The following is a 143,624-nucleotide window of genomic DNA, read 5'->3' as shown; positions in this document are numbered from 1 at the left end:
TCACGCTCCGAGCCTTTATGACCACATCCATTCCCATGATCTCTCCTAACACATCAAACACAATATGAATTCTGTCTCCTTTTCTGCCTCGCTCCCTCCATGCGCCAAATGTTGCTGCCCCCGGTCACTCCAAGCTCATTTCATTATCGACAAGGCCATTTGTCTGCCAGGCAGATAGTCTGCTAGATTTGGATCTGTCAGATGTCAGGTAACAGCCTTCGAACAGGATTGGTGTTTTTTTTTTTCCACAGGTCTCTCACCAGAAAGCAAAGCTGTGTTTTGGCAGTAGCAATAAGGCAGTGTCAGAAGAAATGCTTGTTGAAGCATAAGAGTAAGGCTCTTTCTCGGTGGGTGAGTGAACACACACAAACACAAAAAACAGAGCTAGAAAAGAAATGATTTAAAATTTATAATCAGGAAATAAATTAAGAATATTGGCTTATTTACTGCAGTTTCTGAAAAGGAATTCAGCAGATTCATTAAGTGCAGTACTTGTTTCATGTCTTTATAAGAAGATGTGTGGACTTGAATTTTGACTCACCTAAGGCTACGTCCACACTAACCCGGATACATTTGAAAACGGCGTTTTCGTCTGAAAACGATCCGTGTCCACACTATCGTTTTCAGTCGCTTTCACAGAGTTGTGCATCCACATTGAAACGGCCGAAAACGCTTACGTTCCAGTACTGCGCATGTGTTAAACGCAAGAATTCGTTTCAATGTTCGACCTGCCTCATTTCTGTCTGCTGCTTATTTACTTTCCGGCTCTTTGAAACGTTGCGGCATAATGTCGAGGAAAAGCACAGAGTTTTTTAAATGGACTAACAATGAGGTGGAGTAATTGCTACGAGTAACACAAAAGTACACAGTCGCAAAATTCAATTCAATTCAATTTTATTTATATGGCGCCAAATCACAACAGCAGTCGCCTCAAGGCGCTTTATATTGTACAGTAGATCGTACAATAATAGATACAGAGAAAAACCCAACAATCATATGAGCAAGCACTTTGGCGACAGTGGGAAGGAAAAACTCTCTTTTAACAGGAAGAAACCTCCGGCAGAACCAGGCTCAGGGAGGGGCGGGGCCATCTGCTGCGACCGGTTGGGGTGAGAGAAGGAAGACAGGATGAAAAACATGCTGTGGAAGAGAGATAGAGAGAGATATGATTCAATGCAGAGAGATCTATTAACACATAGTGAGTGAGAAAGGAAAAACTCAATGCATCATGGGAATCCCCCGGCAGCCTACGTCTATTGCAGGATAACTAAGGGAGGATTCAGGGTCACCTGGTCCAGCCCTAACTATATGCTTTAGCAAAAAGGAAAGTTTTAAGCCTAATCTTGAAAGTAGAGATAGTGTCTGTCTCCCAAATCCAAACTGGAAGCTGGTTCCACAGAAGAGGGGCCTGAAAACTGAAGGCTCTGCCTCACATTCTACTTTTAAATACTCTATAGAACAACAAGTAGGCCTGCAGTGTGAGAGCGAAGTGCTCTAATAGGGTGATATGGTACTACAATGTCATTAAGATAAGATGAGGACTGATTATTTAAGACCTTGTATGTGAGGAGCAGGATTTTGAATTCAATTCTGGATTTAACAGGAAGCCAATGAAGGGAAGCCAAAACAGGAGAAATATGCTCTCTCTTTCTAGTCCCTGTCAGGACTCTTGCTGCAGCATTTTGGATTAACTGAAGGCTTTTCAGGGAGTGGCCCATAAAACACTGCAGCGCAATACCTGAAATACCTACAGCGTGCTCTAATCCCGCTAATAGGATATTATGGTCAACAGTATCGAACGCTGCACTGAGGTCTAGCAGGACAAGCACAGAGATGAGTCAACTGTCAGAGGCCATAAGAATATCATATATCTTCAAATAAGCCTCTGCAGATGATCTGTTAGCTGTTTGACAACTACTCTTTCAAGGATTTTTGATATGAAAGGAAGGTTGGAGATTGGCCTATAATTAGCTAAGACTGCTGGGTCTAGAGATGGCTTTTTGAGTAAAGGTTTAACTACAGCCAACTTGAAGGCCTGTGGTACATAGCCGATTATTAGAGATAGGTTGATCATATTTAAGATCGAAGAATTAATTAATGGCAGGACTTCTTTGAGCAGGTTTGTAGGAATGGGGTCTAAAAGACATGTTGATGGTTTGGAGGAAGTAATTATTGAAATTAACTCAGAAAAATCAATTGGAGAAAAAGAGTCTAAATGAACATCAATGGTACTAAAAGTAGCTGTAGATAATATTACATATGTGGGATGATTATTGTCAGTGACGTGTTTGTCATAACTAGTTAATGTTAAAGGGATGGTTAGCTCAAAAGAGCTCTGACTTTTTGTCAGCCTGGCTACAGTGCTGAAGAGAAACCTGGGATTGTTCTTATTTTCTTCAATCAGTGATGAGTAGTAAGATGTTCTGGTTTTGCGGAGGGCTTTCTTATAAAGCAACAAACTATTTCTCCAGGCTAAATGATGATCTTCTAAATTTGTGACACGCCAAAAGCGAGTGAGAATTAAAGAATTTGAAGAAAATTCTTTCAAACGAAAACGCACAAGTGTGGACATAGCCTAAGGCCTTAATGTGTAGTGGGATTGATTACTGGTGTAAATACTTGTGACTTAGAGTTTGTGTCAAGCAGAGAACTACATGAAATTTTAAAATAATAAATATAAAAAGAAATGCCTTTGAAAGAGATTGTTTATATGTCTTTCCAACCTCTTTGTGTCTATTAATTATTCTTCTTATATGTAGACTTCTGACTTTGATATGCCACAAACACCTCTGCTGTATTGTGCTTTGGAAATGATCTTAAGTGTTATTCATTTTCCATACTGTCCAAGAATTACAAGAGCACGTTCTTCTAATTCACTTGTAAACTACACTCAGTCCTCCAGGGTCTGTAGTTCTCTAGGTCTGTAGGTCTCAACTACTGTTTCCACATTGTGAGAGAACGTTAAACCAACACATGTACAAGTCATTAACAGGGAGGTATAATGTGAGTTCTGCAAGACCATCCACTCAATTCATCCTAATTCCAACCTCACCTTCGATGTCTTTGCCCTCAGAAATATCTGAGCGCTACTCAGCAGCTCTTGAAAAGTTGCCAGGGCACTGGCTGAACAAAATGTCCTCAGTAAGCAGAAATTTGAACTCATTTCCATGAACCTAGTAATGTTTTTATACATGGATTTGCTGGTGGGGTTAAGTAGAAACAGGAAGCCTACATTTATGCGAGAAGCCTGATCAGTCATTATAAATATCTTTAAAAAGCTTTTAAAGAAATATCTCTCAATTTGTGTAATTTAAACAGACGTCTGTGGAGCTTTATGCCAGAGGATGCTTCATGAGACTGGTGATCTAAAAAACACATTTTGTAAGTGGATTATATTTAAAGGGGACCTCTGCTTTTTCTTATAGTACATATTTCAATAGTGGATGCTCACTATAAATGCGGCCAATATTTATAGTTTTACTCTTGCATCTTTATTATGTCAATGAGAAGTGGTATCCTTAATGATGTCATCTTAGGCACACAGCTCTGGTTGAGAACACAGGAGTCCAGCCAACTGCTGATCCGATCTTTGAAATGCAAGCAGCTACCAGTAAAGGAAGGGAGAAGGAAGATTGAAAGGGCTCGTTTCAAACAGAAAATGAACTCACCAGCTGCAAGAAGGCCGAGTACAAGTTCAAAAGCATTATTTTGAACTGTAAATTATGGCACAAAAGGTGACCTTTAAAACTGTCTATAAAACTGTTTGAAACTATTTTATATTAATATTTCCAATATTCTGTGCCGTCCAACATTCACGAACTGTTTATATGCAGTGTTGGGGAGTAACGGAATACATGTACCGCCGTTACGTATTCAAAATACAAAATATGAGTAACTGTATTCCGTTACAGTTACCGTTTAAAAAGGTGGTATTTAGAATACAGTTACTTTGTTGAAATAAATGGATTACACGGCGGTACTTCCCTGTTTCATATTGTGGCGGGTCAGGCCTGTTTGGGTTTTGTTTAACAGCTACGTTCTGTTGTTCCAGGTGGCAGCGTTACGGTTGCCATGGTTACAGGGTTACGCTCTCTCTCTGCATGTTTCCTGGGTGAGAGAGCACCTGCTGTTGTTGTGCTAAGCTAATTGGCAGAATGCTACCAGTATAGCTCTAAAGAATGTAGCATCATAGGCAGTGTAGTCCGTGCTGCAGGGAGAATGGACTGCCATACACGTTATATGTCTGTGAGCGAGGGAGGGAGAAAAAGGAAAAGTACGAGCTGTCATCGAGCAAAAACGGGAGCTGGAAGCATGTAAATATAATAATAACCACTGCAGCCAAGAAGAGAGCCTGACGAGCCCAGTTGTAAGTAAGCTATTAAGACTCGACTGTACACCGTGTTCGTGTTTTCCTCCAAAAACAATAAGTTCCGTTGGAGCAGCGTTTCAACGCCTCTCTCTGTCTCTCGCTAGCAAAGTTGACCCAGACAACAAAGTAAAGCTAGTTTTCGGCTACGAGCCCGACACAGAACCCACCGTATTAGCCAGAGGTCCCTTTACTACGGCTCGGAGCCGCGGACCTCCAGTAACAGTAATAAATCACAGCAATAGTACATTCATGTAGTTGTAAACAGCATGATAATATATTAAGTAATCCAAAGTATTCAGAATACGTTACTCTCATTGAGTAACGTAACGGAATACGTTACAGAATACATTGTGGGGCATGTATTCTGTATTCTGTAATGGAATACATTTTAAAAGTAACCTTCCCAACACTGTTTATATGTCAGTATGATGGTATATTAAAAGTGCACATCCCATAATTCTTTCAGTGATTCTATACAGTATGATGAAAATTGATCCACAAGTATGAAAACTTCCAGCCTGTTATCCCATTATTGGGCCCAAAACTTCGGAGCACTTTTTTGTGTTTTGCCATTTAGTGATTGTCGGCCACATTGCATTTGTCTTGACATAAATGCGATGAATACTGTACTTTTTTGTTCAAAATGTAGAACCTGTAAATTGCAGGTGGCACTGCCATGAAATCCTCTCTAAGATCAAAAGCAGTGCAGAACGCTCGCAGAGCAGAAGCCGCTAAGTGTTACTTTTGTGCACCCAACTTTTGTATGTGTCTCCTGTCAACCGGCACCAGAATTTTTAACAAGGCAGATTTGTCAGAGAAAACTTTTTCTGACACGTTTTTCACAAAGGTTAGCTTTGGTTCACGCGGCATCAAAAGAGTCCGCCTTATGAAAGAAATACAAAATGAAAGCATCAGGACTACCTGTCATTGTCAGATGTTTTGCATTAAATATTCAACAATCTGCCTGTTTGTTTTTCTCCGTTTGATGTTTGCTGAAGTGTAGTAACACATCTGTTCAACAGGAATTGAATGAATGAACACTGACTGACAGAGGGTAGAATAAATGCAGTGATTCCTTAAAGCCCAATGCTTTTTGTTAATATATTGAAGTTACACCTAAGTACAGAAAGCCATTAAGTCTTAAACTGATCTTCTTAGCTCCAGCGAAATATGTATTTTTAGACAATTGTTACAAATTATTCATTTGTAAAAGTCGGAATTTAGTAAAAAGTTCCCATTGCTGTTTTCTTCACAACATTTTCTTTTTATTTCAACCTCCATTCAGTGGAGTTAAAGGGACAGCCTTTGTTGTTTGCCTTCATTTTTACTACATGCTCAGGTAAGAAACACAGTGGCACAAACTGTAAATAAACAACAGCAGGTAGTAGCTTAAATACTGACATATTTAGCTTTTATAGTTCACCCTAGACACTGCATGTCAGTGACAGAGAACCCTTCTCATATGGTTTCAACTATCACGCCTGCATTTTAAACCTTCACTACAAAGAACATAATCATGTGACCCTGTCTTCAGTATCTTTGATAAGCGGCTAATTTCCTGGCAGCTCAGGTATGAGCAGAAAGGAACAACATGCAAAATAACCACCAAAATATTAAACCCTAATGTTACGTCCCCTGGCTAGTCTAGGGGGTTGAAGGGACGAACATAAAGGTGGATAGAAAAGGAGGAGCCAAGATGGTAAGTGTAGAAGGTTTATTTAATGCTGGTGATGAGATTTGGGGTTCAGACTGAGGTATAACGTCAGGGAGAGCCAAGGCCAACATAACAAACAAAACATCCCTGATGTAGAAATAAAAGAAACTTACCTAACTCCAAAGAAACAAAATATACAACCTATAACCATAACCTACCTAACAACACATAAACAGGAGAAAACAGGGTGTCAAAGCAAAAGGCAGCTCTCCCCTACAAGCAGTCTGAACATGAAAACAACAATGCTCATACAAGTTACAAAGGCATGCAAGCCTGCACAGGTATGGCAACCAAAATGGCCAGAGGGCACAGAAGCACAGCTCCACAGGCCTTAAGTAGTGCTCTGCCGATTACCAATTAGCCGGACTCTGCGCAGCATCCAATCAGGACAGAGGAGGTGGAGCCTAGACAAAACAAAGGGTTAGTAGGGAGAAGAGACATCCTCCTGGGGGATGTAACACTAAAAACTGGACAACTCCAAAATATGACAAAGTTTTAATTATTCAAACACGTCACTGACAATCAGAGATGCACAGTAACGTGTTATTGTAATCCAATTACTTTTTTCAAGTAATGAGTAAAGTAAGGGATTACTATAGAAAACAAGTAATTAGATTACTTTCCCGTAAGCATGCTACGTCACTGCGTTACTAAACCGTGATTTTGTTTGTGAGAGTGTCTCATGACAGTGACGTACAAACGTGCGGTGTCCGTGGCAGCAACAGACGTGTGTAGATCAACAATGGATAATATGGAGTGGGGGAGAGAGTACAACGTGAAGTGTTTATAGCGTGGAAGTAATGACATTACTTTGAGTTTGATTCTGTAAAAAGTGACAAAAACATTAATGTCCTCTGTGCACTCTGCGTGGAAAGAAAACTTATTTCTGCAGCAAAAAAAATTCAACTTCAAATCTGAGCAAGCACTGAGCACACTGCCACGGGAATGTGAAATTCAGAGAAATCCCCGGATCCTCCCACTGACATGACCACTGCAGCACTGGGCAAACCTCTGCTGGTCCCACTCCTGCTAAACAGGTGAAAACAGACTTAAGAGCAATGGGACTTATAGGATAAAATGTTAAACAATTTTTTTCAAGTCAAAGACTGTTACATATAATTTATTATTTTTCTTGATGCATAAAGTTAAAAGTTTAAAACTAATAAAACAAGTTTTAAAAAGAGACTTTTTCATTAGATTTAATTTTATATGATGGATTATGCAGCAAAAATAGAATTGGGCTGAAAGGTCTATTGCTTTATTACATATTCAGGGTGTGTATCATGTTTTTAAAAAGTAACTAAGTAATAGATTAACTAATTACTTTTGAAAATAAGTAACCGGATTACTGTCTTATAGAAGTAATCAGTAATTAGTAACTACTATTCTCAAGAGGATGGAACAACACCTTTCACAATGGCTATTTAATAACTGGGCTGGCCTTATGTAAGTCCCATTATTTAATAGCCACACCTCATATACTGAAAGTGACAAGCTGAAGGGCAAAGCAATCTGAGCTGCTGCTTTCCAGCTGCTAGTGTTGAGACTATAGAGTGGATTTTTTTATTGCTTCAGTCCAAAGCCAAAGATCATTCAGCTTGGAGATAACTATGTTATGTTGTGGTATGTAAATGTACCATACACTGTTGAATAGCAACCCTGAGTACCTTGACCACACAGGCTTCTTCAAAGGTAACACGTTTAATAATCTTAAATGAAATGCATAGACTATATGCTGAACTGTAACCACCTCGGTGCTTGGCTGTTATTCCTGAACAACTGCCGGCAGAGATAAACTCCATCTTAGCTTTTAATAACATTTAAGGATGATGGCACTGGGATTTTTATTGCTATTTTTTTATATTATTGTTAATAATCATGTTATAACACATAATTTCTGTTTTCCAAAAACAAACCAATAAACAGACATATTTTTGAATGTACCAGTCTTCACTGAAATGTATATTTGCACTAAAATATATAAATTAGACTCGGAATATGAGTGCATCATTAGGTATCCAATCATTCCAGAGGGACAACCTGCTAAACGCTATTTGGTAGCTAACAAGTCACTAACATTTTCTGTCTTATAGTTGATGCTGAGCAGATAGTGTAATCTCTCTAAGTTTAGCTTTTCACTGAAAACGATACTCAGTGATGCTGGAAAGAGAGCTGTTTGCAGCACTGTCCTCTCTCTCACTTTGCTATCAAAGCCGGTTAATGTTCGCCAGAAACTTAGCACCACCTCTTTGGCCAAATGTGGTCACTGCTGCAAAAAACAAGGTGATGATGTAGTAAATATTTGAAGTCACAATGGCTATGTGCATCTTTTATACACAGTCTATAAATGAGATCTGCAAGAGTGTGCTAAAATTAGTTAAACTGTGGGCTTATAAAATATGAAAGATCTGGTGGTTGTAACTTAATGTGGGTGGTCTATATCATTACACAGAGGCACACAGGCATTTGCATCAGTGTTAATGGACAACATGAATTAGAGCAGCTTTACACCGGTGTAGGTGTGGGAGGGTGTAAAAGATAGTTTTCCTTTAGAGTAAAATAACAATTTACAGTTTTATGCATAACCAAGAAAAGACTCTACAAGACAAAACAAAGGTTGTTACCTCACCTTCCTAAATTATTGTCTCTCTACTAAGAAGCACAGAGGTCACATCTCTGTGTTCTTTTTGTTGGCTGCTTCAGCTCTTCTTGATGTCTCTACCTTTTCTCTTTCTGCAGGATGTGGAATCTCTGGTCCTACTTAATTACCAATGCCAGTGCCTGCAAAGTAGAGGAACTCAGCCAAGAGTCATAAATACAGCGGGGCTCAGTCAGGGTGCTTTAATAATGATATATGTGGACAAACCACAAACATCAAGAATACACATTAATCTCCTGTCTTTTTCAGAGACGTAAAAATACCATCAAACCAAATGAGTTATGGTCAAAAGTCCTTGTATGCCATTAGAATAATTCTTCACAACTATACATGCACACCTACACACACACACAAAATCACACTGTAAATCATCCAAATCAGAGCGCTCCAAAACAGCAGGCAGGCACAAATGACAGCTAACTAGAGCATTATGAGGGAAACGTGTTATGTCTGGCCAGATTAATGACTTAATTATGGTGGTTTAGCTTCCAACCATAACCTTTCCTCAAATATTGTTTGCTTGTTTTTCCTCATATTGCACGCCTAATTACCTTTGTATTAATTCTACGGTGGAAAATTAAAAGACGTAGCATTGAAGCAACTGTCGAGGTGACTTTGCCAGAAGACCAACCGAGGTAGCATAGCGCCATGTTTCTTAATAATTGCACAAGAGTAGCTGGCTGCCTTGTGAGTGAAAGAGCCTTAGAAAAACAGGTCAGAGTGCAGGATGTGAAGAAGCTTGTTATACTGAGCAAGAGTGGAGTCAAAGTAATATGTACTGTGTTGGCTGTGTTCGCCTTTGTTGCTGGAATCAACTGGATTTCAAAAGGACTATTACAGGGCTGCATGTGCTTTAAAATGAAATGAAAGCTCTGGTTTACTTCATATGGATGCTGTTGAACCACAGCAGTCAACAGAAGTTGAAATAAGACTGACTCTCAGATAGGCAGACATCAAAACGAAATGATAATATCCAGGAACATATAAGCAAGTCTAAAAAATACAATACCATTGATGCTTTCAGTGCAGCTGTGTCACGATGTATTGCATTTTGCACTAGTTAGCAAACTGTATTACATTTAGCAAAGCAAATAAATAAATAAATTAAAACTATCTAACATTAGAAAAACTTCTGAATGTTATTCTTTCATTGCATTATATAAAGTGACAAGGCTCTTCAACATATGAAGATTATCCTTACATTCACTTCAACTTAGTTCAGTTCAGTTTGATTCATATAGCACTTAATCACAGCAACAGTTGCCTCATGGCACTTGTTGTTAGGTAAAGATTCCACAATAATACAGAGAGAAGGCCAACAGTCAGATTACCCCCTATCAACAAGCACTTGGCAACAGCGAGAAGAAAAACCCCCTTTTAACAGGAAGAACACTCGTGCAGAACCAGCCTCAAGCAATCTGCCGGGACCAGTTGGACGTGGTGTTGTTGGGGAATTTGGCTAATAAGCAAAATTGCTCAATTAAAGCATTGGGTGTCAAACGTTTTGAAGCATAACTTCACAAGCTGCAAAACATTCATGTGTTAACCCCACACTATTTGTATTGTTCATTAATATGCATACATATATAATAACTAGACTTTGGACCATGAAGGCACCAAACTAGGGAATATCTTTAGAATTGAAGAATATCTATAGAATGCCGTTCCATCCCTCCGGCAGAGTTCCAGACTCTTGGAGAAACAATTTCCCATGTGCACTTAAGCTGTTTTTAAAATCAAGTGATGCATTACAAAGACACTTTATGTTAGTTTTTCCATTCATTTTTCTGTTGTCTGTTGCTATCGAGTCTATGAGTCGACTGCTCACACCGGTCTAAAAAATGCCAGAGCATGGTCAGTATATGCCCAGTGAACGGGGAAAAAAAATCTTATGTTGTTTATAAAAGCAAAGCATAACAATCTTTATAACATTCAAAATAGTCCCCATCCTACTTCTGCAAAATGTTCAGGAATAAAGATTTTATTTTAATATTTAGCAACCAAACTTGTCCAAAGAACCAGTTGCCAATAACTCAAATTAACAAGGTGTGAAAACCAGAGCTTCAGAGCTATGACGTTTTGACTTTTCTTTCCAGGTGAACTATCGTTTTTTTCTTGTGAAACAGGTATAAACACCTACATATGTTCCAGCCCTCTGCTGTTCCACTTCTTATTTGTTATCTACTGAGCAGCTGGCTGGTAATATTTCACCCACAAGTGGAGCCAAGCACTTCAGCCTGGGAGGGGGCCACGGAGCACTTATGTTCCAGCATGCTAATTTGGCTCCGTTTGGTACACCAAGTGCACCAGTTTAGCTTCGAGGCATGTCTGCTCTATTTGCATACCACCACACCCCTGATATTACTTATTAATCTTCAGATGTGACATCTAAGTCCAAAATGCACCAGTCTTAATTAAAGTGTGTTTCTATCAGCATCGCTAATGACTCGTATCTTCAAATGTGCAAAAAGTTTTTCCCTGGAGTAGCTGCAGGCTGCTAAGAGTGTGGGAGGCGACTCAATGACCTTGCCTCAGACATGACTAATTTTGTTAGCTCTTTGTGCTTAAGTGACTCTTACTTTTGTTGAACTAATGTTTATTATTATTTATATTACTATTGGTTAATACTTTATAACTTTGAGGCAATTGGATGCCTTTATGCCTCTGTTTGATGCAAAACATACACAAATGCAACGATGCTGGGTGTGCTTGAATCTACCACAAAAGCTGAACAACAATGTGCTGAAAGGAATGGGTGGTTAGCGAGGGGGGTGGCTGTGGGACAGAATAAAGCTGCAGAGTCAATGATGGCCTGCAGCATTTGGAGTGACAAGAAAATAAAAGGCATTGAGGCCAAGCAATGTATCATCAATACGCAAACACACAATGAAACTTGCTTTTGAAAGCTAAGAGGCTCTGAAGTGAAACTCCATTATGCCTTTTCTCATCAGCACCGTCTGTCTGTCCTACCAGTCAATAACAAGCCAGTCTTCTTTGTGAAAGTGAATCATGACCACTAATCGGAAGCTGGCTTGAAAAGCTTACTAAAAATGAGAATTTTTGCAAGAAGTACTTGATAGGTGGTTAAAAACTGACTGCAATGTAAAAACATAGGCATTTGTGTTTAATGGTAGGGTAGTGGTGGTGGTAGTGGTTTTGGTAATGGTGGAGGGCGACAGTTTTTAGCCAATCAGATCATGAAAGCCCATGGGTTGCAGCTTGTTGCCAGGCAACAAAAGAGAGGTTTTCCGGTAGGTGAGGAATCTTTACAGTGATTAAAACAACTAAGATGTTATGGCTGTATTTTGAATTTACACATCGCTTCTACTCTCAAACCACAAAGAACTCCCCAAGTGAGTCCTTAATAAAATTAAAGGCGTCAACATGGTTAATTTTTGCAGGGTGTGATAGTAATTCCACTTTAACTGTATGACATAAACAAGCGCAAACACATTTCCTAAATCTTAAATCCTAATAATAAATGCAGCAGAAGAGTGCAACTTTGGCAGTATTCTCCATCAACGACAGCGTGATGAGAAACAGAACTCGCAGTTGTGTTGACAAGACAGCGTGGGATGTTTCGCGTCAACATCACCAGAGAAAAATGGCAGACCGCGACAACACAAGCTGGTGCAGTCATAAATGACAGAGTAGCACTGCCAAGGGTAAGAGCCAAAACAATCTCATTAGGCTTTGTAGTGACTACTGAGACAAAACAAGAGGGAAAGATGAAACAAAACTGGACATTCACAGAGGCTTCGCAACAGATAATTTCATGGCACATTACTGTGAATCTGACAGAAGTGAGTAACTGCACATTCAGGGCATGGATGGGTTTGTGAAATGTCAGTAAATCTGTCTTAACATGCAAAAAAAGTTAAAGGAAAACTATTTTAAGTGCACACAAAGTAAATCTGTGGTCAAGGAGCCAATCAATTGTCACATTTATGTCATAATTTCCACCTTGTCTTTTGAAATACGAACAAGCGATACTATTACAGCTGTGCCTGTTCTTTTGAGATTATATAAATAATGTGACAAATTCACGTCCTACAAATGAGGATTACTGCTACTTAAAATACACTAACATTATGTAATATTATTATTGCCTTTTCCTCACATTTGCTTCCTTTTTTCGGTCTTGTGCATTTTTTTTTTATGTCTGACTGACAAAGCAAGCACACTGCATGCTTATAAAGTAGTGACTTGTCAATCCCAACGAAGGCCTGCCCTAAGGCGTGAAATGCTTTATCATCCTTTTTGACATTAATGGATTCCGTGGATTTAAAACTAGCAAGTGATGCCATAAACTCATAAGAAAAATGTTTATTGAGTTTATATCTCAAGTGAATGGTAGAGTAATTTTTTCAATAGATTTCAATACAGTTTCACTTCTTTAATGCAACCAGAGAAACGGCACCCCTCTGGCCTTTAGAAAGAATGAAGGTTTAAGGCACTTCAGTATAGGTTTCATTGTTCATCTTCCAGCCAAATCCATCTTTCATGTGGTTAAATGTGGAGCTGGACCCATAAGGTGGTTAGTAAAGCTTTAGCATAAAGGAAACCTACAATAACTAAATTTTAGCTATATATTCTTTTAGTACTGTCAGCGTCAATCTTGTTAAAATGACGTTAACGCCATAACCGCTTTAACGTGGCAAATCTTCGTTAGCAAGTTAGCGCGGATCGCCCTGTGCATGGGACTGGACAGCGCTAACTTGTTAATGAGCTAAACGCGCTAACGCGTTGACGCCTTGCAGCCCCACGCACAGGGCGATCTGCGCTAACTTGCTAACGGAGATTTGCGGCGTTAATGCAGTTTTGGCGTTAACGTCCTTTTAACGAGATTAAGGCTGACAGCACTAATATTTTTACATTTTATAGTTGCACAACTCACAGTATACAGCTTGAATAGCTTGGTCACTAGATCAAAAATAGGATGGCAACCTCCTTGTGATTATGAAAAATTGGTGGTTCATGATTGCACTGACTTTTTCGCAGGGGTTGAGCATGCAACACCCTCAATGTGATGCATCTTATTGTAATAAAGGGAACAACATCAGGGATCTCTGTCCAGAACAGTGCAGTCCTAGGAACAGCTACTGCACAGCACCTTTAAGCTCCCAGGCCTCTGATAGAGGACACAACCTTAAAGGACATATAGTCCATTCTTTTGCATTGGACTGTGAGCAGAAATGTTATTGTCCGAAACATCAGCATGGTTAGACACCACTGGATGCAAGTGAGAAAATGTTTTGTGAGATGAGTGAACTAAACCTTTTAGTTTGTGTGCGATCTAGTGAAAGGTGATGATGTATATAGATGGTTATATTTTTCCATTATGATATGCAAAATACTTGAAAGACAGGCAGCAAGGTGTCGAAGGTTTCCATGCAGCTGTCCGAGCAGAAAAACAAATCCAGGCTGATTGACTTTAGGAGCTTCATGCAGTCTTGAAAAGCAGTGAGATGTATGAGTTTTCAACCTGTGAACTGACAGAGAATGAGCTGCCATTTGGCCTAAAAGCCATCACAGTCCCAAATCATTACTACTGTATTCACTTACAGGGATAAACAGCCACAATTCATCTGGGGGGTTAGTTTCTCCTGTGAAAATGGCAACCTTTCCCCATAACACCTGTATGAATAATTCAGCACTCTGAGCTCTATCAGAGGCTGTCAGAAATGTCAGCCGGTTGGAAGTACCCTTAGCTGCCCCGAGAGGATGTTGTCTCTACACCCTGTGGTGGGGTTAGGGGGTTGCACACTCACTAACCACACATACAGATGACCAAATGCCATAGCTTTTTCAGTGCCAGGATTCCACTGCCTGCAGGACACAGAAGTGCTGAAAGCTCAAGATACCTGCAGTGAGCAAACTGTTGTAGTTTTAAGGTTTTTATGAGATATGATGCTGGTAGATGTGACCGTTTTTCCATAGGTGATACTGAATTCCTCAATTGCTTTGCTGAAAATAGGAGCTAGCAATTGTTATCTGCACTGCTGTCTTTGAGAAATAAACAAACTGGATTTTTTTTCTGTCTTTGCTAAATACTTAAAGATGCTAATCTCACCTGACTTGGCCCAGATGCCTCCTCAGGGTAGCGATATCGACTTTGTTCCAGGCTGAGTACAACCAAATGACAAACTCTGAAAAAGAGGGCGTATAAAAAAGACACAAAAACAAAAGAAGTAACTATTATCAGTTTGCCTTCTGAGTCGAGAACACTTCCTCAGTCATGAAAAACTCTGCAGCGTCCTCATGTGACCTCTGTGGAGGCAAACTGGGCAGCAAGCTAGGAGCAAAAATTGAGATGACATTGCTTATTAACATGACAATGGCAATTTGTCTTTACATAATTAACTTCAGTGAATAAAAGTATAATGATTCTGCAAGATAAACCAATGTTTTCTACAGTATAAATTAAATAACATGCTGTGAGTATAAATGTGGCGTATTCATTCAACAGTCATACCTTACTTCCTCTTGTGGAATCTGGAGGGTTTCTGTTAATGGAATGACCGCCGGTCCTTGGTGGGTCATCTGTAGTCTCTTGTGAATACATCATACGTCATGGGCATATATGTACATGTAACCCTATTAATATGTGGTTAAAGATCCTTTGGCAAGTTACACCTTGACCCTGATATTTGACCACTCTTCTCAGCAGAATTGGTAAAGTGAATTTAAATCACTTGATTTCCTGGCACGGACCCAATATTTAGCTCCTGAACACACTAACCAGTTTCCCTTCATTTGAGGGTGACGGATTCAGTCAGCGTCCAGACAAAGAGGTGACACATCCAAATAACATGCATGTATGTATAATTCTTTGAACTGATGATCCTGGAGTCACAAGCACTTGGAAATCAAATCTACAAATCTCATCCTTAGATCTTTCTCATCGTTCTGAGTATTGGTAAGTCCACTGAGTGCTGTCAAAAAATCCTTTTTTAAAATCCAAAAGTAAATAAGAAGTTAATGGTTCTTGGCATTATTGAACTGGCATTATTACTCAAATATTTAAATGAGTGTATATATGTATACTTTTGACCCATTACAGATCACATAAAGTCTAAAATAAATAGATGTATGTTGATTAATCATACCGCCCTGGAAAAAGAACAGCTCGAAGAAATTAATAATCACCCAAAACTACCATGACATGCATTCCCATGAGTGTATGTAAACTTCTGACCACTACTGTATCTTGGAATATGCTTTTAATATGTCTATATTTAACTTATAACTTGTATGTAATAAAATTTGGTTCAGATCATGTGACTGTGGAGCAATGCTGGTTCAGTATGTTTTCAGTTTTTACATAAATCCACAACAGTGTCACCAGCAAAGGACCCCCACCATCACACCACCTCCTCCATTCTTCATTGATGATAACCATGCATGTAGAGATCCATTCACCTTTTCTGCGTCATACAAAGACACAATGAGTGGAACCAAAGACATCAAGTTTAGACCAAAGTACAGATTTCCACTGGTCTAATGCCCTTGTGTTTCTTACCCAAACAGATCTCTTCTCCTTGTTGCTTTTCCTGAGTAGTGGTTTCTTAGCAGCTATCCATCCATCCTCTTCGACTGTCTTAGAGTGAGAGGCATGGTACACCCTAGACAGGTCACCAGTCATAGGGCTAACACATAGACACAGACAACCATTCACACTCACATTCACACCTATGGGCAATTTATTGTTACCAATTTACCTATCCCCACAAACTGCATGTCCATGCCACCGTGGTGCCGTTCTTAGCAGCTACTTGACTGTAAAGGCCTGATTCGCGCAGTCTCCTTTGAACAATTCAAGTCAAGTCAAGTCAACTTTATTTATATAGCACATTTAAAAGACATCAAGTGTCGGCCAAAGTGCTGAACAGAGGAATAATAAAATAAAAGAATTAAAATAGAAAGAAAACTTTGTAAGACATGTAATATCAACGAGATCCGAAAGCCTTGGAAAATAAGTAGGTCTTGAGATTCAATTTAAAGACTTCCAAGGATAAAGAGAATTTTATGAAGGGGGGGAGACTATTCCAGAGTCTCGGGGCGGCAATGGAGAAAGCCCTGTCACCTCTAGATTTGAGCCGGGAGCGTGGAACTGATAAAACCATCTGACTGGAGGAGCGCAGAGATCGAGTGGGCAAGTGCAGGCTAAGAAGATCTGAAATGTAACCTGGAGCCAAACCACGGAGGGCTTTAAAAACAAATAATAAAACCTTAAAATCAATTCTATGTTTAACTGGTAGCCAATTGATGTAAAGATGTGCCTGCTACTGGAAGTCTGTGTGGCTCTAGTCTGAGGTGATGTTAACTTGTGATTTTTGCACCTAGTGACTCGGATGAATTTATCCTCAGCAGCAGAGGTGACTCTTGGTCTTCCTTTCCTGGGGCGGTCCGCATGTGAGGCAGTTTTGTCGTACCACTTGATGATTTTTGGGACTGCACTTGGGGACACGTTTAAAGTTTTAGCAATTTTCCAGACTGACTGATCTTCAGTTCTTAAAATAATGATAAACTGTCATTTTTCTTTACTTAGCTGATTGGTTCTTGCCATATTATGAATTTTAACAGTTGTCAAATAGGACTGTCACTTGTTTACCAACCTGACTTCTGCACAACACAAGTCATGGTCCCAACACCATTAAGAAGGCAAGAAATTCCACAAATGAACCCTGACAAGACACACCTGTGAAAACCATTTCAGGTGTCTACATGAAGCTCAATGACGGAAGGGCAAGGGTTTGCAGCTCTGTCAACAAAGCAAAAGGTGGCTAAAAACCCCTAAAATCTAAGCCATATTTAGAGTTATTTATCTTTTTTTTCTTTGCTACATGATTCCATATATCTTGCTTCATATAACTGACACGCATTATATATATATAAATAAATAATAGCTGGGCTGCACTGCAATGCATGGACAATGCTGGACATTGGACATTTAGCCTCACTTGTGTGGCAGTCTTTTAGTGCAGTATCATTATATGGGCATCAAGGTTATGTTCAGCACCCTTTTAGCAGAATTCTTCCTGGAAACATTAATGTCAGCTGGAGTCCACTTTTTTCCAACAACTCAATGAGCTAATGTTTGCTTAATTATAGGGTTAGCTATCAAGAGCTGGGCTCCAATTCTTAATTGTGAACCCTTCTATTGTCGGGGACACATTGTTTCAAAAATAACCAAGAATTTGAAGAGTTAAATCTGATTTTCGAAGCTTTTTTGTGGCAAGAATGACACACAATAGAAATAATTACTAGGGAACTGGGGATAGATATCTAGAAATTAGCTTTAAATAACCACAAACACAAAGCGCCCCTTAATTTCAATAAAAAGTTCTGCATGTCTGTGAGAGTTTCTAAAATATTGTTAGGTTAAATGGAAGCCTTCAGTCAGTTTAATGTCCCACACAATGCTAATTCAACTTTAAAATTGCATTATTTACCCATGGGATGGTTTTCCTCCCCTCACAATGAGAAATGACACAATGTTTTAATGGACGCATGATTCAAGCTTTCACCACAGATCAATGACTAAAAAGCAAGCCAAAGAACATCTTTTGTTCCAGATCAGTCATCAGTCTACTTCATTTGCTCCTTCAAGGAGTCACTTTTACAGCTAAGATTGCTGCTTCAAATTATTTGTTGCTATATGGAGTGCATCCCTTGCACAAACCTTCTGTTTAACCACTTATGTTGCAGAGCAAAGCAAACCCACATCTTTTAAAAATGTTTTTAAAATGTTTCAGAAGTAAAGAATGAAAGAAACTTTTAAAACAACCTCTCAGATATTTTAGGTTTGAGTATTTAAGTCAGTGCAAATAAACATGAAATGCTGATTATAAAAGACTATAGTATCCAGAGAGTGAATATAGATTTTTTTGGTGATTAATAAAGAAAGAAATGCCAGTCCTTTACAATGCATTCCTGCTTAAATGTATGTGAAATCTTGAGATGAACTGGACAAGAACCACACTGAGCTCAAGACTTCAAACAGGACAAGAGAAGGTGCTGGAGGGTGTGGAAATGGCAAGTCCATCATATTTCACTTTGAGCCTTCACTACGAGCGGTCCTGTCTCTGTTCGGGCCCTGCCCAGCACCACCGTCTCTCTTCATCTTCCTCCTCACCCTCCTTCTCCTCATCATCCCCCTGTCCCCACGCGCTTCTGCTGATGGATGAGCTCATTTGCTGCAAATCTCTATCGAGTCAAGCCGGGACACTGTTGTTGCCTCTCTGCTACATCAGTGGGCACAGAGGATTGAGATCTCAGCATATAAATACTGTACATGCGCATAGGAACGCACACAGAAAACGCATGTTCCAGTCAGTAAATATGTGTTTGAAGGTCTGTGAAGCGGTTCTTAGTCTGTGTAGTTCTGGCAAGAGCCAAGAGAAACACACACACACACACACACACACACACACACGCACACACACACACACACACACACACAGAGAACAATGCTGTTAGTATTGCATTTGTCTTAACAGCACCACTGAGAGCTGAATCAAAAGCATTGTAAATGCAATACCTTAGAGCCGGAAAGTGCAGAAGATGAGATTGCCTGTTTTTCTTCCTTGGTGATTTACACTGTATATGGCCGCCTTCTTGTTTGCTGTAGTAATAGAGACAATGGATTGGCAGCAGGCATGGTCGAACCAATTCAAAGAACAAATTTCTTTGAGCAATAACATTTTTTCCATGTTCAAGCATTGCTCGATATTATTTCGGACTCCCTACTAGCCGCAATAACTTGTAAAACAGCTTTCCCGAAATATATTTCGATAGATAAGTTACCCCATTGTAACGTGTCAGTTCTGATACAGACACGTCTCTCTATTCGCCGGCCAGACGGCCGACGGAGCCAACCTCACAATAACTATGATGAATGCAGTGTCCACAGGAACAAACCAGCCATTTGACACTTCATCCCCCTTGATGCATTATCTCCTAATATCCTGCGGATCCATGGCAGGCTGTTTGAAGCCTTTTGATTTGGTGTGACTGGCCTCTGCTGAGCCCTCCCCTGTGCATAGGTGGCTCTAATCATCTTAAAATGGGCAATGTCTTACTTCAAATGTGTTTTGTTAGTGGGTGCAGTCTTTGGGGGATAAGACAGCATCTGTGTTCCTGATTAGGAAAACTGCCTTCAAAACTCTCTCTCGCAGATCCTCTCTCGCTGGAGTCACACGGAGGTCGCCTTAAAGTAAACTGGGTCACGGTTGCGTTCCCCATTGTTTGACTGCAAGTCCAAGATGCGTTGTCGTCTGGGTGTAGAATTGTTTATTTTTGCGACACAGTTGCGTAAAGAGAAAACTCGGCGTCCATTAAAAGTAGGCGAAGTGACAGGTCTGGATGAGTCTACTCTGTGTGGCCTGTGGGGAGGGGGAGGGGCCGATGAATGAGCGATAGAAGCCCTGCCGTGAAATGAAAGGGATCACATACACAGAGAGATATAAAGATACCACTTGCGAAGGGTATTAGCAGTTCAAGGGAGGAAAACAGGAGGGACCATGAAGATGTTCTGATTTTTAGCAGCTGCCAGATGGGATGGCATGAATCAGAAATCAGGAAAAAAAGATAGAAAAGATGGAGAAAGGGAGTCTAGTTCCTTCAAAAGACATTTATTATTTTGGGCGAGATGAATAAAGTTCCAGTGATCTTTGACGTTAATCCTGATTCAAAGCATCAAAACGATTTGGCAATGATGTGTTTACAGTGGGGTGGGGAAACTCATCATCTGAGAGAATATATTCTGAAGTCTCTCATTGCCTCTTATTCTCACATTAGCGCACACACAAACAAAACTGTACTAAACTGGGCTGGAGTCATGCTGTCTATGGAGGCTAACAACAACACATCTTTCCCATGTGTTGCTCCTATATTCAGGCTCACTTGGTTTCCCGGATGTAAAGGCCATTTAGGATTTTCACTTGATACCCGGGGAGCTTCTTTATCAGCGCTGCCATCTCAGCAGCAGTTCTCAGCAGTGTGATTTTATTTTTTGAAAATTTGTTTTTTACTCTGTTTCTCACATCGAATGTAGAATTTCTGTTTACATGCACAAGTATCTAACTCCATCCACCAATCTTCTTATGAAGAGTAATGTGAAAAAGAAAGATTTCAGTTGCTTGTTAGAACCACTTTTAGCAGCAGTAACTTGAAGCAATCATTTTCTACATGGCTTTATCAGATCATTGTAGAACAATTGTGGTGGGGCGATTGTGGCTCAAGAGTTGGGAGTTCGCCTTGTAATCGGAAGGTTGTTGGTTCGAGCCCCGGCTTGGACAGTCCTGGTCGTTGTGTCCTTGGGCAAGACACTTCACCTGTTGCCTACTGGTGGTGGTCAGAGGGCCCGGTGGCGCCAGTGTCCGGCAGCCTCGCCTCTGTCAGTGCGCCCCAGGGTGGCTGTGGCTACAATGTAGCTTACCATCACCAGTGTGTGACTGTGTGTGTGAATGGGTGGATGACTGGATGTGTAAAGTGCTTTGGGGTCCTTAGGGACTAGTAAAGCGCCATACAAATACAGACCATTCACTATTCTTTACACTGTTGCTTCATTTCATTGAGGTTTACAGGCATTTATTTGTGCACAGATCCTCGGACAGCAGTTTATTGGGTTGAGGTTTGGACTTTGACTGCTCCACTGAAGCACCCTTGGTCTCCACTTTGCTCTTGTCTGGACATTATTCCACAAGTCCTGTGGTTTGTTCCAATGCAACTTTGCAAACCTAAGCTATCCCCACTATGTTCTTGTTGGAGAGAAGAGACTTACTCCTGGTAACACTCAGCCAAGATCTTGTCACAGTTTCATTTGTCACTTGTGTCACAGAGGAAGGAAGAGGAACCAAATGCAGACACTTGGAACTAAACTATAATTTAACAAAAAGCAAGCTGTTTATTTGTGGCTGGGAAAAGGTACAAAACAAAAGGCAGATGCACACTGAGGCGAAACTAACTAGAACTAAACTGAGAAAAACTAAATGCTAAACACAACAGACAAAGAACAAAACCTTGACGATGATAAAAACCTGAACATGGAAAAACCTGGAAAGATGAGGAGAACTCAACAGGCAGCCTGAGAAGCAATGAATGAAAACACACAGACTAAATGCACAGAAGGTGATCAGGGGGAGTGGAAACACACGGGGAAACAGCTGATTAGAATGAACATAATGACGCCACAGGGGAAGTGAAACCAAACGCAATGAACATGGGACACCAGACCTCTGCAAAATAAAACAGGAAACATTAGGAGACCTGGACATGACAACACGAGCTTGACAAGATAAGACACGCAGACATGAAACACATGAAGGGCGAGGGAAACTTAAACAAGGGGAATCTAAGAAACAATGAACTGTAACAGGGCAACACAGGCAAACTAGAAATGAACTTAGATAAGCTAATGCAGCGGTCCCCAACCTTTTTTGTGCCATGGACTAGTTTAATGTCAGACAATATTTTTACGGACCGGCCTTCAAGGTGTCGGGGACAAATACGACAAAATAAAATGATACGACCAAGACAAAAACGGTGGTATTTTGTAAATATAATAATTAATGCAAATTCAGTGTGTTATTGTGTAACTTTATTAGCAGCGTCCTCCTGAAATGCAGCAACAACATTGAGAGTAACATCCTCCTCTCTGCCCCTTAATGTTCTCTGGTCGCTATGGTGAAGCATAAATATTTCTTTCAAAATAAGACACATGACTACAACACGGGAAAAGACCCAGGGAAACCGAGTTCACGATAAAAACCCTGAAAACCATAAATTTCACTCCTTAGCCTCCACTCTCATGGCCTGGTACCAAACGACTCACGGACCGGTACCAGTCCGTGGCCCGGGGGTTGGGAACCGCTGAGCTAATGAACTTAAACATAAACATCAAAATATATTAAACTCAAAACGCTGGGTCAAATGACCCAGGATTGTGACAAATCTTTCTTCCGTTCCTCTGATTTTTGCTTCTTACCTTTTTTATTTTGTGGAAAAGTAGTGTAGACTAATATAATTTTTTTACCTTTTAAAATAAATTACCTTCCAGTTTCTGAATGTGCCTCACCACCAGTATAGTACCTGTCATGAAAAAGACATATTATTCACAGATTGCTGTCAATTTACCGACTGCAAATACTTCTGCTTTCTTTGTTTTTATCAGAGTTCATAGGGAATCACCGCTCAGTTTTGTGATTATACTGGCTGTAGTGATCAAGACGTTTGAGAATATTTTATTAAATCAGCCCTCTGAATGAGATCACTCAACATTAATTAACCAGAATGTGGTTGGGAAATCAAAAGAAATTTTTCATCTAAGAACAATCAGGTCACTAACCTACCTTTTTATACCTTATAGCTTCCATATTAACAGCTCTTGAGCTTAACCTTGAATCTTAACATGCTGAATATGAAAGATTACACTCTTTCCCTGAGTCCAATTATTTATTTTAGACATATACAAAAAAAAAAAGGTTGGAAAACAGAAAAGACATGAACAGGAGCCACTTGAACCTCTGCCAGTAATTAACAACCAGAGGAAGTGCAGAGGAGGAAGTAATCAGGAAAATTAGCTGCTGGTGTTTTGCTGAAACCTGCTTGGCTAGCAAGTGTTTATGTACAGCTGCAAGCCCACATATTGACCGATAATATATTTGTCCAGGAAAGAAAAAAATACTCTACACATGCACAAAAAAGGCAGACACACTATCACAAACAAAAAACCTCACAACTGAGAATATAATTTGGTATTTTGCTGTTAAATGTTTTCTTTAAACTAACACAACGGAACCTCCATTAAATAATACCCACAAAAAAAAGGAAATATATAAAAATAATTCTAACAAGTCCTAAAAATTGTAGTCACCCTGCTTTGTTCTTTCCACATATCTGTTAAATTTCTTATCACTCCCACCCCAGCTAGTTTAACGAAGAGTACGAACACCCTATTGCACCATCAGTCTGTGTGTCCTTCTTTCAGCAGAGATGGAAATCTTTAATGATGTTTGAAACAAAGGAACCAATTTTTCAGGCAACTCCAGCAGCAGCAGGCAAGAATCCCAATTTAACCTCTCACAGCGTATCCCGCAGACAGAATCTGTGGGTGAGGCATCACACGAAGTGTCAGAAACATCTGTTCAATTTGCTTTGTGGTCCAGTGGACATTACGCCAAGATCTCAGGGCACACGGTTCTAAAAATGAAGCAGTGATGTGTCTGTCACACTTGATAAAAGCGGGAACAATGATAATCATTCTGAAAGTGTTGGGGAAAAGAAAAATGGAATGAAAAGGAGCTTTGTAAACTGGATACACACACATATGCCACTGAAACATTTAAAATAACAGCAAAAAGGAGCAATTTTGTCTTCTTCTGTCTTCTCACCGAGACAAACTGTCACCACTGCATGTCCTTCGAGGGTAAAAATACAGGAGAATTATGACTGGCTCATGACAAGACTGAGGAGTCCAGTCACTGCTGACAAAATAGAGTTCACAGGGATGTGAGAGGAACAGTCTTCAGGCGACACATGTAACATTTCAAACACAAACCAGCCATAGCCTGCTTCTGCCTATTTGCCATCCTGTCTACACAAGTTATAAATATAACTAATTAGTCTGCAGCCTTGTTCAGGCCAGCAAAAGGTAGCAGCCACGTCTTCACACGCATCACCCCATGCCGATGTAGCCTTCTCATGGGATCACATGAGTGCTTAATAAGTGCTAAAACGGATAGGAGCGCTATATAAACCCCCTCTGAGTTTTCTGTCTCATCACGCTTTGCTTTTATCCTTTCCTTGTCCTTTAAGTAGATTTTAATTGCTGGAATTTCATTGATTTAGCCTCAGGAGTTCATAATTTACTGGCTAACTATTATCAGAAGAAATCTGCTGTGTCCTTTTTAAAATCTTCTTTCATTTCTCAAAATATGAGCGAACAGGCCAAAGCAGACACATCGTGTGGGGAGTACAGCAGGGGTGCCCCTTGGTACCCCTTGAGAAAGTGGTGGCATTTGAGCCAGCTTTTCAGTCGGGATGCTGGCCTGCCATCTTTCCTGGAGTCAGGGGATGCTCGCTGGATGGATGTGGACTGGTTGCAGAGGAGTTTGGCAGCCTGCTCCTGGCCAGGGTACATACCCGCTCCGCTGTTTGCGCCCTACATCTCTGGGTCGATGCATCATCCAAGCCAGACGATTAGTAAGTGGAGGGTCATCATGGATGTGGCTCACTTCTCCCCCTCAGAGATTTCTCTCAGCATCAGAGATGGATTCCTGGAAGTCAGAGGTATAAAACATTGGCTTACATCTCTGTTAATTGAACAGCTTGAAGAGTTCACTTTATTAACATTGCTAATTGCTTTTACACACAGGATAGTCTCGGGTCTTAATGAAGTATTAGAGATCTTATCTAGCTATCAAATATTATCTCAAAGAGTTATTTAAAAAGACTTTTCTTATGGTTCACGGGGAAAAAAAATCCTTAAAATGAAACACTGATGGAAAAAAGCTGAATGTAACAAAATTATAAAGCTGCTTAAATAATGTGCTTGGGGAAATTAAAATCACTGCTCTGTGGCAGAAATTAATTTCTGTGTTGAGTGGTTTCTCTATGTTGCTCGATTCCTCTGTGTGTCCTCGCATTCTTCCCCATAAATGGTAATCCGTCCCCAGGGAAGCACGAGGAGAGGCCAGACGAGCACGGATTCATTGCCAGATGTTTTACAAGGAAGTACAGGTATGCAAAGTAAACACTGACAATAACCTGCAGATGATGAAATATGCAGTTTAAGCCATTTTAAACATTAGTCAGCAGCCAAGCATGCAGCACTGATGGTATTTTTTCAACAAATGTTTGCTGAACTGAACATTTAGATATTAGGTACATCTGTTTCAGTATTTACGCTTTGTATGTCATGCCTCTGTAAACCTGGTTGTGTCATTATCAGGCTCCCAGTGGAGATGGATGCTACCAAAATCTCATCCACATTTTCTGTGGATGGTTTCCTGAACGTGGAAGCTCCAGTTTCCGAAACGTCTGTCCCTGCTACAATCCCCATTCCCATAAAGGTGCTAATAACTTGGTTAAAGAAATACTATACATTTTGATAACTTGCCAAGGGGTGGAAGAAAAGATCAGTACCACTGACATATTTGTCTGGCACATGTAATTCACAATGCTAGAGCGAGTGGGTGGCTTAGTCAGATTAGGATGCAGACAGATGTGGAGAAATTCAACATTTCAGAAATTATCTGATGTACTATTTTTTTGTAGATGAGCCACAAAACGTGACAACAGTACAATATTTACCACGCAGACATCAGAGAGGTATTGATCTTTTCGATTTGCTCCTAAGAAACGGTTCCTTTAAAATACAGATTTTTATAGACAGTTTCCTAACAATCTTTTCATATTGTGTCCAGTTTAATAACTGTCTTGATTTTGCTGGTATTTAGTTGTTTTTTTTTGTTTTTTTTTTACATATTTATGCATAAATGCAGGTGGTAATAGAGGATAATGGAGAACCGGAGGAAAAAGATGAGAAAGAAGAAGAGAGCAGGAGAGCACCAGACCACCCAGAGTTTGCTTCCTCAGAGGATCACGGGGAAGGCTCTTCATTAGAAGTCCATAGAGATCAGGCCCAACCTGAAGGTGCCACAGTCGGGCTTCAGCAGCATGATGAGAGGACGGAAACAGAGGAGGAGACCCATGAAAAGCCAGCTGGAGATTCCCCCTCCTCAGTGCCTGCAGGTGACGAAAGCACAGACAGCCTTCAAGATTCTTCGACAAAGCCGGAAACAGTGGAAAGCCAAGAAGGCCCAGACACAGACACATCTAGACAGCCAGAACTCCAAAGGCCAGTCGTGGATGAAGAGCTCCAGGTGATGGCGAGCTCACGGGAGGCCGCTGAGAACATAACTAAGCCTGGGGAACAGGTCCAGAGCCAGGAATTGGAAGCATCAAATATACAGCAAGAGATCACTGAATAAAAACAATATAATGCTGATAAAGTAATGAAACAGCCAGCACTGCTTGCCTTGCTTAGTCTCACAGATGCATTGTAGTCATTAGATATAACAGCCTCGCTATCGGTGGAGCTCCAATAAAGCACTAGTATGTGAAAACCATAAATAATATGCTGTGTGTCATGTTATTAATGTCTTAATTGGTTTTATGTTCTCACAATTATAAAATGTGTTGTTATGTGTGATTTTGAAACTGTTTATCAGCAACAAAGAATCACATTTGTAAGAATCATATTCACAATTACCTCTGAAACTATGTTATCAAGCTGTTTCAGCAAAGTGGTTTTGACACTAATCAGGTGCTATATGTTTGCACAGCTGTGCATTAGTCAGTTCAATGTGAATTACTTGCCTAAGGGGGAAAAAAAAAAAAAACTGGTGTGACTCCAGTATTGCTGCTGCCATGGCAACAGCATAATTGAAGTCCATGATTATAATACCAATAAATGCAACACTTCATGTGAGCTTACACATCGCACACAGCGGTGACTTTGGAAAGCCGAAACAGTCCAAGCCTTTTGTTGTTTCCACCGCGTGACTCCAGATTGGAAACTTTTTCAATTCAAACCAATCATCCCTCTTGATTCCAATGCACAGGGAAGATTACATTATTTTGCATCACACAACGGGCAATGGAACGGCCCCAGTCTTTTTTTTTTTTTTTTTTTTTACACTCGCATTCAAAGGCTCTGGCAGGGCTGCCTCAATGAGTTCAGCCCATTCTGCAGCACACAGCGATGCCAGTCTCACCCAGCACTAAGCCCTCCGCTAATCTGCTGCCCAATTCCTTCTTTTATCCAACAATAACACCACAGGCTCTCCGGAGCCCTGGAACGGGTCCCTCGAGTGGCACAGTTCTCAATGTAAGACACAGATGTTAAGACACACTGGGCGATTGGCTGGACGTGTTTATTGCATCAGTCAATACAAAGACATCAACAGAAAAGAAGGCAGTCTGTCCTCTCCAACAATCACGCAGCCATCATCCTTAATGCTCAAATAGAAAAGAAAATTTCAAACCATATTGCAAAATGCAGAACATTTCAGATTAAGATTTATAATGAATTGGCACTATTATATTTACAATGCGCTGTGAAATAATATTATATATTGTGTGCATTAATGCAGAAAATTCACCCTCTGGATACACAGAAATATAATATTACCTTTATTTCTTGTCAATTTCAATGACATCATGTTAAATAAAAAAAACCTATAGAAACTGAAGGAAGGAAAGGCAAACAAAAGAACAAAAATATATGCTGGAAAGGCTGCTACACTTAAAACTTCCCTTTTATATGATTTTCTTTGATTCTAAAGTTTTACAAATTGAATTGAGGCAGACACAAAGGAAATCAAAAAGCAGTCACATTTGGCCTTCTACAATTTTTATTAAAAACTCTGCCATGGGCAAATTCTCTACCTGAAAAGAAACAGCCAAATTATTTCATAATTACACCTGTTAATTACTTAAAAAAGGGACTATTCTGGAAAATTCATAAGCATCTATTTGTTAATGGGAAAATGAAGCTTTTCATCATTGTCTGAGCTTGTAAAAATAGATTTTCCAACAGAAAAAAAACAAATGCCTGGTTTAACTTTAATCTGGACATCAAATACCTCCAGGTGTCAAACAACATGAAGCTAGAGGCAACACATTTCACATCAAACTGGTAACTGATTGTCCAGAATGATGTGTTTAGACCATAGGAGCCATCTGGGGCTTGGAGGCTTCCACCTCCTGCTTTTCACCACCTTGGGATCCCTCGTCGCTGAAAAGGTAATATGGAGGTGTCTGCCGAGCTTCGATGATGAGGACGCCCTCAGGAGACAAAGAGGCGAAGACTGTCAGGGGGTCCACGTCTGTGGGGATCCTGATGAGACAGAAGAGAAGAGAAAGTATAGTTCGATTGTTTTAATGTAATTCATTAGAAGAAGTTTACTTGGTCAGGATCATTTTTACACTGTTGTGTGTGTTCAGTGTGTTTTTAAGTGTGCGTCGGAGAAAACTGAGAAGAGCAATGATGAGAAACAGCCTAGAGAAAGAATTCACTTCCTACTTGGAGGTCATACAAAACTCTAATGTGAGATTTCCTTGTGGAAGAACGAGTAGTGTTGAATGCTGGAGGTTTTTATTGATAGTTAATCAAAACTCCTAAACAACCCTCAGTCGAATTATTTTGGCACTTTATATCTAGGTGAGACAAAAAATGACTTGAAATGAGTCACCCTGTGCACCTTGGGTAGCTTTTATTCTAACTCACAAAAAGAAACAGGAGAAATCTCCCTTCAAAAAGAAGATATTCTTCAAAAAATCCCCCATCTCTGTCACAGAGAGGAAAACAAACACACACACACACACTCGATCCAGGTGTAGCGTTCCCACAAAACGAAGCTTCGATATCAGTTAATGAGACTGCCTTACTCGAGTCTGTCTGCAGAATTTTAACACCTGTAAATTTCTGACTGTGTATACTTTCCTAATCTGCAGCTCACATCCAGGTAACAGCTGATTTTGTGTCAAGCGTTTTTTTTTTCTCCTGGCTGTTTGCTTTATTTTTTGACACCTCTCATACAGAAAATGTTAGATTTTCCAAAGTAGAGTGGGATAATTGGTTTCCAAAACCTGCAGGAGGATAGAAAGTGTTGAGGGGAAAATAAGCCCGAGTTACTATGTGCAAGGATGTCATTGTTTAAAACTTCATATTCATGTAGAATGATAGTATTCTCATCAGCTTAAAACAACATTCACGCTTGGTAAGTAAGTTATTTAAATCCTATTGTAAAGAAAAAAAGAAAATAGGCAGCTCATTTTTGACTGAAGGTACTCTGAAAACTGGGGGTTGGGGGTGATCTCTGTTCTATGTCAGCGTGGCCAAATATGGTTATTGGAGGGTTTCCGTGCGGGCAGCCAAGTGTTTCAGGGAGTTAATATAAACACGAGACTGGTATGTTCAGAGGATGAGACTTGTGGCCCTCCCCTCCATTTAATTAGAGAGGACCCTCCACTGACTTACCACTCCACTGTGAAATACAAGTCAGAATACACTCAGGAACCTCACAGACGCACACAGGCTGAGAGGTCAAGTCACATCTATTAATATACGCAGCTCAGTGTGTCACTGAGCTTTAAAGTTACCTTTTAATAACAACTCTCAAGCTTGAGCTCACTAACCCATAAGTAGCAACGCCAGAAAACCAAAAACGAGACCAGGCACGAAAACACAAAACTCCAGGGTTGCCAATAGAAAAATGGAACAGATGAATATAAGCAGACAATAACATGAATATCATAATACAGTATCCTGTGGTGGAATTATACTAAATCCAATTTCGATTTAGAAGACAAACAATTGGTATAAAGAGATAAAAGTGCAAGGGGAAAGGGAACGTGGAGTCAGCGGGGACAGCAAACAGAGACTCAGAGGTTTAAAGACAAACAGAACTTATGTTGCATGCTGTGTGTGTACAAGATGATATCAACACTCATGTCAAACATTTTCATTCAGCATATTCTTAAAAAAAGTGGATCTTGGGCCTGTCAGCTCCCTCTAATTCAGGTAATAATTCAAAAAGGATTTCAGAAAGGTTTGTGTAAGCCAGTATTAAGTGTGCAACCTTGAATAATTTTAATAATTTTAAATGTATCTTTGCCCCTTCTGACAAAGTCAAATAACTCAGTTGGTCCATTACGTGGGACTCCAGCAGAAACCTTATCTTTCCAGCTCGGGGAGTTTATTTAACTTTGGCAAGAGTACAGTTTATCTCAAGCATTGATTCTGTAAAGCTGCCAAAAAAACCAGGCAATATGCTTCCCCCCCCTGCAGAGATTCGGAGAGACGAGTGAGACCTGGCACAGTGAGCGTGGGCGTTCATGAGGTGTGTGTGTGTAGCACATATAACCCTTTCCTCCATCCCACACACTACACATTTCAGCTAAGTCAGCCTAGCAGTATTATTTGTCTTTTGAGATTAGAAGCAAACAGGAAAAAAAGAGATTACCGAATAACAAAACATTCACACTTTCACAGACAAACAAAGCAAGGTTGTTGTTTTGCAGCTGAGCTACATGACCCGAGGTTCAAACGTTATCTTTGTCCCCAGGGCTGATTTAACAACATTTTTAGTTAATAACTTACAAATTTCTCAGTTTGGAGAGCAGAAGAAGTCACCCTTGAGTTCTCAGTCAGCTTAAGCTAAGCTGTCTAGTCACTTATTTATCGAGAACATGTGTTATGCCCTATACTGTATTAACGTCTTGCATTTATTCACCGCAGCTGTCTCATGTAACATTTACTAGTTTTTTTTTGTTTCCAGTGTTTTGTGTCACAATTGAGGACCAAGAAGCAAAACTCCTGCAATCTTTGTATCTTTTCTTATTGTTACATCTGAATGCCTTTTTGTTTCACAAGCCCAAGCAACAAGCAACTGTTCCTCAGTGTCACCTGATAAGCATTAAAAAAGCAAACCCTCCGACTATCTCAATTTCCCTCAGCCAGCAGACTCCGTGGGGGTTTCTGTTCCTTCTAAATCCTTGTCTTAATAATTGTAAAACTTGGCTTAATTCATTTGTGTACATGTCGCTACATCCTGAGGGTTGAAACAATACGCATACTCATCTTTTTCTCTTGCCATTGGACTCTATAGCCCCTTGAATCAAAACTTGTGTAATGTGATTGAGACCAATCCTCTGTTTTTTTTGTCTGCATCTCAAACACTCCAACGCCATCAAAGTTAAAAGTGCATTTATACAATTTCAAAAGAAGATGGAATTTTTTTAAGCAAAAGACTTGACTTTCTGCCATTTTAATTTAATGGAAAATTCTTTTTTACAGGTCAAATTCTTTTCTCAATCTTTGTGAAAAACGGGCACATTTGGTCTTCAGACTAAGTCTCAGATGGCATTAGATTTTTTGGGGGTATAGAAATTTGGGACAATAGAAATCAATGCCAAGTTTCTGCCAAACAGAAAGTGAGCCCATTGACATCTGGAATGTCTAGCCTTCCATGTATCCCATCCATGTAGTCCAAACTGCATAAATTCATGGCAAAGTTTTAAGGTAGCCCCAAAATCTTTCTGTCAGCTGTATTATTATTATTTTGGGAGGAGCTAAACTGCTTCTTGGTGCAACTTCTTCGAAGTTATTATTATTATTACAAAAGACTTTAGGTGTGAGATACCTTTTTTCTCTTAACAAAGCAAGATTTAAAAAAAAACAAAAAAAACCCAAAAACAAACATTTTTTGCTCTGAATTTTTCAAATTGGAGTGCAAACAGAAGCAGCGGGCAAATAAATATCTGCATTTTGCACCTTTATCTTACATTATACAGAAAGAAAGGTTTAGTTACTACCTACTTTGCAGACAAGGATGTTAAATATAAAGAATAGTTACAATTGGCTTACCCGCTGTAAAAATCATAATAATCCACACAAAACTTTAGTGCCACTAAACACAGCATATGTACGAGAAGAGCCAAAATAAGAAGGTTGTAGCACTTCAAGTGACATCATCAACCAATCAAATCTCGAGACAGAAGAATGTGTCTACCATGCTAACTCTCTCTCTTCCTCCTTTTCATTCTCATATAGCCCGTGTATTTGTGTATCGAGGACAGTTATTTATATTTGACCCATTGACACCACCAGTCACTCCTGTTCTCTGTATAGTCAGCCTGTCCCGTATATTCAGCTGAGGAGCCCAGGTGTGATCTGAAGGCATTCCAATTAAAAACATTGTGATATGAACAGTGAGGGGCTCGAGCACCTGCTTATTAATTAGCCAGTATGAAATTAGTAGAACTGGACTGACGTGCCAGTGAGATGGTGATTCGCACTGACGATTATCGCTTCCGTTTGAAGTCTTTCCACTGCCCAATTAAATGGGCAAAGGCTTAGAGGCAGGCAGCATGTGGAAACTATTGTGTTGCTCATTTGGGTTGGATTAGTTACCATATGAATACTCTCTGTAAGAGACTCCTGCTTCGCACTGATGCTGCTTTGTCTATGTAAAACCTACTTTAGGATTCTAGTCATGTTTGGTGTTTTGACTGGAGAGTTCAACATAACATTTAAAACGAGGAATGCAGAATTCACCTTGACAGGTAAAACATTCACTTATACATGCAGGATGCTTTCATGTTGTTCAACAAGCGAATACTTCTGCATGTATCTACATACTCCTCCACTTATGAACTTCGTATAACATTGGTCGAGCATTTCTTCGGCTTATCTCCCTCCAATTAGTTCTCATTGATTAAAGGCATTTTTCTCCATCATTCTCAAACTACATGAAGATCTCTGCTGTAATGGACTATTTAATATGAAAACCATGCAAGCAAGCAAGCTAACTATCATGTTCTCAACCATTTGTCCAATTTAGCTGTTATAGGCAGAGGCGGAGTACACTTAAGACATTAAGTGACATTAAGACATGTCGCCCATAACTTTATATACATAAGGTGGTTCATTTTCAAATCTGTAATTAGAGAAAATGTAGAAATAAAAGTGCAGAAGAGGGACAAAAGTACCAAAGAAGACAGAAAGTTGGGATAAAACTTTAGTACAAGCTAATATTTAATACTAAATTACCTTCTATCTTTTTTTTTTCTATGAGCCAACTATGCGTTATCTTTCTGGCTGTAGTTTTGTGGTGTTTATAGAACAATGTTTCAATCCCAGTTAAACCTGGCACAGTCAAGTAATACTGAGGCGCTTTCCACAGATTTCTGAAGGAAAGGAGGCTTTATCTTTTTTTCAGAAATCAGCATTAGGGAGCTTCAGGGTCAGAAATCTGATGAATAAGTAGCTTGTGGCTCTAAAGAGCACCAGTTCTGCTTTTCTTTATTTTTATGTTCTTCACACTGTTACAATCTGTTCTTATTAAATATATCCAAAGATGAGATCACAGGTAATCCCTAAGAAGAAAAAGCTCCAGCTCCTGCTGTAAAGTCCTGGCTGTGTTTTATGCAACACAATCTGTAATAAATATTTATCTGAGGAATGCAGCTCTGACTGTGAGCACAGAAGCCCCACTCACCTCCTGTTCAATCCTGCGGTAAATGAGGTGCAGCCAATCAGAAGAAAAATGGCTTAAAGGCAGGTTACTTTAAAGGGAAATGAACTGGGGGAGCGGAACTTACCCCCACTAAATGGTAAATATAAAATGTGGAGTTTCTGTTTAATTATTTCCTGTTTTATTTTGGAATCATTGATACTTGTCTCTTGCTGTCACTTTTGCTTTCTCTACGTAGTATCCCTCCTTGTGTTAGTGTCACCTGTGCTGTATTTGTTATTTCCTTTTCTGCATTTCGTTGCCCTGTACCTGTGCATGTGCAATGACAATAAAGTTGAATTCTATTCTATTCTATTTATATTTTGAAATTTCTGGTTGCCAGTTAGTTCCACTGCCATGCTGTCTTCTTCACACCCTTTTTGTGCCACGCATGTGTTCAGCCAGTAAATAGTCTCATCCGTGTGCATAAATGCAGATGAAGTTGTCAGATTGTTCCAGATAATAGGTCTTAACTTTTAGTGTCTTAGTCTTCCTGAGATTTCTCTTGTTTCTTTGTGCCCAGCCTTCTGTTTTTGGACTTTGACTTTTGACTGATCTACAATACTGTTTGTCTTGCTGCCTGCTCCATTTTGCATGATGCCTGTTTTTGGATTGAAGATTTGATTTTGTACTTTGGATTATATCCTGGGCTTGGTTCTCCCTCGTGTGGAATTGGAAGTGAGCGTAACGTTTCGTTTAAAACTATTCGATTTTTGTGCTTCCTTCTTGTGTTTGAGCTGTCAGTGGTTCATTCAAGGAGTGACTGTAATATGTAAATAAGTGAAAGCCAGAAAAAAATATTTTGCGTACAAGAGTTTTGTCCTATTATTTTGTCCTCTGGTTACTGACCACCCTATCTTTGCAATTGATTTGTTTCATTCAAGTTTCATTTCAAGCTTATTTACACAATGCCAATCCACAACAACAGCTATTTCTTACATTATAAAACAGAGAGCTTAATTTACACAGTAAATTGCAGAAAGGTACAAAAACATCGCTATGCTAATAATTCTATTTGTCCAAAGTCATTAGAGAAAATTGTCCCATAATCATAACAGCTGACAACAAACAGCTCTGCTGTTAACATTGCACTGGGCTGTATTAGTAAGTATAATGTCGAAAATGCAATGCATTTCACTTTCACATATTCTATGGTCATTATTTGTTGTGAAATAATTCAAAATGCTTTTTATTTTCATTTAGATGATTCCAGTTTATAGCTCCTGAAAATCAGAAATCCATATCTCAAATTATTAGAATTATTTCTAAGATAAAAATCTGGGGTTCAGGTCAGGAGAGTTCTCTGTATATATGTAATATTTACATTTTATGACATGCACTAGTATGTGGCCATATATAATTAAAACTGGAGCCTTTTTCATCCATTATGAGCACCAGCACAGGAAAACAAAATGATACTGGTGCAACTTAAGAATTATACTTACTGTATCTTCTTTGTGAAATTCTTTGTCACTATTCCACCTTCTTCCTGTTTCTCTTCGTGCTTTCCTGTTTGGAAAAAGGAGTGAACACAACTTCAGAAATGATGTAGTTTGACGTTGCGCAATGATTAGGCAAGGTCACGCATTATAAATGTCTCTGTCACCAGTTCAAATGGACACAGCTCGTAAAGAGTCCACCCATCACCTATGCGTATGGTGTAAATTTAAAAAAAGGTGTTGATATAACTGAGCTCAAAGCTTGGCACACATCGTGCAGTTTTCCATTGCTCATTCCTTCCAGAATGTTTGCTTTGTGATTGCAATGAACTTGTTTACATGATTTCTCTTTCTTCCTCTTTAGCTGTTTCCTAAAATGATTCCCCAGCAGAGAGACTAATGTTAGAGAGAACATATAACCCTAAAAAGCACCTCTTCCATCTTCTCCTTCACTGTTTATGGCCACTCTGTTTGTCAGCCTTAGCAAGCAGCTGCTCCTGGACTGCTAAATGTCAATGCCGCTGCCAGCAGCATGGCCTGCCCCACCCCTCGACCCCTTTGTATACTCGACAGGCTCGACTATGTGCTATCCTATACCCCTGCAGTGACGTTTCTAGCTGCTCAAAGTGCTGGACTCCAGAGATCGAGGCTAGAACATGTGATGCTCTGGAAAGTAGTGAGCTACGATCAGCAGTGAGGTCATGGGATTATTATGAAAACTTCATCCTGACTTAAGAAGTACAATCGGTCCCCTGATTAAAGATTTAGTCAGGGGAGTAGTCCAACAAGGCCCTCATTTATGTGTTTCTTACGACAGAGATTATAGATTCCAGATGTGTAATACATCATGTTCTTGGAGGCGAGTGGTGTTTTTATGTAACGGATACGATTTTCTGTCAATACAAACATCAAGACCTTGGGTGTACTTTTCTTATTTGCAGATAGAGGATACAGCTTTTTCTGCTACCTATGATGAAATTTCATGAAACATCTAATAGGATAAGATAATGACGTTATACTTTTCGAGCCATTACTCAGTGCCATAACTTAGCAACATGAGGAGAAATTAGGTAAACTTGGCAGACACACAAAACTCAGTAATTTAGACTTTTCTATGAGCTGGTTGCAGGAATCGACTGTGCTGAGGTAATTTTATTGTGTCAAGGTCAATGCATATTGTGTGTAGTTTAAGGTTTGCCAATCTAATCAAATGCAGATCAGACCACAGGTCACAGTACTAATTTAGAGCTCAATTTAACAATGTTTCTCACATTATTCATTTTAGTCTCGGTTCTTCAGTATGTTTAGTGTATTTCTTGTTTACTTTATTAAGTATTATTGAGCATATACTCATATATTAATATTCCATTAGAGCAGATTTGATCAAAAAGACTTTTTCCGTGCCTTCCAAATCATGAAATATAAGCAAATGTCCTTTGCATGGGTGATTTAATTTACTGCTGTATAATCTGTAAAAGTTAGAGCTATGATTTCATAGCTCTTTGCAACATTAATTTTATTATACAGTAACTCACTCATTTAAATTGTAATAAGTCTTTTAGTTTGCAATATAAAAAGCACGGCCACTTTGACTGATAGGTGGATCCTAACAGAGGGAACTGTAGTTAGGCGCTGTCTACAAGGCTTCAGCCAAGCCAATACAAGCCTTTTGCAGCATTTTTTATATAAGTATCTGAAAAATGATAAGCCTTGCTATGTGGCTACAGATGCTCTAAAAAGTCTGTTTTCCCATTTTAGTGTGTGACATTTTTTGTGTGTTACTATTTGCACTAATACAGCAAAGCATCCTGCTAACAAAAACAGGCAAATTAGCAGATAAAATAAGGCTAACATTATCTCAAATTGGGAAAAGCCTTTTAATAAGTTCTACATATTATGGATTAATTAATAATTATTAATATTAAGAATCTTTTACCAACTTAGTCGTCCAATCTATCATATAGGTACGGTAACTTACTTATACGGCCACCAACAATAATCGTAAAATGCTAAAAATCTGGATTAAATTATGGGACTTCACAAGCCAATGTTCATCTCTTTTCTCTTGAACTTCTCTTGAGCAACCAACAACAAGGAGATATAAATAGAAACTAATTTTAGGCATTTGAACAAAACACATGTGCTGACATTTTCTTGCTGGGGACACGCGATCTCTCCCTTATGTGTTGCATTTCAGGTTTCAGTGAATCTGATGGACTGCAAAGTTGCTTGGAGATACTTTACAGACCACCAGTGTGGGTCTCTAAGACCAGATATTCTAATTTAACTCAAATATAAAAAAAACCCCTAAAGATCTGCGTTAAAATGCAGCTACACTGTACTTTTTCCAGACAATATTTGTGTTCAGCTTGTCCTTCTTTTAATCTTTGCCTCCTCTTTCAGTAAACTTTGAACATGCTTACATGTTAAAAAGACTAGTTCATTCATGTACTGAAGACCTCTAACTTGCTTGTATTACATTCACAGTCACACTTCTTGATCACGATGAGTCACCATGACAGACAGCCCCAACATGGCGCTGAGTGAATGACCCAACTGGCATACCAACAATGTGTTTAAAAAAAAAGCCTCGGAGCTGTGGGGCCGCTGTCCTCTGTGGCCTTCTCAGTCCTGGGTATCCCTGGAATTCAGCTGTCTCTTGAAACACTGAGTTAAGGAAGCAATTTGTAGAACTCACTCCAGTAATCAGTGACTGAGGAGGAACGTGACAACAACAGAGACACAACCTACCCGAGAACTGTGGGTAAAAGTGAAGCCCTATTTCCAGAACATTCTCTCTCTGGTGTTTAGTGACAGTGAGCAACTCTTCTTATTGTAAACAGAGACTGTTGTCATGGCCTTGCCTTAAATCTAAATTGAGCTCACGGGTGGCTGTGGGAGTGATTCTCCAAGAATCCAAAACAGGTGTCTGAGCTTGAGGATCTGCCTGCCTTGAAGTTCCAGTCATCCAAATCTGTCCCACTCTTCCATATCGAGACTCATTAATTCTGAGGCCATATTATACCACTGAGGCTTTTTCACTGTACTGTGTCAGTCATGGTGCTGAAGTGAAAGATCAGATATTTCATGACCAGATTACAAAAAGGAATTCCGGATATACTGTCTTTAAGTTTTCTTTAAACTGAATACTGATTTTCTCTTTGATTTGGTTGCATTATGACTTTACATGATGCTTTGTCTTTACAAATAAAAACACTTTGCAAAGTCTCATGAAACCCTGGAATGTTAAACTAGTAGATGAACATGCATGCTTTTACTTCATTTTAAACATGCAAGAATGATTTGCTGTACTTCAACTGTAAGCATCTATACAACACAAGAAATGAAAGTTATAATGGAAAAAACAAAATATATTAATTTCTCTTAAAGAAGACAGTATTACTTCAGGCTGCTAGTGGCAGGTGTGTATGTGCTTTCACAAGTACATGGCACTCTATTTGTGATATTTATATTTAATAATAGGCTTTAAACATAACGTTTTGATCTGCTAATTCAAGTCTAAAGGAATTTAGAAGCATGTTATTAAATGTGTCATATAAATAGAACTGACTACCACAGTGATATACTGCATTTTGATATCAGCGTGTCATTGATGAGACATCAAATTTTACCAGAAGTTTTTTTTTTTAAATGATCCATTTAAAGCTGTTATCCTCATTGAACTTCTTCTTCCAGGAAAAGCGTCTAATTTTAATTTCTCCAATCATACTCCAACTCACCTGACACTTCTACAAATCCGTCTCTCGTTTTTACGTGCAACTCTTCTGGTTTGAAGCTGTGGACGTTCACGCAGACTTTCCAGGGTTCCCCACAAGTGGTGGTGGGTGAATTCCGGGAGGAGGGCTCGCCGTATCTGCTGGTATATAGCTGGGGGCCTCCCGTGGACTGACGCGGGGGAAAACCTGTGCGTAAACTGCTGCTAAAGGGCGAGGAGCTGAGACGCGTGCTTAGCCGGCCCGGACGAGCCCACCCCGGCCAGTCCATCGACAGATCATCGGGGAAAGGTGGCATCCCAAATTCATCTTCCATAAACCGAGACGCTAACTGATCCCTGAAAGGAGACTGGTCTCTGAATGGAGACTGATCAATGAATGGCGATTCTCCAAATGGATCTCTGGGAAACCTCTGTCGGTTTCCCGTCGTGTAAAAGTCTCCCTCTGCCATATCCACTTGAGTTCAAATCCAGTAATGAAGTTCTGGTATTGGTGCAAAATGAAAAAATAAAAAATAACAATAAAAAGTGACTCTCTCTCTCTATGAGGAAAACTTTATATTGTTTGGGTTAGGCACATCACCATTACTCAATAAGTCATCTGCTGATCCAACGACAAACTTCGAAGTGGTCTCCGAGTTTCTTGAACTGATCTCATTTCTTCTGGCGCTTGATTTTATACCTCGTAGCAGACGAGTCTGCACTGAACAAGTGTCCGGAAAGTGCTGGGAGGAACTGGAGAAAGCGCGCTGTAAAAAATATCCATTAAAGTAGTAATACCAAATCTTAAAATCACAAGACAAAAACACTGTAACAAAACACAATGATTTTCTATTCGCAATATTTATGCTTTTTAGAATTTTTTTTTAGCATTCACATGCGCGTTCAGGCATAAGTTAAGAAAATATGGCTTGTTGATGTGACGATTTTTTTTTTACAGTGGGCGCGCAACAGCTGATCAAGGCCAAGCCTACTCTTTACCAAACTAAGTTGCAGAGGCCACATGTCACTCATGCAGTTTGAGCTCCCTGGTGACTCACAGACTTTTTAATAGAAAGCAACGCAGAGCTTCGCGTCAAACGCACTGATGTCACGGTACGGATAAAACAAAAGAGCTAAGAGCTCGACTTGTGATTATGAAATCTGTTTACTGATCCGAGCGTATTGCTTTTTTCTTTCTTTTTGAACGTAAAACAAGACTGCAATCATCATCATTCAGAACACGATTTTATATAGCTTTTTCTGAACACAGTCAAAAGGAAATTTCATGGGGTCATAGAGGGGGCGATTCAATTTCAAGGTGACATTACAAGGTAGAGTTCACACTGACGCAAGATAAAACGTGACAGTATGAAAAATATGCTTTTTCGGTGTGCTCGTTCATGTGAAAAACGGGGAGAATATGCATAATTTTACAATAACATAGAATCACTATTGCTATATGAGCTTGTTATTGAAATTCTTAAAATAGCAAAAGACATGATCAAAGGGACCTTAAGCACAAAGACAGCTAGAGTCTGTTGACTGATGCATATCGTCTTCTTTTTCCTCTTAAACTGGTTGATACATTTTATCTATAACATCCAAGGAGGCTCCAATCACATTCTCTAAACAAAATAGTCACACCCTTTGTATAATCTATACAATGCAGATGCATATTTACACCACATATACAAAATAATTTTGCACAAGAACTGATGTAAACTTTACATTGAGAAATGGGGGGGGGGGGGGGGGGGGGAGCATGGCATTGCCCTGGGTGCCCATCTAGAAAAATCTGTCAACTTGACTGCACAAATCTTCCCATGGCTCCTAGTCAACACTGCTTGTCACGAGTCATCATCAGTTTATAGTTTATGAATGAGTTCTGTGCCAAGTTCCTTCCTCTTCCTGCCTCATATTTCCCTCATTCCTCCAATTTAGATGACATTCAGGGAAATAAGCTGTGAGTATTGAGTGCATAGAGAGCAGTCTGTCAGGCCTGGAGCAGTTACGCAGACAGGATGATGGATTTGAAATGATCGAGAAATATAACTCTTAATCACAAGCCAAGGCAGCTTCAAACTTTTTTTTTTTTGCAGATTGAAACTATGGAGTTGGATCACCCTCAAAATTAACTTTGAAGAAATCTTTTGATACCTTAGGAGATGCAAACGCGAAATGAGAACATTACCACGCTCATGTCTGTGACATAGTGATCAGCTGCTGGTTAGCAGGAAATAGGTATGTGATTCTATCCAAAGGCAACACATTCAACCTACTACAAGCTTTAATACCCACTAATTAACAGTTTTCTTTGTTTTGCAGTAACCTTGGAGTGCATAGCTTTACTTCAGTCAGGCCACAGACTCAAGCTCAGACACAATCCCAGCAAATGCACTGATCTCTTTGCCAGCCCACATCAGCCTTATCTGACCTTTCAACACACCCAATTAGCTTACAGTATGTTTAACTTGTTTTAGTCTGTGCACATTTGCTGCACACCTGCAAGCTACTTTGCAACCCACCTTAGCTCCTCCTCTCATGCTGTTTCTGACTAATCAGTGTCACCCCTAATGTCAACCCTGTTGTGTGCTTCTGGTCCCATCTTTTTCTGTTTTGACACAAAAAGACAGCGAGTTCCCAGAACAGAGTCGTGTCTAGAAATATTCTAGGAAATTTTCTTTTGATCATTTGCTAGTTTTTAAAAATGTGAATTACTGTATAAAATACAAGTTGGTAATTAGCAGGCTTCAACCATGGTGCAAAATTTGTTACCTTTGGTTAGTTTGGCTTTCCAGTGTTTTTAATAAGTTAGGCTCTATCTTCTAGCTGTGGTGTTGTATTTAGGAAACAGACTTGAGCGTGGTATTGATCTTTAAACTCTTGACAAGAAAGCAGATGAGCATATTTTACAAGAATGTCATATTTGTGCTTTAAAAATACACAAAAGATAAAAAGCTTAGACAGTGAGGATAATATTCCACCATTTCATCCAGTCTGTGTTGAACAATATGTATGAGCCGGATTATAATTTACAACAAAAACAGTTACAGCAGTGTCATAAAAACTACAAAGTGACAGTGTTGCATAGAAAGACTGACTACTACTGAGAGTTACAATGAAACAATAAATATTAGACAAGTAATAAATATGTATAGTGCTGCACAACTCAAAACTAGACCTTCTGTTGAGTAACAACTCAAAAATATAATGGTTTATGGGTTTATTCCAGTGGTGCAGCAAGAACACAATTTTCCAAATAAACTGGGAATGTGTGCTGTTTGCAAATTTAGACTAATTTTCAGCAAAGTACAGATTTTCTCTGTGCCTAATTAAAAAAAAACAACCTAGCAAATAGAGTCAGAGACTATTCCCTACATGAACATAGCTACAAATGTGATCTGCTTTGGAGCACAAAAAAAGTTCATCATCTTATATTTAAAACATCCTTTTCTCAAAACAAATTCATCAGATGTTTTTGTCAAAAGAATCTCACCTTGTTTCGATCGCTCTCTGTTATACTACATGGACTGACATTTCAATTGTTTTCCACTTGATCAGAGGATGAATTAATTTGACATTTGAGCTGACATCCAGTTTGCTTGCTGTCAGGAGGGGGAAACATGTTTGTCCTCCACCTTGTGAAGTGTTGAGATCAGAGCGACAAACCCTCTCTTTATTCCCGATAACGATCCCTGTGAAATCATTTGTAAGTGGATCAAACGGCTCAAATGTTACCTCTATGCTTCATCTATTAGTGCAAAAACTAGTACACGGGTATGCTAAATGCTTGATGTCATGTTAAACATTAGTTACATGTTAACCATATGCACTGTGCACTTGCATATGGCTAAAACATATATTGCGATTCAAAATCAAAATGGGAATGAGGTAATTTCAGTGCTTGTTGAACCCATTACTAAGCTGCATTATGTGCCATAAATTATGAAATAAATAACAGCCTGTTAAAGCATTTGCAAAAATAAATTAAAGTGAAATGTACAGACATCTGGAAAGAAATATATAGAACACGGATGTTAGGTGACTAAATTCATTGATAATGTTTCTTATATGCAGCTTGCATTGTAAATATCTAGGAGATGAACAGTCTCAGGCCATTGTGAGTGCAGATGCAAAGGATGCAATACAAAAACAAAAGAGACAAAAAGACATTCAGTCTCCTAGCTGTCTGTGGGCAGAGTGAACAAGACTGCTTCAATGGTGGTTGGCCCACTGCTAGGACATTTCCACTCAAGCATCAAAGCTGAGCACTGAGACACACACACAGTTGATTGCACTGACAGCCTCTGTCCTCGTTCTCAACAGGAACCACAACTGCAGATTTGGTCTCCTAATGTTGAGAAACCTAGTGCCTGGTTTTGTTCCGTTTGTTCAACGAACCGCGGCTCCGGCTGCGACTGCGGCTCCCAAAGACTGAGTTCCACGATGAGCTGCGGCTGTAGCTCCGGTAGGAGGAGTAGCTGTGGCTCTGGCTCCTGCTCCTGCTGCGGCTGACGCTGTACAGAGGGCTGCGGCTGCGGCTGCGAGTGAAGAGGCTGCTCCAGGATGACACGCTGGTGCACCGACTGCTAGAGGATGGGCTTGGTCGGAAGTAAGGAATGGGTCGCTTCCTGGCACTAATGAGAGCCAAAAATATAAGTGATGTAACAAGGTAAACAAAACATTGTGTCTCTTTAATCTCCCAACTTCACTAACCCCCTTCTGAGACATTCATACTGGCAGACTTCAGCGGAAAGCCAGTATCATCATCAAGGACCCATCGCACCCTGGACACTCGCTTTCCCCCTCCCCCCCATTCCCTCTGGTAAATGCTACAGGTCCATCAGGTCAAAGACAAACAGACTCAATAGGAGCGTCTACCCATGCTTCTACCCAACATGCCCTACCTCCACCCTGATTGAAAGTTAACTGTGCTGTCAACACTCATGGACACTTGCACTCTACTTATCTATATACAGTATTCATTACAGCATTTATTTATTAACAGTACTCATTACAGTATAATACAATCAACATTCCTACCTCTATTTACATAACTGTACAGTAGCAGCTAGCATTCCTACCCCTGTGCAATACCACCAATCACATCGCACCTTATACTGCACTGATCCTACTCCTTACACTGTAGATATATTCATATGTTTTGTTTCTGTATATACTGTGTGCATTACCTCTTAAACTTATTTTTATCTTTATTTATCTCATTCTCCTATACAAATAATGTGGAATGTAAAAACCTACAGCTGCAAATGGAGAGATGCCAAACTGTGTTTCATTGTTCTGGTAACAGTGACAATGAAGACCTAAATTATCTTATGTCATCTTAATAACCCAGAAGATAATTTGTAATTGTTGTGTATACAGTTTGATGTGTTGCCCCTAGTGGCCAAAAGCTAACATGCTTAAGGTCAGCAGAATGACTGAAAACCAAGATAACAGGGTCTTCATTATTTATTGTCCCACTATGTTCACATGGTACTCAAGCATGGGCTAACCTAGACTTGATAAAGTGATGTAGAGACAAGACATAACCAAACCATAACTTCATTCATAATTTAAAAAACAAACAAACATTTATTTGTAGTGGGAGCCCACCATGTGCCTCCACCTAGACTCAGTCACCCTGTAGGCACTGTATCCACATCATTTTCCAGTGCTGACCAAACCCTTATAATCCTTTGGTTATAGCATTTGTTATGTATTCAGACCATAATAACAGTCTCTCATTGATTTCTACATGTGCACACTTTTAAAAATTTTAATTAAAATCTTCAAAAATATGGAAATCTTATATGATCATCACCAACTCATTCACTGCAGGGATAGGAACGTCCAAAACATTCATAGCCTTTAAAACAATGAAACGATAACTAAACACTATTGACATTTAGTTATAATAATTACATTGTGCTATTTCTGTGGCTGTTTCTGAGTGTCTTTTTTCTCCAAGTAAAAGTAGTGTCATGTTAAAGTCATGGTCAACTTTCTTCTTTCTTTTAAATTTCAGATTTCCTTCTGTCACCATCTGTTTCTTTAGCCCCCGTGGTGGCTTCTGAGCCAACACTTGTCTCATCCTCAGGCTAAATGCCATTTCAAGGTACATAGCTCATCAACACGGGTGAAAGATTTCAGGTTGGGAACTTGTCCAACCGAGGGGGTGGAGGGTGGGACCAGCAGTACATTTTTGCTGCCTTTAGGCATAAAACTGTACATTGTACTATAAATAACCAGGCCAGTAGAGCTGTACCTTGTGATTCGCCGTGCTTCCAGATGGCTTGGTGAGTCTCTCCTCCTTTTCTTCATAGGAGAGTAGGATTTGCGTCTTCGCCTCTTCCCACTAACTTTATGTGTATGCTTCGGATCTGTCTCTCTGGAGCTAGCTGTTCTTTTTCTGTCTCGCAGTCTGGGAAGCAGACATAACATAGTGAAAATTTAATTAACAACAATGTCAATATATGTTTATCCCCATGCATTGCAAATGAGGACTCATTAGTATTTGAAACATGTAGTGAAGTTCACCTGTCGGGACTGTATCTCGAGTAGCTTCCTCTTCGCCTCAGATCAGCTGAATTACTCATTGAGCGTGAATATGAGCTACAGTGACAAAATGAGGAAAAATTCTATTGAAGATTACTGACATTTCTGCAAAAGAAAATAACAAGTGACGTACTACGGAAACATAATACCTGCAAGATGAAAGCGAGGGGCTTCGAGAGTAGCGTCCAGAGTATCTGGAACTCCCTGAGGATCTGCTCCTGCTGCTAGATGACCGGGTTTTTGGTCGCCCTTGAGACAAGTCGCTCCTCCTCTCTGAGCAGCTTGATGTCTTTGGGGATCTCGCAACCTCTAGCCGACACCCCAAGGTTATCTGCTCTCTTTAAAAGAAATACATTAAGATGTTTCACAACTTTGAGTGAAGAAACCAACTGTGTATCCAAGGTTGGTTTTTAAATAAATGCTTCCCTTTATTCTCCACTCATCAGATTAAAGATTCAAAGGAGGAAACAGAGCATATAAACAGCAGCTAAACAAGCTTGAATTCATTCAGATGGATGATTTATTGTGAACGAAGAAAATTACCTCTTGCCATTTCCACTGAAAAGGGTTGCAGACAAACCGTCTTCCCCGTAAGGTTTGCACAAGGAAGCATAGCTGGTCACAGAGTTTCCTGAATCAGAGACATTGTCTCGCTCAGTGAACTTTAGCTTCCCTGGCGAGGCCACACGTTGACAGCTGTTGCTCTTGTTGTCAAGAGTGACACTCCCCTGAGAAACACCAGTTTTGCTCGACGGCGGCGAAGATGTGTCATTCCCAGAATCGTAATCATGTGGACCTACAGTCTGGCTCGTTAAATGCTGAGACCCATTTCCATGTAAAATCTCACTTGCAGGTTTTGACGACAAAGTCTGCAAAGAGACAAACAGGCTGCAGCTTAAAGCCAGGTGTGAACTGATACACGAAACCTGCTACCTGCTTTGATGCACTGTGAATACTCTAGTACAAAGGCACATATTCCCTTGAAAACACAGTGAAGAGATTTCTTTCTTTTTTCTCGGGACAGAAAGCTTTGAAAGATAAAGACATGCAAATTTGAAGCATGCGATTAACCTCGAAAGAAAGTCTGAACTCAACTAAAGTCGAAGAAATCAACAAGAAAACAGTTTTTAAGGAAAGTCTAAACTAAAACAATTATATGAAAGGAACAACAAAAAGCAGAAAAGAAAGAGGAAAACTATGTGTGAAAAGATCTACTGGCTCTAACTCGAGTAAAGAGAAGAAGAGTAAATAATAGACCCCATTGAAAAGCCTCATTTAAAGAACACTGAACAAACATCACAAAAATGGGTATTATGTAGAAATGAAAAGGATTGCAGACAAAGAGGGATCCCATCAGTCTAACTAAGAAAGCTCTCAGAAAAGGACAGATGACTGTGCTCTTTCTCCTGTAAGAAGTAAATAATTAGCCTGCACCGACCTACAAGTAAATCCCTAAATCTGCTGATAACATCGACTTACCAATCAAGATTTCCTCCTTAAGTAGGTAAGGTGTAAAAAAAAAGGGAAGAGCGGGCAACATAAGTGCATCATTAGAGTCGTAAATTGCAAGAAAAAGACAATAACCCTCTCTTCAAAACCCAGACCTAGTTAGTCTTATATCGGCACTTTTTTTTTGTTTCTTCAGTGTTGTTTTAAAGTTTTGGAGAGCGAAACTAGTTACCTTTTTGATTAACTGACCTCTGGAAACTCAATTTCAAATTTTAGTTTTTCCTTAATTGCAAAAAGTCCACAGATGGATAAAAGTAGTGACCTCTTAACAGTGACAGTTAACTAAGCTTTGATTCTGACTCCAAAACACGTGTGAGAGGTTAAGCCAGCCTCTTCTCCCAAAGGTTTCCCATTATCAAGTCTACAGTCAACACAGCAGACCGACCCTGAGGGAAATTTAAGCATATCTTTGTCCATCTACCATCCTCTTTAACATTTGCAGTGGCACATAATTTGTGCATACTCAGGGGTAAAAGATTTCACTTACAGAAGTACATATTTAAACAAACACATTCTTCATGGCACCTCAAGATATTCTGACAAGGCTGACGTCAAGTAAACATTTAATCTCACATTCTGGCATAAAGTTCTTTTGTGCTTTTCTTTCAGGTTGGTGCCTCAAACACACTACACGCTTTCAAAATATAAAACCAATTCACCACATGAACATATGGTGACATATTTTAAAATCAACCACACTCTTTTTTTTATCCACTCATACCTACCTGTCCCTTTATGGATTGCTTTTTTTTGGGGGGGGAAGAAATAATAAGCAAAGATCATTCTGCATTACCTTTTGGATTATGTGCCTTTATTCACAAGATCAAACTCCATAAATAAACCTTATGCAAACAGTGTAAAGCAAGGCTACTCCCTCAGCGACCAACTGTAAAGTCCTTCTGAGAGACTGTGAAATTGAATGCCAGGCATAATTCGATATATGGATTAATTTATTGAATTTCAATTAAAACCCTGTGGTGTTTAATTAAAAACATCCGTCTGTGCAATTAGCATAATTTAATGATTGCTGCAGAGAAATTAAATATATTTTATGCTCCAATAAACCAGAGACAATGGGGTTTTAGGACATAGCTGCATGTATGAGGCTGCTGGAAGAAACAAAAGAACAACAAAAAAACAAAAGAGGAATCTCAAATTTTAAAATTGAAAATCTGCCTTCTAAAAAATTCTTTAAGGATGTGTTTTTTTGTTGGTTTGACACTAGAACCACTGAAATGATTTGCTCTAAATAAAAGAAATGTAGTTCTCTGCAGAGGGTTGATGGGAACAAAATCTGTCATCTTAATCTAAACTCCCGAATAAATGTAACTAGTGAGAGGTCATAGACCAAATTGTAAACACACACCTGCAACTGAATCTTATTCAACCCTTAAAACATTTATGGTTTGCACACAATCCCTTTGTTGGATGTCAATGCAGGAAGCAGGTTGCCCCTAGCTAATGAGTAATATCCCCTCTTACACTGTCCCTAACCCTTAAGTGCTATGTGCTAACTCGAAAAAGCTGCACTCTCATGCATTTTTGATGCCATTAGACCAGAAACAAGCGCACGCTGCTTTCAGATAATGGTTTAAGGCAATGTCGGTAACTTCTGTTCATTTGGAACAAAAAACACATCATTATTATCCTGTGCAGCACGTCAGTGTTACTCCTCTTGTTTGTCAGTGAAAAAGTAAAAACACACAGCTTTAAGGTAGGAGACTGTTTTTTTTTTTTTTTTTTTACATAATTGAATTTAGCCTGTTATCAAAGTTCAGCCCATTCTCAATCCCAAACCGCTAAAAAACAACACTTTTATCAAAGCCCCTCACAGATGCACAAAAGGTGTCCTCTGGCACTATGCTAATAGTGAGACAGATCTCTCACTCCCACCTTATATATGAATGCTTACAGACCTCTTAACATTACATTTAAATGCAGTAATTGGTATTTTTAAATGTGCCAGTAAGATTTAAAGCCAAACCATAGTGTTTTTCCCAGTCAGCTTTAAATAATCAGTGTTTACAACTAACCAGTGAGAGAAATAAACCTAATGAGCAAGTGAAAACGAGGAAAACAAACTCTATACCTAAACTTCCTGAACAGGACACAAACTGCAGTCCCCTGGCTGACCATCCTGTGACTTACTACTGGAGTTTACTTTTATAGAAGACTTATCTCTGGGCATCTAATTACCACAATTCACGCATGGAACGACACCAACAGAGATGGGCAGTAACGCGTTACTGTAATCTGATTACTTTTTTCAAGTAACGAGTAAAGTAAGGGATTACTATTGCAAAAACGTATAATTAGATTACTGTTACTTTCCCGCAGGAGCGCTGCATTACTAAACCGTGATTTTTTTGCGAGAACGTCTCATGACAATGACGTAAGCGAGTGTGACGTTTGTGGCAACAGCTGTGTGCAGATCAACAATGGATAATATATAGAGTGCGGAGAGAGTATGAGCGCGCAGCGTTTAAAGCGTGGAAGTACTGACCTTACTTTGAGTTTGATTCCATAAAAAGTGACAAAAACATTAGTGTCCGTTGTGCGTGGGAAGAAAACTTCTTTTTACAGCGAAAAAAACCCCTAAACAAGCACCGAGTGTGCAACGACATAATGGGAAACTCACAAAGAAACTTGCGGATTCTTCCACTGACCGCTGCGGCACACTTGCACCAGGGTAAACCTCCGCCTACCCGACTCCTGCTTTACAGGTGAAAATAGAGCAACAGGACCGCTAGTCTTTGACTTTATTTTCTGCTGTGTTTTACTTGCATCTATTTGAAAGACTGAGTGTAAACACAAAAAATATTTTATTTTATGTGCAGGAATGTGCAGAAAATAGGTTTAAATGTTAAACTAATTTCTTCAAGTCAGAGAATGCTGCATATAATTTAATTTTTGCTTGATGCATAAAGTTAAAAGATTAAAACTGATTAAACAAGTTAAAAAAAGAGACTTTTCCATTTGATTAAGTAACTTGACCAACACTGGACACCAATAGCATTTAACACAACGGCAGTATTTGACACACCGGGATGAGAAAGCTTTTCAAGTGTCTGCTTACTGATGCTGCAGGCCAGAGGGGAATAAGAATTTGCAGTTACAGTGTCAGTTTATTCCGATATTTACGGTAGTATTTTGACTGTAGCATGATTTCTCAACAGAAGGAGAAATAAGCCTTAAAATACCCAAATCACACTGTTTATCCAACGTGTTTTGCCAACTGTAATGTAGCGGCGACTCTACCGCCCAGTAATCATATCAGTTTTTAAAGCAGAGAAACAAGAGCTGACAAAATCGCTGAAAAAGAAGAAACCACTAACCACTAACTAAGATTTAGGCCATGTAATGTTTTGTTCAATTTTGTAAATGTTGATCCCTTTGAGGATTGTGAAGAGGGTTTAGCTGAATAAAATATGCTGTGTTTCAACTGGATATAGATGTAAGATTTTGTTCTAAAAATACAGACGTGCTGTTTTTTTAATGGCCTATGTAAAAATACTTTCAGAATTGAAAGGAAATTGCCAAACGCAGCCGCCTCACTGTAGGCATTTCAGGTTGTCTGAAAATAAGCCATTTGACATGGCGATAACCGAGAAATGAAACTGAACCAGTGGCAGCACTATGAGAGTCCTAAAGAGTACTTACGGTGCCAGCAGAGAGGATGGAGCGATATTTTGGAGCCATTTTACACACTGATTTGGTTGTAGGTCTCCACTTCATGTCTGTGTAGTTGAGCACTGCATTGGTTTCCTGTCCTACAGCTGCCAGGTCTCCAAATGCTTGATGAACCACAGATTTTTGCAGATGGTGTCTGTGAGAAAATGCTGCATTTAGTCTTCATCATGACAGAGATGGTTGTGTTATATTAGAGCCAATTTTGCACTTCAGAGAATGGGACAAAAGGTAGCCGGAAGTCGGAAAAATATCAGACTTTATTTCAGCTCCGTTTTGTGCCATTTAGTAATCATAGAGCATCTGTTACAAAATTATTTCTTGAATGTTTTTCCACGTGAAAGATTAAATGATTCATTGGATGAAAATGTTGGAAGAATGTATAATAAAGCGACATAATTCTCTTTGTTTGAGTAACCTAAACGGTTTGGACAGATCAGTCAGTTTGAATTTTGGACTTTGATTGGAGTTAAAACTTCTCAGGGATAAAGGTTCAGTCATCGAACTGTACACGCCTTCATATATATGTGTGTGTATATATATATGTATATTCTCAGTGATAAATGACTGAAATGATTAATTTATATCAGAAAGTATCCAGATATGCTTCTAGCTGTTAGGAATCTTTATGCAGTCAGCCCAGTATAACCCATAAAAGACATCTTTCATAGTATCACACAACCAAAAATTTGCTATGTGTCATTATAATTGAGTGTATTGATCTCTAGAGTGCATTTGCAGCCATTTTCTGTGCAGCTGTGATAAGGCCCGGTTGTGCCTGAGTCTGAGGAAGTCACCTCCACCTTATCAGTCATCTCTGCGATGTGACCAAGAACTCGGCAGACACCTCAGACTGATAAGATTAACCAAGGGAGCGGGCTGGGGGTGGGGTGGGAGTGGGGGCGCCGGGCCTACCTGTCCTCTGTTGAAGATTGGCAGGAAGAAGTCTCTGACTCTGACCTCCGATACCGCCGTCTCCGACGTGAGTGAGTCCGAGAACTGAAACAAAACAAAGGAAAATTAAAAAGAAAAAAAAAAAAAACGTAGAGAAGAAGCTAAGATTATGATTAGGTTTTTTTTTCACAAAAAACTCCACTAAGGTAGCTTTACATAATCCCTGTCTTCTTGGGCTTGACTTTGGTTCAGCTGCTCAAAACATATCTTTTTGCGCTCTCTTCCCCCTCCCTTTAAGACAACCATTTTATCTGATCGGTGGGCCATTGCGAACACAAGGTCTCTACAACCTGGTGTTAGGACTTCTGTGTTGATTGGCAGGAAGAACAGTCAGAGCTGTGTGATATATTAAGAATATTTTCTTTTTGTAACGCCATTCAAAGAGCAGGAAAAGAGGAGTAAAGCGTTTTAATCATAGGGATTACCAAGACTGACTTAATTATTTGAAACTTTGGCAGTTTTTGCAATTGTATTATTATTAGTATTGTAACTAAATAAATAAATGTATTATTTATTCCATCAATTAAACATACATTGTACAGGATTTACAACAAATTTGACTAATGTCCCAGCTACACACGAGACCTATCAAGCCAAACATGCAAGCAAATAGCATAGCTGCACTTCTCCAAAGATCAGCAGTACAAGAAAACCATTATGCAAACCATTTAGTTTTGAGAGAAACTTGAATTTCTGTTATATGTGTGCCTCTACAGAAAGACCAAAAAAAAAAGGATTACGAGTGTTAAGGGTTCAATATTGAGGAGGGATACAGGAGGTAATCAAAGAATAACAACACTGATCCGGCCAGGTGAAGTCAAACAATGATTTTAATGCACGCGTGGTGAGATCACCGCTGTACGCAGACAGCACTGATCTCCGACTAACAAAGCATAAGCAGATGTTTTATACCATCAGGGCTTAAATTTAATGACGCCCCTTCAACGTCAAACAGATACAGTTCATACATAGGTTTCAAAACCACAATGACTTTTAACACAGTTTAAAAAGAACATTGTCTCCATCTCCACGGCAGGTGCTTCCTGTCAACCTTCTGACCCTCGGTTCTCCAAAACCTCAGGCCATGCTCTGCAACAAACTTAACAATTCTGCACGCACAAAAATGCAATGACAAGCAAATATCTGAACTCTCACCTAGAACCTGTAATAAAGGCTAATATGATAACAGTATGCATAAACATTTTAAGGCCATCTTAAAGCTATCTGTTACATTGTTAGGGCAATGATTATACTGCAGATTATATTGTACTGATAAAATACTTTAATCCCACACGAGTTTATTAAAACTTTTTTGGGCACCTTTCTTTTGTCTTCCAAAGTCTGGCTAACCTGGAGGGCCAGAGAGTTATCCAGAAATCACACTTTCCAAAGTTTATGTTCATACTACGGGGCAGTTTGCCATGACCTGTGTATGTCATTCTCAAACAGAAGCCTCCTCTGCTATTACACGAAGCAACGCGGAATTGCTAACTGGCAAACAAATCCACACTGACTCCCAACAACTTTACAAATTTACAGCCAAAATAAATATATTTAGAGCCTGGTCTACCCCCTCTTCGTGATAAATATGAATGAATACATGTGATGAAGAATAAAAATCTAACTTTTAAATTGTTGTTCTTTGTTCTTTTGCCTTCCTTCAGCTGCTCCCATAAGGGTCGCTACAGTGGATCACCTACCTCACCCTGGCACCTTCCTCTGTCACACCAACCCTCTGCATGTCCTCCTTTACTACACCAATGAATGTTCTCTGTGTTCTTCCTCTTTTTCTCCCGCCTGGAAACTCCATCTTTAATGTCCTCTGTCCAATATATCCATGATCCCTTTGTGCAGTTCCAAACCATCTCAGCCCTTCTTATCTAACTTTGTCTGCAGTCCGCTCAACCCGAGCTGTCCCTCTGATATACTGATTTCTACTTCCAGTCATCCTGGTCACTCAAGGATATATATGAACATCTTCAGTTCTGCCACCTCCAACTCCACATCCTGTCTTTTTGTAAGTGGCACTCAGTAGTAATGATCTCACTACCATCCTGTAAACCATCCCTTTCACCCTTTTGTGCCTTCTTTCACAAATCACTCCTGACTCTTGTCTCTGCTTTAAGTGTGCATATAATGTACAGTGGGGCAAAAAAGTATTTAGTCAGCCACCGATTGTGCAAGTTCCCCCACTTAAAATGATGACAGAGGTCAGTAATTTGCACCAGAGGTACACTTCAACTGTGAGAGACAGAATGTGAAAAAAAAATCCATGAATTCACATGGTAGGATTTGTAAAGAATTTATTCGTAAATCAGGGTGGAAAATAAGTATTTGGTCACCTCAAACAAGGAAAATCCCTGGCTCTCACAGACCTGTAACGTCTTCTGTAAGAAGCTTTTCTGTCCCCCACTCGTTACCTGTATGAATGGCACCTGTTTGACCTCATCATCTGTATAAAAGACACCTGTCCACAGCCTCAACCAGTCAGACTCCAAACTCCGCCATGGCCAAGACCAAAGAGCTTTCGAAGGACACCAGGAAAAGAATTGTAGACCTGCACCAGACTGGGAAGAGTGAATCTACAATAGGCAAGCAGCTTGGTGTGAAAAAATCAACTGTGGGAGCAATCATCAGAAAATGGAAGACATACAAGACCACTGATAATCTCCCTCGATCTGGGGCTCCACGCAAGATCTCATCCCGTGGGGTCAAAATGATCATGAGAACGGTGAGCAAAGATCCCAGAACCAGACGGGGGGACCTGGTGAATGACCTGCAGAGAGCTGGGACCAAAGTAACAAAGGTCACCATCAGTAACACACTACAACGGCAGGGAATCAAATCCCGCAGTGCCAGACGTGTTCCGCTGCTGAAGCCAGTGCATGTCCAGGCCCGTCTGAAGTTTGCCAGAGAGCACATGGATGATACAGCAGAGGATTGGGAGAATGTCATGTGGTCAGATGAAACCAAAGTAGAACTTTTTGGTATAAACTCAACTCGTCGTGTTTGGAGGAAGAAGAATACTGAGTTGCATCCCAAGAACACCATACCTACTGTGAAGCATGGGGGTGGAAACATCATGCTATGGGGCTGTTTTTCTGCCAAGGGGACAGGACGACTGATCCGTGTTAAGGACAGAATGAATGGGGCCAAGTATCGTGAGATTTTGAGCCAAAACCTCCTTCCATCAGTGAGAACTTTGAAGATGAAACGAGGCTGGGTCTTCCAACATGACAATGATCCAAAACACACCGCCCGGGCAACAAAGGAGTGGCTCCGTAAGAAGCATTTGAAAGTCCTGGAGTGGCCTAGCCAGTCTCCAGACCTCAACCCCATAGAAAATCTGTGGCGGGAGTTGAAAGTCCGTGTTGCTCGGCGACAGCCCCAAAACATCACTGCTCTTGAGAAGATCTGCATGGAGGAATGGGCCAAAATACCAGCTACTGTGTGTGCAAACCTGGTAAAGACCTATAGTAAACGTTTGACCTCTGTTATTGCCAACAAAGGTTATGTTACAAAGTATTGAGTTGTATTTTTGTTATTGACCAAATACTTATTTTCCACCCTGATTTACGAATAAATTCTTTACAAATCCTACCATGTGAATTCATGGATTTTTTTTTTCACATTCTGTCTCTCACAGTTGAAGTGTACCTCTGGTGCAAATTACTGACCTCTGTCATCATTTTAAGTGGGGGAACTTGCACAATCGGTGGCTGACTAAATACTTTTTTGCCCCACTGTACATCGCCACTTGGAGTGACAGGTTTATGTTATGTTCCGTTCTCTATTCATTTGCACTAAAATACATTGAAATGTTGTCTCTTTAGTTTTTTCTAGTAAGTTCATCGTGGTGGCTATTTAACTTCTTTTACAAAGCAGAGGACTGCCATATACACATTTAATTGACACGTGCTATTTGTCCAATTATCTGCAATTCAGCAGAGGCAAAAATGGCCTCATTAGTAGTCCTTTAGTTTGAATAAATGCAAGAAAACAAGCTCAAACCACAATACTCCACATCTGCATGCTTTCACATTGTTTATGTTGGATCTATGTGCATCTCTAATTGGTAGCAGCTATAGTTTTTCTCCTTTCCCCACATTTTTAAACAAGAGTAATGCTAATGCAAAAAAGTGTCTAAAAGCGTACTGGTGGCCAGAAGTTTAAAGATGAACAGACCAAAAATGGTCCCTGCGTACGTTTAGTCTTGAGAAAGATGTTCACAAAACAGAATTAGATTCTCATTTAATATCACACTGAATTATGGATGATCCTCTTTAATTGAAAGCTGGTGACTAAACAGTCCTGATTTTGCCATCCAAAAAAACTGTCTTGGAAAAAGGTGAGGCTTTAAAATGGTAGTCAAGCCAGTCTGTTATGTTATGGTGCCTACATCTATATTTTATGTGCAGTCTGTGGCCTTTCTCCACCTTGAATTTTCAGCTATCAATGTCAGTGTTTACAGTGGAGTGACTACTTTTCAATTCACTATTCTGTTTACTGTTAAAACAACACTGAAGACATTAAGGCTGTCAAATTTTATTTATATAATGTATCGCCAAATCACAACAACAGTTGCCTCAAGGTAGTTCATATTGTAAGCTAAAGACTGTACAATAATACAGAGAACACCTCAACAATCAGATGATACCAGCAACCTCTGTGTGACAGTGGGAAGTTAAAACTCTGTTTTAACAGGAAGAAACCAAGAACCAAGGCTAGATGGATCCATGCTTTCATGTGGTTTATGCCAAATCGTGTCCCTATCATCTGAACATCAGCGCAGAAATCCAGACTCATCAGACCAGGCAACATATTTTCAGTCTTCTGTGTTCCACTTTTGGTGGGCTTATTCAAAATGTAGCCTCAGCTTTGTGTCATTAGCAGACAGGAGTCATTTGACACCAAGTGTGGTATCCTGTTGCTGCAGCTCGTCTGCTTGAAGGTTCGATGTCTTGTGTGTTCAGAGATGTTCTTCTGCATTCCTTGGTTGTAATATGTGGTTATTTGAGTTACTGTAGTGGTCATATCAGCTCATAGCAGTCTGGCCCTACTCCTGTGAACCCTGACAACAACAAGGTCAACAAGCTGGATCTGTAAAGCCTAGAGATTGTGGTGTTGAAAATCTCAGCAGCCCGACCGGCACCAACTACCAAAGTCTCTTAAGTCAGTGGCCCCCAACCCCCGGGCCGTTTATAGCTCCATGAGCCATTTGGTACCGGACTGTGAGAGTTGAGGCTCGAGTGTGAAATTTATTGTTTTCAGAGTTTTTATCAGTTTTTATCAGTTTTTATCGTTACTTTCTTTAATTGTTTTTATCGTTAACTTGTTTTCCCTGGGTCTTTTCCTGTGTGTTATGAATAAATCTTCTTTTTTTTGGTACTGGTACTGGTTTTATTTTGTAGTATTTATCCACGGCACCTTAAAGGCTGGTCTGTGAAAATATTGTCAGACATAAACCGGTCCGTGGGGCAAAAAAGGTTGGGGACTTAAGTGCCTTAAGTCACCTTTCTCCCAAATTCTGAGGTCGGGATCAGAATCAAGAAGAAAGGTCAAATACAGGCATTAGTGAGGTGCTGCCATGTGATTGGCTTATTAAATATTTGTGTTACCGAGCAGCTGAATGGGAGTGCCTGATAAACAGGCCAGATTTTATTTATTTAACGTCAAAATTGCATATGTCACATCATCACCTTATGTTTCTTTATTGGCTACTCTGAGTGACAGGTCACATTAGCGAAGGGAAGAGTATAACAGAATGACAAAGTCATGAACGAGTGAAGTGATCTGAATAAAAGAAAAGAGAATAAAGAGTTGAAGTCAGCTGGAAAGCAATGGTTTCCGTTCAAGTCAGCAGCTACCGAACATGGCTCTGTGCTTACAAACAACAATGCGCTCATCCAAAGTCAAATTATAAAATGTTGCAAGATCACAGCATGAAATTGGTTTCTCTTACCCTCTTTCACCCATTTTTCTCTCTTTGTGGCTCAAGTGTTCAATCAGTTTTTCTCTTTGCAAAGGTTCTTTCACGCTTAGCTCAAGAAATATAAAAGCGGTACGTTTCTGTATTCACCTATCTTGCCCTTACAGGATAGCATTTTGCAGTATCCTCTCTTTTTCCTCCTCGACAGTGGGTATTCTGAAAATACTGGATGGACTACCATTGCTGGAAGAAGAGGAGGTTGTGAGGGGGAAAAAATGGTGTAGGACCTGGAGAGCACATTCTGATGCAACAGTCACACACTGACCTTTTCTTGTGCTTGCGTTCATCCCTCCTCTTATGTTTTAAACTTGAAGAGCTGTTGGGATGAAAGAGAATAATATCATGAGAGAGCGGGATTGATACTGACGAAGCCTGCACAGACAGCTTGCCTACTTGCTGATACTAAAAGAGAATTGCGTTTCAGGTGGAAATCCAGTAATCTTGCTGAAAGCAGGCACCAACTGTTACACAGGAACTCATCCTGCTATAAACTGGTTGCCTTTAAAGTCTTTCTTTTAGAAATGAGATGTGCACAGTGCAAGCAGACATGCAGACGTTATAGAAGAAATAATCATATATGTACCTGTGTTTTGACTTCTTGGAGGTATACCTGAAAAGATAAACAAGATGATTTAAGTCATAAATATAAAACTTGTGCAACTGTTTTTGTATATTGTTTTAACATTTACTGTACCTACCTGTGCCGCTTGCTTTTCTTGGAGCTCTTCTTCTTCTTCTTTTTCTTCTTCCTCGGTGGTGACAGGCTGTAAGAAGGAGACCTAAATAAGGAAAAAATTTAAAATAAATATGAATTTAAAGCATTCCTCTCCACAAACCTTGGTTTATTTATTTCCACACCAACACACATCACACTACAGAACAGTCATCTAATTATGGAAACTGACCTTTTCCTCTTCCTCTTCCGCTCAGACTTCCTCTTCTTCTTCTTCCTCTTTGGCCGAGGGGAAGGTTCCTCATCAAAGGACGGACTGTGAGCAAACACAGAGCAGAGGCGACACTTTTGTAATCTTTTTGGGATCCGATGAATGATACACAGTCTTACATTCAAGAATTTCACAGCGATTTTTGATCTACTGAATCGAAAATATTCTGACTTATGTTCTTTCAAGATTACTCAATGCAGAAGCCTTTACACCTATAAAGAAATTTAAATGAATTTCTAATAGCTCAATATCCCTAAGAATTATGCTGTACAGTACTAAAGCTTGGACCAGCTGTTTGTTTAACCCTCCGGGGTCCAGAGTATAATTGGCTGTTGTTGACTACTTTTGATTATACCTCTATATCCCACCTTTCAAAACTGTTTACCTTGCCTTGTTTGGTATCATTCTTTTCAGCAATGGTACCACATGTCTGATTGGTATACAGTTTTTTTAAAAAAAAATTTAATAACCATTTAAAACTATTTACATAATAATCAGGTGTTCATCAAATAAGATGCCACACAAATTATTTTTGCCGCTCCAAAAAACTGTTTCTGTCCGCTATAAGACAGAGGAGCACATTGCAAGCCTGGTACCTCCAGGCCTGACAGCAGGAGGTGTATCACTCCTCCTGTTTGCCACCTGGAGTCAAAATCTACATTGCAATCTGCCTTTGGTGGCTTTTTAGCAACTTTGACATTCAGCCACCGCCTCGTTGTTTTGAGAAACAAAACTTAACTACACACTAAATAAACAAGACAAAACACTAAACGTCACAAATCTCTCAAATCTCAAAACTCACTTTCTTTTTCTCTCGCTCTCACTGCTATCAACTTCCCCCTCTTCCTAAATAACCAAATGCCACATGTTGCCATATAATATTTGGATTGCTCAACATGGTACATTTGTCCACCAATAGGAAAGGAATGTTTTTTCGTGTATTTTTAAGTGCTTGCAGGACTTGAAAATACAGTTTTTACCCAGTTTTTTCTTCCAGCAAACAGGAAAAAATATCATGGCCTATCAATACAATTTAAAAATTGGTATATAGTTGGAAGCACTTTTAACACAAGCTGAAATGGATTCTCAGGGAGACTACATCTTGCTGCTATGCCGTCTTAAATTGATCATGTGATTTGGGTCCGTCGACCCCAGAGGTTTAATTATCGACTGGTTTACGCTTTACCCCTAAGCTTATGTGGTTAACTTAGTAGTTTCCTATTTTCACATCCAGTATTTACACCACACTTGTTATTTGGAGCTGTATTTGTATCAAACTGATGAATCAAATTCCTACAGCCACTGTTTTTTTGTTCTGTTTTTTTAACCACACCCTGAAGGAAAAACACAGCTTTACTGCCCAAAATGCTTCACTATGTTCAAAAGCTCTGTAGCCAAATATATAAAGTGTAACTGGTGCCAAGTATTGTTTACTGGAATATCAAAGCTTTTTTTTTTTTTTTTGCTGAAAAGCAGCCTTCTACAGGCCAGAGGCAGAAGTTTGCCTTTTGCCAAAAAGCATTTTCAGGATGGCAGAAAGCTTTAGGAAGTTAGGAAAAGTCAAACAATAGAAGTGGTATAGGGCTGGGGTGGATGAATAAATGTTGCGGATGAAAGCACTGGACTGTCATCCAGAAGAGTGTGGTTTGTCTTCCATTTGCTATCAATTCTACTAAGTTACTAAGTTATTCATTGTATCATATTTGTATGGCTAAAATACACCTAGTGTAACATCTCCCAACTAATTAGGCAATTACTGACAATAAGAAAATGCATCCCAGAGAAGAGTTCATCAATTCATGGAAGATTGTAGAAATAGTTTGGCGGTGTAATACTATTTTTCAGCATGCACAGACACACATAAACACACACACACACACACACACACACACACACACACACAAACACACACACACACACGAGTATGTGCAGATTATGCACAATCTACAGTTCACAAATCCGTGGTGGAAAATTTGTCTAAGGTGTCAAGAACATGAAAAACACTGCTAATTAAAAAAGTTTGTTTTTGTGCCATAAATGCAAATTGAAATGTTACTGATGATATAAATATATAGTATATAAAGATCCAGAAAAACAGCTGACTTCTCCAAGTCCAAGTTTAACTGCTCTGTGGTCTAGTGAATCAAAATCTTTTTTAAAAAAAATCATTGCACTAACATTGTGTGGGGTAAAGGGAAGCAGGACCAGCCTGCTTGTACTTCTTTGGTCCTTCACACAGACAGTTTGCAAACCGCTGTCTAACATTTGTAGCATTCACTGTGACAAGGGGGCAGTTTAGGCGAACCGCCACAGCCACTGTACTAGTACACACTGCCTGGTAACTTGTACATTTGTGAAGGCACCATAAATGCTGCATAACATACAGATTTTGGAGCAACATGGGCTGCCTTCCTTTTTCCGAGAAGTCCTTGCCTTTTTGAACAGCAAAATACCAAAACAACATTCTGCATGTATTACAACAGCATGACTCAACAGCGAAACAGTCCGGGTGCTGTAACTAATCTGCCTGCAGGAAGCAGAGAACATTTGGCACGCTATGAAATGGAAAATATGTCAAAGGAGGCACTGGACGGTTGAGCAGCTGAAATCCTATATCAAGCATGGGAAAACATTTGGCTTTCAAATCTACAGTAATTGCTCCCCACAGTCCCCAAACATCTATGCTGTTAAAAGACGACTTGGAGCAAAAAAAACCCCAAACATATATATATATATATACATATACATATATATATATATATACACACATTTAAATACATGGTTGAAATCATTTGTAGATCATTGCATTGTGATTTTATTCACAGCGTCACAGTCTTTTTTTCTTCTTTTTTTTGGAAACTGATTGATATGTTCTTTGGGAATTTGCTGTATTGCTTTCCTCCCTAAAAGTATTTACAGATAAATAACCATGACAGAATGGGTGGGGTAAAATAATCCACATGACTCATCACTGGCAGCACATAACTGCACATAAATGCATCCTGATTCTCTCTCACAACAATCATAAGCAAGATTATCTGTGATCCAAATGTCCCATACAAGATAATCTCGTGACAAAAGGATGAAAAATCCTTTCCAAACTGGTATAGACATAAAACAAATAACATGCCAGCGAACGTCACTATACTTTACTCAGAGGGAGGATCACAGATTTGATCTTGAACTTAAAATACAGACCTTCAGTTTTTGAGCTGCAGGGCCTGCTGAGCAATTTTATGATTTCGATTGGGAGATGGTAATTTATTTCTGAATTTAACAGGGATAAAGCATAATACTTTAATGTACCATAGCCGAAAGGTACATTTCATCTCCAGTCCCTGCACAGAGGCAGCTAGTGATATACATCTTGAAGAAGCAATGAGGTGCGCTCAGTTTTGGTTTCCAAATAATTTAAAGACAGATATTTTACCCAGGCCACCGCTCTGTAATGGTGCCAAAAATGCAGGTGACTGTGAGAATGTGTTTGAATCTCTCCATGTAGCTCATGGATCCTTTATTTCTGCACACATTGTTCTGCATATAGCCACATTCTCATTATAGTGTGAGATATTCTTGTTATCCATCCTTTCTTCTCTTGAAGTGTGAATTCATCATTATACTGGAAAGAAAATGGTCGTATTCCATCTGCTGACCAGCTTGGTTGCTGTCCAGTGGTCCACTTCATTACTCTTTGAAAATGACTGATGTGGAAAAGAAGATGAAGGTCTTTTGAAGCACCACAGGCCCCCTGAATGGGCCTTTCAAGTGCAGAAGAGACTGAAATTCATAGCAAGGAAATACATGAGAGAGTGACTGACCATATCTGGGTGATACAGAACAACAAAAAAAAGTAGTTATCATAATGGGTATAAATAAACTTGTGGATATTTTCTGGAAATTCACAGACTAAATGGTGTAGTGGTTAACACATTTGCTTGGCAAGCAAATGTGACCTTTTGTTTGCCAAGTCAGAGACACAAATTCCCTTTGGGGATGCATTAGGAAAGCAACAGGAGCCAAATCAAACATGTGGAAATACTTGCGGTGGCAAGGGAGCAAGTAGCTTACGGACTAAAAGATTAATTGTAAAAGTCACTGAATATTTGTGAAAACTGAAGCTGCATTTGTAGCATATATATGTGTGTTTTTCTGCCTAACATTAGCCCTGCATGTTCAAATGCTCCAGTTGTTTCAATCTTTTCCCAAATAAAACAGCCATTAACAAAGGCTTTAATAGACACGCACAGTGCTATTTTTGAGTTAAGGCATTTAATGCATTGTTCACTTGTCCACAAACAACAGTGATGTAAAAAGACACTGATAACTGAGAATTAAACCTTGGAAAACATCTGGCATGTCTTAAGAGTGACTTAAAGACGTGGGGGATTTGAAATAAAGCTTAAGGATTATGCAAGTTACCTTCATTGTACAAGAGCAACAATAAGTTGCACTTGATTCTCTAATGTAATAGAAGTACATAGCAGCTATGGAACAATATAAAAGAAGGAAAAAACCCTAATTGTCGTGATCAAGGTTTCCAATTCTCTACAGTATAACTTTAATTGCATAAGTGTCAGTGCAAAGTGTGAGCTTCCCACTTTGAATGTGAATATGAATATGTGTGCATATATATATATATATATATATATATATATATATATATATATGTGTGTGTGTGTGTGTGTGTGTGTGTGTGTGTAATGTTGAATTCTCCTCAAAGTAACCAGTAAATTAGAAGCCCTCCTTTGAACAAAGTATTGAGAAAAGTTTCAAAGTGAATAAAACTTAAAAAAAATAATAATAATAAAATAATGTTACTAATATTCAGGTGTTATTTTCATTGCTCAGCATTTGACTTAAGCTATCAAAATGCCTGCAAATGCAACTATGTACGATATATTTGGAATCATTTTTATGCTTACAGGAGGGTAATTGTTGCCATTTATGTGTCCAATTTAATGTACCTCCATGTTACACAAACAGAGGTCATGCACATAGTTGAGTGTGATCAAGACTGATCCAGACAGTGACAAACTGCACTCCCCCTTGATATATGCGACCACAGAGCTCTGGAGAGTATGTGCCTGTTTCATCGGATGCAGAAGAGTGTCCTGCTATAATAAATGGCCCTGCTTGGAGTAGTCGGCAGTTTGGGAGCATTAGGAACTGAAATGCATTAGGGCTGATTAGACAGTCCAAGCCCAAGTACCCTCTCCTGGTAATGAGAACGCTTTGTCACTCATTAACACCTCTACCATTCTGGCCTTGTAGAAAGAGAGCACAAGGCAAGCATTTGCATTTCTTCTTGCCAGCAGAAACACTTTCTTTTGATGAAGTTGAGAGAATGAAAAGGAGAATGAGAAAGCAGTCAATTGCCAGCTGCACTAGGAATGGTGATTTTGTGAAACAATGGTGTATGAAAGGGAGCTTTTTGGGAACTTTTGATGAAAATATATTCAATTCAACTTTTTTTTTTTTTTTTTTTAAAAGAATTGGTGTTTTAATCTGAGCCATAATTATGCATGAAGACCATACATGTATGTGACTAAATCCTAGATGTCATTACCTATATTATTATAAAGAACAAAACATGTCTCTCTCCCATGAAGCACTGAAGTACGTTTATTTCAGCTGTAACCAGACACACTTCTATGTTTCTAATGAAGTTCTGACTGTTTTCATTCGATACCCAGTTCACTGGAAATAAATCTAAACAGTTTACTTCTGCATTTTGCCCTTTTTGTTATTTGACAACAACTACTCTCAAAAACCTACTCATTACATCAACTTACTATTTCTAGATGGCATCCAGTGTCAGCGGCTTATGGCCTCATGTTATAATTAACGTTTTTTTCTCTGCCAAATTGCTGCAGGCCAATTAGCAAGATAACAATCCACAGAACAAATGTCCTTCTCAACAAAAGAGATTTTTCTCAGGCAATGCTTTGTAAGTGAGACAAAGTATTTGGAAATGGATCTAGCTCGTTAGCCATTTTAATAAAAGGCAATGAAAAAACACATGCATCTAGCCTTGGTGGCTTGTGGAGGATATATCATGCAATCACATAGCTTTTTTGTGTGTTTTTAAGGCTTTATAGTATGTTATGTTTCCTCTTTTTTTGTTGACCTTGCGGTCAAAATAGTGTGCATGGGTTTCTCTTCCTTCTTTTTTGTCTTTTAATATAAATATAATTTGATAGAATTTACCATCTTGACCTTTATGAAGTACAATCTCTACATACACAGCAATGCTGCAGGTTTTTGATTTATTAATTGTAATGGCTCTACAGTGGATTTCAAATTGAAGAAAGTATCAAGTATCAAGGCCTTTACTGCAGCCGCCCTCAGTTGCTGCTCATTTCTGGGTCTCCCTTCGTTCTGTTTTGTCTTCAGTAACTGAAAAGCAGCTCTGCTGGGTTGAGATCAGATGACTGTCTAGGTCACTGAAGAATATCCAATTCTTTGCCTTGGAAAACTCTTGGGTTGATTTTGCAGTACACTTTGGGTCATTTTCCATTTGCTATGTGAAGTGTCATCTGATCAAGTTTGTTGCATTTGGCTGAATCTGAGCAGAAAGCAGAACTCTGTACTCTTCAGAGATCACCCTGCTACTTCAGTAGCCACATCTTCAAAAAACACCAGTGACCCAGCTCCACTGGCAGCCATACATGCCCTATGCCACGGTGTTGCCTCCACCATGTTTAACTGTTTGTTTGCTTCTGATCATGAACTATTACCTCTCTATACTTTTTTTCTTCTGATCATTGTTTTAAGAATTTCATCTATTCAAAGATATTTTTCATAGCTTTCATGGTCTAGACTTTGATCATGATACAACTACCTCCTTGAGACTGTTCTCGACTTGGATAAACATTCTGAAGGGATTTTTCTTAACTTAGAGAGGAATGAATTCTTTGACCAGTCACTTTAGTTGAAGTCTGTCATCTTTCATGTCTTTCTTTGGTGTTGCTGAGCTGGCCAGTGAATTTTCCTTTGCATCAGATTGTTGATTTTGCCACTCTTAAAGTTTTCCTTATCTCTCTTCTAGCATTATTTGGAATTTTCCAATAATTACATCCTTCATGTGCATCAACATCTCTCTGGACCTCATACTGAGAATTACAAAGACCAGATACCAAATGTAAACTCAAGACTTGGAATCAACTCTTAGATGTTTTATATACTTGTCACATAATAAGAGGAGGAGGAATGAAGGAAGAGCCGTACACCTATATGAGGAAATATCCTGTGGAAGTGTCCCAGAGCTCACACAATGCCAAGGTGCACTGAACTTGCTCTGGTATCTGACAGTCTATCGCCCTACCAAGACAAGTTATGTTGGTATTCCCTTTAATTTTTCAACGGTATGTATCTTTTAGTGTATTTCTGTATACGTCTAATACAAATCATTACAAAATAGGTCTTGAGGAGAAATGAGACAAACATAATTATTTTTACTGTTTTGAATGAGAGAAAAAGTTCATGAATTTACTGAATAGGATTTCAAATATTGGTAGCAGAAGTTGGTTTTGGAAATACAAAACAATAGTCTTTGACCCCAGAGATCAGGGTTAGCCTCCAAGTATGATACGTGCTTCGATTTAGAAAGTAAAATTGTTTGATTAAGGTTAGGTAAAAGATGTTGTTGCCAAACATTGTGTGTTAAAGTTATGATAGAACCAAATCCGCAGTGATATATGCACTATTGATCTGTGTATGTCTATGTATCTATGGCTCCACAAGATTTGCCAGGAGACATCAAATGTAAACAAAAGAGTGGATATTATAGGTAAACAAACCTAAGAATTTGTTGCTAAGTAACATTAAGCAAAATAAATTCCTGCAGTTATGCATTTTAGAAAGCAGCAGCAATGCCATGTCATCTTGCATGCCACTGTATTATCAATCACATACATAGTCCAAATTAACAGTGTGTGGACACATTGTTGCAGTCTTTACAAGGCAGATTTACTTCAAACCTTAAACAAGTACAGAGTCCTCACACTGGACACAAAATTCATTTATGTGAAATATAAGGGCGACATAACAAACAGCAAAAACACAGACAAGTAAGTATGAAAGAATAAAATCAAATCTAACACTGGGCAGCTTAAAGGACAGTAGAGTAGATATGCTATAAATACATCGTCTCCTTGATTACAAACAGAGCTCTGGTTTTCTTGGAGTTCGTTCCACATATGTGCTGCATAAAAACTGAGTGATGATTAATCCTGTTTATTTTTCAATACGGGAACAGGAGCCAGGCTTGTGCCAAAACAGCTGAGAGGTCTGGCTTGTTCATTATGGCCTCTAACAAACGTGTTTTTAATCACCTTTAGCTGCAATCTTACAGTACTTTACTGATGATACACTTTTTAAAATTCTTTTCTTGAGGTTTTGAGAGTTTGACTTAGTTTAGTATCTCATTAAAATTAATGGATGCTTTACTCAAAGTGGACTTCCTTTCATCGTCTCAGCTAGAACTTGTAGCAGTATTCTCTCTAACCTCCTGCAGCTTCTAGCATTGCTGTGCTTTTTGGTCTGAATGCAACCGTGTTGTGCAAGATTTGAACCTGAAAATGCATTCACTTTATTGCTCTAAACCTCATATAGTAAGACCTACAGTTTCACAATAAGATCCCTGCATGAAGTCAAGATCATCTCTGCCACTGTCTGATGAAATGGATATGCTGCAGGGCTGCTGTATAAGAAAGTGTAAAGTCATAATTTAAGAGATTCACCAAACCAAATGATGAAAAGAATGCGGTTCAGCAATGGTAGAGCTTTAGTGTACGTTCTATGTGCACTATGTACACTCAGTACACCGAGGACTACTCTGATTTCTTAGTATTTAAATTTTAAAACGCTGTAACATGGAGCTGCTGGTGAGAAGGGTGTCTCACAGAAAAGCCTCAGTTCCAAAGATAACAATGCTATAAATCTTTCTCACCGTGCTTTCTTCTATCAGATGTCTTTTCTTGCACGCATAAACCAGAAAAATGATTATCAGAAGCCTGCATGCCAGCGTGTTCTCTGCGCTTGCTGTTAAATTCAAAAACAAAGAGAAGCAGCCGCCGGGTAAAGTTCATCCAAAGAGAAGAGATTCATGTTTATGATCCGCTCTTACACTTCAGATGCTGCTTGAGTCATGTTTTACATATCACTGCCTGCTTCCCTGCTGTGTAACTGCAACGGCTTTGAAGGTGTCAGATTAATTAAAAAGGTTTCTTTCCAAAAAAAGAAAAAAGAAAGAAAGAATCAACTCTGCCTGGATTGATTTCTCCAACTCTAAATAAAAAGCCAAAAAACTGTTCTTCTCTGCATGTGAAGAAGACTCTTGCATCTGAATGACACAGCGTGGAATTCCTTACACCATTTGTATTTCCTACCCCGATAAGAGTGTTCGCTTTTCCTGCACCGGAATATAGAGATTAGCTTGGGTTTCTTGTTGAGAATCAGGCCCCGAAGGTGTGTTGGTAACTGTTAAAAAGGCTTTATCATCTACAGAAGCAACAAAAACAAACTTTAATCACAAAACTCAACTGATCGGCAATCGTACATGTTTAAAGCCCATTCTTTTCTCAGCCTTCTCATCTCTTCACAAGCACTTGTTTTCTTTTAGTTCAGAAAACCCTCCTGATGATTTTGAAGGATTGCTACTTGGCATGTGTGAAAACACAAAGGCTAACTCACCTCCTGGCCCTGCGATGGCTGCGATGTTTGCGTCTGTTTCCTTTGATGCAGCCATATCTGTCCCTTGTGTCCACAGCTTTCCTCTCATCAGGCTTGAGCTGCTGGCAGGTTGTTGTTTCTGAGCTGTGGGGGAAGAGAAAAAAAGGACAAATAAGATTCAGTTTTTGCTCTCGAGCCTTCAGTGAGAACTTCTCCAAGTGATTTTTGCAGTTGTCCACACAGCTAATGCTTCCATCGCACAATAGTGAGGGGGCATTTAACATGCTTGGTTAGCCTTATTCCCTTTGGTCGACTGGGTATGTGTTTTATTCCCCTCCATTTCTTTCCTCCAGCCACTCTCTAGGAAAATTGGAGGTCAGCCATTTACCATTCAAATCAATGTGTCAATTGAAATACAGTTATTTACATGCCTCAGCTGCCCTGCCGTTTTGTGAAATGGTGCTTTCTGCCTTGTGCTGGAACAGTTCTTAAAGTTTCTTCCTTATCTATGACCTACATATATTTAATAAGACATAAACGCAAAATCAAACCAGACACTCGGATTTTCTGTTTTGTTTTTTGTTTTTTTCAAAAGTGAGGAAAATTATTTCTGGCTCCCAAAAAATTCTTCCATAAGTCAGGTGTTCGGGTAATTCAACCACTGTTCATCTACAGTGAAATACGGCATAGAATGAATGATTAAATAAACTGAATGATTTGATGTGAGCACACAGTTCTAGCCCTGCTTATTATTCTCTGTTTTAGTCATGGGAGATTTGAGCGTAATTACACATTCTCCTCTTCGTCGAGTGGCTCCCGTCTGATTGTAATGAGAAGATAATCAGAGCCAGAGATTAGGACGTCAACGCCGCCTCCTCCTCTTCCCCCAGCGACGAGCAGGCAGGGCCCGTCGCTTTCTATCTTCCTCACCTTCATTCTCCTTAGCCTCTCAGCATTAGAGGCAGTGCCCCTGACAGGGAACTAATAATGTAAAATGGCAGACTGGGTGCTGCAACATGACCAAGTGTGTGAAAGGTGATAGGGGAGATAAAGACAACCACCGGAAGGATGATTAGTCTGATAAGGAAGGCTGATGGAAAGGAACCTTTAAATAACCTGGTGATTTGGCTAATTTTCTCCTTGCTGATGTAGAGCTGAATAAATGTCAGACCACACTGTCGCCTGGTATTAAGGATGCCTAATCAAATAAACTGAATTTCACTGAAGAAAAAATAGTAAAGTAAAGAATAACATGCCATCTTAATCTCAGCATTTCTTAATGGAGGCCTGTATTACCGTAATTGTCGGGCTATAAGCCGCTACTTTTTGCACAAGCTTTGAACCCTGCGGCTTTTAGTCAGGTGCGGCTTTTCTATGGATTGTCCAAGATTTTTGTGATATCGTAAGAGGATTTGTTTTGTTTGTTCCGCTGTTGTACGCCACTACGTTGCCTGGCGTAAGGGCATGTGATCAGACACACAGTATCGGGGTTCAAGAGTGGTATGTTGGTCACATGTCCATCCGCCAGGCAACATAGTGCCGTACAAGTAGCACGAAAAACAAAGTGTTGTCAACTTAGCGACTTTGTCGCTATATTTAGCGAGTTTTCAGACCCCCTAGCGACTTTTTTTTTTTAGAAAAAAAGTCGCTAAAAAAAGACGTGAAAGACATTACAAAAAACAATAATTGCTAAAAGAAATTAAATGTGTAGTTCTAAATAAATTCTAAATGCATTTAGGACGTTTTTTGCTCACTTTATGTCTCGTCCACGACGTTATTTCTCTCTCCAGCAGGGTAGGTTACAATTACGTTAGCATGACCAATTATGCAAATTAGGTGATGACGTCATTTAGCGACTTCTAGCGACTTTTAGGACAACCAATAGCGATTTTCCTTACTGAGGAGTTGGCAACACTGCTTCAAAGTAGAGCTACGTGTTCAGCGGGAGGCGTGGATGACGAGCGGCGATAAACTTGCGAAAAGCAACAGCGTGGAAAAGTGTGAAAACATCCATGATCACCAATTTTCGAAGGGCTGGAGTGCTGCATGATGGAGAGCAGGACACCGCCACGGCCCTTCTGAGGGTGTTGGACTTCGACACTGACAACGAGGATTTCTTTAGTTTTGAAAGTGACAACGAAGGAAAGAAGCTGAGAGTGGATGACGTAGCCATCCTGAGCCTGTTCGTATCCGACACTGGAGAAGAGGACTTTGGTGGTGTTAGTGCGCAGGAAGATGGTGGTGAATGACTGACTTTTCTTCTTGTTAAAGCCCTGTCACTGCACCTGAGCCTAAAAGGTAGGCCGAATCTATTTTTCTGGTGTGCTGTAGGTTATTGTTATGTACTACATTTGTTACTCATTTATGAAGCACAGTACATGTTTCGTACTTGTAATTACCGCTACTTGTACATATACCTAAAAAGTTATGCAAATATGTACCCATAACTTGTTTTTCAAAATATTAATAAAAGGGGTGTGTCTCCAAACAGCCATCTCTTTCCTGACAATTCCCTTTGTGCATATTCTCTTACATATGATAAGTCAACATTGAAACACCTGCGGCTTTTAGTCAGGTGTGGCTAATGTATGTACAAAACAGGATTTTCCCCTGATTTTAGCTTGTGCGGCTAATATTCAGGTGCGCTTTGTAGTCCGGGAAATACGGTATAGTCTGATATGGATGCTAAGACTCAAAACTTCTACAATTCTACACAAAACTTGTGTCAAACTCACACTCAAAGATGTATGACTTGTTGCTATAACACAGCAACTAATAGATTTTGTTGAGACATTGTTTTCTTAACTGATTTTTTTTAGTTTTCGTCTATTGATCAAACAAAAACAAGCACAAAAGATGCAGCGTTTTCTACATACCACAAGCCGACACTATAAACATCATAAGCTGTTATTCACTCATGTAGCAAAGGGAAATGTCAGCGGTGAAACAACTTCAGTAACAGTTCATTAACTTATTTTCAGTCTAAAATACAAACGCAGAGTAGAAATTATTTATGAGTCATGTGTTTTCCATACAATTTGTATCCACTTGCAAAATATCCCAACCAGAATCAAAACACATAATATCAACTGAATGATGGCCGTTCATCTTAATCTGGTGATTATAATGAAAACATTATGAATCCTTATAAAATACAAAAGAGTCAAGTAGTGGATGCTAACTTTCCCAAAAGATCATTACAAAAATGTACAAAAACACCACTGGTCTCAAAAGGCCAGTCGTTACACACACACACACACACACACACTGAATCACTGTATCATAACTCCACTGTTTTTGTGAGCAATGTATCCTGATAGTGCTGTATTATATGTAACTCTGTTGCTATCTGTAAGCATTTTAACAATATACACAATTCGCTTTAGACACAAGCACGAGCTGAAAACTGCTTTGCCCTGTTGAACTCTCCACTTTATGTCCCTGAACAAAGAGCAATTTTCTTTTACTGGCCCCATTTTGGCTTCTTTGTTATTTGCTGTCACTCTAAAAGCAGCAGTTGATGACTTTTAAATGAAATCAATTTTGCTATCACAAATGCACGTTCCCTTGATTTGGCCCTGCGATTTATGGCTAGAATTTTACAAGGTACTTGTATCTGTCAAACCAAACCTCGTGCTTCTTCTCTCACATGTTCACATGAAGTCCTTTATTCTAATTTATAACCAGACATCAGTTGAAAGTATTTAAAGGGAGAATTCCAAGCACCAAAACTGCAAAAAGCAAATCAAAAGAAATACTATAAGTTAAGGTGCTTGATGACTAAGTATTACATTAACTCGGGATCTGTTTACCATAAAAATAGGTGAAAGAGTCACAGGAGAAGCTCAATTTTCACCCAGAAAACTTAAGTTTCAGACTTTTTTTGGGGAGGGTGTTTCTTGTCGTTTAGGTCATTTTATGTACTAAAACAACCTGATAATGGCTTAGTCACCATAACTACTCAGCTAAGCATAAAGACTACCCTTTAACAATGTAAAACACAGAGTTGGTACAGTAGGGTGCCAACGAGCCATATCTACAGGAGGGATCACAACAGACTTAGCGGGCTGATAAAATTCAAAGTGAGTGAAGCATCCCACTTTTTGACTTTTTGAACTCTTTCTTTTACCATGTGTGTCAAGTTGAACGTGTGTGCTGCAGGACATCTCCTTTGGCTGTGTTTCGGGAGGGAGCGAGAAGTGACCATGCTGTGATCAACTCTTGTTCCAGTCTTTGTCACAGAGGGAGAGTCTATCTCCTCTCAACATGAGGCTCCCCTGCTCCATCGTTCACCACTGATGCTGACACGGACAGATGGTACACAAAAACATGCTGCAAACAAGATGACAGTGCTTTTTTTTTTAAGGCCCAGTGGCTGTGATTTCCCCCTGTGCACAATTCCAAATTTGAATGGAGGACTGTGTGTGGTCAACAGATGCAGAAGTAGCTATATCAATATATCAAGCAAGAGGTAATTGGCTGAAATAAATTATTATCAAATTTCTGTATTAATATTAAAATATCTAATGCCATGATGGTGCAGGGCCTGTATGGTTTTAACAGAGGATATCCTTCCATCTGTTTAACTTTCCGTTAGAGATGGGTGGTCTGATATTATATTATATAATTATAATTCAAAATATAAGTATGCTGCTTTATTTTGGGATATCATCTGCTTTTTGATCCTCATCAACTCATAAAAAGGTCCCAGGTGAATGTGACAAAATATGTTCACAGAAGGCAGCACGGTGAATGAAAACACTGTGGTGAGAAGACCAACACTGTAAGACGAGTCCAACTAAATGTGTGAGGAGAATTGTTATTTGCGGTGTAGATTATGAGTTTCCCATAAAATAAAATCTTTTGGCAAGTTTTCCTACTTCTACTTTCAGTTGTGTGCTGACTGAGATAATCATAAAACATCACAGACAGCTAGAGTCACAGAAGGATCGTCATAGTTTGTGTACAGTTTCATTGTCCACACCCCATTTACGATGTAAAATTGAGACAAACTGCTACAATGTCTGCCAGGAGCTAGTCAGTAATCTGCCAGCTGCTTTACACACCGCCAGCGCACAGTTGGGGGTCTCAAACTCATAACATCGGCTGACACTGTACAGGTGTGCGAGAAGCATGCAGCCAACCATTAAACCCACCAGCAAAACACCGCTGCACAGCTCTGATGTTTGCATTTCAAATGTGTCGAACGTCTCTCTGACGATTAATACAGATCGCATTCTCGGCTGACGCAATTAAATTCTGCAAGATGTTTTCATGTTTTCATCCGAACTCTGCTATTTCAAATCAAGTTTTAACTCAACGCGTGTGATTAAAACTGCTGCTTGACAATTCAGCAAAGCTTCTGTGGCAGCTTCAGAGCGCTCAGAGCCGTGTCAGTTTAGAGCTTCTTTGGGGACACAACAAAACACACATCACTTGAATGCAACCTTTTCCTTCAAAACCTTACGTGTATAGATACCCCACTGTGACAGAATGAGATCTTACAAGATAGCGCTAAGAGACACCCAAGGGGAATTTGTGCATTTTCTATTCCGTGATCTCCTGAAAGCACAAACAGACAAATGCACTCCCTCGCTGCTGTGTTATGGTCTCTCAGCATAAATGATTGTACCCTGACAGTCTCTGCTGCTAGCGTAATTAACCTTTAATTACACATATTGTACAAGTAGTATCCATATGTACTTTTGAATTTACAAAGAAAAAAAAGCAAACAAAAAAGGTGCGCTTCATTATGAGCTCTTGCTGACTGGGGAGATATTAACAGCTTTACAGGAATAGTTCAACTATTTGCCTTTACTCCTGCAAGCAGATAGTTAGCCTTTTTTAATAGCTCCATATGACAAAGTTTCATAACTATATTTTGTCTTAAGCAACAACAAGCAACAACAAACCAGTACCAGTATGGAACCTTAATACAATCTAGGATCCAGCATTCAAAAATCCATATTGGCTGACTTTCCTCTTATTTTGGTTGCCATGCCATCCTCACAGGTGCACCGTCTTGCTGAGTGAGTGAGCCAAGAAGACTCATGTCTAATGGAGCAAGTGAATAACAAACTGCGCCAAGCAAGTTAAGGGATACGTGGAAAGATCAATACTGCTAATGCTAAAGCAACAACAGGAAAACAACATCTGGCGCTCGATGGATGATATGTCACTTTGTGACACAAAGGAAGAGGATTTAAGGCTGAAGATTACTGTTAAGCATTTCCCCCCCATCAAGTTAATTGTTAACACCAAGTAAAGTGCTCATAAAAAATCTTCACTTCAGCAGCACATGTATTGGTATAAACAATCCCTCCCTATACAGTGAAGTAGACCTTAGTCTAACAGCCCAAATACTGTGATTATTCAGAGTGGAGGGTTTCCCCTCTAACTCACTAGCTTATAGACATGTCAAGAAAAGTGTAAAAGATAACAAAGAATGAGGGAGGACTTGTGTGACCTTCACTGAGAAAAAGAATCAGAAAAAGACTGACAACAGTGCAGAAGTGATGCTTTTATTTTTTCTGTTTCCGTAAATGATTTAAGAGTTTCCAACTACTCATGTGAGATTCAGGGTAGCTAATAAACTTTTCATTATCCCTGTCACAGTGACTGGGAGCAATTGATTATCATTATTACAGGAGTGATGATAGTTGAGATAATTACTAGAGAAAGAGGTGATCTACTACCACAATTAAAATCCCAACACTGTGGTCCCAAGTCACTTTGCTTTAATTTATACTGAGAGTGTTTATCTATGTTTTAGACTCAAGTGAAGAGCAACTTTATCACCATCCAAAGGACAGAAGCGAGCAATTAAATCCCCACAAAGTGAATGAAACACATCTCTCACGTGGTTAAGTCTTAAGGCACACACGACCTGCTAAAACTGTTCATTGAAAAGTTAAAGTGGATACTTTTAGGTCAAGTGTTATAGATTAAATGTCAAGAGATTTTTGAGGCAATCATTCAGCCGAAGAAACACACAAACAGGCCTGCAATTAACTAGTTCTAAACAATTAGCCACATGAGCCCCAACCACTTCATTAACACTGCAGAAAGTTGCTGGTTTAAGCACTAAAAGTTTCACAATCAGGAAATGGCATAAAATGATGAAGTACTGATTTAAATGAACTTCTAAATATGAGCATATATTTTGCAAAGTGAAATATATCCGATTGTAAACCCCCATATGTTGCTGTGACAGTCCAGTTTCCATGGCCTCTATTGTGAAAGCATGCTCTCTAAAACATGTCAGCCCATGTTAAAATGTGGTTTCATTTCTTTCAGCTACCAAAATCACCTAATGTTTTCACTCCACAGGGGAGGCAATTTTTCTCCTAAATGTGCGCAGATGGGTAATAGATTTTTGGTGACATTTTTCCTACCAGCTAAATTGCAGCTTTGGATGCAAATCCTTTTGGGGGATTGAGATCAGCCCTAAATTGGCCGCCTCTTCTTCCATACTACGCATGAAGGGAAGGCAGAATGATAGAAGTGAATATCAAAGATGTAAGCCCCAGCTATGAGGTATCAGTGGCTCCAGGCAATTTTCCGTCTTTGCTAGTTTGCTCCAAGTCTAACATTAAATTTCAGCATAAAGCTTTGACAGCACCTTAGGCTGCTATCATGTAATGATGAGAGTAAGTTTTCTCTTTTCTTTTTAATTTTAAGGACCATGATTTATCTACAAATACATGTTTTTTATTATTGAAAAGCTTCCTACAGAGTGCATTAAAAAGTAATTCATTTAAGCAACTTGTGAACTGTTTTTATGCACTGGTATTTAGAATTATCATACTTTTTAGTCAAAAGCACCTGATGAGCATAAAAACTGCATCACAGAAGATGAAACCAGTGGCTTTTATAAAAGATAGATTTCCCTGTAAACGTCTAAAGTCAAAAGAAGTTAGATTAGTCGATGTTTCACCATAAATTTAAGAATTCTCTTTCCCAAAGATACCTGGACTCCAACTGAACTCAAGCCATCACATTTAAATACACTAAGTGATATTTTTCACTCACCAGGCTGAAGAGGCATGTTTTAAACCAACCCACAGTCTTTTCCCAAACCCAACCAAGTAGTTTTTGGTGCCTAAAACTAACCAGTGAGTGAAAACAAAAGTCAAAAATTGTGTGCAAAAACAAAATTAATAGGCAAGTGAAGTCTTAAACAAAAGTCGACTAACTAGCAGACCTGTGACTTAATCCAATATTTGTCAGTGTCCTGTATTACTGAGGCTTGTATGTCAAGACACTGATGCAAAAGTACATTGGGTGCATTTACAACACCAGCAGTGCTGGGTACAAGACATTACAAAGTAAGTTACAAAGTAATGTGTTACTGTAATCAGATTACATTTTTCAGTAACGCAGTAATGTTACATTTCACTGTACTAAATTACTTCCAGGACAGAAACAATTGCTTTGTTCTGCTAACACAACTTTGGCTTTTTGCAACCATCTGCACAGACAGCATGCTAACGCAATGCTTGCACACAACCATTAGGTGTTGTTGTGTTGATGTGTGGGACAGTAGCATATAGGTTTATATTGTTACCTGGTAATTACATGATAATAAGTGTAAGGTCATTTTCTCATAATTCACTGTAATGAATTATTTTATTCCAACAAGTAATTAAGTAACATACTGCAGTACTTTTAAGAAATGTAATGCGTAATACATAGAAGTTTCTTGAGCTGTGAATGCAACACTGAACACCAGCAGAACAGTAGTCATGGAATGAGAGGAGGACACAGGAAGTAAAAAGAGGGAATGTTACTTGTGCATCGGTATAACAAATACATTAAATGCCATTAAGTTGTATGCCACTGAAACATGATCTTATTGTTAATGCATATTTACTTAATGTTACCCGCTGATATTTTCGGTACAAGTACTTTTTTTTCTACCATGGTCCATGCACTCCCTGATTTTTGCTCAAAACAAATGGGATCATTTAGTTGTATGGACTACGCAAAGTTCACAACATGGCTTTGTAGTTAAATTAAAAGAACTGATTCTGATTAGTCCAATTAAAATGTCTACATCATTTGTGAATATGAAATACACTCATCATCTTTGCCTCACTATCAGCCAATCAAGAATAGCGAGGCCTTTACCCTTGCAGCGGGTGAGTACCATGCGTGCCAGAGTGACTTTGAAGACAAGTGAGGTTGTTTTATTCAATTATTGTGTCCTGATGATAAAATGGGAGCAACATAATGGCTTGATTAATTTCCTTATCACGGTGAGCACAAAGAGTAATTACAACCAAATCCACCGCTTGGTGAACCACACATCAATCAAATTAAAGCAGTCTCTACTCGGCAGCAATCACTTTCAAACAGAACAAATGAGTCGATTGGCTCAGACCCCCGCCTCCGGCCAGAGAAGTGTTTACCTAAGAACTGTAACTCCAAGCAAAGGTTACTTAGGTTGATTAGAAATCTCTGAATATGTCAGAAATTTTAATAGAAATTGTGTATGCACAATTATAATGTCGGTATGAGCGAGGTTGTGTAGAACCTGAGTGGTGTTATGTGCCCAAAGCAATCATTATAGCTCATGACAATCTTGACAACTGGCAGCTACAACCTAGCAGGAAAGAGGTTTAGAAAAGCAATCAAATGTCAGCTTATAATAACAACGTTGGGGCAACTCCATTACCATTGCCCATACAAAGTACTCATGGTCCTTATTGACTTAGCAATTCCTATAAAATTTAGCCTTTACAACATGTAAAGAGGCATGTTGGCATTTCTTATAATTAATGGGGCCTGGTTTAAAGAGATCAGCTGAATCTCTTGGCATGTGAGGTCAATGCAGAAGGAAAACTGAACTCTGACCTCGGCATTCTGTGATAACATGACTGCTCATTAGGACCATGGCGTGGGGAGCTCAATCCACCAGTGTCATTTTTTCTCTTTTTTTAAAAGCCTTATTGGAAGGCTTTTAAAACTGGAAAAAAAAATTCTTCCCAAGTTAAAGTTACAGTATGTTGAGTAAAGTTAGTAAGTTGACAGTAAATACTGCAAGGCACAGAGTTACTCTTCACTATCAATATCAGTCAAGTCAGTCATCAATCAGTCATCAAACCACAACCAAATACTGGTGATAAAGCAAATAAGCCAATGTCTTTCCCTCAAACTTTGCTTATTTCGCATCTGACAGTGTATTTCATCTTTGATGGGGCGATCGTGGCTTAAGAGTTGGGAATTCGCCGGTTGCCGGTTCGAGCCCCGGCTTGGACAGTCTCAGTCGTTGTGTCCTTGGGCAAGACACTTCACCCGTTGCATACTGGTGGTGGTCAGAGGGCCCGGTGGCGCCAGTGTCCGGCAGCCTCGCCTCTGTCAGTGCGCCCCAGGGTGGCTGTGGTTACAACGTAGCTTGCCATTGCCAGTGTGTGAATGTGTGTGTGAATGGGTGGATGACTGGATGTGTGAAGCGCTTTGGGGTCCTTAGAGACAAGTAAAGCGCTATACAAATACAGGCCATTTACCATTTACCATTTAAGAGAAAATTGAAAAACATATTTTCATAGACTTACTTAATAAAGTAGCCAAACAAATGAAAAAAGACCAAATGAAATTAAATGTAAACAAAAAATGAAATAATGCTTAGTTTGAAAAGGTAACAATTTAGAACATAAGACAGAACATTTTACTTTCAAATATCAGGGTTTCTGTAAAATCGTACCATGCTGTCCTTGAAGCTAAAGCTACCAAAGACCAGCTCATTGAAATTAAAATATCTCTGGATGTTCCTCTCCAGAGATATGTAAATGAAAACTGGAACATCAACTGGAGGAGGAACCCTTTCGGAAAATAAATTCATGTTTTTAGCCAGTAAATTAAAGCCTAAGGGCTTCACTTGACTTGGGTAAACCTACTGCATTTCATTCGCAGCTCTTTCTATTTGCCCTCTCTCAGTAGGGCTAAAAATCAAATCAAAGCACAGTATTAGCGCTCAGATTCAGAAGAGCTGCTGGAGCTGTGGTTCATTATCGGAGCCGCTGCAGACGGAGAAGAGAGGAGAACTTGTAGGAAGGCATACTGGGGTATCTTAACAATTGGATAACATCTTAATATGACATGCTGTGACTGCTCAGAGTGTATGATTTCAGCATAAAATGTCTAATTGGAAAGTGACATGTGAAATATAGCTGCAGCACTTCTAAATTGGAAGCTACACCTCGAGGTTCCAAAAATGATGGCACCATTCCCTGCTGCTGCTGCTGCTGCTACTGCTGCTACTGCTGCTACTGCTGCTACTGCTGCTGCTATACATTTAATTCTTGTTGAATGTCAGAGAATGAAAGGCTACATTTATGCCAGTATGGTGCATGGAGACAAAGCCAACGGGGTAATTGGCAGCAGTTGACTTCCAATAGCAAAACATTTTAACACAGGCAATAAAAACTGCTCAACAGCAAATAGATAAATCCAACTGATTAGCCCATAACTGTCCACGAATGCCAACATTTTGCTTCCGACATGGCCAAACGCAACAATACTACTTTAGAGGCAGTAGAATTTTAGCAGTAGAATAGCTCCAGAATCAGATGGTCGGTCCTCACTGCAAATATTGTTAACATCTAAACTGGTAGTGTTTCTCATCTTTCACACATCATCACGTGTGCATCAATTACTTGCTTCTAAATTGAGTTAGAAGTGATTAGAGGGTTCGTTGTGCAAAGGCGGAGAGAGGGAAGTAGGCATAGTTTGGTTTAATTAGCAGCTTGTGAGCTCCACTTCCTCATTGCACTTCTTCCTGTGTGAAGGAGATTACTGAAGAGCCTTCTGCAGATGCTAATGTGGTGGAGAGCACTGAGGAAGAATCATTGTGAATCCCATGTTTAATTAGCACAACCATGTCACCAGAGATGGAGGAAGCTGCTGAATACTGAGCCTCTGGATGACTGACAGGCGGCGTTCCTGAGTTCGACCAAAGAACAAGACAAAGAAGTTGAATCTTTTAGAAAAGTTGGATGATGGAAATTGTCCTGTTGTGAAAAGGAACTCATTTTGCCAACAAAGTCTAATTTCACCAGTCAAACAGGCAGCTGACAGATGTTTTGGGGCTTGGACATCTCTGTTGCTCCATTTTTCAATGTAGGTCAGTGAGATGGAACTGTGTTTCTGTGGGAGCACATTTCTTCCAGTTAATTAAGAGAGTGGAGTAGAAAATAAAACTACCACCTGGCTCAAACTTTATCAGCCAATTACACAAGGAAAATTTACCAGCAACAGCAAAGAAAACCATAAATAACTATTTCCATGACACTAAAACTAATTTAAAACCTGATTTGACAGACCAGCAGCCATAGCTGTCTGCGTTAAGGACCTTCTTTCCCCACTTGAGTCTCCAATTATCCACCATCACATTTCCTTGTAGTTGCTCCATGAGAATAATTCTTAGCATTAACTTAATAGTTTCTCCACACACCTGTCTGCATGCACAGACCTCAATGAGCAAACAAATTATGACCCTAGAATTTGGTATTTCAGTCCCTCCCCTACTTCTGCCTTAATGAGCTGCTGGCTTTCCAAACTAATTTGAGTCAGAGGCGTATGAGGTATGCAGCCATCATGACAAGATGAAACTCAATGGGACAGTTGACACCTGGGTGTGGAAAGAAGAGCGGGGAAACCCCTGACAAGATCTCGATCTATGCTAGTAATTAGAAAATGGGTTGAGAGTAGACAAACATGTTCCATTGCTTTTGATTACCGTCTCTCTGTATTTCTTCACCTTCAGCTCTGAATGCTTTTACAATGCTAAATAGCCATATAAATAATTCATGAAGCCCAGCTTATGACCACGTTTGAGAAGATTTGTTCCCTCATTAGGTAATCAAGTGGCCCAGAATTTTCTCTGTTTCTTTCTGTAAATAGATTTTACCTCCTATTGTAGAAAGAGTGTGCAATCATTGGGAAGGGTGAAGCTTAAGAATGAAGAAACCTCTGGATTCCTGTTCATTCGCTCATGTCAGTATCCCTACTGTTATACAGAGGAAAGACTGCTTGTCATACTTTACGAAGAAGAGGATTTAAATCATCTGCACCTGTCTCTTCCCCCTCACCTGTTCTCATTATAGTTTTCACATTATCCACTCAGTTCTATCATGCCGAGTCTGGCATTGAGACATGGATAGGTGAGCAATCCCCACGATCCCTCCTCATGTTCTCATCACTGCGCCATCCTGTGCCACCTACCAGGTGTGGCGCACAGGCAGATGGAGGCACAGCATCCAACAAATCCAGCAGATCTACCATCGTTTTGATGCTATAAATGTGCCTCATTGAATGGCATCACATGCAACCCGCAGCCAACAAACTCCCCACGCTTTTCATATGCTTGTAGAAAACCTCCAGGCTTGTTCGACTTTGTTTCTGTGCTCCTTTAACCTTCTGTCTCTGTCTATTTGAGTCCCATCCAAAAAAGTGGCAAATTCCAGAGTCCCATAGCACCTACTGTCTGTGGCGTATCAGAGTCAGGACCTTCTCCCACGATTGCTGCTGTACCCTGTGGGTCATGGATGTCACATCCTCAGTGTAATCTCTCTTTTGCCAACTCTCTTTGCTTTTTTACTCATTTTTTTTGTTTCTATTCCTCACATTGTCTGTCTCTCTCTCTTTCTAGTTTTCCTTCAGTCATACTTCTCTCCAACTCTGTTAAAGAAGCAATTTTAGACATTGTCTGCAGCATGAACATTGCAGGCGCTATACATCATCTCAGTCTACCATGTTTACTACTCACACACAGGGAGTAAGCCTTACTTCCCATGACAGTGATTTGTGGAGCATGTATAAAAGAAACTCATTGTCTACCTACTCTACATGACTGTGCTTGTATATACAGTTCATGCATAAACAGATGTGTGTACTGCCGCTGGTTAGAAGTGGTACATATCAAGTTTGGCCCTCAGCGAGACTTATATTAGCTACATAGAACCTAACATTCACATCTAAAATAATCAACAAAATTGGAGCCGGGCATTCAAAATGTGGCGACTACAGAGAGCAATCAAGACACCCGCTGAGTTTCCCTTCCTCCACCCACTTTTCCCCCTTGATGCTAATCAGCGAGGGAGCTGCTGGCTGTCTGGTAGAGCTGATCTGATTTGAGACAGAAATGCCGTTAGCTAGTGGGAAGAAAAGGCAGAGTAGCCTACACAATATACCATAATCAGAGGAGGCATGCTGATCCAGTGATGGACTATGAATACCTATGTGCTTGCCATGTATTCTCCTAGAGATAGTTTGGTCAGTATTACACATTCTTTACATTTTGTCAGTGTCTGAAGTGTATAAATATGGAAAGTGGCAAATTAAAAAGACGAAGATACTAAAAGTGCATTAATATGGTTATGAATTAGTTTGTTAATTTGCTCAAATATATGATCAAATAAATAAAGAATTATCTTTTTACATTTTTCACATTTCTTATTGCCAAAATTGACATTTTTAACTAATCCAAGTTTTTTAAAAAGTGTATTATTTCATGTATAATATGTAGGTTTCATACTTAGATAGATCTGGTACTTTAACACTGTGCAAAGAGATACTTTGCAGTTTAGCCAGTTATATATTTTTTATGGTGGAAACCTGTATTTCAGAGGTCTCAAACTTGAGGCCCGTGTCACCTCTACTTGCTTGACCATATATTGACGTGAAGACGTGCAATTTGACCCTTGAAGTTACTTTTATTGTTGGGGAGGATTTGTTTGTTCTTGAGTGCAATGTTAAAGTAAGTTCTTTAAAAAGAAAAAATAATTGAATATGAAGCTAATATCAGTAGAGAGCACAAAGATGTTGAGGAATTGAATGTATTAGTTCAGTGAGAGAGTCATTTGTAAAGAAAACAATTTTCACTAGAAGTCAAAAACTAATGTCTGCATGTATTTTGTTAAAAATGAACTAAATTACAGCAGAAGTGCTCCACGTGTCTGGCCAGAAAGAGAGTACCAATTTGTTTATTTGGTAGTTCAATCAAAAGTTTCAGTTAGTGAAGAGTGAGAAAAAGAAATTGCGTTCACATTTGCAGTTTTGTCTTGTTGTACAGTTTTTGAAATTTAAAAAAAAAAAAAAAAAAAACATTACATTTTGAGTAATGAAAATGAGATCACGCTGCCAGCAGCTGTCCACAGCTCATTTAAGTTTGAGACTCCTGCCCTATATGAAATAATATTTAAGTAAAAGTTTTCTTTTGAAATCAACATAAAAAAATAATCATTGACAATGACACATTAAGTTTTCTCACTATTTTTCAAGAAAAGCTGTCAACAATTCGTCGTTTTTGACCTTTTCATTGTAAAGATTTGCTGTTTTGTTTTCTTTTTTTTTTTTCTTTGTTTGCTTGTCCCGTTTGGCTCTTTTGCCATCAGAATTATTGTCTAAAGGCGAATAAAGATGCCTAATGTATTTACTTTACCAAATGGTCCATTTGATTCACCTTTTATTGTTTATTTTATTTTCACTTGCTGAATACGGGACAGACTTGACTGGGGGAAAGAAAGGGGAGAAAGAAAGAGGGAAAGAAAAACAGCTGTTTTGTTTTGTTTTCTGAGACATGACAAACCAAGTCACCATCTGGGCTCCTGCAGACAGGGACTAGTTTGTACTTTGTATTTCATGACAATTTATAGACCTGGCGATTCTCTGATTAACTGGCAATTGAATGAAGTAATCAGCACAATCACAAATTTCTCATCTTTCACACATAAAACAGCAAAATAGATTTTTTTTCTCCCCACTTGAAGCTGGACAGGCCAGATGGAAACTTTATTACCTGTCTGGCCTCTCAATTAATTTGTCGATTTATGTTGCAGCTCAGTATCATGATTTAGGGTGGCAAGACTGACACTGAATAACAAACATATTCAGTGCAGGTTTCAGTTTAGCAGTCCACCACAAAAGAGATGAAAACTTGCCTACTGCACACTAAACTGACCAGATCTGCATGAAGCATTTGTATCAAGAACTGGATTCTACTTTAATGATATAAAAAGATCACAATAGTTACATGGCTTGTTAGCTGCTTATTTTAATTAGCAACATTTGTAATTTGGCCAACAAATATTTTATGCAACAAAATTTACAATGATTTTCTCAAATTAAAGCCAACCTAAAAATTAATTTTTAAAAAGTGTAATTGTGACAATTTCAAAAACCTACACATTATTGTAAAATTAAACTAATTCAGTGAAAAATGCCACCTTCAGTTTATACTCCACAAGTCTACATCCCTACTGGAGGGTGTCTAACCTGCTCGTGGTGATGGTTGGAGGTGACCTTAACTCCATGTTGGTACACATAATTATCATTTCCCTAAGGGGGGACCTATGATCAATGAGAGAGTGACCTCACCCTCTGTACGCACCCCCTTGAAAGTCGGATAATAAATTGGTTCATCTCACCTCCCCTACCATCCCTGTTATTTAGAGGGCTATCCAAAGGAGTCCATTACCTTTTTATGGAAAGGAGGTTCATTCAATTTGCTGGCGACCCAATAAGAACTTCTGTATGGATGCATGGCAAGGGGGCTCAAGGGCAAGTGAATTATTCCATTATGCTTAATGTGTAGGAAGGCAAATGCAGTCAAGGCCATGAGGGGATTTATTTAGCCATGTAACCTCTGTTCCTGAGGAAGAAACAATAACTAACTGAACAGGTAAATTCCACACAGCATCTGTCTGCATCCCTCTTGAATATTTATTTAGATTAAAAAGATTAAAACGTGTTAAATATAAAGCGACAGAGAGGTGTACTTGGCTTTGTTAAGCTGTCCAGCTGCAGATGGAAAAAAAAATCCCATGCCATTATGGTTTGTACTGCTGGACTGTGTGAAGATGTAAAACTTCCGAGCGTTCTGTCCAGACATTCAATTCTTATTTGGAGTTTAAAGTGACAAACAGAAAACTGCGTTAAAATATAATTGAAAAGCATCACAGCCACACCGCCTGGAATTACTGGCTTAATGAAAGAGTTGTCTTATATTTGGCTTAAACCCCATTAAAGGATAATCCTACTAAAAGTCAAAGGTTTTGTTTAAAGGATTCACCATGCAGCATTACCAGCCCGTACGGTGCTAATGTCGCAATAATAAGCGGCATCAACTGTAAAGCGACATACACATATGGTCTTGGATTGATTAGAGGTAATCTGTATAAAAACTCAGTAAAGTGAATGTAATTCACAGGGTTCACAGTTGTATGGCCATTAAAGCTGATTAACTAATTTCATGCATCGCGGGAAGATTCTATGAAAAAAATATTGTTCAATATATTCAATAATAGCATACCTGTCCTTTAAAGAAACCCAATATTTAACTTTTGTTTGTGTGTGTGTGGCCCATGTATGTGTTTCTCAAGATATATTTAGACACCCACTAGTTCAATTAGTAGGTTATGCATTGGACAAGCCCTTGATCATCAGTGCTTTTGTCAAGAACTAGTTTTCTACCCGAACTCTTTCTCAAAATATTTGAGTATTGTGTGAATAGCCAAGAAAATGTGCACCAAAAAACAAAATAGACAGACACATACACATAATCCACACAATTAGTTAGCTCTAGCCAGTTATTTTCTTTGAGTTTTGAGTCAGTGTGAAAACAGAAACCATCAGTAACCATATTTAATGTGTAGGCATACAGAGCATACAGATTTATGAACTATTTTAAGTGCATTATGAAAAGCATTGTTGCTTCATAACATAGCCACACATAGCCAGTAAATATACAATACAAATTACATCTTTCATATTGTTTTCCACTGTACAAGACGTATTGGGAAATAAGATATGTTCCAAAATAACCCCGTAAGGAAAAGCCTGTCACATGCTTCAAACATTATTTTGACAGCATATTTTTTTTGTCACCTTGCTGGCAAACATAGTTGTACCCTGAGTGAACTGAAGTACCACCATCACTGAGAAGTGTGCATAGAAATAAACTTGAACCTCTCTTCCTTTTTTGTCACAGAAATCCTATAAGTACATTTTCCAGAGTGGAAATAACAGCGAGGGAAAGGCGAACTAAAAGTGACTCAGGAGTTGAGAGTCCACTCTGTGTTCTCAGGGGAACTAAAGGTTGTGGGGTTTAAAGGAAGGTGAGTCTGATCATGCAGTATTTTGAGCGGAAGATTATAAAAAACATCAGCAGGTGGATGAAAAGTGACATAAGCTGTATTCATAAAGGGTCATTTTTGCACAGTATGGGCAGGAACCGCATACAATTAATACATAACCTTGTCAACGTCAATATGCCTGACTACAGCGAAGAGAACTTATGTTATTGATATGAGCCATTGTGATGCACACCAGTAAGTAAATTATTATGAAAATATCACAGCAGGAAATGTCTGTGGTTACTGCAGTTAGTTAGCAATCAGAAGTGAATTTTGAATCAAAGCTGCCATTTGAAACCACTTTCAGATTTAGTTTGTTTTTGGATTATTGAATTGGATTTGAACTGTATGGATGCAGGTAAGTTTAAGGCACCAAAAAACATTCTGCTTTTAGTTCAGTGTTCATATTTCATGCAACCAGGCTGAAAGAGATAACTTCCCATGTTATAGAGCTGGTTTAGGAGATGCCTAGTTTTATATATATGGATTGCTTTCTCCTAAAATTAATGGAACGAGAGCAAAAATCTCAGCAGCAATGCAGCTTTTCAGAAAACATGCGCAGTTTATTTAAAAACCTTCAAAAGGTTTAGTAGACTTCAAAGTCCAGTTTTCAGTAGATTATTGTTATCAGGAGACCTCTAGCTTCATCTAAATACAATCAGAAAATTGCCCAGATGTGTTAACTTTGCAATTAAAAAAAAAAAAAAATTAGATGTCATTGCAAAACCTTCTCACGTTCTCAAGCAATATTGGACCCCAGGGCATGTGGAATGGGGCTTTAGGGCAGGATCAGAATTGATAGCATAGATGATGACCTGGAGGCGAAGATGGTATATTGCTAAACGGGTATTTAAAAACGACTCCTCCAATCTGACATACCCTCACCTTGGTGGCTGTCAGTCAAACAGTAAGACCGTCTATCAGTCAAGCTGGAGGACTGTCTTCTCGCTTCAAAGTTTATGAGAAAAGATAGGGTGTCGGTGAGATTATTTGTCCTTTCCTATACAGTATTAGCCCCTAATCTCCTGCCTCTCTCGGCCCATTCTCAACAGGATGAGGTGCTGTTAAGGGCACTGACAGATGGAGAGAGGGATAGTGGAGGACTTTGGCAGAGAAGGAGTAAATATGTCAATCACCTGAAGCACTGAGGGGTTTTTCTTGGAGAGGAAGAGAGAAAAGTCAACAAGCCCAAGTTCATTTTCAACATCTATCCATTAAAGGCCTTCAGATTAATACACCAGAACACATGACCCCTGGATATTTATTATGCAGTGTGAGTTTAAATAAAATGTTTTCCTTATCAGCGCACATAGTGGTTCGAAATCACGTGCACCACCTGTATCTAAAAAGCTCTGCATTTCAAAAGCATTTTTCATCAAACTGAATAGCGAGGCAAACGTGCATGAAATCAAGGACTCAGATAAGTGGATTAAAAATAGAAACTATTCTGCTTTTTGACTTTGACGTTGATATCTACATGCATTAAGTTTGCCCTTTGGCCATCATGACAAGGATTATGCCACCAGTCAGGTTCTATTTATTTACTCAAATCATCTTTTGATAGGCCAACCCCCCCACCTTGGATAAATATATCAAACAGGATGAGGGCGTCCTGTTGTTAAATTGTAGCTGACAGCCTAAGGTTCATCACAACATTTAATGCACTGTGCTGTATTCCATTGCAGTAAGTTCTGAAACAATATTCAAATATAGACAATATAGGTTAATGTGGAAGCTGATTGGATTAGGCAGATGTGCTTTAACTCCAGTCTTTTGGGACATCATGATTATTGCAAACATGGCTCAGATTGTTTTCTATTTTAAACCTTTGGATTCTTTGCCAAATGCTCCCTTGGTGCATTGCAAAAGCAAAATAAAAGAGTCAAACTTCTAGAACAGTCTTAATAATTTAGCAGTCTTCCTCAGAACTAGGAACTCATTTAGCTGAGGACAAAAGGCACTGGTGCATCGCCCTGGTCGGATCAAAGGCAAATCATTAATTCGTGGCTTCTCGTTGTAGTCAGATCTGGTGTTTTATTGCAACTAGATTTCTTTAAACTGTCTTCAGACTCAAAGAGAGTGCTGAGACAAAGCAATTCTATTTCTCCTGCAAGGGCACCGCTGAGCCCAAGTTTAAATTGAATGCCCCAAAATAACTGTTTAATTATGTGGCTATCTGAGAGGCTTTCATGTTTTCCAAATGAATCAGGGGGAGTGTGATAACCGATTCTTTCATCGATGTAAAACTGGAAAAAAAAAATGTCTCTCAGCTTCTATCAAAAGTGATAGGAAGCCACTGAAATGAGCTCTTGTGCCAGAGACATTAATTATATTTCTTATAATTAGGTAGACTATCCTCACATCACCCCGATCTGTGCCAGATAAATTTAATTATTGGGCAAATTCTACTCTACTTGCTCTGTCCATATTTTTACAAGGCAGTTCTTCTGAGGATAATGGATGTCTTCGTTTATATTGGTTTACTTTCAAGGTGTTTTCAAAGGCAAATTTCCATCACAGCAGGCAATGAATCTGTTTGTGCTGGAGAGATTTCATCTGAATGTCGATAATGACCAGTTCTTTTTGAAGACCCGTTTAAAGTAAGGGAACCGAAAATGGATCAACAAGGGGCATATTTTAGCTTTAGTGACCATGATTACATATAAAAAAATATTTTGTTAAATAATATTCAAATATTGAAAGCTCTCCAAGATGCTTCTCAGTTACTTAACCTATACTTGAAATGTGTTTGTCATCAGATAACTGAGATTACGAGTGTATGGGAACTGTAGTTTTCCATGTATTTTGCACAAACTACTACAGGAAATGAATTTATATTTTTATTTGTATACACAAAGGAGTAGATATTTGATTCTTAGGGGTACAGCTAACAAATCGTTAACTTAAAACATAATGGTGAGCCCTACGGTGGAACAGATGGGGATCACCAAAGTAATTAGGACTAACTATCTGACAATTACAAATGCACAAGATTTCGCATGATTTTAGAGAGTCTTTATTCAGAGCAATGTTTGTATGATTAAAATCACACCAGCATTGCCCAAACACATTTAATTAGATGCAATGTGAGTAACAAACATTGAACAGACAGTGAAAACAGCAAAAAGATAAAAACTGTGTTTTAGTCAGAAGGTTATTTCCTTCTGCAGAAATTGTTCTGGGCCCTCCCTGGCCTTGTATGTGCATAGATGGTAACCCTGAGGCATGGAGAGCAGCAGCAAACCCCCCTGTACAGAATGAAGCACGAGGCAACGGCAACACAAAGGACATTGATTAAGTTAGTGGAAAAAGAGCAGCTGAAGTGGAGGTGGTTTGCAAAGCAGCATGCAGAAATATAGCAAGAGCAGCTGCACCGCTACAGCTTAAATAGCATGTCCTATACACAAGATTGGCCAAAAAGATATGCAGACTGGTATCGGCTGAGCTATCTGCTGACGTGGGCTGGCACTGCAATGAGCTGATCTACCAAGATCTCCCAAACTAATGTTAGGCTCACTTTTAAGATTTCCATTAATTATCCTGCAAAGTACCATCTCATCAAATCTTAAATCTACTCAAACAAACTGAGTCACTGACTGAATGAGTCAGCATTGCATTTGCTAAATGGCATCTGCAAAGTAATTTCTGCACTCATGGTATCCAGAGCCACAGATTCCCTTACACTGACCACATTTAACAAATGTCCAATGACTGAGCATTTAACAAGGCTATTACTAAACTTAATTAAGGAAATAAATGAGCCATTCCCAAGAACCCGAGTGACTCAAATACCAATCTCATGGTGTCTGGGTAGTTTGCTGATGTCATGTAAAAATAATAACTTTCCCGAGTTATCTTCTATGGTCTGAAAATAGAAAGTTGCACGACTGACTCACCATTTGCTGAAATCATTTCAAATTGAAAGATCATTCAGTTGACGTGTGAACGAGAAAGCCAGATGAGATCTCTCTTTGTTTATGCTTGTTTTTTTGTTTGTTTTTAACTTTGCGTTGTCATTTGAAGAAATGATTAGAAGATGATGTTTTTATTCCAGAAAACAAAACTGAACTATTAAATAGTCTAAAAAAAGACGAAGGTATCCATCTATCTTTTCATCTTCCTATTCCTTTGTGAAAGACGAAGATTTTGACTCCACTCTCTTGCATGTGTCTCTTACTTCGGGAACAGCGACAAACCTGTCAGCTCCATTTGTCCTAATCAGTTCTCAGTAAGATGAGCTGGTTACTGCAATGTCAGTCAGAATAACACTCACAATAGGAAGTAGCACACTGGCAAGATAGGTTTTTGAACAAGCCCCCTCTGCACGACTTTCTACTCAGCTTCACTGTCACTCTTTGACCTTGTTACTGACCTTGACATGGTTTCTACTGCTCTGAATCAGCCTCTTGCTTTAGTATTCCTGATCTATACTTGTTCAATATGTCATTAGAGACTGTGTGCCTCTGAAATCTGCCTTGAATCTCTATAGAGCAGCTTCACACAGTGCAGTGTAAAACATGCCATGAGAGCTAAAAGCCAAATGTACACTGTAACTAGCCTAGTTTTAATTTAAAACAAACAAACAAACAAACAAAAACAGCAGCAATTCTGAATATTTGGTATATTTGATGGCTCCAGTTATTTCATTTGACGGCCTCGCTCCTTTTGAAGAGATAAACACATTTAAAAAATATAATAATTACAAGTAGAAAGCTAAAGGCTGACACTTGTGTAAATTTGAAGCATAGTAGTATTTTTTTTTTATTAACTGTAGATGTCTTGATGCATGCTCAATCATCCAGGTAAGTACATATCCAAAAGTTGATTCTGTTCATCTGAACGTAGCGTTTTCAGTGGGAGAAATGTTTCATCACCCATCCAAGTGACTTCTTCAGTCTCCACTGACTGCAGGTTTCCTCAAGCTTATAAACAGTACATTTGCATAATGACTGAAACCAGCACCACTGAAGGAACAATGTGCTGGGAGGTACTGTTTATAAGATTGGGGAAACAGTCAGCTGAAACTGAAGAAGTCACTTGGATGAGTGACGAAACGTTTCTCCCACTGAAAACGTTACGTCCAGATGAACAGAATCAACTTTTGGATATTAACCGATGATTCTGTAGCTATTGCTAATTTAACTCTGTAAAAACTTATCGTAGACAGGTGAATGGCACCCCTACCATGACCAGTTAACTTTATGATTGCTTGCTTTCTGTTAAAAAGCTCTTAAGTTTGACCCATACAGTCCTATGTAGAGGCAACTCTCCTTTGTTGGGTACTCTGACAGTGGAGGAAGGTTAAGTTAAGAAAAGGTTAAGATAACGGATAATGCGGATAATTCTCATACCTCCCATCTGTGACAGTGCTAACCTCTGAAGGGTGCTTCATTGTCTGTGACACTGTGTCCTTACACTACATTAAAATCTTCCCTAGAGGAGCAATAACTGCACTAATGACTAGCTGTTATACACTGGGAGTGTCTTAAAATCGGGAAACACTGCTATTGATCAACAATCCGGGCAATGCTGACATAAAATACAGTCATTTTACTGCTTAAAGGTGTTAAAAAATAAATTACTACTTAAAAAGAAAGCACGCAGCACAAATGAATCCTAGCTAATCGGCACAAAAATGCTACAATTCAAGACTACCATGTTTTAAAAAAAATATTATTAGTATTTTGTTATTATGGCTATATATTGAACAGTTCAATAGCATAATGAGGCTAAAGGGCTGAGAATAATAACCTGGAATCATGAGAGGTTTAGTTGTATCTTATCTTAAGGCAGACGTATTTGCTGTTTGAAAAGGTCGTTTCTTTGACTGACATGTGCAAAAGCAGCTAAAAACCAGCATTTCAGATGTGATGCAACTTCACAGGAACGTTTCTGAAAATGATCTACATATAAAGCAACCCTGTCTTTCACCTCGCTGGGAAGTTTCATAGTTTTTAAACCTCTTGTCATTTTTCAAGTCATGGGGCGACACCAAAGGTGAGAGCAAGGCCGTGTGAAGGAAATAATGCGGCGAGCCAATTAATTCCCGCGCTACCATCTCTGATTGCATTTGTGACATCAACACTGCTGCAGTTTGCACCCTTAACCCTGCATCAGTTATGCAAATGGTGGCAATTTCACATGACTGGCAGACCATCTTACTGAAATGAGGATGGGCAAGCAGCAAAAATGAAAAATGGAGGAGGAGGCTGAGACATGGGAGCCACTCAGCCTTGAAATGATTTAAGTGATGAGGAGTTGACTTTGATAAGTTTGCATTTTAATAATGAATACAATGACTGCTTCGGGGCTCCAGTTACAAAGAAGTTGCGCACTCGGCACAAAAAGAAAAAGACCAACGACGCCGATGGTCAGTCCATGTGAGACGAACCTTGAGTTTGTTTCTGAATGCCTTTTGTGTGAATCTGTGTAGACCTACAGTAAATAAGAGACTCCTGGGACGTTTTTAACACCAGAGTTAAAATTGCTTCTAGAGTAAAAGGGAGCTGTTATCCAGGATTTTTTAGATTTTCCAAAATGGCAACTCTGACGTATGCATACATATTTAATGAGGCTTTTGCTTCAGTGCGATTTTAGAGAGAGAGCGATTTCTGCCTACCGTCATTATGAGTGATTGCACTACCTAATGGCATGTTCCAGTTGGATGTGGTAATAATCTGTCTACCCCTGAAGCACCACTGATGTTATTATGATCAGCTGTTGTATATTCAGAACCTGTCACATTATATCATTTAGACTGAGGCTCTTGGAGTTCTGCTAAAACTGACAATTTTTTCATTATTGATCACCTTGGCCTGTGTCTGCAAATAATGTTTAAAAAAGGGATAGAGTTGCAGTAATATTCACAGACAAATGTATTTTATTGTATTTTGTATTTTTTTCTTTGACGGGATATATTTGAGAAGCTGCAAAAAACAAATTGTTCATTTTAAAATAGTTTCCAGTTGATCAACTAATCAGTTGATTGACTAAATGCCTGAGCTGTGGTTTAGGGTTTGCTAATATCAGAGTATATTTAGAAAAAAACACTTCATTTCCTTTCAGGTAACTTTTGGCAGTAGTGAGACTTCAACAAGAATTCTCTGGTATACTGGTGTGCATCCATGCACATCACTTATGAATTATTTGATTAATACTAAGACGGTTTCTGGTCACACGTTTTTAGCCAGTGGTGCAACTTTTTAAAAGAAAGATGTAAATAAAATACCAAAATCAGATCTGGACCTGGTGTCCACACATATGGACATCACATTTTGGTTTGTTTAGACCAAAATATTACATTTTGCTCTACAAGGGCCTGATATCCACTTACGAGGACGTTATACTGCCACTGTTCTATCCAAATTAGGTAAAAAATAAAATAAAATAAATCTGGTAATTCTTTGTTTTTACATTCATCAGATCCCAATCAGCCCAGATAACAAAGAGAAATTAAAAATGCATGCCATGAAAGAGTTTGGGTCTTACGAGGTTTATGCATTTCCATCATAAAAGATCATAAATTAAATGACTAACCACTTCAAAAATAATACACCATCTGCATGGATCTATAATATGTAGACCTTGTGAGCAAGCAGTTTGTGACAAACAATAGAGAGAACACTAAATACCAAATTATCACAGGATATTGCAGTCACCAGGAATTCATTGTTTTCCATTTCAACTCCACTGAGTAATTACGTATTAAAAAAAAACTGCACATGACAATAGCACTTTCACATATATTGCATTAGTAAGCCTTTGCTCACTTACACTGCATCTGTTTTTGTTTCTCTTTATTCTGTTTGCTGCGGGCAAAGTGATTAGCAGTTAAAGTTGAAAGTTGACTCATACCTTTTACATGTCCTGGGAAATCTCTGGTTTGTGAAGATCTAATAGGCTGTAATGAGCAAGCCGTCCCTCTCTCAGTACCACACTCATTGGTAATGAATTGCTCAAAGGAATAGGTCATCTCTTACTGTCTGTAAGATTTACTACTGTCCATTTCAACTTGAGCCAGTAGAGGACAAAGGAGCATTTCACCCCCCCCCTCTCTCATCGTCTATTATGAGTTTATTCAATGCTGTACATTATGTGCCTACATATAATTCAATTCCCTTTGGCCACAACTCAAGAAAGGATTTCTATTCATGGGCTGGAATATGATATTCAGTAAAATGTAATAACCTTTGCTGCTCCAGTGTCCTGAAATGGACAATCTCAAAATGTCACTCACAGAGTCTGCACTTTTATTTCCTTCCTTCTCGCAGTCTTTCTTTTGTCCTTCCCTTTCCTCCTTTTTTTCTGTTCCACCAGAAAGTCATTACATCCTTGCTTCACGCTACTGTTATATTGATTTCTATCACCTTTATTATTACAAATAATAACCATTTCTCCTTTTCATTTCTCATTTTACCCCCTTGCCTCGCTCCATCTTTCTTTCTTTTACAAACAAGTCAATTACACAAAGTGGCTGCATTCAGTGACTCTCCACGGCATGTGCTTTTCACATAATGCCGTATACGTTTCGGTAATTTAAGAAACTAGAAGTTAATTTTTGCCCTATACAGCATGATTTGCTTTGACGCTGTTGTGTACTTGCTCCTCAATGTCAACAAAGGATACGCGCGGCCCATCACGAGCATCTTCTTTGAAAGCCTTTGAAACAAAGCTCAAAGTAAGTTGAGTCAAAACTTTTTCTGTTTTTGTTACCACCTCAAATAGATTCAAGAGGCCAGAACATCACTGGGCCATAGATAAAGATAAGGAACATCTAATTAACTTATTAACTTTTTGTTCTTAAAAAAAAGAGCAAAAAGCAAAAATACAAACAAAATAAAAACACATGTGATCAGACTGAAAAATAATTTGCTTTTTTAAAGGAGAATTTACGGATTTTGCATTTCAGACATTTTTGTGCATTGCTTATGATTTCCCGCCTTTATGTTTCCTTCTGCTACATTTACTCTTGCAGAGCCTGCACTCGGCAAACTGACAAAATCACAAGCACATACTCCAACACACATCTTGTGAACAAGCGACACAATTTACTATGTTAATGGACTTAAATGCCATGAGTCTTTCTAAATGTCAGTGCACTCGATTTTAACATAAAGTAAGTGCGGCAGGTGCAGAATGGATCCATATTACTCCAGCTCAGTGTATTCTGTGCTCGCAAGCAGTCAAATTTCTAATGAGCAAGACAGAAACTTTCAGATTTGTTTTTTTCTCTGTTATCATTATGGAATTAAATCAATTCAGGCATAAAAACTTGGGCTCAAACAAAATCAGTTCCCCCTTCTGTGCTGTTGGAGCAGAAAATTTCCCTTTACAGCATGACAGATTACAGTCTTGCCTTATGTTTTACCGATGCTTATTGAACTTCTACATCTTTGCATAGCCTTAATGAAATATCTATTGTCGTCGTTTTGTCAGCTCTGAGAGTGGGAAAGTAGGCTCTTGCAATTACTTCAGAAGATGAGTACGAACATTTTGTGTGGCTTCTGTTGCATCTTATCATTCATTCGGATCCACTAAATTTTAACTTAACTCTACCTTTTTTTTAGTATTTAGCACCATCTATCCATTCGCTTCCGCTTATCCTTTTTTAGGGTCACGGGGGGCGCTGGAGCCTATCCCAGCTGTCATAGGGCGAGAGGCGGGGTACACCCTGGACAGGTCGCCAGTCTGTCGCAGGGCCAACACACAGGGACAGACAACCATTCGCACTCACATTCACACCTAGTGGCAATTTGGATTATCAATTAACCAATTAACCTATCCCCACAAGCTGCATGTCTTTGGATGGTGGGAGGAAGCCAGAGTACCCGGAGGGAACCCACGCAAACACGGGGAGAACATGCAAACTCCACACAGAAAGACCCCGGCCTGATGGTGGAATTGAACTCAGGACCTTCTTGCTGTGCGGCAACAGTGCTAACCACCGTGCCACCGATTTATTTATTTAGCACCATTTACAAGTAAAATGCACTCTTGAATGTTTTATTATTGGAATAAAGATTCAAAATCTTTTCCTCAACAAGTATAAACATGCAGGCATAACTACCCAAAAAAAATCTATTCTAAGTATTCATAATTAAAGAGTACTTCTGTGTCTTGTGTTGTTAAGTTTCTTTTGGCTGCCCCCCTGACTCCCAGAGATTTGTGTCTCCTGTGACTCTTAAACCAGGGATCTTGTATGTTGGTGATGAACAGATTTAAATTAAATATGTAATTTAAAAATACATGCTCTATGTCATTTACTGGCGAACCAGTCATTTTAGCACAAAAAAACCACTTGAACTTTGCCTTTCTAACTAAACATTTATTCCCTGAAAAACTAGAAAAACAATTCTCGACTGCATCAAATCACAATCATAAAAATGCACAATTCAGGATATGACACAGTAGCCAGCAGCTACAGGAGGGAGGGGTGTGGGTGGCATTTTCCAAGCAGAGGAGTTGCCACAGTGGGCGAACTGTGATCCCTAAGTGGAAAATTTCACAGCATCTCTGAGATGATGTAAAGGGTTAACACTCGGCTCTTTGCTTTCATCTTAAAAATGATGCTGTTGCTGTTCAGCTTTGAAGGACTTATCATGTCACTCCCCCTCCTCCCCGTGTTATATGTCAACCTCAATATTTTCTCTCATTATATACCTACAAGTGTTTTCCATCATGTGTGTGGGCACCTGGACATGCGAGTATATTTTTTGGAATGTTTTGTACTAATGAGGAAAGAATATATAAACACAAGTGGAAGTCCGATCAGAAATACATTTTTACTTTCTCAAGGTTTAAAGCAACTGTTAAGGTGCCGCCAAATCCTTGGCACGCCTGAACAGACCAAAGGGCCAAATCGAAACTAAATAGTCCTTCCTTGTGTTCACGGTCTTTATAACCGCTAGTTCAAGATTTCATAATCAATTCTTTAAAATTGAACTTCCTTGCTGAACAAACTTCCCCCATTCACATATTTATCTAAACTGTTTGCATCACTCTGTCACCGCTGCTGTTGCTCTTTTCAGTTTTATGTCATTTCTGTTCATGTTACAGCCACGTCTTTTAATATCTTTATGTTGCCTGTCAGGCATGGGGAGCAAGACAAAGAACAAGATGAAACAGCATTAATGACACCATATACTGATTCTGTTTAGGTATGTTCCTTTTCACTGCCAGGCTCCTGATGCCTTTGGGGGTTTGATGAACTCACTCACTACATATAATAATAATAAAAAGGCATGCATGCATACAGTACATGTGTGTGTGTGTGCATGGACACAGTGCCTTGAAGGGTTCTCAGTAGCTTGATCCCCTGATTCATAAACTCGAATAAACACACAGTCTTACATCATTTCATGGAGTGGGTCTATGGGGACAAAAAATGACACATTTCCTGGACTCAAATATCAAAGGGTCTTTTGAGCTCTCTATTCAAAGTGCTGCTTTCAACCTTTATCTCTATCATGCTTACACGATATTAAACATCTATCACAAGTTAGCACACGAGTCCAGCTGTAGTCAGGCACAATCGATGGGTGTGTCATTATAGCTAAACTCATTTCTCACCGCTGCGCTGTGCCTTTAAGATGCCGAGATGAGGATGAAATTTGGAAATGTCAAAGTGAGCTTTAAAAGCCAGAAATATCACCTTTGAAGTAATTGTTGAGTCATTGGCATTCATCAATAACACCTTCAGACTCCCCAGTGATATATCACAGCCATTTTTTGCTGTAGGCCAGTGAATATATGTCTCATTCGACTTTTAAGGTGGCACTGTTCTGAATGCCAGTTTTTTGGGGGCCTGTTGATAAAGTGAGCAAATTCTTTCATTCCTTCAGCTCACACTCAATCCTTCACATTTACTATTAAAACAAAATATGATCTTGAAGCTTTACATTTTTTAACTCCAGACTGTACCCCGGGAGACACTCTGAAGCTTTCAGCCCAGGCTCCCTTCCTCCAATCAGGGGAGGGGATTGCGGTGAGGAGCTCAGAGCTGAGTAACTATTCCTCGACAACAACTGAGGTGTTTTGGTGAGGTGAGGGGTGCATGACCGAAAACCTGACCTCAACCAGAATGTATCCAGCCTCAGGCCACGTCATGCCTGGAGAAGACCCTGGACAAACTGGCTGGGGAGCACTTTTGGATGGATGAATGGATAGATAGTGCAGCAGTACGTTTAAGGGATTATTTTCACTATGGATTTCTTATGGCCACTTAATGTGAAAAATTATATCAGTAAATATTCTGTATAATTCACTACCTCAAAAAAAATGCACGTGGAGGTGTATCCCTTTAAGAACTGGTGCAATTTTTTTAGATCCTTCTCACTTCGGAGCTACATATCTCATGATGCATCCAGGTCCAGAAGGAGAATTGCACAAAGTGGCAAGGGACTACAAACAGAAGTTGGCACTAATGCAGCTAGAAACTGTTTGCCAACCAACACTATACAAAAAAACAAGAACGCGGTGCTAACTACTCAGTGTTGATGTGGTACCTGTGTGGTGCAATAGCATTAGATGCTGCAGTACAAACAGGAGCTCAGTCATCAAAAATTCGGCTTGGAACTCGTTGATAAATAAATAAATAAATAAAAATGAGATGAAGTCCAAACTTCAAGCCAAGAAAATCTAGAGTAAGACATCGCAACTATACAGAACTTTGAGGACCTGTTGAATATTTCCTAGTGAATAACATTGTGGTTAAATAGCAAACAGGCTCATCTATATATCTTAGGAAGGGCAGTGAGTGACTTTTTTTTAACTTCTCTCCACCTTTAACAGTGTTTATCTTTTTTCTTTTGTTTTATTATCATCTAGTTATTGTCACTCATGGCCATAGTGGCTGCTGTTAAGCTTCAATTTTAATGGGCTTCAAAATATCCTCCTTCCTGCAACTATTCTGTAATTCTCCCTCCCTAGCCCAACTCCTGCAGGCTATTATTTTCCCACAAAAGGCAACCGCATTGACACAAATCCTTTCTGAAACATTCTGTATTCCTTGAGTGAAAATAGGATGCAATAAGGCTTTCTATATGCTTTTTTCTTTTTGGTGACCTCATCCTCATCCTCATCCTTGAAATTGGTCCACCCCAAGGATCGGGTCCCCCGACACAAACAGAGTAACATAGTGTACGCTGTTAAGTGCCAGGAGGATTGCCAGGATTTATACATCGGGGAACCAAACAACCTCTGGCGAAGCGGATGGCACAACACAGAAGAGCTACCTCGTCAGGCCAGGACTCTGCAGTCTATTTACAGTGGACAGTCTTTCAAGGATGAGGATGTACACATCCTGGACAGGGAAGAACGCTGGTTTGAGCGTGGAGTCAAGGAGGCCATTTACGTGAAAAGGGGAAGACCATCTCTGAATCGAGGAGGGGGCCTAAGGGTACATCTTTCGCCATCTTACAACGCTGTGATTGCAGCCATTCCCCAAATCTCTGTGAATGGTACTCATGGCCATTGATCAGTGGTCTTTGGTCAGTGGGTTTTGGTCAGTGGTTGTTAATCAATGGTCATGAGAATTTGCATAATTATGATTAAGCAACTGACCTCACAGCCCATCGTTCCTTCAGTGGGCTGGTTTCAGTCATTATGCAAATAGACTGTTTATAAGATTGGGGAAACCTGCAGTCAGCTGAGACTGAAGAAGTCACTTGGATGAGTGACGAAACGTTTCTCCCAGAAAACGCTACGTCCAGATGAACAGAATCAACTTTTGGAGATTTATTTTCCTGGATGATTGAGAATGCATCAAGACGGAAGTTCTGTACATTTTAGTATTTATGAAACCCTTTTTAAATTCCATTGGGCAAACTCAAAAAGGCTTGGTTTTCAAGCTACAAAAAGCTCTTCCTGAAGACCTCGTGTTTTCATGAGCTTTCTTCACCCTATTTCATAGCGAACGCAAAGCAATTCATCTGCCAGTAACACGGCCAGCACCTCCTGTCTTAAACATGAAGGTGTTATTTATTTCCAGTCCACGGTTTTGATTTTAGAGTCATATATTTAAAAATAGTTCATTACAGAACCTGAGAGACAATAAATCTATCATACATGCCTAGGGATGGGTATTGATAAGATTTTCACGATTCTGATTCCATTTTCGATTCTGTTTAACGATTCGATTCTTTATCGATTCTCTTATCGATTCTTTTTTTTTAAAAAAAGGAGAACACTAAGGTCAATTAGCTTAGATCTTTGTTTTATATCTTCTCTTTGAACAAGATAGAAATTTAGGAGTAACATGGCCTTACAAACCCAACAGTGAGATCTTAACAGATCAAGCCTATGGCTCTTCAATGGGGCGTCACAGGGTCCCCAGGAAAAAAAATTGTGAATGTAAAATAATAAAATAAATATTCTTCTGTAGCAATTACACAAGAATATCCAGTAATGTCCCTGCCTACAATTAAACACATTCACTTACCGAAAATCGGGGCATCTGCTGTGGCAAATGGGTGCAAGTCTTTTACCACAAACTTAGTCATTGCTCGGTGACATTCGTCTATCCTGGCCTGAAAGGAGACGCTAACGGTAGACTGTAGCAAGAACTGCCAGCATCTGAGCCAGCCAGACTCTGCCTGTCTCTCTCTTCATGGTCACCTAAATGCACAGTAATGGCAGGTTTTGTAATAAGGCAGATCTCGCTAACATAATATGCACTGTTAGTTGATTATTTACCTGCCGCATTAACGGGAGAGGACGTGCAAACGTTATCGCTGCTGCTGGGTTGAGATTCACGAGTCCGGAGCGGAATTAAAAACTCGACATTCATTTAAGGTCATCGCGTGTTTTGTGAGCAAATGCTTTTGCATATTCGTAGTGTTTCCTCCCTTAAATGAAATATCTACTTCGCAAGTATTGCAAGTTGCCCTGTTGTCATCCGTTCTCGTAAAGTATAACCAAACTTTTTAGCGTTTGAGCCGCCATGTTTCCTGCCAGGTAAATGACGCTCCGCAACGTGGTGACGTCATTCGGGGCGACTGCAATCGATAAGGGAATCGTTTGCAAAAATGGCAAACGATTCCAAGGAATTGAAACAGTGGGAACCGGTTCTCAACAAGAACCGGTTTTCGATACCCATCCCTATACATGCCTCTATTTATTTAAAGTTAAAACTTGAAGACTTGTAACAAATGTTCCAGCCATCTATTAAAAAGCTAAGAAAGGAGACTTTTTAGATTTGGTAACTTTTTACAGTTTTCTCACATATTTATATTTGTCATATTTTTTTCTTTTCTCCTTCTATTTGAATCGAAAGATTAAAAATCCAATTTACCAATGAACCTTTCTGCTTTTTTTTCTCAGCCCATGACGTAAAAAGAGGCAAAAAACGCGCTGGAATAGTGCATCAAGTGTGAAGCTGCAGAAGGTAGATTGGTTCAAATGGATTTTGGAGTCAGTATCAAATGGGAATCCATTTTGGTGATAAGTCCGATTCCTGCCTGGGGAGCTGGCATCATCTCCCGCTCTCTTGTCAGCATGCTTCAGCAGCCGCATCCTGTGCTCTGAGTAATATGACACAGACACAGAGAGACCGAGTTAACACACACTGAAAAGATACTAGGAGAGGCAAGGACAGAGATACTGATGCAAGGAGAGGAAGACAAGTCGGGTAAAGATACTCTGCAATGAGGAGAGCGGAAGAACAGACACAGATGTACAACGGCAGACAAACCCCTCGTCCGTCACTAAATCATGTTTGTCATTCTCACAGAGAGAAGAAGAAAGAGAGTGATGCCTCGTCCCAAGGGGAGCTGTGACTGTTACTCCTTGATGTTTTCCAGACTCTTCAGTATATTCTGTATTTATTTATGCCCACTCTCTGAGCATTATTATTCATTCTTGCCATAGCAATTTAAATCTAAGACATTTTGTTTAGCAAATTGTGCAATTCCAACAGCCAGGAGGTGGACACGCAAACATAAAAAACTCTGAGAGGCTACAAGCCGTCAGACAATCACATGCTATGAACAAACCGCCACTTAATCAAAACAATTTTGAAGAGAAAACAATGACAAACAATATAATTATAACCCGAACTGTCGCTTTATTACAGACAACAGAACGAGCCCACATACTTTAACTCTGCATGTGAACTAGACCGACGAATCTGCTGAACGAATATCAATTATTATCTTGTAAATATGCCTGTATCAATCAGGAATGCAAGAAATTACAGTGCTGGAATTACAAGCATATAAGTTTGTAAACTGCAGTCAGTTTGGTCTAATGATCATATCCAGCCACAGACCAACTTTTTGTTTTGCAGTTAGATAAGTTAGACTTATCATATTTCACCAAATCTGGAAATGCAACCTATTGACAATGAGAAAATGTGCATTTTGTTTAAGGATTTGTATTACATTTAAGTGTTAAGTGTAATAAAACTGACCAGTAATGACACATTTTCTATTTTATGTGTTTTCCAGCTTCTTAAATTCATGGTATGGTTGTGTCATGACCAATCTGAGAGGTCAAAACCCAAGGATATGTAAATGCTACTGTTTTTCTGTTACTCAGAAACTACTGTTTCAGCCTTAGATGTAGATTTCAGACCGCACCGACCCCAGTATTAATGGCATAATAAAAACAAAACAAAAAGACATTAAAGAAGCAGAAGAATTACTGAATTATTTTAAAATCCAATACTTTGAGTTGTATTCAAACTTAAACTAAAGTTTTGAGGCTGCAGTTAGCTCGCATTGCATTCTGTTTAAAGGTGTTCCTGTTATTTTGTCCGTCCTGCTGTACGTTCCCACCGGTGCTGTCAGAGTACAAGCCCCTCCAAACACCCTTTCTCTCTCTTTCTCGTTAAACCAGCATCTGCTGAGGTAAGAGGCCTGAAACCCCCAACCACACACGCATGCACACACACCCACACATACTCACACTTCACCCCCTCCCTTTCTTTGCAGTCTCTCAAGCTTGCCATCTGCCACAGAGTTGGACAAGACCCCACTAATATGGCAGCCACACGCACGCAACGCACATACACACGCATTACGAGCTTCCACCCTTATTCCAAATCCTCACAACCGCTGAAAAAAACTGCAGGGACACACATGATCGCACACGTATACACACACACTCGTGGTCACACGCTATACAACATTAAGTTAGGCATGCTGCATTTTTAATGAGAAGCCCCCACGAGCAACACAGCTTGCAGGGTCATAATGGTTTTGAGACAAACCCTACCCCACTGCATAGAGCTGGTGAACTCCTCCCCTCTTCTGTGTGACTGGCCTGGAGGAGAGGATAGAGGGAGGACAGAGGGACAACAGCGGACTCTAATTACTCCTCTGTGGCTATCTGGCTCCTCCAGCATTTTATTTCAGGAGTTACGGGAGAGAGTGAGAGAGAAAGAGGCGAACAGAGAGGAAAGACTAGGATGCCACAAACAGACAGAGGCTCGTGCCGTTTGAACATGAGGCATCACCCTGTGGCTCTCCCTCAGTCTCTTCTGTTCTTTCCATCTCTGCTTGTTGTACATAATGCCCTCTCGTACTCACTGCAATTGTTCATCAACCCTCAGTTATCCACAGTGAATAATAATGTCTCCTCTTGGAGAGAAAGAGGCAGAGGAGCAAGCCTAAGGCAATGCATTCTGATGGTCTAAGCGTTCCCCAGTCCCCCTATGCCTGGGCAAAATCAACAGTGCGGTAGGAAGGGAGCTAGGATGTCCTGCATCCATATTCTCTGGGTGTTGCATTTGTTTGTTTTGTTTTTCTCATTATTTACAATCTGTATCACCCGAGCCAAACTGTAAATATACACAGAGACAGGGCGAGAGACAAACTCTGGACAACGGGGGACGCTGCCGTTGTCTTTCACAAATAGACCCAGGCGAATTAGCAACATTATGTCTTCTCTGTGGGGACATTTGCTCTCGCCTGCCCCTGCCATGCCGCCATCATCATCACTGTCACCCGGACGGAGCCCGTGGAGGGGCAGAGCCACTTGAGGAAACCATGTTTCCTAGTGAAGCTAAAGTTGAATAGACAGCTGGGCCCCGCTCCAGAGTCTCCAGCTTTTTCAAAAAGGCTGCTCAGTTCACAGCAGCCAGCCACAATACATTTCTTTCTTTCTTTTTATGAGAGCCCATTCAGTTTGCTTCTAATTTATTTTGCCAGGTTCCCCAAATAGACTTGAATCTGTCATCTGCACCAGGCTGACTGACAGAAAAATTGTGGCTACAATTATTTGGTTAGATTGCGGAGCTGGGGCACAGCAGAACAAATGCATATTTGATCACTTTCTTATAATAAAAAAGTCTTTTTTTATCCATATCCTACAAGCCAATAAAATCTTTTATAACCAAGCCATATGCAGTATTACGGTCCTGCTGTAATAGAAGCCATTAAGGACACATTATTTGATTCACTGTGTCTTTCGCTTGCCTGTGCCAATGTAGGATGAAATGGGCCATTCTAATCCTCATTAACATAGCTAATTTCACATAAGAGAAAGTTGATAGTGGGTGTCAAAACCATTCAAAGGTCACCCAAGCAAGCTACACCATTTGACAGATAAGTATATCCATGTACCCGTGGCTCTCTGTGTGTGTGATTGTGTAAAAAGTATGTATGTTTGAACATTTATTCCATTTGTACGTGCCGTTTCAGTTGCAGCAAGGTAACCTCCTCTGATACATTTGAGAAATAGGCAAAGCAGACAGAACAGTGCCTGATAACATGGATAAAACTGTCAAAGCTAGCAGATGATGGTTGATCATGCAGACGGGAGCAAGGATGGGACAAAAACAAGAGAGCAGAGATATGCAGGAAAAGGGCATCAGACATTCATCCTCCCCTGAAGGCTTTAAGTGCTACAGCTAACCTTTGGTCGAAGGGATGAAAAGGGGGAAGAAAATGTCTAACATGTTGCTCCTTTAACGGAGGCTCTGGCACAGCACCATGTCACGGGGGGACGAAAGGACAAGTCTGACATTAAAAGCACAAAAAGTGCAGTCACGTGACCTTTAAAGGGGTCAGATAATTGAACATCAAACTCTTCAGGCCAGCTGTGTTTGGCTGCGTGACACATGTGGCTGCATACATTAGTGGAGAAAGATCATCCAGATGGCTGCTGGGTGATAAATCAATAACAAAGGCATGTTTGAGCTAGGCTCTTACACGACCCCTTTATTAGCTGATTTGCTGATGTACGGATCAAAAGAATGTCTTGGCAGGTGTAATTTTGCACACATGTTGACTACACAGCTTTTTCAGCTTTCTGTATTACACAATTATCTGTATCCTTACAACAAAAATTAATCCAGGTGCCAGGTGATTAATTAAATGTCTTTGACTTTTAGATTTTTAAGGCATGCTCTTCTAGAGGAAACTATGAACTGGCACTTCTTGTATTTAAAAAAAATATGTATATAAAATTAAAGGAAAGTGTGCATCAACTATATCAGCAATAGCTCCACTGCCATGTGCTATAAAGTTTAGGGTTAAAGAAAATTGAGAAGTTTGAGCAAGCATCCATGTAAGCTGCTGAAGTAATATTAAAGTAAATACTGTAAAGTGTAGATACTCACTCAGTCACTCTCCTACTGGCGGTGATGCTAGCCACAATGACACTCTCTGGTCTTGGGGTGGCCACAGCCTTGAAAGTCCCTTTCCAAAACTTCTCAAAGAGCTGCTTCTCTTCCAGCTGGAAGGTGGTAGTGCTTCCCTGAGATCCCAGGGACAGAGAGGCGCCACAGGGACCAAGCTGGAGTGAACGTGGGGGCTGCATTTCTGCTTCTTCGCTCCAAACTGAATCACCTTCAGTCACTCACCCGACAGTCTCCCTTCACTCTCATACAAACGTGCGCACACACGATACTGGTTGTTGCTCAGGAACTGTCCAAGTACTGAATCAAACCGAGCGGAGTGCAGCAGATGCTTTGCTCCGTCTTCTCTCCTCACAGCAGCAGGTCAATGTGTCAGCGCGTCTGTCTGCTCTTCACTCTTGAGCGGGAGCGTGCGGAGAAGGACAAAAGCTGACCCTCTCCAACTAGAGACCGGGTATTGTTCTCCCAGATGAGGAGGGGTAAGGGAGATTGTGTTTCTCTCTCCGCCTCTCCTCTTCTGTCACATCTGCTGCTCTTTGGGATGGGGTCTGGGTCGGGTTTGGAAGCCAGAGCGCTCCTTTTTTTCCCCCCTTTCGGCAGCTTCACACAAAATTAGGCATTCCTTGACAATAGATGGAGCATGCTTCAGTCGTGAGAAGTGAGAGACCTTGTGCTTTTCTTGCTGCTAGAGTGCAGCGTTTTAGTGTAGAGATAATTGTGCGCCCACGCGCGCAGGCTGAGGGTTGAGCGGGTGTCGAGGCAAGTGTTGCGGCGTGTCTGAGGGCAGGCGTATCTGTAAGTTGGAGAGTGGGTATGCCAGAGTGTGTGAGTGAAAATCGAGTGAGAAGCTCAGCTGAGAGTGGGTTGTTTTGTGTCTCTCGGCATGTGACGTCAAAATTGGGGGCTGGACACTGAGTAAAGGGGACATCCTCCGTCATCCTCTCTCACTCCCTCGCTGTGGTACTCTCACTCTTCTAAACCCTTGATTAGATTCACTTTTCATCCTCAAATATACTGGGAACATTTTTTTCTCCCTCTTTCTTTTAATCTTTCTGTCTCTCTGCTTGTATTTCTTGTCTTCTCTCCATATTTTCTTCCTTTTCCCTGTGCTTTCTATTAAATACATTTTGGGGGGTTTTAAACCTACAAGAACTGATCAGTTAGACCATAAACAGAAAATAAATCCAAAATTGTTCCTAAATAATTAAAAATGAATTATTAAGCTCATTTAGTATAGTTTTAGTCTCGGACTCCACCACAGTGACTTTACAAATAATCCTAACGTATTTTATACCGAGCCTTGCTGTAGCCCCTGAGTTTACCCACTGTCAGCATTTGGTAAATGGCAAATGGACTGATATAAATATATAGAACGCTTTTCTGTTCGAACTGAGCACTCAAAGCACTTTTTACCAAAAGCATGAATGTGTTTCTATAATCTTTTGTATTTTGAATATGTAATTATTGATATGTCTACTAGTTTTTATTATGTTGCAAACAGTATAAGTCTGTCTTTCTTATCCTCTTTGTGGAACACACACACACACACACACACACACACACAGACGATTGTCTCGTCAGTATCTTGGACAAAAGGCCGAGGAAATCAACATAATAAAAGGCCTGGCTCAGTGAGGACCAGCCGGAGCATGTGGCTGACACAAACTTCCCCTCGGGGGTTTAAGCTTTTTCCCTACCGTCACTTACCTCCTCCTCTCCTCTTTAGTCTACTTCTACACGACACAGAGCACAGAGGCACAACTCAACAACCCCCTCCCCAGCTCTCCCTTCTTTCTTCTCTTCTCCACTCTGTCTCTAATGCTGCATATCATCTGCTGGTTGCCATTGCTGAGGACTCTGGAAATCTTCGAGGGGATTACAGACTACTACAGGGATGCCACCCTGTTTATGCTACAACAGAAAACTCAGTGTAATACTTTAAAGGATATATCCTATTTATAGACTTTTGGAATTGCTTGCAGACTTTAATGTGATAGAGCGAAGCTCACTCATGCACCAACAGCTTTTATGTACACAAATTTAACTTTTATTACTATGCTTATTCCTCAATATTTTTGAAATATTTTGTAGCAGTATATATATTTCCAAGAATGGTGTTTACAACATTACTAAGATGTTTCATTTGAGCACATTAGACAAGGACTGATGGGGTTGTATAGCGGTAAGCAAGAGGGTCCTGGTTTGAACCTGCTGGCAATCTGGGCTTTTTTGTGTGTTCCCTCTGTGTCTGTGTGGGGTCACTTTGGGTTCTCTAGTTTCCTCTTCTAGTCCGAAGACATGCATGTTAGGTTAAGTGGTGATTCTAAATTTCGTTTGGGTGTGAATTTGAGTGTGTATGGTTGTCCATCTCTCTGCATTAGCCATGTGAGCCTGGATCTGCTGGAGGTTTCTTCCTGTTAAAAGGAAGTTTTTCCTTCTCACCGTTGCCAAAGTGCTTGCTGTTGGATTTTTCCTCTGTATCTATTATTGTAGGGTCTATCTTACAATATAAAACACCTTCAGGCGACTGTTGTTGTGATTTGGTGCTATATAAATAAAACTGAATTGAATTAAATTGAGAGACTGCCATCCTACTGATCTCTCCCTGTTATGACTGGTGGGATAGGCCCCAAACATCCTAAAATGAATAAGTGGTTACATATACGCAACTTGTAAATAAATTGTACAGTTCTTATTCCATGACGCATGACAAAACTGAAATAAATACAGAAAAATAGCCCTTTTGTGTTCCCTTTTGAACTTTACTGTGGAAGATGTTATATTTATAATATAAAGAATTTGGTAGTGTTTCTTTGCAGACAGCCCTTAATTGTCCAAAGTTAACTTTGCATTTTAGAGTTTCAATAGTTCACTCTATGGTAAATGGGAAATTGCCTGTATTTGTATAGCGCTTTACTAGTCCCTAAGGACCCCAAAGCGCTTTACACAACCAGTCATCCACACATTCACACACTGGTGATGGCAAGCTACGTCGTAGCCACAGCCACCCTGGGGCACACTGACAGAGGCGAGGCTGGCGCCTCTGTCAGTCCTTGACCAAGGACACAACGACCGAGACTGTCCAAGCCGGGGCTCGAACCGGCAACCTTCCGATTACAAGGCGAACTCCCAACTCTTGAGCCACGATCGCCCGTCAATAGATATCTATTTACTCTTCTCTTTGGATACCACTTCACTTGAAAATCTAGGTGTCAAATCCATTCACACAGCTGATTCCAGATTCCAAATTAATCTGCTCTGCTTGCCTCTAACAAGGTGTTTCGCTCTAAGCTGTGAACAAGATGTCATAAACACAAGTTTTGTCTCGCTGTGCTGACTACATTGTCGTGTGAACCTTCCATCTTTTCGCTGATCAAGAGTTGTAGGCATAGGTGGGAAATAATATCCCTGCCTCCTAATAGGTATGCACAAAGACACGGTGCTGTACCTCGTCTGGATTAATAATGCATATATTAGCTGATAACACAAAACCTTGATGTATAACAACGTCAGAGACTTAATGATAAGTGGCTGCTTCATCAGTGTGCTTTGCATAACGATGGAGCAGAGGCACGCTCAAATCAAACCAGAGGGCACAGACAAGCAGGTACAGCAAAACATAGAATATGTTTCATTTATGGTCGGGAATATCAAACAGCTGTTTCTGCCGTGAGATGATGTTAAGGTTATATTGGGGGGCTGTGCCGAGGGCAGAAGGTTGGGTTTCCTCCTGCAGAGTGTTTTTATGAAGTGCTTTTGCTAGCAGTGGTTTTATATGAAAAGCTCAGCTGAAGGACACTAAGCAGTTGCAGAAAAAGTAATTAATTTGTGGAAAGACAATAATTTCATGCTTTAGCCTTGATGTTATAAAGGAATGAAGTGATAATAATTGATTTTAAAATGTTACATGACATCGCATACATCTAAGAGACTTTGTACGCTGCTGTGCTTAGTGCATTTATGCTCAACCATCAACATAACATCAAAAATGAAATAATTACAATTATTTAGCTTTTCTTTGCATCTAGCTTTTCAACAACATCTAACTTCTTGTCATCTCTTTAAGCCTTTTAAAAAAGGCAGCTGAACAGTCCTCTGTAATTTTCTGGGTTAGTTGATACACAACCGGAGCTAAACAAAAAGTGAATCCACTCAAAGTGAAGCACATATTATTTGAGTTTTTCAAAAGAAGCCGAGGGAATACTTAAAAACTTATTGGTGAGGCTGAATGGTTTTCAGATTTCAAGCTGACAGTAATTGCAGTTGTTAGAATAGATGAATTCATCTTTTTTAAGTCAAAAAGAAACAGGCACGACAAATTGCTCGCAAATGTAACATTACTTTTTCTTTATCAATAACAATCAAGCTTTCTTTTTGTGGCACTTCTGCATGAAGTGGAAAAAAAACAGAAGCAAAGATTCACCTTTTCTTTCAAAGCCTCGGCCATATTTTCTTTTCACAGCATTGTTCTGTTTCTCCATCTTCGATTTCAGCATGCACACCTCCACATTACTTCAAGAGAAATCAAGTACTGGTATTATCTGGGGATGGGCTGTCACCACAGCACTCAGAACAGAGCCTACTTTTTAAAAAAAAGTTTTCAGGAGACATTACTGTATTGCATTTTTCATTTACTGTCACTGCTTTAATTTGCTTTGGTTTTAGTCACACAGACCTAGAGGCATGTCAGAAACCTACTGGCAACTACCAGTCATTAGGGAAAAATGTGCATTCCCTCACTGGTTGACAGGTGTTGGCAGTTGCTAGGTTAAAATGGTCGCAGGGAAGTATGAGGGATGTCAGAACAGGGTTTGTTATTAAAAGTAAATTGAACACTCATTGGTCTAAAATAAAACTAAATGACTAAACAATCCGTGAAAATACAACTGGGAAACCTACCAATTGCTAATGGGACAGTAACTGAAATTTTCATTAAATTTAACAAATAGAAATCAAAATTGTATTATACAGGGTGGGCCATTTATATGGATACAACGTAATAACATGGGAATGGTTGGTGATATTAAAGTCCTGTTTGTGGCACATTAGTATATGTGAGGGGGCAAACTCCTCAAGATGGGTGGTGACCATGGTGGCCATTTAGAAGTTGGCCATCTTGGATACAACTTTTGTTTTTTCAATAGGAAGAGGGCCATGTGACACATCTAACCTATTGGTAATGTCACAAGAAAAACAATGGTGTGCTTGGTTTCAACGTAACTTTATTCTTTCATGAGTTATTTACAAGTTTCTCTTTGTTCACAGCCATTGACATGTCGAAGAGGTTAACACGTGAGGAGTGGATCGCAATTGTGTTGATATCTGGTGATCGCAGTAACCGGGTCATTGCAGCAGATTTCAATGCAAGACACCCTACGAGACCACCCATCTCCCATGCTACAGTTAGCAAACTGCTTGCTAAGTGACCATTTTGATGTGTCACATGGCCCTCTTCCTATTGAAAAAACAAAAGTTGTATCCAAGATGGCCAATTTCTAAATGGCCACCATGGTCACCACCCATCTTGAGGAGTTTGCCCCCTCACATATACTAATGTGCCACAAACAGGACTTTAATATCACCAACCATTCCCATTTTATTACGGTGTATCCATATAAATGGTCCACCCTGTATGTATTCGTCTTTGGTTATAATTAAAAAAAATAATCTTTACCATAGACATCATATAAACTAAATGCCCTAAGACTAAGTGTAAGTGCACACTGAATAACTCGTTTGTAACGTCTTTCTGAGCTTACATTAAAAAAAGCATTATAGTTGTAGATGGAAGTTTGAACACAGGCAGCCTGACAACTTACAAGGGCTGTTGCACAGCGATAGCATTTTTACATTGGTGCAGTGGTTTCAACATGGAGATCAGGTTCACAGTGCAGCCACTTCAGGTGGGAAGGGGACAACCAGGTGAAGAACAGCCTGGTCGAAAAAGTCCAACAAAGACTGTTCTTCCTAAGGAAGTTGAAGCAAGCACAGTTCTGCCAGAAACTGCTGCTGAACTTTTACAGGACCACCTGAAGAAGCTGAAGGATCTACATCTTGTTTAAGAATACACGATGTGTGCATTAGGCTTGGAGCTCCCACACCTAGAGGATTTCTACACCAACCATCTAATGAAGATGAAATCATTTCACACACCTCACACCCTTTCACCTTCTATTTGAACTCTTTTCATCAGGCAAGAGATACAGACCTATGGCATCCCACACAAACAGTCTGAGGAAAAGCTTTTTCTACCAGGCTGTTGCCTCCATAACCCCTCACCCAAACTCCCCCATACACTATAATCATGGGCAGTGATGAAGGTTTCAGGACTCTCATTCCACACTAGTAGTTTGCCGATACTGTTGTGTGATAATTGGCACCTTTATTCTAATAAAATTCAACATAGATCATTTTTTATTGTTACTGAAAGATTAAAAATTTTGCATGGACCTTTTTATTCCGCTTCTAAAATGGGGCCAAAGAAGTTTTGAGAGCCACTGTGTTACTGTGAAGGTTAAGTGTACCATGGCCTTCCTTGCTTGAAGATGTGATAAAAAAGTACTGGCTTTAGATATTATATATTTTAATTAACCTTATGTCTTAGATTTTGATGTTCTAGATAAGCTACACATATTAATAAATGTTAAAGTTTACTGAGCAAGTTCATTTTACTCTGTTAGATATAACCCCAAAAACATATGTAAAACACGATTACCTCATTATGTCAGATATATGCTGTTGGTCCTACAGACACAATGTTTTTTTAACCTGGAGAACTTGTCACGTGCTCTTTATTGCTTGCTGTTTCAAATGTTTCTAAATTTTGGAAAGTACCAATTCATTATTATTTATTAAATTCACATATATATTAGTTTTTTTAGTTTGTTCATTTTAAAAAGTATTTTGATAACAGTATTAATAGTTTTAGCTTTGAGTTCCATATTTTTTAAAGTGTAGATGTAGTGTGGCCTAAATATTTGTTACAGGTTTCTTATCTTGATGTTTTCCTTAAATTCATAGAATTCATTTTTTTTCTTAATAGACTTTAGCTTTATTTAGTTAGTCTGTGGACACCACGCAAAGCTGCCAGTTTAATAAATGATTGAGTACCTCATAGCTTCAAATTTAATGCTGGCTCAGCTTGTAGACTATCCAGTGGCAAAATTATATTTAATTTTTAATTTTGTCAGCAAGTTAAATTAAGCATATAGCTAAATTTATGACACTATGCTAACTATGGCGCTGTGAAAATTAATGGAGTAATATGTGTAATTGGGCAGCTGTATCTTTCTGTATATCTCTCTCACTGCTCTATACAGCCAGTCCACTGGCCACTACGCTAATGATAAGAGGTGTCTAATGTGGCTAATGGGTAATAGTTACATAGCTAATGTTAATGTGTGCACCGGACGAGTTAACATTTATGATAACAATTGGATATGTCAATGTTGTTGAGAGAGGGAGCTTTACTCACCTGTGAGATTCCTCCTAAAGTGTTGTTCAGTGTCATGGTTGTTAACTATTTCAGAAAACAAATTGGTAGAAAAGGAGGAAACCCCAGCCTGCTCCAAATACCATAGTAGTTCACACCTAATCATGTAACTACAAGGCTTCCTCACCTACAGCTCCCTCAATGAACGCTGAGGCGTGTGAGAGGAAAACAATTAAGTTACAAAATGTATAAAATCATGAACCTCATTGCGCTCTACACAAGCTCTTTTCAAAGGCATGCGAGCGCTTGAGAGGACAGGGGAGTTGAGATGCAGAGAGAAACTGAAGTGTACTTTGGCTCAAACTGTTAACCACAGTGAATGTTGAAGCTCTTTGGATGTGAGTACACTCAAAAAGTTTGTCCTTGGAAACTGTTTTGAAAAGTGAACGGAGTTTCAAAAATACACTTGCCAAGTGATTGGATGAACAATCAGCCTATCACTGTTTCATGGACAAACTTTAAAGTGTTACAGTGACAGCAGCAGAAAACAACTTCCAAAAAATAAAAATAAAAAATGATGCAACTTCAGAGCAAAAGGCAAATATTCAAATGCATATGGAGAGAAAAACAGTAGGAGACTGTGGGAGATGTGCTAGAAAGACACTGCAGAGGAGAAACGAGCGCAGGTAGGTTTACAATTAAGTAAAGTGTAAAAACGGAAAGATCAAAAAGGGCCATCAATACACAATAATTTTATAATAACAAACTGGTTAAACTAATTAGTGTTTGGAAAGCAGTCATATAGTGGTGAAGGAGAAATGGAAGTAGAATAGCAAATGTAGCACAAGCAAAGAATTTTACCAAAATAAAACAGGAAATAACTATGACTGAAATATAAAAAGAACACATAATACTAATAATAATAATTCTATTTGCATTTTTGTTGACGTCACCTTAGAACACAAAACAAAAAGATGAGAATAATAAGAGTGTAAAAATATTGAGTATCTTAAACAGGATGGTTATAGCTCATATGCAAATGGTTTAAGCTTTGATCTGATCAAGGTGTAGTGGTAATGAGTTCCAAAGACAAGGTGAAGCACAGCACAAGTCTCTGCCACCCTCATGATGTTAAGTTTGAAGCGAGGCGTAGTCAGGAGAGAAGGTGAAGGCGAGCTGAAGGGTGACATAGACCAACAGACGGAGACCAAAATACACGAAACAGTGAAAGAGGTAAACATTCAGTGACAAAACAAAAAAAACATGATCAGAAACCTTTTGAAATTGCTCTTTTAAAATCCATGCTGTCAGGTTACACAATGAGGAATATGCAGTGTATATACAGTAGTTACTTATTTGAAAAGATCTTTTTTAAAGCTATGCAGTATGCCACTGTTTTTCCTGTGCTAGGAAACTCAATAACTTTGTGTCTGTTCATTGATATGTGTTTATATGAAAACATGCAATTTTTATGATATAACTCAGATGTGACTTTTCATCCCATAGTAATAAAACAGAGGAATAAAAACAAGGATAATAACCAACTGCTTTTACTGCCCAGGCTCATTACACAACTAACATGCAGACTCTAGAATATTTCCTATTTCATTTTCAGTTCACAGTGTAATCAAGCAAGGCAGGTGAATAGGCGGTCAGGGATGGCTGCGCGAAGATCCAGCTGCATGGGGCAAGGGTAAGAGGACACCATCTTGGCAAATTAAATCAGCAGTCTCCATCAGGGTAAACAAACTGCAGGCTTCGAGGACGACATAGCAGATCTGCTTTGCCTGGGCCCAGAGGATACAGAATAGCGTTCGTCTGTGGTAAGTGTCACGCTGGGCCGTGAAATATTACGCAGAGCCCCTAAAGATGAGCTAAGGGTCACCTCATAAGCTGTCATTGGAGAGGACAGCAGTCATGTTTGAGGCTCACCCAGAATGTAAGGACTTTTGGCACAAAAGGAGAAAATAAGCTGTGTCTTTATAAGGTAAAAACTGCATTTTTTTGGAAATGTAGCAGTTGCTTTAACAGAGGTTTGCTGGATTTTTCTCATCATGTTCTTTTTGAGCTACTAATAACAAACTATAAAAACTATAAAAACTAAATTACTGAGGTGTCAGTGAATAACGCTTTTGGTGTTTTGTTTTTTTCCCCTCTGTTTACACAAGCTATTCATAAAAAAGCCAGATGGCAAAGATCCAGTTGATGCAATTGTTGCTTTATTCAACTTGCAGTGCTGCCCTCCAGCCCCTGAAGGCTGAGTCCTTTATCTATAAATACACTTGGCAATTAAGAGAAGGTGGAAGGCATTGCCATATGTCGGATGTTCATTTGCTGAGTGAGACTTTCTGCTAATCCAAGAGGCCCTGCTGAGACTCTGGCCAAAGCTCTTTCACTCTTGGTGTGGACATTTCTATTATGCACTGCAGAAAAGGGGAATGCTTCAAAACCTAAAGTTTTTTTGCAAACAAAAAATAAAATTTAATGAGCAGTTCTTCTGTTTAAACTAGTGTAGAGTCTATTCAGCATTATTTTACCTCTGATCAATATCATTGGCCATTTACTAATAACCAAACATTGTCTGGATTAGTCGGTTAACCTTCAGATATTTGTATTTCTTAATTGATATGACCATTAACACAAAATAACGATCAAAATCGACCTTATTAATATTTTAATTAATGTATTAAATCACCTAATCATCAAATGTCAAACTACATTACCGCAGTGTTAAACATCAAATCAACTAGTCTTGGTCAACATGGCCATTTCACATGCCTGATAGACTTATCAAATATTTATTGCAGCAGTTGTGCAGCACAGAGGCAGCTGGGCTGCAGGAAGTGCTTCATTTCTGTGCTTGGGCACAGTTAGCAATCACACCAGACCTGAAATGTGACAGAGTCCAATTGAACCGTGTCCGTGACTGTTTCTTCATTTGAGCCAGAGAGCTGTATGCTGAACCGGGCCAGAGCTGTCTTTGTGCTGATGCAGTCTTGACAAAGTGCTCTGGGATGCTTTCACTTCAAGTGCTCAAAAATCACTAGTAGTGGTGTGATAAGCCAGTTCCAATCTGCAGTCCTTACAGAGCACTGCGTTGCTGGGTTTCTGTGTAAAGTACTCCCACAATTTAGATGATTGTGGGCAAGTTGGGTTTTTTTCTTTCTTTTCTTTTCTTAGGAGCAGCTGGGGCATCTGTGGCTTGGGAGGTATGAGCATGTAAATGTTTGATATATAATACAAACTGCTATGTGCATAGAAAACTGTATGAATAGGTGTATGAATGTGGCTTGTAAAAGTGCATTGAGTGGTCAATAAAACTAGAATGGTGCTAAATAAATGCCAGTCTATCCACCATTTAGCTTGTTGTCAGGGAAAATCAATGCCTCGACTGGACAGGACCAGTTCTGCGATGCACCGTTGGCATAATCAATAACATAAATTACATTGATAAGGCATCCCAATAGTAATGTAGTCAATGATGGGTTTTTTTTAGTTTCTGCTCATACTGTCTACTTGAAACTCAGCAACACACTTCTTTGATTTGCCAGCAATACAGTTGTCGCTCTGCAATTCAAGTCATTCAAATCAGGTAAATAGCTTGAAATGGTACAAAGGTAAGTGTTGAACTGCCAGAGGTTGGAAAAAAAAGGTAAGGTTACCCAAAACTGAAAAATAATGTACATTTTAGAATTATTAAAAAAAGACCTTTTTCAGAAATAAAAAAAAAATGGGATAACAACTTAAATCTGTTCTGCAGCAATGCAGGTTAATCAAGCTTTGAAAGCCGGTTCTACTAATTTCTACAGGTGTTCCAACTCTGGATTACTTACAATGCCCTGTCAGCCTAAAATCAGTGTTGGAAAACACTGTGGTACAATACCCCCATGAGCATCAGTTGAATAGTACTCTGCTGCAGAAAGTAGTGTGTTGCCACAAAAATGGCGAGAAAAGGGCAGTTAACAATGTAAGAGAGACTGGCCATCATAACACTTAAAAATTAAGGTCTTTTCTACAGAGAGGTTGCAAAGAAAGTCAAGGTGTTAGTGAATACAGTTTCCTTCACCATCAAAATGCGCTGAGAAACTGGAGAAAACTCTTACATGAAGAGGTCTGGCAGACCCAAAGCCACAACTGAATCAGAGGACAAGTTACTGAGAGTTAAGAACTTGCGCAATAGGCAGCTCACAGAACAACAGCTTCAAGCACGGCTTAATGATGGTCGTAGTAAGCAAGTCTCAGTTTCCACTGTGAAGAGAAGAGTTCGAGCTGCAGGTTTGACAGGATGAAAGCAAGAAAGCCATTGTTAAGACGTCAGAATAGGACAAAGAGGCTTGGCTGGGTCATGAAACATCACCATTGGACTACTGAAGACTGGAAGAAGGTATTATGGACTCATGGATCAAAATTTGGAATCTTCAGTTCATCATGCAGGACCTTGAGTGCTGCTGAGTAGGCAAAAAGATGGTTTCACAGTGTGTGGCATCAGCTGTGAAACATGGAGGAAGAAATGTGATGGTCTGGATCCTTGGTTGGTGATTTGTACAGAGTGAGCAGCACCCTGAACCAAAACGGCTACCACAGCATTCTGCAGCACCACGAAATACCCTCTGGTATGCACGTAGTTGGTCATGGGTTCATTCTACAGCAAGATAAAGACCCAAAACATAAGTCCAAGCTATGCCAAAACTACCTCAGGAAAAAAGAACAAGATTTTTGTACAGGTAAGCCAGAAAACATGGAGTCAGGCCAGCACAGTCTCCAGACTTAAACCCCATCAAGCTGGTTTGGGATGAAAAGGACAGAAGAGTGAAAGCAAAGCAACCTACAAATGCCACACATTTATGGGAACTTCTGCAGCAGATATGGGAAGAACTTTCTGAAGAGTACTTGATTTCTGTTGTAGGAAGAATGCCACGGGTGTACCCAGCTGTTATATCTGCCAAAGCTGGCTATTTGAAGAGTCAAAAAGTTTATTTTTTAACTCCAACTCCTTGTTTGTGCTATACTATCAAAGTGCAATCAGACATTTAAACTGCATAATTTTTTTTTTTTTTTTTTTTTGCCTGTCCCATTTGGTTCTTTAGCCGTCAGAATTGTTGTCTGAAGACCAACAAGGATACCCAATGGATTTATTTTGCCAAATGGATCATCATGGCATTGCCGTATTGGTCCATTTGATCGACCTTTGTTTTTATTATTTATTTTATTTTATTTTCAGTTGTTACAGACGGGACAGACATGAGTGAGGGATAGGAAAGGGAGAAAGAAAGAGGAAGGAAAAGAAAAACAGAAGGGGAGAGGGACAGTGAGAAAGGGGGGAAAAAAAAAAATATCTCCGGGATCACCTGTTGAGAGAAAAAGAATAGAAAACAAGCAAAAAAAAAACAAAACAAAACAAAGCAACATACTATACACAACACCATCGCATTAATCTACCTAAGTGTAAACAGCAGTAAATACTAAATATTGAATGTTGTTGTGCAGCACGCAGGACAGACAGCGGACAATGTGCTTTGAAGTAGCAGCCAAGAAAGGTGTGATTTAAGTCTACAAACAGTGAACACCTGTGTGCACACCTGTGTGGATCGGCGCGCTTGTATTCAAATGGTTTCCCCATGTAATGGTCTGCAAGAGGATGTAGAGAGCCATAGCCCTGTCTGCATAATTTTCAATAAAAAACTGGAAAAATTGGGGTGTTCTTAAACTTGACTCGTATCAGATTATCAGTCAAATGGAAGAAAGAAATACTAGAGATGTCACTGATACCTATTGGAAACGAATACGTAGTCAGGGAGATGGCTACTTTCAGTGTGTTTCTGCATGTGACACAGTCTTCTCCTGCTGGCTTACTGCCTTTCATAGTTAGACTTAAAGGAAATGTTGGGACTACAGGTTCACTACAGTGCATGAGCTTTCTTAGTAAAATACAGCATTCCAGTAGAATATGCTCAAGTAGCCAAAGCAGAGCGGCCAACACCACCCCTCCTTTCAGACTCTTTAACATACCTCGTATGTGGTATAAAGTGTGTAATTTACTGCATATAACTCTCAGAAATTCACATAAATGAAACAAGCACGTGTGCCATAAAAACACTCAAACAGAGTTCTTTTACAAAAAAAAAAAAGTGTAATGGGTTTTAGCCATAAATAAATAATCTCTATTCTGCAGCGTGCAATCCATTTAATTGCATTACTTATCAACTTGTCAGAGAAATCTTTAGCTAGATGTCAGGAAATATCCCACAAAAAATACTGTCTCTAATGGAGCGGTTCTGTAGTAGCTGTTTTATATACTTTTTATTATTTTTGTTTATCTTATCTGAATTTAGTTATCCATGTAGTACAAAATATGTGGGAGATGAATAGACAAACAAGTGATGGTGAAAATACTGTGAGAGGCAGAGAGAGTGAAATGCATTTAAGGTAAACAGAGTGGCAGACAAAGACAGGGGAAAAGAGAGATACCTCCAGGCCATGCCTGTTTTGAGTCACTCGTTTTGGCATTCAGAGTCTGCCCTGTTTGCCACTGTCTTTATAAACAGAAAAATCAATATGGCTGCTGCTCTGACCCCGGAGCTAGAGGAGCCCATCAGTGGAGTCACTTACAAAACAAGTTGTTGAGGAAGGGCACTGCTCAGTGCAGGACACAGACAGTTTTCAAAGGGGATACAGTTTGGTTTAGAGCTCTAAGAAAAGTAATGTACTCTATGTTCAGATCCAGTATATTGGTCTTACTGTCAACCATCACTATTGCATAATAGGTTAACTAAAGTGTTCAATAAAGCCATAAGGTCAAACACAAGTGGTTCTCGTAGCTGTTCTCCATTCCTTTCCTTTCTTTTCAGACTCTAGAGTATCACTTCCATATGTGAGGAGATATTGCGATCATAAACTGCCCCCAAAGACACAGTTTTTAAATTTTACCTTTGTGATGCCCTAACTGTTGGACAGAAAGAGATCACCTGTTGCTCCCTTCTTTTGTGTCAGGACAAGCACTTCTTCATTTGGTATTTTTCCTTAAGAGAGCAGAGAATCAAGTTTTAGTACTAACTAGATTTGCTTTTTAGTGCCAAAAATAAGAAGATCAAGCTGAAGGAATTTACTGTGGCATGGAAAAGTTGGGAATGGGTGTTTTTGTCTTTTTTTGAGTATTAAGTGTTAGACAGAGTTTTTATGTGTTGTTGTATACCAACCAAAAATAACAGGTCAGGGGTCCATTAAGACGGAGATCATTAAGCTCATTAGGCTTCATACTCTGTCATAAAGGAAAAAATAAAGAAAGGAAAAAGAAAATGCACCTCAACTCTAAGGTTTTACATATTGGCAAAGAATGTTTTTTGTTTGTTTTGTTTTTTGTAAAACACTGGAATTCATACAGGATGTATTGTTTATTTTCGTATCCTTCATAAAAAGCTTTGATGCCGAGCGCTGATGTAGAGGAACTCTACCTGTAGGTAATTTGGTAAAGTTAAGCTTCGAGTGTCTCAGCTCTTCAAATGTTAACAGCCAGTGGCTATAAATTTTTTCAAACTGATGCCAAAACAGTACTTGACACTAGTGTTTGATTTTATTGGTTTGAGGTTGTTGAGGTAGGTGAAGCAATATAACATCTTGAGATTTCCCCAGAAAATTGAACACTATGATGTGAAATTTTACTTCTCAGTGATAAGTTTGATAAATCAAAAACAAATAATTAAACATCTAGAAGTAATGATTCATATTCCTTGTTGTAATTAGGTCTGTCAGATAGCATGCTGATATTTTGCAGAATAAACAATTTTTACATGAAAAAGGATCTTTAGTTGTTACCTTAATGTTTTAGATAAAGTGGGCCTTCATTTCAGTGGAAATGAGCCACCTTCTGAGTTTGATCAGATTCTAATGGTTCCTTTTATTTGAAATAATTTAGTAATATTAATATTTTTTAGATTTCAGGCATTTCATAACTTTTTTTCACATTTTCCTTTAAACTTTCTCGGGCAAGTTCAAAGTTAAAGGTGTAGCATCAAAAGCAGGTTCTAGATTCTAGCTTGAGGAACCCTGCAACACTGTGCAGCTCCAGGAATGAGTGAGGAGGTGAGTTGGAGTTAAACACTACAGGTAAGTGAATAATGAGGCTGTATCCCAATTCAGGGTCTGCAGCCTTAAAGTAAGCAGCCTCAACGATCCTCAAGGGCCGCGTACTTAAAGACCGCTAAGGCCGGAAGTGCGAGGCTTGTGAAATGGGACGGTCTAGCCTCCGCTGCGCTGCCCAGGTTGCCTAGCAACCATGATACTAACAGCTGGAAACGTTTCATACAGCTTTGTTTGACAGAAATGAAGGAGAAACTCTTTTGTTCATTTGTTTGTTTGTTTCTACATGAGCTCTGATCATTCTCTGTAAGATTAAGCTCAGCTATTGAACGGCGTATATTTTAAAGTAAAGGCTGTAAAACCAAGTTAATACAAACGTCACTTATGTCACATAACTTTGCCAACATGTGGCCAACAGTAATGTTTTGATGTTCTTCGTTATTAAACATTTGCACATAAATAAGTGACATAATATTCAGTCTTAAAGTTTACTCTTTGGGTGCCCCTCATCCTCCGTTTTTGTAGGCAAAACTATCCACACCCACCGCCGCGCTATGCATTCTGGGATATGTTGGGCCACAAAGTCTAAACCGCCACATCCTTAAAATTCAGGGAAATTAAGGACGCATTTGAAGGCCGCATTTCGAGCAGCCTTCGAATTGGGACAGCCTTCGTCGCGTCGCGGTGACGTAATCGGCCTTAAAATGCAGCCTTTAAGGCTGCAGATCCTGAATTGGGATACAGCCTGAGACACACATGTGCCTGTAGAAGCCACGCCTAATTTGGGAGGAGGCAAGCACAGTTAATGTGACCTAAACACACGATAAATGGAGTCAAGTAGACCAGCACCTGCAAGACAAGAGGGACTGTGACACACACTCACTGAACAGGGAGAGAGTAAAAGAGGCTGATGTAAAGCAATGTTAAACTTGCAGAACAGCGAGGACAGAGGACAGAAAGCAACAGAAAGGATGTCTGTGAGAGAAGGGCCAAAAATAAAAAAGTAAAAATACAATCAGTCATCAGAGGAGAAGATGAGAGGAGGTTTAGCTCAGTGTAGGGAGACAGTCAAGAAAGGACAGAAAGCAAATGTAAAAGTGTGAAATATCATTATATGTTGCATTAGATCATCCACTTTTACACTGTTTTATTAATAAAGTAAAATAATTCTGAAATTAATTTAAATGATTTGATCAGAAATGTCTCCTTTTCACTTATATATATTTAAGACATGTAAAATAGGTTGCTTTAACAGCATGATGTTGGTTCTGAAATTCATAATACAAAATAAAGTATCTTCCTTAATTGTCTCAGTATTTTTTGTCGTTATTGTTGAAGTATAGTATATGCCCCTGAAACATCAATACAACAGGCTAATCTTGAATAACTAAAAAAACACATCACCTTCCAATAACCTTTGGATGCACATCAAAGTAGTTCAAAAGCTTGTGAACAGTAAATACACCTGACTCAAAGACAGCTGTGTGATGGTGGAAATGTGTGTGTGTGTGTGTGGGGGGGGGGGGGGGGGGGGGGGGGCATGCACTGAGTCAAACATCTTCCTGAGATGACATCTGACAGTACAAGGTAAATGTAACTCCCCGATGAGCACAGCAGTCTTTGTCATCAGGACAGTGAACAGCAGAAGTACAAAGCAAAACTGAAACCAGCAGACAAACAGATTCTGATGGCTTGAGCGTCATTCTGCCAGTCATTGCTCCCCAAAATACACTTTTGATTTTCACACCTTCTCCGCTTGACATAAGCAAGATTCACTCCCAAAACCCCGATGGAATCTGGGATTTATTTTTGCTTACATGCTTATAAAATAGACTCTTATGCAAGTGTTCCAGATCTGAAGCGCTCAAAGGGGTAGAGAGTCCATATTGTGCTAGTTCTGTGCACTGAGGGAGAAAAAAAGAAAAGGGGAGTATGATGATAACTTGACTGAACCCACTATAATTGATGGGTCCTGAGGCCCGAGGCATAAGTGCATTTGAATGTGTGTGTGCGTGTGTGTGTGTGTGCGTGCGCACATGTATACTTGTTCAAGAGCACCCTTGCTCTGTTCAGACTAAATCATTGTAATGGAGCTTTTATGCCAGAAGAACACAATAGGAGAGGACACTCACAGGAGATGGCCTCGTAAGAAAAAATCATTTGAAGGCAAATTGTTTTTATGTGTAGATTCTCATTGAAATGCATCATGAGCAATGGTGTGTTTTGTTCCCTTACGCTCAAATGGCCTTTACCCGCTAGAAATCACTAATCGCTGGACAGCTTGACAGGAGGTAACGGTTTGTTCATCACTGTTGAAAAAAAATATGATTTGGGAGCCTGCTGGTGTTCTCCAGCCGTTTAGCGTGTTTCCAGCTTAATAATTTTTGATGGAAGATGTCTTTTATTTTGCTCCAAGCAGTACTTAAAAAGCAGGATTCATTACTTTGTGTATTGATGTGGGTTTTACCTCACTCAGCTATACACATAGGGATGTGAACATTTAAGAATGTTTTTTTTTTATTTTCAACTGCTCAAGTTTAACTGTTGAGTAATGGAAAAAACTCATCTGTCACATGGCAGCAACTCAGTACATTTAGGTGTTTAGAAATAGTCAAGACCTGCTACTAAAGTTCAAAACAAGTATCCAAAAGGGGAAGAAAGGTGATTTCAGTGACTTTGAGCATGGCGAGCTTTTAGGTTGTTCTGAGGATTTTCAGAAACTGCTGATCCACTGGGATTTTCCCCACGCAACCATCTCTGGTATGGGTCACTGAACCTAAAAAACAACCTTGAATGACCTTTCTCACCTGTACAAGATAAGGACCTTGAAGAAGTCTCAGTCTATCCTGGCTGATCCTAGCCACCCCTAATTGAAGAAGGTTAAGGTGCTTCTGTCTGGCTGCAGATACTTATATGCCAACGTGGAGGACAAATGCCCTCAGAAATGAATTTGTCCCATCTTCCACTGATCTTTCGAACAATTCACAATGTTTTCAGTCCTGTTTTTCATGTATTTACTGCTTATTTATTGTATTTTATTTGATGGTTTTGTGAATTTAGCCCACTGTACAACAAATTGCCCCTTGGGGATAATAAAGATATATTTGATCCTTGAACTATCTCCAGGGTTTATAGAGCATGACCTGAAAAAGAGAAAATATCCAGTTCTATCAGTTCAAGGTGAAAATGCCTTGTTGATGCCCAAGGTCAGAGAAGAACTGCTAGAGTGCTTCAAGCTGATATAATAAGAATACAATGGCAACTTGGATAACTATTCGGTGCAACAGAATAGCATCCCTAAATGCACAATATATTAAAACCTTTAAGCAGATGGGCTGTAGCAGCAGAAGACAAAACCATGTACCACTGCTGCAGAAAATCAAGGCGCACCGCAACTGGACAATAGAAGATTAGAAAAAACATCACCTGGTCTGATGAGTCCCAATTTCTGCTGCAAAATTCAGCAAGTGGAGTCAGATTTTGCCCATACACAATGTCTTGATGCATGCTCAATCATTTAGGTAAGTAAATCCTAAAATGGTTATTTCTGTTCATCTGGATGTAGCTTCATAACGCTAAGTCAAAGTGAACAGAATCAACCTTTTGGGGGCTCATAAACAACATTAAAGCAATGTTCCATTTGGGGTCTCTTAGTACCAACTGAGCATTGTTTACAATCTCGCAGCCTGCCTGAGTATTGTTGCTGTCACAAAACTCAAATAATCTCAAACTGGTTTCAGCCAGCAAATCTTTTTTATCCATCATGGAAGTGCAGCTGACAAATTGGCAGCAACTGCATGATGCTATTATATCAATATGGACCAAAATCTCTGAGGAACATTTCCAGCACCATGTTGAATTTGTATTACAAATAATTCAGACAGCCCTGAAAGGAAAAGGTCGTCCAACCTAGTGCAACAGTGTGTACCTAAAAGTTATGCAGTGAGTGTACATCAATATTAAATAAGTTCCTAAAATATAGAAGAAGTCGAACAACCTCCAATGTCACAAAACACTACTAGCACTGCTATTTTTGTATAGTTAGGGTAAGACTGCTATTTTTCCACGTTGTACAACTTGAAAGTCTATTGACTATTCAGCTCTTTATGTATCTTAAATTTATTATTCTATATGTAGTTATGGTCATGAATCGTATAGTTTTATTCAAGCCTAGAACTTTGTGTAGAAGACACCCTCACAGGGTAACTTTAAAATACAAATGTGCTACATAATTTATAGCAGTGCTACATGCTTTGAGTTATGCCTTACAGTGAGACACTTTCCCTCAAATTTGACATAAAAAAGGAGCCAATTAAATATATATAAATATATATATTAATATATTTCTTACATTTGGAGCACTTTTGTTAACTTTTAAATGAATGACTTTTGGCAGTTTAAACAAACGGAGGGGCTGTAGTGGGAGAATAGCACACACCTTGACACAGATGCAAATTGTTTTGCATGCCTGACAATTTTCATGACTGCCCTATTACAGATGCTGGTGTTTATATAGCTCTGTGCAGTTTTTGCATACATTTGTTCAGGAATTAGAAAAGTCATCCCAATCACTGGATACATTGTGAGATGAGGAGAAGAACATGTGTTCATTCATAGAGTACAATTAATTCACAGAGCTCAGTTGCTGTAGTTGTAAACAGACCTAGAGGCAGTTATAATGCTAGGCTTTGTCCTCCGAGGTTTGAGTCATCGCTGCTTTAGACATTTTTTCATGAGCTTTAAAAACATCTTTCATGCAAAGGTTTTGTGCCTTTGTAGACCAGCTGTGATCTGTAAATCTTTCAGACTGTAAAATAAAGATAACGTGCTTAATTCATCATTTATTTACCATAACTCTTCCTTAACATGCTATATATGAATACAGTTATATATATATCTATATATATATATATAGATATATATATATATATATATATTAGAGATGGCACGATACCACTTTTTTATGTCCGATACCGATACCATAAATTTGGATATCTGCCGATACCAATATGAATCCGATATAGTGTGTTTTTTAATCAATAAAACTGTTTTTTTAATATCTTGCTTTTGTATAAGTTCATACTCAAGTTAAAAAACAACAACACTAAAGCTATTCTGTTATACCTGTATGTAAAAAAAACACACTGCACCCAAAATATTTCATAGATCAGCAACACTGATCAATCTAATAAAGTTAAACCTACACCATCCTCCCTATTCTGGTATTTTAAAGAGTACTTAGCAGAAATATTAAGCAACCTAACTAATAGGGTTGCAAACTCCCAGCAAAAGAAAATAGGGAACCACCCCCCACCCTCTTCCTCATGATGCTTAATCAATGTAATCAACTTTAATTTGATGCAGGGTGAAAAAAAATTCACAGAAATAAATTATTTTTCAAGAATAATTAAATAGATTCAACATCTTTCTTCAACAGAATTGCAGACTGCATAGATGGTACTTTCCCAAAGGAAAAAGTACTATAGCTTACTAGGGTATATTAGACTTAACAGTTACTATATACAGTAATGGACTTCTATACATTTTACATCAGATTAAAACTTTGGGTGTAAGAGTCAGATAATTATTTATTAAAAGCTAGACATTTTAAATGAGAATAAGAAAGAAAAGTATGTCTTTGTGCCCCCTTTTCCCTGTTCATGCCCTATCGGCCCCCCTGGCTAAACTTTGCTAGATCCGCCCCTGCACAGTTACCAGCTGTCAGCTGCGTAGAAAAGGATCCTGCTGTAGAAAGTAATATTAAATAAATTCTAAACTTCCTCGGAGATGAAATGTTTGCTAGCAGGCTACAAATACACACAGCCGCTCTATCACGTGACCACACTGCTCCGACGTGCTACGGTTATGAGCCGAGTTACGCCGTGTTGCAAGTTTTGTGAGGTGCTTTTTTGATATTTAATGGATCGGATTACATTTTTTATTTATCTCCGATATCCGATCCAGTAATTTAGGTCAGTATCGGACCGATACCGATATATATATATATATATATATATATATATATATATATATATATATATACATATATACAGGGAATACTAAGGAGGAGTAATAGTATATAAATGATAAATTAAGCATTTGCTATTACCTTACTTACACCTAATAGAGTGATTTTATTATAAAGTGCTACCGAAATGTGATTTTTTAAATTTATTTTGTATTCAAACTGAAAACAAAATGTGTTGGAAAAAAACAAAGGTCAGCTCCACCTAAGATCAAATTGGACTGTAGGTGGACCCACAAAAAAAACAAGAATTCTTAATGGTATGATAATCCAACACAAAGCTGGAACTTTAATTAAAAAAAAAATTAATGAACATGTTCATTACGGCTTTTTTGGTCTGGATGCATAATTTTTTTTGTGTATTAATTTCTTGTTGTTTTTTCAAAGAACAATATGTAAACTTGTTGATTTTGAACAGCCACCCTCGTATCCAAGCAACATTGTTTTATTTTTAAGGTTTATTACCCTCAAGAAGGAAGTAGTGAGATTGAAAAGCAGATTAAGAACCCTGAAAATGTTTCTGTTATTAAAGTAAAAAGTGTTTTTCAAACTGCACAGTTCTCCACACTGAACATTTGGTTACTGTCGTCATTCAGTAATATGTGTGTGTGTGTGTGTGTAACTGCATGCATGCAAATGTTTCCATGTGTTTATTTGTTGTACAAAACTTGTGATGTGAATAATCTTCAAGGTGTCTTTCTGTGGCCATCAGTACTTAAGTTGTCCACATGTAACGTTATCATAAGACTACAGCTTCAGAAATTACCAACAAGCAAAGCCTCATTCGCTCTCACACATGAGGTTCCTGCCAGCTGGAGGAGATCATCATATACAATGTGATCAGGAATTTTTCTTCCTCATGCTTTAAGAAAAGAAGCTGTAATTGATGAAAATATTATGATCGGCCTGATACTGACCCAGAAAGCTGAACTGGATATCAGTGACCATAAGTCGATCCATGGTCCAGCCCTTTTAATTTACTTCTGTTGCTCTGTGTTTACTTCATGATGCGACAGCAGCTGCTAGCAGCATGAAGCTAACAGCACAGGGACAGCAGTCTGGAGGTATTTCATGCTGGTACACCAACAGTTTCTGTTTGTTTGTTTATAAAGGTTTTATTTACTTACTTGCTAACTGCAAAATGCGGTCAGAGTGAGTGAAAAGATTCAAGGGGGCTGATATGTCTCATTCACTCGTTTATGTTCATTCAGAGACCCTTTCTAAGACTTTTAAAGGATCCTGGTTTTGTATAACATTTGTTGGCTTTAATTATACTTATGGTAACATAACGCGTTCTTGTCTCCGGTCAGCTTCGCACCTCTGTGTGGGGAGCAAAATTGGAGATTTTACTGTGGCTGTTTTTTAATTTTTCCTGGACCTATTTTGTCCTTTTTAATTAATAAATACCAATAATTCAGTGAATGGTTAGTTTGTGATGTTCTTGTAACTTTTAATTTTACATTAGAAAAGCTGTTCAAGTTCTTTACACATATGGTCTCTTCCTCACAGTTAAATTTACACTTTGGATTGGACTGGTGGTCAGTGATGGGTTTATATTTTATTATTGTCATTTGTATTAAGAAACATGTAATCATTTGTGTTTAGAAGTATATAGTTGATGGCATATTGAAAGAATGTCTCATCCTAGGAGGTCTGTAACAACTCTGTGTAGCATGAAGAGGGGAGTGCGTTCACTCCTCTTCAGAGTGTTCTGGCATAGATCACACACCTCCTAGGAGAGGTGTATCTTCTCTTGCTGATATATGGTATAGCAAACACACGTATATCTGGTTAAGTATAAGAGTCTTTTGTTTAGATGGACCGCTAGACTCCTGGCACCAGCTTTGGGGAGTCTAGACCCCACATCTTGACCCCACACACACACACACACACACTTACACAGTATTCTTTGTCCACATGTGTGCCTATATGAAACGTCATATGTTAACGAACCTATGCATATTCATGTAACCACAATAAAAGGAGTGCTATGGGGAACCTGGCTGAGAGTCTGACGGAGGTCAAGTGGGTGGAATGACACTTGGCTCCAGGCAGGCCTCCCTCATGCATGAGTAACACCGAGAAGTTTGCCTACTTGTGTCTTGATTTTGCTGTGTAGTAAATTGTCCTGAACGTTCCAGCGAATAGGTTTAAACTACAAACCTATCAGTCAGTATCAGCAGAGAACAGCTATAGTATCAGAACAGGCAAAGGGTGTATGGGGTCATCTTCTCCACATCAGATACAGTGGGCAAAGCAATTATTAAATCCTCTGCTGAATTTGTAAGTTTGCTCACTTAAAAAGAAATGTCTTTACTTTTATGGTAGTTTCATTTTAATAGAGAGAAATAAAATATCAGCAAAGAAATCCAGAAAAATGCATTACTTAAAAGTTAGAAATTGATTTGCATGTCAAGCTACTAGGTATTTGATCCCTAAGCAAAATATGACTTATTACATGGTGGAGAAACACATCCTGGCACGCATGCAGTAAAATGTTTCTAGTAGTTGGTCACTGGTCTGGTCCACTCCTCCTTACACGTCTGGAGACTGGCTAGGCCACTCCATGACCTTAATGTGGTTCTTTTTCAGCCACTACTTTGTTATCTTAGCAGTATATTTTGGGTTGTTGAATTTATTAGTGTTACATAATGATTCAAAATAATTTTCAGTATGTTAGTTGTTAGCTTGGAGTTGGGTTTCACTTCCTATAGCTAAGGGATCTTTCAAATGGTGACATGCAATCAGCAGAAAAAGGAAGAAAACGCCACATATAGCATGTGGACGACTGCAGAATAAATTCACCATCTGATGAGTCTGGATCAGACATGTTGAGCCTTCCCATTACTATTGCATTGGTTGCCATGTGATTAATGATACGCTGAAACTCCACAGGAAAAGAGAAAAATGAATGACATAGTTGCACATGGTTCATCATAATTACCTTTAGATTGCCTTTCTGTTCTCTCAGGGCATAAAGAGATAGAAGTGTTTTTCAGTTATATTGATTTTTTGTTTGGTGATGGATAGCTTCACTGTTAACTGCTAATTATTAGGCTTGAATTTAAAATAATATTTTTAATTTTTAATTTAACTTTAAAACATATTAAAAATTATAAACAAGCTATGAACAAAAGGTTTTATAGATTTATAGAATCTGCCACGTTCTGCATTTTTAAAAAATTGTATGCAATAAAAATATAACAAGATACATTAACCTAACCATAACATTTGTTAAGCTCATCCAGCCTACAATTCAGGCATTATTGCAATGTGTGATGTACAGAAAGAAAATGTTTTGCTGTATTTGCCTGTATTCTACAAACAATTAATATTTATTGAGATATCATAAGAGCAGTGTTGGGTAAGTTACTTTAAAATAGTAACTTAGTTACATTACTAGTTACTTCTATCAAAAGTAACTCAGTTACTTCAAGTTACTCGTTACTTTCAAAGTAACTAGTTACTAGGGAAAGTAACTTTGGTTTTACTCAGAATTCTCTTGTTAATGTGTTGCTTCCATAACTTTGCCAGTCTTCTAGCTTGCTTACTTGCCACAAGTGCACTGTGCCACCTACCAATAGAAAGGAAAAGATAATGTGCATATTTCCATGAGAGAAATCCCACGCCTGGACCGTGATTGACTGCTGCCATGATTCTAGCCTACGTCACAGCGTCATGTGCGCCTTTTACATCCAACACAAAAACTGCAGTCGTGGTGCTTTGATTGTACTCAGAACTCGGAAATTCTGCCTTCTGAATAGGAAGATGTAGGTAACACCAGACTGCAGATGAGCTGCATACAGGGCTGGACTGGGACAAAAAATCGGCTCGGGCATTTTGACTAGAGACCGGCCGCCATTATAGGAAAAATCATAAAGCCTTTGAATGAAAACAAAGGCTGTTGTGACAGTGATGTACACTGTTTTGATGGTATATATGTATCAATCTATCAATCGTTTGTTGTAAGATTCAGATAATTATTTTTTAAAAGCTAGACATTTTAAATGAGAATAAGAAAGAAAAGTATTTCTTTGTGCCCCCCTCTCCCTGTTAATGCCCTACCTGGCCCCCCTGGCAAAACTTTGCTAGATCCACACCTGCACAGTTACCAGCTGTCAGCTACCTAAAAAAGGATCCTGGGGTTATCTGTCTCTCAGAAACAGTTCATAACTTCCCTTCAACTCATTCCTGTCACCTAAAAGGTAAACCTGTTTCTCCATCACCTGTTCAGCTGTGATGATTCAGTAAGGACATCTCCTGGTTTCATCTTCATGTTTCCCTCTCACCAGATAACCAAACCGATATCATGACCAGCAGCTTTTTTGCAGCTGTGGCTCCAGCAAACAACAGCTGATACTAGAAATTAATATTAAATAAATTCTAACAACAGCTGATCAAGCTTAAACATGCGGCTGTTGTTTAGCGCGACATCCACTGGTTTCCTCTTTCTGGCGCAAAGTGGGCGATAAACAAACAAGAGAGCCCATCCGCTGATCATTGATCAGTTTTCATGATTGAAGTAGAAACAGGAGAGGGAGGGAGGAGAATGAAAGAAGAGGCAGCTGTGCAGCAAAGACACAGAATAACTCCACCTTTGTGTCTTTTTCATTGTAGCTGAATTACGGGACAAACTGTTCCTTTTCACCTCAATAAGAAACGCTTAATATTTTCTCTGAATACCAGACGGGACGGTTGGCAACTCTAATAACTTATGAACAAAATAAAGTTCAACATCATTAACTTCATAGCACCCACCCAGCTGTATAGAAACTTCGTCATGCTAGCTAGTACGCAGTACGGAAAAGGTCAGCACAACGAAAATAAACTCCACCTAAACTTGGTTTATATCTGACCCAGATAGACTGCAGGTCATAACTTCTTACCTGAAGTTCAGTTCACACTTGGACCGGCGGCCACCTCGGGTCTCTTTTCCTCCTGCCTCCCCTTTCTCTCATCCACCTGCTGGCCTCCACCACTTGCTAATGTTACTGAATGTGTGGAAGCTCCGCGATAGCCACCACACGAAGTAACGAGTAACAACCCTATCTAAATCCCAGTAACGACTAACGCGTTCCTGATTTTGGCATAATAACTAGTTACCGTGCTCGTTACCACAATAATAAGTTACTGTAACGCGTTACTTAATAACGCGTTAGTCCCAACACTGCATAAGAGACTCAAAAATTTGACTCCAGGACAAATTAAAACAACAAATAACACGTCAGAATATCACAGCACTGACAATATTACTGCTGTTAGCAGTTCTTTATCATTTTGTGTATGTAAAATTCATCAATACCGAGAATCTTATGTTGACGACTTTGCTAATTAGCTTCTACTGAGTGGGTTTTTTTTCTTTTTAGGTGCGTGAATTTTGGTGAAATCTTTACACACACCACATGAAGATTATGCTGTGAAAATGGAAAAATGCCCATTAAAAAAAGACTTTCACTTTTTTGCACAGTTGTGAATGGATAGATGGCCACCTCGTATACGTGGTTCATCTGTTTGACAGAAGAATCTGGAATTTATTCTCTGAACACATGGATCAACAAACTGAGCTGATCGCTAGTGTATCGACACAGAGAGATCGCCTCTGAATCCCAGAGGAGGAGCGGCTGGCGGACGTTTTGTGTCATTTAGAGCATAAATTCTACATACAGGAATAATATAGGACAAACAGTAAGATGGACCTCAGTTTCAAAGTCTTGTTTTTTCCATCATATACAAGTTGAAGCCTTTGCACCCTCACTCACTACTTCATGGGTGCAGGTTGCATCAATTACAGTCTGAAGGTGTAGGTACCATACCAGTTATTATACTTCTTTGTCACTACGGCCAAACAAACATCCAATACTTTTTAAATATGCAAAACCTTTCATAAAATACCAATGTGCAGAAATAACTGCTATCTTTTTTGACAGGCTAATCTTCTGCTCAATCTGCTCATTTTTATCTTCATGGATAATTGAACATTTGAAGTCTAAATACAGATACAGAAAGCTTGCAGGGTGCCTGTTTTTCACATATGTGAGAATAGTGTGCATATAAGTAAATAGTCTTGTCTCAGACTCTCAGCATGGATCTCAGAAAGTGGACACAGTTAGTCCAGTTACTAAAAACCGTGTAGTAGCATAATGCAATGTTTTTGTCCTGGGTTCAGTTTGCACTTTTCTATAGAGCTCTTGTCCTTTGTGAAATAAAAAAGTAAGTCCATATCCACGCTGTAAACTGCCTTATTATTGTCGATTATATAGGTGACTGTAATGCAAGTGCAAGAATTGATGAGCGGGATTGACAGGCAAGCAGACTAGCAATTCCAAGGAATTCGACTACTAGAAATCAGTTCATGTATAGAAAAGGTTCTCAGTTCCCATCCCTAATTATAAAGTGCTCTAATTGCCTGGTGTTCAAATATTCAACATTCATACTATATACTGTAAAATGACAGCTAGTTTTAGTATGTAGCATAGATTTATTCACTTCCTTAATTCTTGGTTTTGTCCTATTTAATATATGAAATGCTAATAGCTGGCTTGCATTTATAGATTTAAGTTAAGTATGTTGTCAAGTGACATTTCATTGATAAATAACTGCTTCCATCAGAGACTGCTTAAGAGACAAATAAACAAAGAAAACATAATGCTTCAGAGCAAAACAACAGAGGCTTTGATATCCAAACTTTGTGAGTCAAATGCCAAAAATGCAGGTTGTTAAACTTTTATGCAGTGAAACACTTACATGAGTCTCTATCATGATCCCTGCAGATTGTTTGGAGCAGAGAAGAGGACCCAAATGTAGACGCGTAGACACAGGTGATAACAGAGGCCGAGCTGTTTATTTAGATTTGTAGACAAAATAATGCAAGGGTGACAAAACTAAATGAGAAACTAAATTAGAAATCTAAACTGGAAAACTAAACAGTAGAAACCTGGAACACTAGAAAGATGGGGACACAGGGGTAGGTGAACAAACGCTCCGACAAGGGACAAAGGGGAACTGACACAATACATAAATATGAGCATGATCAGGGAAAGTAGAGACACATGGGAACACAGCTGGAGCAAACCAGACATAGAGACAAGGACTACTCAAGTAAAACAGGAAGCACAGCACAAAGACAGAGTCAAGGATGCAAAACACACAAACTTGGCACAGGAAGAGAATACCAAGCACACAATAGACAGACATGACCAAGTTCCGAGGAGCTGGAGACACAAGAGACAGAGGGAGAGAATAAACAGAGACATGACTGAGGAAACAGGGCATGACTAACTCTCATCATGGACAAGACAAAGACACAAAAGGAACCTAAGAGACAAAAAAACAAAAAACAAAAAAAACCCCACAAACAAGAAATACAAATATACTCAGAGACAATAAAGGAGCTGAATTCATCACTAAACCGTACAAAAGTTGAATTTAAAATATTCTCATCATGTAAGGCAAGAATAAACTAAAAAAAAAAAAAACTGCACCATGACAGTCTCTCTGTCTGATAAATTTCCACTTTTTCAGAGTACACTGCTTTTTCTCAGGTGGTAGAGGCATCGTCCACTACTCATTAAAAATTGGCAGTTGAATCCTCTGGTCCACATGCCAAAGCCCTAAGCTGCTCCCAACAGCCAAAAAAGGCAAGAATTTTGCATGATGATCACCAGGGTGTCCGTGAGAAACAGGTAAACAATTAAAATCCACTTATCAACCACTAAGATAAAAAGGCAAGATGTACAAGATGAACATAACTTACGTTTAATAATAATAATAATAATTATTATTATTATTATTATTATTATTATTATTATTATTATTATTGATAAAACAAAACTGTTATTCACTCAATTCAAATTCATTTATGTAGCTCCAAATCACAACAACAGTGTCAAATCACAACCTCAAGGTGCTGCAATAATAGAACTATGATAATATTTATCTCATGTTCTATATAGGAATATATCCAAGTAATTATTAAAAATAAAAATGCATCAAAATCAGCGTTGCTTCTGATCACTGACCTAATAAAAATAATAATCAATTTGCTGTTTTCTAGTTCTAGTTTTGTCACAGCGAAGCAGTCTGAACAACGGGAATGGACTGAATGAACCAAGACAGAGGCACAGAATAGTGAAACATGATATTTATTTACAGTGAAGATGAACAGTGATATGCACAGGACTTGACACAATTGAACCAAGAGCTACTGAACTATAACTGTGGCAGACAGTGACTATATACAGATGGTAAGACATGAACTGCGAGACGTCAAAAGAACTATAAGGTTAAACACACGAGATCATAGGAACATGAACTGTGGAAGGTGAAATCCATGGAGGTAACTGGTGACGCGGGAGTACAAGTTAAACGCAGCGCACAACACGCAAGAGACATAAATTGGCCAAATACTAACTGTGATTAGCTGACGATCTGGCGAAGAGTTGTTGTGTGCTGGTCTTAAATACTGCAGCTCCTAATCGGCTCCAGGTGTGGCTCCCAAGAGAAACTAGGTCAACTCCGCCCAGAGGAGGAGAAACATGACAAGTTTGCTCTAGGAGTAAATATGTGTATTTTAATTCCAAATAACTACTCTATGCTTCCAGTGAGGATGGATCTTCCAAATGTTATTTCATAGATAATATTCAGTTGTTGGTTTTTTCTTCATTGTCTGATGCCAGTATAAAATGAAAACTCAAAAAATCAAATTATTAAAATCTGTGATTAGCATTACCCATCACTTGCTGTTATAATTGTTTTGGTTTATTTGTTTTACTAACAAGCGCATGGTGTGACCTGGATATGTTAGTACACAGTTACATGCATATATACAATCGCATTATTTTTACAGATGTAAGACATATTTCAGCAGGTGCTTCTTAAAAAAATAACTCATTACACCCTTCTTATTTCAGTTGAGAGTGAGAGCAAACAAAGGTTTCTGTAAAGAAACACTGCAATGTTGCAGATCTCGAACAAAGCCAGAAACACAGACTGCAGCTACGAAGCCAGCAAGCTGGTGATGTGCTTCTTTTTTTCTCTTTCTATTTGGCCAGTGAGCCAGTGATGTGAAAGACAGTGTATCTTCTTTATTGCAAACCCTAATGGTCTCTGTATTATGTGTAGTGCAGGTAGCAGTATATAGTCCTCCTCAAAGCGAACCCCCAACTGTGGTGAACAAAATGGCTTTGAAGTGTTCTGTTCCCAGTAATTGTCCTGGCTTCACGCAGAGAAGAAAAGCAAACATTTTTAAGGTGATACATTTGTCCCTTGAAAGTGATCTGAGTTTTTTTAAGATCATGAATGTAATCATTTGCCAGGAGCCTACGGCCTTGTCTTTGAGGCCACCAATATATGGATTCTCTCACATAGTGTGCAATTTTACAGGATACCATGCTGCATTATCTACTATTCATTAAACACTTTGTTTACGATGGGAGTTCCTGGCTCTGTCTGTTCTTGCACAACAAGGCAGAAATTAATGCGTCAGACCGTTTAATCTAGCGTCAGTCGTCTAAGAGACATGCTGAAAGTCAATTATATGAAAATATGACCGTGTGTGTGTGTGTGTGTGTGTGTGTGCGTGCGTGCGTTTAATTGAAAACTATCAAGGTATCCTCAATAGTGACTAAAAGCAAAGTAAAATGACTTATTCCACAGTGGTGAAATTACACACCTATTTGTGTATATTGTTGATGTTTTCTTCTTTCTTTAGCTTTCTTCTTTAACTGATGCTGGGAACATTTTATTTATTTATTTGTTTGTTTTTATTGGGCTGCATCTTCAAGCAGCAATGGAATGGCTATATTTTTCCATATTATGAGATTTCTACATTGTGAGTTTAGCTTTGTGACTTGCTGACTGCAGAGAAAAATGTGTACCCTTTATATCAAGCAGTAGATAAATCTACCTGCGTTAACCAACCCAGTCATCATGATTTATTTCTTGTTCTTTTGGCTTTCCCTTTTCTTATGAAAGTTTAATGAATTTTCTTTGGTACCATTTCTTACCATTTTTCTTATCACTTAAATCTCTCACAGTTTTTCAGTCACTGCTCTAGTTTTCTAGAATTATTTTTGCATGAATAAACACCTAACGTAAACATATATGCCACGCAAAAATGACTGTTTCATTTGTTTAGTGAACCAAATCAACCAGTTTTGTTTTGTTTGCAAGATTGTAATCGTGGGACAAATTTAGCTGATATGTTGGGATGTGTTGGCCTGCTTGCTATTTGTAAAGATTCTGGTAAATGCATAACAAATTGTTCTGAAAATCTATGTTGATTAACTAAAGTTCCTTGATTTGCAATTCAGGTGCATTTGTTTTTGACTAGTCCATTTATTTGGTTTGTTTGTTCTCTAACATAGCTTTGTGCATTCTGCAAACACAAAAGTCATTTTTATGAATGAGTAACATTACTTATATGTTTTGTTTTGAGGCTCCAAACTCACCAGAAGGCTAAATATCTGAACCAAATGTTACCAACCTGTATGTGCAATGCTTAAAATAACGTGTGATGACTTTCTGGATCATCTTATAAACAGCCCACTTAACTGTTTACTATGTTCTGCCAACCCTGCATTGCTTATAACTTCTCAGAAACAAGGTTATTCATGTTTTGAAATCCTCTCATTTGGTTGTGCCTTGAACCATCACCGTGACATTTTCTTGGCTTGGGGCTCATTGAATTGGCAGCGGCACTTCATTGTTGTCCCAGTGTAAATCCCAGATAATGGAAAATAAGCATTTCCCAGTTTGCTATGCAGCGCTTCCTTCGGTCATGTGTTTGAGGAAGCAGGGTGGACAGGTGGCAAATGACTCTGGAGCCTGATTATTTAACATTTTATGAACTACGCTGTTTCAGGTTCAACTTTCCTTTAATTCCAACATCCCGTGCCCACCAGCACAAAAGCCTTTGTAGTCCCTAAAACCCTTTTGGTGACCTGCCATTACAGACTGCTTTATATTCAATACTACAAGCATTTTTGTTCATATTTGCATTTCATGGTTTTATCTTTTTTCTTACATTTATGTATAAACAAACGTATGTTTTGTGACTGATAAAACACAGCAATGACTTAAATAATTCCTGAAAGCTTGTGTAAAATCTCTGCGTTGCACCCAGGCAGTGTTTGATGAACTAAACGGGGAAATATAGCCTGGGTGGAATTCCCATGATTGCAGCCAAGGGAATCTTCCACAGCTTTATTCAGTGAAAAGAAGATGACAGCAGATCGCATTTAAAATCATTCCAGCTACTTTAACCTGCATTTTCAACACTGCCCACTTTTTTATAGTCAGGATAGTCAGGCAGAGATTAGGCAAATATATTTGCATGTACACCATCAACCATCCATCTCCCCCAATCCTACATTTGCCAGCCGTATGCATCATATTTGTGTCCCACATTATACAATTCTACCTTTTAATATTCACAAGGAATCGTCACAGTAGCTGCTTGGAAATGACTTAATTCAGACTCCAACTGCTGTATAATTCTGAATCTCAAAATGCAATTAACACAGGGGCCATATCTATTATTTCTTGGCAGTCGTAAAGTATTTCTTGGAAATGAGAAGATTGGCTGATATGAGGAGCCATAAGATATCCTGTATATATTACGTGCAGTATTTACTGCATACACCTGTAACTGTGACTGTAGGTGTGAGGCCTAAATTCCTGCTACAGTCTGTGGTGGAAGATTTATCTTGCTTCCTGAAAGGTCAAGGGGTTGTCACTAACAAGGAAATTAACACTGGGTTTTGAGAATTATTACTGAGCCTCGGTTTAATAGTAGATGTATGGTATATATGGAGGGATGGCAATATTGTTATTTTGCAGCAGGGGTTTGTCTAGTAATAAAATAAGAGAAATAAAATATCTTATGTTAAAAACACTGCTGGTGGTGTTATGTATGTAAATCTCTCCAGAGAGACACTTAAATATGAAATATCTGAGTCAGTCCACAGAGAGCTCCTTTTCCTTTTAATCCCATATTACTGAAAATGGCTGCAATTTATGTGGAGGGTGCTTTCAGGATAGTCCTTAATGTATGGAAATGAATAACGCCAAAAGACTAAAAGAAATGCATTGTAAAAGGAAAAGTTGAGAAAACTCAAAATATCAAGGCAACATTATTCATTACCTTTTTTGAATGATCTCAACTCGTGACTGTTGTTGAATTTACGCAGACGTGCACATTTACAAAAGATTTGTGGAAACGTGATCTTATTGTTCACCGAATAACAATACAAATCAGGTTTACAATAACATTTTCGTTTTACTATTACTATTGTTTACTTACCTTAAAAATATCAGATTTTTTATTATATTTGGTTTGGAACTGATTTTTACAACAAATGCTAATGCTAATTAGTTAGATCCCAATGCTAGCAGCAGTAGTGCACTAGCTTGGGACCCCACTCCACAAAGTTGTGTTTCTTTGCAAGTGTTTGGTGAATGTGGTAACCCTTACACCATGGAAGCACAAAGGTTTCAGCTAACTATCACCTGCGTTCTCTTCATTTAATTTACTCAGCATTCCTTAGATAGCAACATAAAAATCCTTGATTTATAAGGGCAAAATTTAATATTTCCATAGTTTATGTATGCATGTGTGTGTGGAGAGGATGGAGGGTTCACAAGTTAGCATGCTGCCAGTGCTTGGCCCAAGCTCAGACAAATAAGAGGATTTCATCAGGAAGGGCACATTACATAAAAATAATAATAATAATAATAATAAATCCAGCTCAGTCTCTCTTGGGGAAATAAAATGAGAAGCTAAAATTGGTAAACACAAAGTTTTAAATTATTTAACATGCACATTTTTAATTTACTAAACAAGATTGAAGGCAGAAATAAATTTTATTGTTAACCTCACAGGATTATTGGGGGAGCAAGAAAATTCAAATTGCCCGAACACATTGTCATCAACAGTCATGAGTTGAAAAATTCAACAATGTATTAAATTAATGTTGCCTTGATATTTTCAAGCTTCCTCACTTTTGTCTTTACAGTGTCTGTGAGCCACCTATACAAATATAGCATCAACTATATGTCAACATTTAAAGGAAACAGTAGTAACAGCCTTTCATTTCCCTTACAACAAAGTCATTTTCATTCATAAATCCCTACCACTTTGCAAATATATGGTGATAGTCAATTAATATTTTAGAGGAGGAATCTTGTCTTAGGCACACTTTATTGGGCTGTACTACACCTCTTGTTTTTTTAATCCATGAGATTTTAGTCCCTTTTCCACAACAGCATAACATTAAGCACCTAGCCATGTAACAGGATGCAACAAGAAGTCATGTTGTGAAACTTTTTTTTTCCTCTTTCACAAACATATGTAAGTTGCAAAGTGGAAACCTTCAGGAACCACAGCAACTCTGTCATGAAGTGGTTGACCAGGAGCTTCATGGCAGGTGTTTCTGCTCCTGTAAGTGTAGGTGGCCCAATATTTTTGTATCTCATGAGCACCTGACACAAGACCTGAAGTGCAGGCAGTCAGAGTTCTTGATTATTCATACATCCTTTGAAAACATCACATCTTAAAAAACCATGAAGGGATGCTCAGCTACATTAGGTCTTTTTCTTCTTTTCTCCCTGGTGTTAAGTGGTGGCAGACTGATAAACTGACACAAGAGGGCTTTGTGCAGCTTCTAATGTCCTCCAGCATGCAAGCTACTCTCGAGGTGGATAGATCAGTACATTGGACATATGTTCCCATTATTTGCACCTTCAAGCAAAAACTGGATAAGCATAAAATACAATCACACTTCATAGGAAATGCATGCATTATAATGACAGCAAAATGGTACATTTTAGCAATGTTACTAAATTTTACTAAAATGACACTGGATATATTTAAACTTGTCATAGTGGAAAAAAATAATGACTAAAACAATGTTAGACACATTCTATTTTGAAGAGTTTCTGCTTTAATACTGGGACACTTAATGGAACTGAACCATTATTCACTCAACCTGTGTTTTCAAATGATCCTTCCATGACCCCTAAATCAGATCAGAGGAAAGAAGATTGATGGTTGGACTAAAGCTGACTTATATAACTAGTTGCTAACACAGCCGTGATCAGTGTTAATCCAGTTAAATTTTCAGAATGAATTCTGTCTGTTTAAGTGGAAGAATATTCTGTACATTCTCAATGTTTTTTGAAGTCAAACTCTTAATATATATCCCATTTCAGCATGTGATAGTGATTATTAATGTGGAGGGAACATTGACCGAAAGGGGTGCACACATCACACAAGAATACGCACACAAACACACACATAATGTATAATAAACGCCCATCATTTATTTTACAGTTCAGAAAGGGTTCTTTCCTATTATAAAAAACATAGATGTCTCTTTGACCCTAATTAAAATAACAAGATGATGAATTTCAGATTGAGACTTAAGCTTAATGAATCTGCTCAGTTCTCAGCTAAGTTTTAAAATTAATAACTTTGACCTTAATGTACAACAGACGCACTGTCACAATATATTCAATCTTACAACGCTGTCGAAGGGATAGAATCAAATGAAAAGGTGTAACAGAGACTGTGACATTTTAAATTTGACTATATGTGCTGCATAAAATTAACATTTGAAACTTAAGCCTGAAATTACGTTAACACTTACCTTACTGAGCGCTTGTAGAGAACGAATATTACAGCCAAAAACTGTCTGTTCTCTATCCTATTCAACAGAATTCAGTAAAACTCATACTGTGCCACTTATCCAGACCACTTATCTCAGTTCTTTCCTCTGGCTACACAGTGGAAAGCTATCATTGTAGTTAGTTTGCTTAGTGGCACTGGGTTGGAAAGCCTGCACCAGCGAGTAACTGTCCTGTTTCTTTAGGGTATGAACATTGAAATGGATTTGAGTCTCTGAGAGCTTTTTAATTTCAGTCTCCCTGCTCTTCCTGAACAAACACGAGTTGAGATAGCAGAGATTTTCGACTAAGAACACTATGCAATGAAAACAGAAAAATAAATACATTTTACATTTTTGAAATTGCAAAGATTGAAGGTTTGTGCGATGTTGGAATTCTTTTGTCTCTGCCAACTTACTAACCATCAGATCATCAAATGCAGTGTTAAAAAGAACTCAATTCATATCTTTCAGTCATGTGATCGACTCCTTACGCTGGCGGGCTAAACATCACTCCATCATGACTCAGTAGTGCACAAGCGGTAGTACTGCAGGACAAAACTGTTGTTTTTTCAATCTGTCTCAAGACAAGACTACTTGCATCATCTATCCATGGAGGAAAAATGAAGATATGAAGAGAAACTACAAATTGTTGTGATCCATCTTCTGCTCCAGCAGAATATTTATCCTGTAGCTCTATTTGGGTGACATTTTTGGAGAATCCCTCACATACACTGCTGCTAGGATGAAAGCATTGAAATTACGGACAGCTACGTGTATTTTAGATCTGGGTGAGTAAATAATGCCGCCGTGTGGGAGGGCAAAGGACTGCAGTACGTGTCCCAGTAGCTTTGGCGTCATTTGAAAACTATGAATTAAGGCCCCTGTCACACGGGGCTAGAAACTAATCAGCAACTCCCTCGAGTCGCTATGAAAAACTGTATTTCCGACCAGCTCACAAGGTTGCTTGCTGTCGTTAGGTAGAATTGGCCACAAAGAGTGCTGCAACAAAGCCCACCTTGTGATTTCTTTGGTGGTAGCAGATTCAATGTAAATATTCACTCACCTACCACAGAGAAGGAGTGAAACTAGAAAAGGCTGCAACACAAACTAGAAATAAAGAACACTGACTTTCAAAGTAAGACTTATACTAAAACTATGTTTGTGAAACACAGCAATGTATGTTTTACCTCATCCGGCCAAAGGACTGATGAGCTTATGCAATGACAAGGCATCCATTGTATGTCCATCCTTGTGTCCCCTCTGAGTTCACAAGAATCACTACTCCTCCTAAAGTGCTGGTCAGCTTTTATTGAAACTTAAACGTACTCACCTAATGGGTCTTCACACAAATTTTACTCAAGGTTAAGGTCATAGATATCGTTTTACAGCCATCTTTCCATTTTCAAACTCCTTACTCCTGCTAT

General features: G+C 39.1%; 3 protein-coding genes across 3 annotated transcripts; 1 reads left to right on the top strand and 2 right to left on the bottom strand.

Annotated features, from left to right (window-relative positions):
• The first annotated feature begins 24,556 nt into the window (after window positions 1-24,556).
• Window positions 24,557-26,738, top strand: LOC102784198 (heat shock protein beta-1). The gene is made up of 5 exons (XM_087848768.1): window positions 24,557-25,035; window positions 25,422-25,485; window positions 25,697-25,817; window positions 26,250-26,587; window positions 26,663-26,738. The coding sequence occupies exons 1-5, from the start codon at window positions 24,681-24,683 to the stop codon at window positions 26,736-26,738; spliced, it is 954 nt and encodes a 317-aa protein (XP_087704894.1). The 5' UTR covers window positions 24,557-24,680.
• A 931-nt stretch (window positions 26,739-27,669) lies between these two features.
• Window positions 27,670-39,701, bottom strand: hspb8 (heat shock protein family B (small) member 8). The gene is made up of 3 exons (XM_006803878.3): window positions 39,007-39,701; window positions 35,273-35,336; window positions 27,670-28,648 (listed from the first exon to the last, which is right to left on the bottom strand). Exons 1-3 carry the CDS (start codon window positions 39,449-39,451, stop codon window positions 28,474-28,476), a joined length of 684 nt encoding a protein of 227 aa, XP_006803941.2. The 5' UTR covers window positions 39,452-39,701; the 3' UTR covers window positions 27,670-28,473.
• Window positions 39,702-40,725: 1,024 nt separating this feature from the next.
• On the bottom strand, window positions 40,726-106,828 carry srrm4 (serine/arginine repetitive matrix 4). The gene is made up of 13 exons (XM_006803877.3): window positions 105,987-106,828; window positions 68,316-68,438; window positions 58,584-58,667; window positions 58,377-58,457; window positions 58,262-58,288; window positions 57,944-57,994; window positions 51,651-51,734; window positions 50,709-50,874; window positions 46,083-46,408; window positions 45,689-45,877; window positions 45,522-45,596; window positions 45,250-45,405; window positions 40,726-43,618 (listed from the first exon to the last, which is right to left on the bottom strand). Exons 1-13 carry the CDS (start codon window positions 106,184-106,186, stop codon window positions 43,348-43,350), a joined length of 1,833 nt encoding a protein of 610 aa, XP_006803940.2. The 5' UTR covers window positions 106,187-106,828; the 3' UTR covers window positions 40,726-43,347.
• Between the last annotated feature and the right edge of the window lie 36,796 nt (window positions 106,829-143,624).

This window comes from Neolamprologus brichardi, chromosome 12 (genome assembly GCF_056152115.1).
Source record: "Neolamprologus brichardi isolate AB-2024 chromosome 12, ASM5615211v1, whole genome shotgun sequence".
In the NCBI taxonomy this organism is placed as follows: Eukaryota; Metazoa; Chordata; class Actinopteri; order Cichliformes; family Cichlidae; genus Neolamprologus; species Neolamprologus brichardi.
This window is presented reverse-complemented; position numbering and strand designations above follow the sequence as displayed.

Coding starts and splice junctions, on each gene's coding strand:
- LOC102784198 (XM_087848768.1), top strand. CDS start 24,681: ATGAGCGAACAGGCCAAAGCAGACACATCGTGTGGGGAGTACAGCAGG. Junction 25,486..25,696: donor TGTTTTACAAGGAAGTACAG/GTATGCAAAGTA, acceptor TGTCATTATCAG/GCTCCCAGTGGAGATGGATG. Junction 25,818..26,249: donor CAATCCCCATTCCCATAAAG/GTGCTAATAACT, acceptor GCATAAATGCAG/GTGGTAATAGAGGATAATGG.
- hspb8 (XM_006803878.3), bottom strand. CDS start 39,451: ATGGCAGAGGGAGACTTTTACACGACGGGAAACCGACAGAGGTTTCCC. Junction 35,337..39,006: donor CGGATTTGTAGAAGTGTCAG/GTGAGTTGGAGT, acceptor TTTTCCAAACAG/GAAAGCACGAAGAGAAACAG. Junction 28,649..35,272: donor AATTTCACAAAGAAGATACA/GTAAGTATAATT, acceptor CTGTCTCATCAG/GATCCCCACAGACGTGGACC.
- srrm4 (XM_006803877.3), bottom strand. CDS start 106,186: ATGCAGCCCCCACGTTCACTCCAGCTTGGTCCCTGTGGCGCCTCTCTG. Junction 58,668..68,315: donor AGCCATCGCAGGGCCAGGAG/GTGAGTTAGCCT, acceptor GTTTGCTCACAG/TCCGTCCTTTGATGAGGAAC. Junction 50,875..51,650: donor CAATCTTCAACAGAGGACAG/GTAGGCCCGGCG, acceptor ATTTTCTCACAG/ACACCATCTGCAAAAATCTG.